Consider the following 114,773-nt stretch of genomic DNA (forward strand, 5'->3'; position numbering starts at 1 on the left):
AAGACCTCCGTTCATCTTTGGAACACAGTTTAAGATATTTTAGATTTAGTCCGAGAGCTTTCTGTCCCTCCATTGAAAATGTATGTACGGTATACTGTCCATGTCCAGAAAGGTAATAAAAACATTATCAAAGTAGTCCATGTGACATCAGAGGGTCCGTTAGAATTTGTTTAAGCATCGAAAATACATTTTGGTCCAAAAATAACGAAAATTACGACTTTATTCAGGATTGTTTTCTCTTCTGGGTCTGTTGTGAACGTGACTGCTGTGACTGTTGACCTACGACACTGCTGACGTGTTTTCTGGTGTGGCCAATAACAAAGATAACATGTCAGCAGCGTCGTACGTCAGCGGCGTTACTGCAGTGTTGTGAACGCGCTCACAACAGACCCGGAAGAGAAGAAAATGCTGAATTAAGTCGTAATTTTTGTTATTTTTGGACCAAAATGTATTTTCGATGCTTCAACAAATCCTAACGGACCCTCTGATGTCACATGGACTACTTTGATAATGTTTTTATTACCTTTTTGGATGTGGACAGTATACCGTACATACATTTTCAATGGAGGGACAGAAAGCTCTCGGACTAAATCTAAAATATCTTAAACTGTGTTCCGAAGATGAACGGAGGTCTTACGGGTTTGGAACGACATGAGGGTGAGTCATTGATGACATAATTTTAATATTTGGGCGAACTAACACTTTAAGGGACGCCAAGCACTTCTTTCACAGCAAAGTTAATTCGTTCTTATTTACTTTGTTCTTGTTCAAATGTTCTCTTTAAAATTGGATTTCTGTTTTTCTTCCTTTAATGTTAGTGGTCTACGAGATAACATGAAACGCAAAGCTCTTTTCTTATTCTGTAAAGGTAAAAAGGCACACTGTTATATGTTGCAAGAAACTCACTCGAGTGTTTTTGATGAGAAATTTTGGACTAATCAGTAGGGGGGCAAAATTGTATTTGGTCATGGAACTAATTGTTCAGCGGGAGTTGCCATTTTGTTTCATAATTGCCCTGAAAAGTAATCATACATAAATCCAGTGATAATGGTCACTGGCTCATTTGTGTGCTTTCCATTGATGACATGTTTATTATAATAGGGAACATTAATACTAATCAAAACAGGGAACTACTATCAGAAGTTTCGGAAGTTATAATGGGCCTGAAACTTGCATATTCCACAGACAATATTGTATTAGGAGGGGATATTAACATGGTGCAGGATGATTGGCTGGACCGTTTTCCATCTAAATTTAATAGTCATCACTACAATACTATTTTATGTAATTTTTGTAGTTCTTTTGGCCTGTTTGACCCATGGAGAGATTTGTATCACAATTTATGTCAGTATTCTTGGTTAAAACCAGATTGGACAAGCAAATCAAGATTGGACTTCTGGATTATCTCATTCCACATTAAGGAACATATTTTAGATTGTTTTATATCCTCCGCACCAATTTCTGATCATTGTATTATTGGTTTAAATTTCTCTGACTGCACGGCGTCGTAATAAGGGATACTGGAAATTTAATGCCAATCTTCTTAATTTGGAGGCCTTTTGTCAAGAAGTTATACATTTCTAGGACCAAACGTATCAGTAAATTGGCTGATGACACAGTCTTATTTCTAAAGAATACTGATCAGGTTCCAAAAACTCTCCAAATTATTAATAATTTTCTAATGCCTCAGGCTTATGTCTTAATCTAAGTAAATGTGAAATAATGACATTGAAAGAATCTCAGCTTACACAAATTTGCAATGTACCAGTTAAATCTAGGATCAAATATCTTGGTATTCTAATTACCAAAGATAAAGAATAAGTGAATCACTTAATATATCTAATAGAATTGATGAATGTAAGGCCAGATTGGACAGATGGATGCAGAGAGATATTTCTATATTTGGAAGAATTTTATTGACAAAAGTGGAATGTCTGTCTAGATGCATTTACCCTGCAGGATCCCTTCCCATTTCTAATAAGAAAATTAAGTCAATTAATCAGATGAATTTTAATTACATTTGGAAGAGGAAAGCTCATTATGTTAAAAAAGGGACACTAGTGAAGGATTACAAAGAAGGGGGTTTGCAGGCCATAGACTTTGACTGTGTGAATGGAACTTTCAAGATTAACTGGCTCAAAAAATTTCTAATAAATAATGACAGTTTCTGGTTCTGCGCCCCTAGAAATATCTTTGGAAGTGTTGGTGGAATAGAATGCTTATTGCACTGTGAATTTTTCAATAGAAAAACTTCCTCTCAAATTATCAGAATATCACAAGCAGGTTCTTTTATGTTGGAAGTTGATTTATAAATATAAGTTTTCCCCACATAATTAACCAATTTGGAATAATAGGTACATTTTATTTAGGAACAAATCATTCTTTATCAGAGATTGGCGGAAGAGAGGTGTCTGGTCTGTTGTTCACCTGCTAGGGAAAGATGGTTATTTTATGGATCACAGTACATTTTGTGAAAAATATAATATCCATTGTGATTACAAGCAATATAATAGGGTATTGAACTGTATTCCAAAGGCCTTTGTACTGTTGGTTAATAACACAGTGCCCAATGTAACTGAAGCTCTTCATTTACCTTCTTTGATAATAAATGGGCAATATTTTATTAGTAACTGCCTGCCAAATAAATTAATAAGGACTTCATTGACCCAAGATAAATTTCCAAATCAAGGTAGTCAAAATAATGTTAATTATCCTTTTCCCAAGAGATCTATTTTTAAATTAAGAACCATTTATGTGTACAGTATCTTCTTTCCCATACCCCCCAAAGCCAAGGAAGTACACTTTCAAAATTTTTAATGATATCTACCCATCTTTAGAGTTTCTTAGATATAGTTTTAATATTGATCACAATAATTGTACCTTTTGTGATGTTGATATTGAAACGACTGTACATTTATTCTTTGACAGTAGAGCCTTTTGGTCTGATACATTCGAGTGGCTTAAAGTTTCAATCAAGCTGTCTTCTCAATTTTCTAAAAATGATATAATTTTTGGTTTAATAATGGAAGATGTACATACTCAAGTTGTTCTGAATAATATTCTCATTTAAAACAAAGCCATTGTTTTCTGTTTTTCAAAAGGAGTTTTGGATGTACTGTAAATCTGTAAGACTGTTAAAATGTAAAACTGGAAGAAGACTGTTTGGTTTATTGCAGAAATTTAAACTATTAGAAGACCCTATATTGTATAATTATTCATTTTCTTTATTTTCTCTCTTCATGTTTTATTATTATTATTATTATTATTATTATTATTATTATTATTATTATTATTAATCTTTTCTTTCTTCTTCTTTTGGTTTGGTGCTCTGTTCTTGGGAATCTTCTTACGATCTTGTATTGCCTTATTGTATATGTGTTTTTTGCAACAACAAAAAATAAATAAATAAATAAATAAATAAAAGGAGTCTAGGGGTGATGTCACGGACACTACGTCCATGTTTTTATACAGTCTATGGTTTTAACACCAACTGGCAACCCAGGGTGTCGAAATGCAATTGGGTAAACTGGCAGTGGGCGGGTTTCACAAAACAAAACAAAGATCTACATTTTGGCCAGAAGCACATTTTCAAAGGGGAATAACTGACTGTAGCACCGTTTTTTTTTTTTTTTTTCAGATAAACAAGTATGTTAACTTAGAATGTTTCTTAAATATCTGCAATATCTGTATTTTTATGCTTTAGTAGAGTCAAAATCTTACATACAGCACCTTTAAGGTGTGTCAAAAGTGTAAAGTAAAACAAAAGTAATCTATAAAACTGGTCACATAGAACATAAAGATTACATAAAATCAATCAATGCTAGGTTTTCATTTATTATCAAACTCAAAGTAGGAACACAAATATTCATTACATATTAATATTTTCAATGATATTTTTCAGGAGAAAAAGTCAAAATCGTGATCAGCATGCTTATGCTGTCACACTCAGTGTTCAAATACAAACATTACACTCTCACAATCATATCTGTTAGGGTTTGGTGGAAAAACAAACCGAAATTTAATATATTTAAGGAAAGTCCTTACCTTGGCCGCTGGTCTGTGAGGCGCGCGTTCATGTGACTCTTAGGCCCCATTTACACTGCAAGGTTCAAGTGACCCAATTCCGATTTTTTCCTCTCATGTGGCACAGATCGGATATGACCGGGGAACGTGTAAGCAGGAAAAAACGTCTCAGGTTACGCATGTAACCATGGTTCCCTGAGAATAGGGAACGAGACGCTGCATCCTCTAGAGGGTGCTATGGGAACGCTGTCAGCGTTGCCGGTGTCTGAAGCATGAATGAAAAAATGACAATGAACTTGGCATTGGCAGGCGGAAGCCTATGACGTAAGCTAATGAGCGACTGCGGATATAAAAGGGCACTTGTAGAATACATCATCCTCTTTTTTGTCTGAGGAGACATGGCATGATGATGAAGCATAGCACAGAGACGCAGCGTCTCGTTCCCTATTCTCAGGGAACCATGGTTACATGCGTAACCTGAGACGTTCCCTTTCGAAAGGGAACTCCACGCTGCGTCCTCTAGAGGGCGCTATGGGAACGGTATATCAACACCGCCATGCTGAGGGAAAAGTGCCTAGGTAACCATTTCCCCAAGTCAGGACTTTAGGAACAGCATCCCTACAGCGAAACGCTAGGCTTTATGGCAGGCTCACGCTCAATCATCATAGACTAACTCACCGTCCAAGTCTGGAGCTCTAAGAGTGGAGGTCTCAGTATTTAACGAATCTCTAAAGCGAGAGGAGACCCAGCTACACTCCACGCCAGCGGCAGGTAGTGACTACTGCCTAGGCGGAGCTCTGGGGAGCGGAGGCTTCAGCAAAATGACTCTCTAAAATGAGAGGAAACCTACGACACTCAACCCTGCAGGGGAGCTTTTAAGAGTGGAGGCCTCAGCATAACAGCCTGACTACACTCAGTGCTAAAGACAGTCAGCGAGGCTCACAGAAAAAGGAGCCTACATACCAATAGTACTGTTTTAAGCAGAGCTCTGGGGAGCGGAGGCTCCAGCAGCATGACTCCCCTAACAGAGAGGAAGTCAACAGGAGCACCCTGCTCACCATAACCTTCAATGCTGAGGGGAGCGATGCTCCAAGTGTGTTAGTAGGGACACACTGGTTGAGTGGACCCCAAGGTACCAGGGGGGTCTAACCAACTCAGAGAAAGGGAACGTAGCTAATACGCGTAACCCTTACCGTACAGGATTCCAGACAGTGCACAGAGTCTGCATGTGCACTGACCCCTTATATGGATTTTAGAAGTGTGCAAAGGTTCTAGCGTGCACAATTACCACTATGTGGATTTTAGACTGTGCACAGCTCTGGGGAGCGGAGGCTTCAGCAGAATGACTCTCAAAATGAGAGGAAGCCTACCATGCTCAACCCTCTTAGAGAAGCTCTTAAGAGTGGAGGCCTGAGCATGACAAATCTCTAGAGTGAGAGGAGGCCTGACAACACTCAACGCTAAAGACAGTTGGCGAGGCTCACAAAAGAGGAGCCTACCTACCAATATTACAGTCCGAGCGGAGCTAAGGAGAGTGGAGGCTTCACAGAATGACTCTCTACATGAGACGAAACCTACCATGCTCAATCCTGGTAGGGCAGCTCTTAAAGAGTGGAGGCCTCAGCCTAACCACACTCAACGTCAAAGGCAGTAGTGAGGTCTCTACTGCCTAGGCGGAGCTCTGAAGAGCGAAGGCTTCAGCAGGATGACTCTCTTAACCCTCTGGAGTCTAAGGGTATTTTTGGGGCCTGGAGAAGTTTTGTCATGCCCTGACATTTGTGCTTTTTTCAGTTTCTTATAAATATCTAAATGGCTAAAGTGTAATCTCACTGTAATCAGCACAAACTAGGCTATAATAATATGTGAGCAGCATGTATGTACATGATTGTGTTTTTGAGAAAAAAAATGTTATGCGTGGTTAGTGAAAAACTAAAAATGTTAAATAACTTGAATAAGGCAATAAAACACATACAGAAAATTGGTTCCCAGGAATTTTGAGAACTGGAGCTTGTAGCCTAGAATTTTTTTTTTTCTAAATGATGTGAAAATCATCTTGTTTAGTCACTTACAGAAAACAATATATTGATTTAAATTTTCTAAGACACTTTTTGTTGGTAAAAGTCATATGCGAGTAGGCGTCAACTATCATGAATTCACACCTGAGAAGACAAAGGCCTGCATAATGAGCTGCATAATGAGCCATTCAGTCAGCTGTGTCACTGAGAGGGATGAGATACAAGAAAAGAATGTGAGGACAAAAATAAATCTATGTAATTTTATTTTTGTAGTTCATTTAGAATATATTTAATTATCCCACAACATAATTTAATATTCACTTGTGAGTGCAGTTAAACAGTTTATTAGGAAAAATCAAAGCTGACTTTCAAACTGAATTTTTTGCATCATTACTCCAGTCACACAATCCTTCAGAAATCCTTTTAAAAATCTTATTTTCTACAAAAAAAACATTTATTGTTGTTATTATCATCATCATCATTATTATTATTATTAATGTTGAAAAGAGCTGAGAATATTTTTTTTTAGGTTTTTTAGGGGGGATAAATTGAAAGAACAGCAATGATTGTTACATTTGTTACAGTTACATTTATTGTTACATTTATATTATTTACATCAAGCTTTTGAATGGTATAGTAGTGTATATTGTTATTGAAACTTCATAATATTTCACTTGATTATACATTTAGTCAGGAATTATAGTTTGGAAAAAGTCTTTGGAAAAAGTCTAACTAGTAAAATGTTTACACTTTATGTGAAAACTAGTAAAAGTATATATAAATAAATAAAAAGAGACTTACTCATGTTTATGAACTCTGCTGAATAAAGTGCTTCATTCTTTTTTCTGAGGAAATCCAAATCTCAAATCCTCAACCACATTACATCTTTTTGGGGTGAATTATGTCTTATTCCTCTCATCGCGAAGCAAACAGTAAAATAATAAAAACTTGAAGAACAGTCTCGCTGCGTTGTCTTCTGTTGTGTGGGCGTATTCAAAAGACGCGCGCTTCAGTGAAACATTTGAATCTCAAAATCGCGCTCGGCGCTGGGGCGTGGTCGCATTAGAAGATAATGAAAGGAGACGTGAAAAAACGGACATCGCGTTGTTTTCATATGGATTACTTTATCACAGAATATTTGTTTTCAGCAGCACTTGTTTAGTTTAAAAGTAGACATGTCAGGCTTTCTATAGATATCTCTCTCATGTCTCTTCGTTGAGTATTCACAGAGTTACAGTTCATTTTAATGACGCATTTGTATCTGAAGATCAGCGCAGACAAAGGCTGCAGACAGCACTCCTTGTTTGTTATCTTTATTTTATAAGTGCACAAAGTTTTGTTGTTATTATGTCTGTATACAAAAAAAAGTAGACCCTTTACAGATTCGATTGATGTATTGCACTTATCTGTACGATCAAAACTGAAAGTGTAATTTAAGTTCTTATCGGGGTTATCAGGACAAAATACCCCAAAACGCGTATACGCGTTAATCGACTCCAGAGGGTTAAACGAGAGGAAGCCTAACACTCAACCCTCTTAGAGAAGCTCTTAAGAGTGGAGGCCTCAGCATGATGACTCTCTAAAGCGAGAGGAGGCCTGACAACACTCAGCGCTAAAGACAGTTAGTGAGGCTAACAAAAGAAGAGGAGCCTACCAACCAATATTACTGCCCAAGCGGAGCTGAGGAGAGCGGAGGCTTCAACAGAATGACTCTCTTAAATGAGAGGAAACTTACACACTCAATCCTAGTTTGAGCTCTTAAAAGTGGAGGCCTCAGCATAACGACTCTCTAAAACGAGAGGAGACCTAGCCACACTCAGCGTCAAAGGCAGTTAGTGAGGCTCAGCAGAAGAGCCTACACCCCTCTACTGCCTAGGCGGAGCTCTGGGGAGCGGAGGATTCAGCAGAATGACTCTCTAAAATGAGAGGAAACCCATAACGCTCAACCCTGGCAGGGGAGCTCTTAAGAGTGGAGGCCTCAACATAACGACTATCTAAAAACAAGAGGAGACCTAACTACACTCAGTGCTAAAGACATTCAGCGAGGCTCACAGAAAAGGAGCCTACATACCAATAGTACTGTCTAGCAGAGCTCTGGGGAACGGAGGCCCCAGCAGAATGACTCTCCTACCAGAGAGGAAGTCAACAGGCGCACCCTGCTCACCATAACCTTCTGCTGAGGGGAGCGATGCTCCAAGTGTGTTAGTAGGGACACAATGGTTGAGTGAACCCCAAGGTACCGGGGGTCTAACCAACTCAGACAAAGGGAACATAGCTAATGCACGTAACCCTTACCGTACAGGATTCCAGACAGTGCACAGAGTCTTGCATGTACACTGACCCCTTATGTGGATATTAGAAAGTGTGCAAAAGTGCTAGTGTGCACACTTACCACTATGTGGATTTTAGAAAGTATGCAAAGTCTTCATGTGCACACTCACCACTAAGTGGATTTCAGGAAGTACACAGATGCTTGTGTACTTAATTTCTTAAGCATCAGCTCTGGGGAACGGAGGCTTCAGCAGAATGACTCTCAAATGAGAGGAAGCCTACCATGCTCGACCCTCTTAGAGAAGTTCTTAAGAGTGGAGGCCTCAGCATGACAACTCTCTAAAGTGAGAGGAGGCCTGACAACACTCAGCGCTAAAGACAGTTGGCGAGGCTCACAAAGAAGAGGAGCCTACCAACCAATCTTATTGTCCAAGTGGAGCTATGGAGAGTTGAGGCTTCACAGAATGACTCTCTTAAATGTGAGGAAACCTACACACTCAATCCTAGTTTGAGCTCTTAAGAGTGGAGGCCTCAGCCTAGCCACACTCAACGTCAAAGGCAGTAGTGAGGTCTCTACTGACTAGGCGGAGCTCTGGGGAACGGAGGCTTCAGCAGAATGACTCTCAAAACGAGAGGAAACCTACAACGCTCAACCCTGGCAGGGAGCTCTTAAGAGTGGAGGTCTCAGCATAACAACTCTCTAAAGCGAGAGGAGACCTGGCTACACTCAGCGCCAGAGGCAGTAAGCGAGGCTCAAAAAAGAGCCTACAAACTCATATCACTGCCCCTGACGGAGCTCTAAAGAGCGAAGGCTTCAGCAGGATGACTCTCTTAAACGAGAGAAAGGCCTAACACTCAACCCTCCTAGAGAAGCTCCTAAGAGTGAAGGCCTCAGCATGACGACTCTCTAGAACGAGAGGAGACCTGACTACACTCAGCGCTAAAGACAGTTAGCGAAGCTCCCCAAAGAAGAGGAGCCTACCTACAAAAAGTACTGTCCAAGCGGAGCTATGGAGAGTAGAGGCTTCAGCAGAATGACTCTCTTAAATGAGAGGAATCCTACACACTCAATTCTAGTTTGAGCTCTTAAGAGTGGAAGCCTCAGCATAACGACTCTCTAAAACAAGAGGAGACCTAGCCACACTCAGCGTCAAAGGCAGTTAGTGAGGCTCAGTAGAAGAGCCTACACCCCTATACTGCCTAGGTGGAGCTCTGGGGAGCGGAGGATTCAGCAGAATGACTCTCTAAACAAGAGGAAACCTAACAACGCTCAACCCTGGCAGGGGAGCTCTTAAGAGTGGAGTTCTCAGCATAACGACTCTCTAAAGCGAGAGGAGACCTGGCTACACTCAGCGCCGGAGGCAGTAAGCGAGGCTCAAAGAAAGAGCCTACAAACTCAATCACTGCCCATGACGGAGCTCTTAAGAGCGAAGGCTTCAGCAGGATGACACTCTAAAACGAGAGGAAGCCAAGCACTCAACCCTCTTAGAGAAGCTCTTAAGAGTGGAGGCCTCAGCATGACGACCCTCAGGAGCGAGAGGAGGCCTGACAACACTCAGCGCTAAAGACAGTTAGTGAGGCTCACAAAAAAGGAGCCTACAAACCAATAGTGCTGTCTAAGTGGAGCTATGGAGAGCAGAGGCTTCAGCAGGATAACACTCTTAAACGAGAGGAAGCCTACCAACACCCAACCTAGTTGAGGAGCTCTTAAGAGTGGAGGTCTCAACGTAACGTCTCTCTAAACGAGAGAGGACCTGACTACTCAATGCAAGACGCAGTTAGTGAGGCTCACATAGGGCCTACATACTAATAGTTCTGTCTAAGCGGCTCCACAGCGCTCCGTTGAGAGAACCAGGAACTGTGATCTCAGCCTAGACCCCTCAGGAACCGATGATCGGGGGGGGGCTCACAGAGAGCCTCGCAACCTGGACTGAGAAGATGAGGAGGCTCAGAGGAGGCTCAAACAAGAGCCTAACAACTCAAAAAAAACTTGCTTTTTTATTTTTTCAAGTCAGGAGCCTCCTTCACCAATAATGTAGATAACCCACATTATACACCGTTCCTATTCTATAAATCTATACAAAAGGAATTCTGGAAGAAAATAGCATACCACGTCAGATTCCTTCCATGCTCCGCCTACAATACCCGTGATTGGCCTGATTAACTGCCTCAGCAGCCGCGAGACCCGAAACGTGGGTGAGAGATGCTAAATTTTCAAAAGAATCAGGCATTCTCAATGCAATCACCTCTCGCGGCGTGGCTATCTCCCCTGAGAGCCGTACATTCTGATCAAACACTTAATTCCCTCAAGAATCAGGCGAGAACAGAAACCGCCACGAATGCATCGCATTAAGCTTGTCCAAACTCCACCGAGAGGCGAACACCACCAACTGAGATCACATGACTTATTATAGGCGTGATGGAGGATGAAGGATACACACAGTGGAGCAATGCGGAGGTTTCATGTCTTTTAAGTCCTCTTTTTTTCTCCGCCGTATGAGACCAATGTTTTGCTGATTTTTTGTTGACTTTTCAAAATATTGTGAAAAGCAAAACACTGTATAATTTTATTTGCATCTGCATCCATTGTATTTCGTGCTGTTTTACTTCCTTTTCTGGGTCAGAACGTCTACGTTTGGTAGTTTCAGCAGTGTCTAGTGTAAATGCAAAAAATCAGATACGGGTCACTTTTAAAAAGATGAGGAAAGCGGGTCGTCAAAAAAATCGGATATAGTCAGAAAATTGGATTTGGGCATCAAGACCTGCAGTGTAAATGCAGCCTTAGTGTGGCTATTACTCGGATTTGTCCAGAAAAAACACAAGTTGTAAGGAAGATGAATAATGAAAAACACGTGAAATTAAATACAATCGATGCGCTTCAGTATGGATCCGTAGGGGCTCCCATTGTTGTTTCACGGGCTATGTGACCTCAGAGCTTGGAACTGGGAGTACATTGATCTAGTACGAGTTCATGGGTGGCAAGTCACGGGTTTGACTGCCGTTCCAGTGCACTTTCACGGGTAGAAGGTTGGAAAAACACGGGTTACGGAACGCGGCATTAGGCCTCGTCTCTGTTTTTTGCATATTTGAAATCTGTTACGGCAAGCTTTGATTTGATTGGCGGTTGGCAGCCAGCTTGAAGTTACATTACTGCCACCTAATGCAGGGTTTCCCAAAGGTTTTCCCAAAGGGTTAGCGAACCCCTGGTGGTTCGTGAGGGAATTGCAGGGGGTTCGTGAGTTGGTACAAGCAATGTCTATGAGTGTATACCATTAACAAATTAATACTTTTTTTGATAAAAATAAATGTTTTTTTAAAGTTAAACAGGCAAATGTGCCATTAAATTATTGAAATATTTATTTAAAATCTCAGGGGGTACTTCAAGTAAATAATTTAGGTCAAAGGGGTTCGGCTGACATAAAAGTTTGAAAACCCCTGACCTAATGGACTGGATTGAGTTGCATCAAAGACTATAGAATATCCAAGACATGTCACTCGTATAGTTTTGAATAGGGAAAAATGCAATGAAAAATATATCTGCTCAATCGCAGGAAGCCCCACCTTCTGAATGAATCAGTAAAGTCAGCGCTTCACTGCAGCTGCCGTCAGAAGTCCCGGTTGCTATAGAAACAGTCAGCATTTTGAGACGTGCGCTCAGGACTGCGCATGTGCACTGGCAGATCTAGCCTGAATAATACGCTTTTTATAACGCTATTTGGGCAAAATAAACAACATTTATGACACAGTTGTTGTCAGATTTCTTTGGTGATTTCAAATATGGAATTTAATCGTAAGCTTAATGAACAGTTTTGGGGAATTTGACGTTTCCCCATACAAAGAGATAGTAGCTGCACTTGCATGCCCGAGAGGCGTTTCAAAGATGGACGCCGAGTGACATGACTTGTCTTAAAGAGACTTCGGTTGCCTGAAGAAACCTTGTTCTTCTTCTTCTAGCTTTTTATGGCGGTTGGCAAACAAACAAAAATAAAGGTGCAATCCAGCTACTGAGATGGGTTGTGTTTCGTTGATTGATGAGGTGGAGAACTAATCTGCCGAAGAAAGAAGAAAAAGGAAAAAGAAAAAAGAAAAAATCAAATAAATTGGCTTCTAAATCCTGTTAAACAGATGCACTTTTCTTAAATATTTCATTAATGCTTTATATACTCTACAACTTTCCAATCCATTATTCAGCTGTTTTTTAAGTGTAATATTTCCTATACCCATTTTCTTTTAACTCTTCCACCGGGATTATCCTTTCATTTTGATAAGCAGTGCAATATATTAATACATGCGCTACAATTTCTGCTAAACCACATAGACTGCAATTTCCAGACTCATGTTTGTTCATTTTATACAGGGAATAATTAAGAGCTGTATGCCCAAGTCGAAGTCTGGTAATGATTGTGTCTTCTCGAAATACATTACAGATATGCTCACTGAGTATAAACCTAACAGACCACTCAGATCAGTAGGATCGAGTCAGTTAGAAATACCAAAGGTTCACACAAAACAAAGGGAGTTCGCTTTTCGTATTTATGCCGCCCGCAGTAGGAATCAGCTTCCAGAAGAGATCAGATGTGCTAAAACATTAGCCACTTTTAAATCGACTCGAAACTCACGTTTAGCTGTGCATTTATTGAATGAGCACTGTGCGATGTCTGAACTGATTGCACTGTATGTATTCACTTTATTTTATGTAAAATCATTTTCTATTTTTAACTGTTTTAAATTCATTTTAAATCAATGTTTAAATCATTTTCAAAGTTTTTAAATTCCTTGTTTTACTTTTGTGATTATTTTTTTCATGACTATTTTACTTTCTTTAATGTAAAGCACTTTGAATTACCATTGTGTATGAAATGTGCTATAAATAAACTTGCCTTGCCTTCTCTTCCACAACTTCCTCTTTCACCACCAATTATATTTTGAATCTGATAAAAATGTCTTCCTCTTTCTTCCTCATTCCATTGTATTTTCCAATTGCCTTTTATAGCTGTTCTAGCTGTTCCTTAGCTTCTTCTTTACAAAGTGGAATATTCAATTCTACAGAAGATAATTTCAGCACCTCCTTTGCTAAATGATCAACTTCCTCATTTCCATCTACTCCCACATGTGCTGGAACCCATAGGAAACATATCTTGCTTCCTAATGTATTTACCCTGTATATACTTAAAAGAATATCATACAGAATATCTTTTCTTGAGGATCTCCCACTAATCAGACTTTATAATACTGAGAAAGAATCTGAGCATATCATCACATTTATCATTTACATCCACCTGGTAGCTAACAATATTGCAGCCATCTCTGTTGTGTAAACCCCTACTTGATCAGATACCCTTTTACCAATTTTAACTTGAAAATGTGGGATATATACTGCTGCTGATGCTTGACCTGTTTCTGGATCTTTAGATCCATCAGTGAAAACTGTAATAATTGAACTATAATTCTGCTCAAGATACTGCATAACCATTGCATCTTTAGTTATTACCCTATTTTTTATCATTAATCATTTTTTTGCAAATGAAGATCTACTAATGGTAAAGAAAAGAGCCACGGTGACATGGGTGACACTAGTACTGTCGGGCTCAATTCTACATTTATAATCTCCCTAGGTAGAGCTTCCTCTTCTGCAATCCATCCAAAACTATTAAGCCTTGCAGATTCATGTTCCCAACATTTTAATAACACTTTTTTAATTGGAGGAGTATCATTATGTCCCTTTACTGATATCCAGTAATTCAACATTAGCATTATTCTCCTGATATCAAGAGGCATTTCTTTCAGTTCTACCTGTAGGGCAGGAATAGAAGAAGAGTAGACCTGATAGCACCACAACATATTAGCAATGCCTGTGACTGAATCATTTCTACTTTTCTACATTTACATTTACAATGTAAATGTAAATGTACTTTATGTAGCAATGTTTTGGACGCAGACCCATATACTATACATCCATAATCTATGGTTGACCTAATTAGTGCACAATAAATTATCTTCAGTGAATGACATCTGGCCCCCCAATCCACCCCAGCTAGACATCTTAAAATATTTAAAACTTTTTTTTGCATTTATCAAAAAAAAATTGTATATGAATTCCAAATGTCTGTTTAGTATCCAGCCAAACCCCCAGATACCTTAACACATTCACCTGTTCTAAAGGTTTGCCATATACTGAAGCTGTATATACTGTTACATTCTCTCTTTTTTGAGAAACAGATAACCTGTGTTTTTGACACTGATAATTGGAATCCCCACTTATCACCCCATAGTAAAAAAATATATGAATGCTTTTTAACCCTTGACAAATGTGAATATAATATGTATATAATATTATGGATACGGAGTTCATAGAAAGTGTAGTTGTGATTAGATCAGTTAAGTTTATCCATTGTTTTCCATGGTTTTAGGCAATTTCTATGTAATTTCTGTGTAATGATAAAAGCATATATACCCCCACTTTATTAGTATTTAAATAGTATATGATTATGTTGAACTTTATTCTTGAAAATGCACATATTTTTTTTTTTCGTCGCGAACGTTGATCTTCAAAACACCTGGTAAAAGAGTCGCGCGATAACGCGCGTCATCACTACGACACGGTAGTTCTGCCTTTTGTTCACACAGCGCTCGTTCCGGGACTGAACCCGGCAATGTTACTAGGTCCCTGACCCAGGTTCAATCCCGGAATCAATCCCGGGACGTGTTTGCTTTCACACAGAAGTCGATCCGGCAATGTTCCGACAATTTGCCGGGTCCGACGTGCAGTGTGAAAGGGGCATAGTGATCAGTGCTGTGCACACATTTAAGACATTTTTTTATGTTTTCACTCAGTCCATGTAATAAATGCACATCCTTGAATAAGCCAAGTTTTAAGCGTTTTCCTCCCATAGAAAAAAACCATTGGCCTAAAAGGAAACGCTTAACGTGGCGTAATGAATTAAAACGTGTTTTAAAAAAGCCCAAACTCAGTAAACATTTTTAATAAAGCATTCTGTTTACAGACAAGCAGGTTATGGGAGGAAAAATGCCTAACGGGTAATTAAACGCGTGTCGTTCGTATTCTGGACTGCATTAACGTTAAGAATTTTAGAATGTCCAAATGATTCATATGTGAATTCGAAGATTAAACTTGCAGAACATCTCGTGAGTCAATAAATCAGACAGTGAGTCAAGTTAACAATAAACAACTGTGCATTATAATAAAGGTTTTGTAAAACTGCACAGTTTTTAGCCTTTCAAACAACATACTGCGTCCTACGCGGCAACCTCCTGCTCTCTCTCTTGAAGCCAACAAGGAAGAGACTTAAAGTCTAATTCATCGACTGGCCGCTAGAGGCTGGCTGCAAAAGGGGGTCAATCCCATAGACTCCCCATGTTAAAATGCCCAACTTTACAGCAGAAAAACAAACGTTTACAGCCTGGTTCAAAAAATGATTTTGGTCTATATAGCTAATTTTGCCCTTCATGACAACTGTGAGGGGGGTGAATTTGTTTATAACTCATCCGTTTAAATTATATTAAACGTTTAAGTTCTGCATAATCAAGGGTGTGGCCACTTGAGTGACAGGTGGATTGCCCCTGCTGACACTGCCGTCGCGCTAGGTGGGCGTGGCTTCAGCAAGCAGTTCCTGCCTTTTTGCCCATTTTCGATTATTGGGGATTGTGGACGGCCCGCTCCGCCCACTTTGCACTTCAAAAACGGTCTTCAGGAATCTATGTGTGACGTCACGGACACTACGTCAATTTTTTTATACAGTCTATGGTCCTACACCAACTACGCACACATTTCCTATCATGTAGCTATGCCTATAAAAGACGATCGAACCAATCAGAGTAGGTATGGGGCGGGGCGACACGTGCAGCCCCACCCCAGGTGCAGCCCTGCCTCGATCTGCAGGCTGCAGCCAGGTGTACTTTGCGCAAACCAATCGGCAGCTGACTTGAAGCAGTTTATGCTGGTTAGAAATTTTTTGCAACTTGAACCGGCGCCGATGCCACGTCACTGTCACGTGTGGCATCAAAGTACTGCGACAGCGTTTCGAGAGCAGCCGGGAGACTCAGCTGGCGCAGCTTGTTCAGAGCGACTGCAGGAGCGCTGATGACGACACAGCTGTTTCACGATTGGCCAAATTCACCACATGACAACAATGTGTGTTTCTAACATCTTCAATTGCAATACTACTCACAAATCTGTTTTTAGAACAGTAAATGCTTTTTTTCCTGTTACGAAATGTTATTTTGAGTCACATTTAATAATAATAATAATAATAATAATAATAAAAATTGATCAAATAAAATATACCTCCACTTTATTGGTATTTAAATAGTATATGTTTATGCTGCTCTTTATTCTTGAAACATATGGCGCTGTATTAAGCAGTATATAAAAAGTGTTTCTGTTGCTCATGAAAACATTTCTGAAACGTCTGTGCATTCGACAAATATTGCTTGTTTATTCACTTCATCATGGGAGCAGAAAGTGTCCGACTTCACATCTCCGCTTTCAATTCCACCCCTGATTGCAAGCGGCTACTCTCGCCGATAGGTCTGTGTGGCACTGCATGAAGTCAAACACACCTACTTATAAACCCGAAACACACCTGATCGTTGTCATGTGGTGAATCTGGCTAGTAGTGAAACAGCTATGTCGTCATCAGCGCTCCTGCAGTCGCTCTGGAGAAACTGCGGCGGCTGAGTCAGCCGGCTGCTCTCACAGTACTCTGATGCCACACGTGAGAGTCATGTGGCCGTCGTCCGCCGTCTCAAGACTGACAAAATTTCTAACCAGCATGCAATGCTTAAGTCAGATTGCGATCGGTTTGCGTGGCGCTGCATGAAGTCGAACGCAATTTAGAGTCTGCATGAATGGGGCCTAAGGTGATTTTGATCTGTTTGCCATCTATTATATGAAATACATATACAACCTCCCTGGTCAATGTTTCTGTAGATAGCTTCTGCAATTCTGTGTCAAATATCAGTTAATGACATATTTACAAAAAAATCACACAATAAATCTATATATATAAAAAAACTACAAAAATTGTCATTTTTCGTATTCGTAACTGAACTGATCTGAAGCTCAGTTCAGTTCAGTTTGTTTTCTTTATAAAAAGCAGTGTTCATGGCAAATCACTTTTAAGAACTTCTTGTCATTTCAAAAATCAGATTCATTTATTTAGCACACTCAAATGATCCAAACGTTGTTCTAAATTGACTTCATAATACTCTTTCTTCTATGGCAGCTCTATCTTACACAAATAAGCAACACTCTTCATTAATTCATACATTAAGGGAAGAACGAATACCAGGAATATTCTTATCAAGTAAAATGGTTTTATTGAAGGCTTAACAAAAACAATAAAGTAAATAAACCAAGATCAGTAAACAGGAAACCATCTTAAATAACCAAACTTTCAGGAGAAGGCAATGTTAAAGAGACAGAGAGAAATATGGAGGGGATTAAACATAACATCAGCACAACATACACAATAGTAATTATGTCACAGGACGTAAGAAACAAGAGAAGGGAGAGCAGAGGTGGTAACAGTGTTACTTAACAATGAACAAACTCAACATTAGCCACGATAGTCAAGGCTATATAACCAAATGGGTTTTAAAGGCCAAATTCAAAAGCAGTGACACTGCCAACTGTAAGCAGTTCACTGCATTTGGATGTGGTCTTTAAGGCAGTTAGCTACAGTACTTAAAAACATATAATTTCCCCAGGTGTGAAATGAACTCCATCTTTCAAAAATAGCCCAGCACTGTCATGCCTATTGTGAGGATGCTCAATCATGGCACCATGTAAGCTACGAACAAATGTAGCCATAACACTGTTTACAAACCTTCCGGGCCTTGTCCAGTTTCACCAGATTGCCACCAGCCTTCCTCCGGCATCTCTGGGTCACAACTGTAAACCATGATCTTCATGCCAGGGTGCCGGAGTTTAAGCTGGTGCAGGTCCTCCTTCATTACATTCACCAGTTGGATGCTGCTGACGTCCCCCCATATCATTGCTTCAACAGTGAATGACGAGGACATATGGTACTGCTCTTCCTTGCAGGGAGTACTAAGAAGGGGAGAAGTCCTTTCCACCACGTCCACCCCAGCCAAACCAACAGACACGGACACCTGGCAGACTGAGGTTCCTTCCCATGATCTGGGCAGCTCTCTGAGCACCACGTCTGGACATAGCTGTCACCAATGATCCACACTGTGTATATGGAAGGAAAATAAATGTGTTTAATAAATGCTAGAGGTAAAGGAATACTATTACAGTACATGTGGGAGAAAAATAGAACAAGTTGGAGCAACACCTCTACTAAATGTAGATGACAGTCAACTAATTTTGGGGTGACCTTTTAGACAATGTAATATTAGCTGTCAAATGTCAAATAGCAAGACTAGTACTTACAGTTTAAGCGGTGTGAATAGACTGGGTGGTTGTTCTGCACGCTTAGTAAACAAACTCCAGTTAGTCCAAAATGCAGCAGCTAGAGTTTTTACTAGAACCAGGAAGTATGATCATATTAGTCCTGGTTCTGTCAGACACTGCACTGGCTCCCTATCAAAACATCGTATAGATTTTAAAATCTTGCTTATTACTTATGAAGCCCTGAATGGTTTAGCAACTCAGTATTTAAAGCTCTGTGTTACATTATAGTCCTTCCACGTCTGCTCCGTTCTTAAAAAACTCTGGCAATTTGATAATACCTAGAATATCAAAGTCAACTGCGGGCGGCAGATCCTTTTCCTATTTAGCGGCCCAACATCTGGAATAACCTACCTAACATTGTTCGGGAGGCAGACACACTCTTGCAGTTTAAATCTAGATTAAAGACCCATCTATTTAACCTGGCTTACACATAGCACACTAATACGCTTCTAATATCCAAATCCGTTAAAGGATTTTTTAGGCTGCATTTAATTAGGTAAACCGGAACCAGGAACACTTCCCATAACACCCAATGTACTTGCTACATCATTAGAAGAATGCATCTACACTAATATTAGTCTGTTTTCTCTCTTATTCCGACTGTAACCCATAGCCACCAGATCCAGTCTGTATCCAAGTCAGAGGGTCACTGCAGTCACCCGGATCCAGTACGTATCCAGCCCAGATTGGTGGATCAGCACCCAGAAAGGCCTCTAACACGCCCTGAAAGAGAGCGGAGACCAGGACAACTAGAGCCCCAGAGGACAGATCCCCTGTAAAGACCTTTGTCTCAGACGACCACTGGGACAAGACCACAGGAAAACAGATGATTCTCCTGTGCACAATCTGACTTTGCTGCAGCCTGGAATTGAACTGCTGGTTTCATCTGGTCAGAGGAGAACTGCGCCCCCCGACTGAGCCTGGTTTCTCCCAAGGTTTTTTCTCCATTTTGTCACCGATGGAGTTTTGGGTTCATTGCCGCTGTCGCTTCTGGCTTGCTTAGTTGGGGGACACTTCATTTACAGCGATTATCGTTGACTTGATTGCAAATTTATTGCACAGATACGATTTAAACTGAAACTGAGCTGAATGATGACATCACTGAATTCAATGATGAACTGCTTTTAACTGTCATTTTGCATTATTGACACCCTGTTTTCCTAATTAATGTTGTTCAGTTGCTTTGACGCAATCTTTTTTGTTTAAAGCGCTATATAAATAAAGGTGACTTGACTTGACTTGACTGGGGTGGATGCGTCATGGGTGGCCATGAACAAGAGGAATCAATCACTGAAAGAAATGCTTGTAAAATTTAGAAATTTTGTGAAAAATGCAGAATGTTCTGTGTGATGGTTAGATTTAGGTGTACAGTCAGTGTAGGGGGATACAATTTACAATTTGACAGTGGTGTAGTGGTAGCTGTGAGGTTATTATGTGAAACTCACAGCGATAGACAGAGCTACACCGGCCAGTTTAGTGTCCAAAGAACACAGTGCTGATAAAGCTGATCAGAAAGATCATCAGCTGAGACATAAACTGCACAAAGAGGAGAACATTTACTGTATAACAGTTTACAATACATTTTCACTAACTCTCAGTTGTAATTCATTATAAGGCCTTAATTTTACTGTACACTGGATCTTAAAGGGATACTCCACCCCAAAATGAAAATTTTGTCATTAATCAGTTACCCCCATGTCATTCCAAACCCGTAAAAGCTTAGTGCGTCTTCGGAACACAATTTAAAATATTTTGGATGAAAACCTGCCAGCCTGCCAACCTGGAGGCCTTTGACTGTCCCATAGACTGCCAAGTAAATAACATTGTCAAGGTCCATAAAAGGTATGAAAGTCGTCATCAGAATACTTCATCTGCCATCAGATGTGCAATCTGGGTTATATGAAGCGACGGGAACACTTTTCGTAAGCGAAGAAATCAAAAAAATTTTCAACAATTCCTTTGTCAACAGTCTCCTCTGTGTCTATCCATATCACCATATGCTGTGTATGCTCTTCTGTATCATCCGCGCTACAAGAATGTGCTGTTTTCTTTAAAATCAATCCTTGTAGCACGGATGATACAGAAGAGCATTAGCAGCATATGGTAATATGGAGACATAAATGGACCTTTGCTCTCAGCTAAACTGAACATGGCACACTTAAATTGATTTGAAAAACATTAATTGAAACATATTAATGAAAAACATCATTAATAGATAAACTAAATTCAACTGTTATACTTAAAAAAAAAAAAAAAATCAATAACAATCAATGCTATATCTCATTTAATTGTGACACTTTTGTCAATTTAATATTCACACTTACCACTGGTCGAGCCAGTTTTTAGCAGCTCTATAATTTTTTTTCTTTAAAATTTACTGGTAACAAACTTAGTTTACCAGTAGTTACTGAGTTTTCTTTGACATTCATCACAAATAATCTGTGAATTTGAGATGAGGCAACATGGCTTATGTCCTGTTTTGAGTATGAATTTATCTGGGTTTCTGTGTTAATACTGTCCATTTCCATATCTGAAGCCAGCTCCCTGTGACAACAAAGCACTAACTTTCACTTGGTTAACTATAAAACAAATATATCTATATATTAAATTAAGATGCATACCGTAAAAGTTCTGCTACAGGGAATAATTTCAAAAGAAACACTTTGAAATCTGTCTTGCTTAAGCTTCTTCCTGTTGTAGTACACAAAATTAGTATATAAACAGCAGTCAGTGCATGTGCAGGTCAGGTTTCATTAAAGGGACACCAACATCATCCCGAACAACCCCAAATAACACCCACGTAACACTGAAGCTCCCTCTGTGCTCAGGGCAGGTCATCATGTGGTGCTAATAGCTGTGTGAGCTGGTCGTAACATTTTGATTCTGAAAACCTTGTGCTGCAGATAAGATACATTTAACGGCAGGACTTTTTTTCTAGGATGCCTTTCTCTAGGTATACATCTAAAGATTAAACACTTATATATAAGAAAAGGTTATACATAGGTTATACACTTATACACAACGCCAGGTCACAATATAGTTTAATTATTCTTTCAAAGCTGCAAAACTGTACTGCCATTGACTGCAGGTCCCTGAATAAGAATATATTCAGCATGATTTCTGTGCTTTACCTCAGCAACCACTGGAGGGCATACTTTCACCTCTTTCAAGTTCGTAAAAGGCCTGTTGTGTCGGTTATACACAAGAATGTACATGAGCTTGTGAACATTTAACATAATCCTGAGCAGACATTTGAGCGCTTTTTTTGATGTGTTTGTTGTTAGCGCCTTTGATGAGGAGTTCAGGGTACAGAGGTTATGTCAGATTATATTAAAGGGTTAGTTGAGGAATTTGTTTCTTCACTGGAAGAGATTTGGATAAATTTAGCATTACATCACTTGCTAACCAATGGATCCTCTGCAGTGATTTTATTTTAATTTGATTTATTTGGATCCTCTGCAGTGATTTTATATGTATATAGCTATATATAATATATATATATATAGATATATCTATATATATATCTATATTTATATTTTTTGGGGGGGGGGGGGGGTGGGTGGAACTATTCCTTTGAGGGTGTAAAAAAAAATCAATTTATAATTACCTACATGCAGAAAAAAATAATTTAAACAAACTTTTAACCATAAAAATGTTAAGATTGTGGCTAGCTTTAAAAACGAATGTGTCATAATGTTTTGAAATTTTCTTAATGTTTAAAAACTTGTCAGGTCCCATCGATTGATTTCTCCCCCATATTTAAATGCTTTCATCATATGTAAATTCAAATTCATTTTTTTCTAGTAATTTAATAGAATTGTTGGCTTTAAAAATTGCATTTTCTTTATTGGGTATCCATTTTGGTCCAAAATACACAGAAACACAATACAAATATCATTATATTATATATATATAAATATATATATATATATATAATATATATATATATAGCTATATATATATATATAAGGTATAAGGTAAAGCATAGAACATGTGGAGCTGGTAATAAAGAAACAAAGTTTGATACAGAATTAAAAAAAACACTTCAGTTCATTTATGTGATTTCTTTTCCAATGCAAAACAGCCTATCTAATCAATCTCCTCTTACCTGCTTAGAAGCTCTTTTACTTTCTCTCCTGTTGTTCATAAACACACCACAGAATTATGGGCCTACAGAGAGCAGTCTAAAAATCCAAGTCCTATTTAAATTGTGGGAAAGCCCGTTTGAAAACGACTTTTTACAAAAAAAGCTTTTGTGAAAGAATAATTCCCAGCAGGAGCATGTTGACTGCTTCATTTGGATGTGGTGTTGCCATGGGATGGAGCCTGTGGCTGCTGTTGCTGCTGCTCCACGAGTGCTTGTTGCAAGCGTGTCCGCTTCCGTGAATAATGCTGCCAGTGCAGGATCTGCTGTTCGTCTATAAACTTAGCACACTGTGCATTCACCAGCTCCTTTCGGAAATGCTCATACTGCAATAGCTCTAACATGTGCAGACAATGAGGATATCTAAGGGAAGAAAAAAAAGATTTAGACTGCATCGTACAGAAGTGTATTATGACAATCACTGTAAGAGGAAAATTTATTTATTTGGATAATGTCTGAACATCTTTAGCCAGCTGAGGTCTAGCATATAAGAATATATAATAGATACATGATCATTCTTTATTCATTTTCACATGAAATGAGTTTACAAAATGAAATGTATATCTAAGATTAAAAAATGAAAAGAAAAAAGAAAAGAAAAATTAAAAAAGAAAGAAAAAGAAAAAGAAAAACACGAACTTACTTTAGGAATTTTAGCATATTCTGGTGTCTTTCCATAAAGTAGATACTTTAAGTAATTGACAAAAGGCTTCTCTCTCAGGTAACCTCTTTGAGCCAAAACTGCAGAATGAAAAACAGGATATTTTTAAAGACAGATTTAAATCCACAACACAAGACTAATCTTCTAAATTTAACAATAGAAATAACATAATATAAATTTAGTTATTCAAACCGCTAGAGGTAAACTAATAAGTGAAATGCCTTAATTATTTCCATATCTGAATTACTGTAACCAAGTATTTTAAATAAGTAAATAATAAAAACAATGCAATTTTTGCTCTTACAGTTCAGGTAGTTTGGGTTCGCTAGGCACTGAACAAACTCCAACTCAAGCTGGAAACGATGTCTTGCTTGCTCCTCTGTGAAAGTATGAATTTTGAGGGTTATCAACGCTTTTTATTTAAAATAACATTGCTTGAACGAAACGCAATATATTTTGGTACGGTCCCACTTATTAATTTAATTAAGCATGATGTAAATTATATTTAACATAATACACAGAGTGATATGTATACGTTTTATTACCTCACACAATCAAATCAAAACCGTAACGTTTATTCGTTTTACCAAAAAAAACTGTCTTGGCGTTGTGTGTTTGCGGATGAATATTAGGAAAACACGTTTAAAGTCACTATCAACAAATTACAAACCTGTTTCCATAACGCCAGCCATGGCAGATGACGAGAGAAAAAAAACGATATTGTAACAGCCGGAAAATCTCTGATACTTAAATGCATGTACAAAATTACTGAGACAACATATTTCGTTTTGTTGGAAGAGATCTACGGTGCGGCCATAACTGCCAGAAAACCAGTGCTGGTGTCGTAAACGTGTTTTACGACATTACACTTTCCGTCGTTGTGTATCGTATATCTGTGTGCACACACTACTGTATTTATTAGTAACATGATTGAAATAATCTGAACGTGAAAACGTAGGGTAAGATATTCCCCAACCTTTATAGTTTACTCTTGACCATGGAAGTCACTAAATCTCATTTCAGCACATTTATTAAATGCATATGCATTATATGCATTTTATAATTTTAATAGGCTTATATCTTTATCTGGATATCAGTATTTGCTGTAGTATCTTTTTAGTTTTTATACTTTTTATTACAATTTATTCAATGTGATTACATTTAATTAAGCTGTCCTTTACATAGTGTACTAACATCAGGGCTGTGTAGCCATCATTTTCAGAAGTGAGGGGGACGAAATATATATATATATAATATAGATATATATATATATATATATATATATATATATATATTATATATATATTATATATATATATATCAATTACAGTATAACATTTCTGTAATCTATATACCAGTCAACAGTTTTGAACAGTATAGATTTTTTATGTTTATAAAAGAAGTCTCTTCTGCCTCACCAAGCCTGCATTTAGTAGTAATGTTGTGAACATTTATACTATTTAAAATAATTGCTTTCTATTTGAATATATTAAAATGTAATTTTATTTCTGTGATCAAAGCTGAATTTTCAGCATCATTACTCAGTCTTCAGTGTCACCATCCTTCAGAAATCATTCTAATATGCTGATTTGCTGCTCAAGAAACCTTTTTTTTTAATATTATTATTCTTATTATTATTATTATTATTATTATTATTACTATCAATATTTGAGTGTTACTCAACAGTTGAGTAATTTTTTTTTCAGGATTATCTGATGAATAGAAGGATCCAAAGATTAGCATTTATGTTAAATAAAAAGCTTTTGTAACATTATACAGTATACCAGGGGTGGAGAACGTCAGTCCTGGAGAGCCGCAGCCCTGCAGAGTTTTGCTTCAACCCTAATCAAACACTCCTGAACAAGCTAATCAAGGTCTGAAGGGTTACTACAAAGCTACAGGGAGGTGAGTTTTAATTAGGGTTGGAGCTGAACTCTGCAGGACTGCGGCTCTTCAGGACCGGAGTTCACCACCCTGCACCATACCATTCAAAAGCTTAGAGTCAGTATAATTTTTATTTTTCGGAAAATAAATTATATAAATTAATATTTTTATCTAGCAAGGATGCTTTAAATTGATCAAAAGTGATGATAAAGACATTTATAATGTTAAAAAAGATTTCTATTTCAGATAAATGCTGTTCTTCTGAACTTTCTATTCATCAAAGAAATGTGAAAAAATTCTACTCGGATGTTTTCAACATCATCGTAATAAATGTTTTTTGAGCAGCAAATCAGAATATCTACATGATTTCTGAAGGATTGTGTGACTGGAGTAATGATGGTAAAGATGTAGCTTTGAAATCACAATAAATTACATTTTAAAATATATTCAAATAGAAAACTGTTATTTTAAATAGTAAAAATATTTCAACATTTTACTGTTTTGCTGTACTTTGGATCAAATTAATGCAGGCTTCATGAACAGAAGAGACTTCTTTAAAAAAACATTAACAGTTTTACTGTTCAAAAACTTTTGACTAGTAGTGTGTAGGCAACTTTATTTTTTCTCTAATTTCTAGCTTTTAATTGGCTTAGAAATCAGATAACTGCTGGACAATAATCAATAATAATGATTTGTTAATGTTTATATAGGCTACTACAAACTTTTTTTCCCCACATAATAAGGCAGAATAGTTTCTGTATTCTTTTTGTCCATATTAGGGATTTCCTGGTTCGACTTTCTGCGCTAAAGCGCCCTCCGGCTTCGAGTATGAATGAAACACACACTGCATGGAGTGTTTAGTGCTCCTCGATGTTCATTTCGCCTTGTTCTGGGTCCAGACAAAATATCAGGTCATGCGCAGACTATCCTGTCTCTTTGAGTTTAAATCTATATTTATTCACACCAGCTCTCGAAAACCTCTATGTGAACACACTTGCCTGAAAAAGTGTGGGTACGCCCTTGCCCCTGCCACACTCATACACACAGAGAAAGAGACACTCACACACAAAGTGTACTTATTTAATATTGGCTACATGCTATAGGTGAAAGAACAGAGTGTATTTATTAATAGGAATAGGAACAAAATACATTATTTTAATTTACAAAGCTTAATTGTACATTGCAATAGTAAGAGTTTTAATTAATCTTGAACTGTACATTGTTACATTATTATGTTTTTATTGTTTTGACTGTCATGGGTTTTCAAAGGTGTACACATGTTTAGAGTTTTTTGAGGTTTGTTCATAGTTGTGCTTAAAAATCTGCATGGTATCTATATGATTTTAGCCTTTTGGCTTTACACTTACATTCATCTAAAGCTGCTTTTGAAGCAACTTTATTATAGCATTTTTATGGACTGTTTACAAATTTACATCAATAAACAACAACAGAACTGCACAATCACAAGTACAAGTGATGACACACTATCATTTTCAGTGAAACCAGCCATTGGCTCTGACCCTGTCTGGCCTCCTCGGTTGGAAACATGGTGAGAATAGTGCTGAATGGTGCAGTTTGACAGAAGACTGATGGTGGGATTCAGCCTCTCACACTTCTGTAGTGTTTGCCCAGCTGGGAAAGGTGTCTAAACTGAAGATAGCCCTGCCCCAGCTGTTAATGGCCAAGGTAATGGAGAGGATGCCTAAGATATTCATGACAATCCCTGTCTTGGCCTGCAGATAAAAATGGTCATTTGGATAACCAACTTTATTAAAGTAAATAAGTTGGTGCTTTTATAATTTCAAGGTCTAAATATCAATTAAATTCTTCTTTTTTTTTTTAAAAATCCATTTTTTTTATGTTTTTTTGTGGTTCTTATTGTTTTTTATTTTTTTTTTTTTTTTTTTTTTTTTTAATTATCAACAGGGTGACTGTTCATAATTTTAAAGACTGTTTATTAACACTCACCATGTCAGATACTTTCAGGTATCCATATGAGAAGACTATGGCATTTGGAGGGGTGGCCACAGGTAGCATGAAGGCAAAAGATGCACTGAGGGTGCAGGGGATCATAACATACAGAGGATTGACACCTATAGACTGGGACTAATAAAACAAAACAATATACTGTTAAAGCAGCTTTTTTTATTGAAACATACTCTATATTGAAGTGAATTTATTTATTTATTTATTTTATTTGATTTATTTAATTTTTTTTTGATAAGTTTCTTTCCTAATTGGAAAAGATTAGAAAAAAAAATTAGCATTGTATCACTTGGTCACCAATGGATCCTCTGTACTGAATGGCTGCAGACAGAAGTCATGGCCTAATGGTAAGAGAGTTTTACTCCTAAACCTAAGGTTGTGGGTTCGAGTCTTGGGCCGGCAATACCATAACTGAGGTGCCCTTGAGCAAGGCACCGAACCCCCAACTGCTCCCCGGGAACTGCAGCATAAATGGCTGCCCACTGCTTCAGGTGTGTGTTCACTGCTGTGTGTGTGTGTACTTTGGATGGGTTATATGCAGAGCACGAATTCTGAGTATGGGTCACCATACTTGGTTGTATGTCACTTCACTTTAAACACTTTTTCACTTTTTAATAAGAGTCCAAACAGCTGAAAAATGCCTCACAATAATATTTTTTGTTCCAATTCAGAAGCTAGTATTATGTATAGAGTTAAAAACGTCCTGATTGATACACACTTTTCAATCTGCAAAATGTTTTTTGATAGATTGGTGTCTTGTTGATAACTTGTAGATTATTGTGATGCTTTTATCAGCTGTTTGGCATTTTGACGGCACCCATTCACTGCAGAGGATTTATTGGTGAGCAACTGATGTAATGCTAAATTTCACCAAATCTGTTCTGATGAATAAATGATCTACATCTTGGATGGTCTGAGGGTAAGTAAATATTCAGAGATTTTCCTCTTTTTTTTTAAATTTTCAAACCATCTTTAAAACTTTCTACTTTCTACAGTGATCTGACTCAAAGGTGACAGAAAGTTCTCAAAGCTCAATTGTGTTACAGGTAACTGAGGAATGTACATCACTTGCACATACAAAAGTGTCTGCTTATCTGCCTCCAGCAATGGATGAATTAGCGAGTGAAAGCCCCCTTCCCCGAATGCCTGTTATTTCTCATTCTTCTTCCCTCAACCAGACAACAATGGCACATCTCCATGGTACTACCATATGAGCCACTTCAGCTTTAGCTCCCTACAAATCCCTCCATTCACAGGCTCCCTTGCATAGGCTAATTCATGAAAAGAGGGAAGGATGTGCCAACTGCACAGCAAGAAATGTGCAACCCAGTGAGAGATTAATGGAGGAAGAAGTTGTGCTTATAAAAAAATGTCTGAAAAACCTTTTCACAATTACGCAACTTGTTTGTATGTGTCTAGTATAATACTGATGTCAGATAAACTAATAAATCTTTAATTCGTTTTAAAAATCAACGTGAATGTAACTTGAAATCAGTGAGAATTTGCCTCACTATTGCTGAAACAACATGAAACCATGTTGACAATCTTTAATAAAATAACTGAATCAGTAATTCATATATAAACACTGGATACTAAAATGAAGGTGTCATACAAATTTACAGTGATGTCCAAAAGCCTGAGACCACATTGTAATATGGGATTCAAAATCTAGCTTAAACTTAAAGAAAGAAAGAAAGAAAGAAAATTATAAAACAGTATGACATTAAATGAATACACAGAATACTGTTTGAAAGTTTTGGGTTTGTAAGATTTTTGAAGATGTTTTTTGAAAATTTTAAAAGTCTCTTATTCTCACAAAGACTACATTTACTTTATGAAAAATACTGTAAACATTAATACTGTGAAATATTTTTGAATTTACTGTTTTTTATTTAAATGAATGTATTTTATGTAATTTATTCCTGAAATGGCAAAGCTGAAATTTTAGTTGACAATACTCAGTGTTTTCAGTGTTACATGATCCTTCAGAAATATGCTGATTTGCTGCAAGACACATTTTGTATTATTATCAATTTTTAGTTCTTCTGCCTAATATTTTTGTACAAAAGAAATAAGAGGAATAATACAAACTCTATTATTTTGATTATATAATTTGTAAAAATCTAAAATAATAAAAAAGTCACTAATGGTCTCTGACTTCTTGGAATGAATGTCAGTTCTTTATTTACTGAAAAAATATTCATTTTATGGCTTAAAAATTAGAAAAAGTTATGCAAACTTAACATAAACTGCAAAACTCTATTATATAACAAAAAATTATGGCCAAAGATCTTTGTCAGGCATTTCCATAAATACCTGCAACCCCCCCAACACACACACACACACACACACACACAAATTTTATTTACTGTGTTCTGTGCACCTTCCTGTGACAGTGTACAAGAAGCATGCAAGTTGTGGTAAGTATTAGAAGTATACATACCATAGATGCGAGTATAGGCAGAAATAATGTTGCTGTGGCAACATTACTGGTACATTCAGTGAAGGTAGCTATCATCAGACACACAACAATGGCAATCGCCCAGGGAGGAATACTTTGAAGAGGTGACATCTGATCTCCAAGCCATTTTGACAACCCTGAGACCTGAGCATTGAGCCAACAAAAACAGAATGTATTATGATTTAAGCTGACCTTTTGTATGGTCTTTCATAAAGAACTGCAGGTTATCTTTAGTATTTTTCATGTTCTCCCTTTAACGAATCATGTGTTGTCTTTTTAGCAGCTCCCTCATTAAACTGTTTAGAGGTGGACGATATGACTAAAATCTTCACAATGATACATGTCATTTTAAACCCAAATATTTAGCATGATATAAGTACCAGCTGTATTTTCATTCATGTTTTTAGAGAATTGTACACTCTTGCTTAGAACAAAATTGACAGATGTGTAAATCTCTCTCTCTCTCTCTCTCTCTCTCTCTCTCTCATTTACATGCGTAACCTGAGATGTTTTCGGTCTCTCCACTAACAGTCTAAGTAAACAAAACTTAAAAGACCCATTAAAGGCTTAATAAATGATCACAGAATTAAAATGTTTGGGTGAAGTACTCCTTTAATTGTCTTTAACCTACAATATAGCTAGATCTGAGAATCCAGATTGCTTTTATCATTGGCAACTGTCATATTGTCCAGCCCTAAAGCTTGCTCTATAAGCAATACGGTATTATAGACATAACAATATGACTTTCTTTAAAAGCTGCTTTGTCATGATGTGTATTGTATAAAGTGCTATACTAATAAATGTGTCCTGGTTTGATTTGACTCAAACAAATACCCCAAAATACATTTGTTGTACCTCACTGCCCTTAGCCAGGGCAAAGCCTCCCCCTAGCAGGAGGATAATGCTCCATGGCATCTTCTTCTGTGTCACCTTCCATGTCAGCAAAGTTGGAGTATGACCACTTTCCTGCTGGGGCACTATAGAACACAATCATATTTATTGCATTTATTTATTAACTATTATTAGCTTGCTATGTATGTATGTATGTATATATATATATATATATATACACAGGTGCTGGTCATATAATTAGAATATCATCAAAAAGTTGATTTAACTAATTCCATTCAAAAAGTGAAACTTGTATATTATATTCATTCATTACACACAGACTGATATATTTCAAATGTTTATTTCTTTTAATTTTGATGATTATAACTGACAACTAAGGAAAATCCCAAATTCAGTATCTCAGAAAATAAGAATATTGTGAAAAGGTTCAATATTGAAGACACTTGGTGCCGCACTCTAATCAGCTAATTAACTCAAAACACCTGCAAAGGCCTTTAAATGGTCTCTCAGTCTAGTATATACACTAAAGATGTCTGTTGATTTTTTTCAATATTTAGTTTAATCATTTAACAAGACATCAGCAAAGTGTTTCACTGACCTGTGTCAGAGCTCTGTGTTCTCCAGGGGCACAATCGAGGTGGTTTAGAGGGAAAAACAAAGAGCAGGGCAGCTACAAACACCGCTACTGTGGCATCTGTCACAAACCTGCACAGAGGTGAGGCACGAGGTTGAATGAGGAAAGGGTTAAAGACCACAACAACAGGTGATATGTTTTTACCTAAGGTTGTGTTTTAGGTCTCTAGCTCTTGTGAGAATAGGCTTGCATTGCTGTTATGTTGTGATATAGAAAAAGAGATTCTTCACAGTAATATAATAATTATCAAACGTATTTGCTCATGAACTTTAAGAGTGTTTGTGTGCTTTCTGTTCTCTTTTGGGTTAGACCTTTCACCCAGAGTGAATCTCAGTGTTTTCACAGTTTTAAATCCTCAATCTCTTTGCATGTGACCATCATCAGGAAATGTACACAAATGCTGTTTGCAATGTGGGGAAACTCCATTCACATTTTTGCTGGACAAATAGGAACATGCCACAACTGATAACAGGAGAACACGTTGTTTGTATTATGCAATGGTTCAATCTGTATGTTACATCGATAGTTGAAATTTCTATTAATTTGTTCAATTTTAGAGGCATTTTGCCCATAGACCTGAGGTCATTCTATTAATCTTTTCTAAACATTATATTTATTTTGTCACATTTTTATAAAGTCTTTGAAGATAAAATAGAAAATGTTTGGAGTTTATCCTAAAACGGTATTAGAGGACATCGACATTTCATTTCGCAGTGACATTTTGCATAAATATAATTGCTTTTCATTACAACCAGCAATAAGTAGGGTTTGATACAAATCATTAATGTTTGTAGTAAAGTATAATTACAGTACAGTATCATTAATGTTTGTAGTATAACATACTCAGTATATAAACAACTGTATTAGTGACACTTGCCTTAGCAAAAACACAACTAAAACTGATACTGACTCTGTCTCAATGTTGGCATTTTCATCCTTACTCTTTTTCAGCATTGAAAAAGTTTGTCGCCCATCCATCCACAAAACCCGGATCACGAGTGAACCAAAGCACCACCAGGAGGACGAAGAGGGCAAGGACACTCAGCTCCCCAAAGGTCATGGGACCAAGTCTCCTGTGCTCCTCTTTGATTACATTATAGGCAGCAATCTCCTTCTCTGTCTTCACCGTCCCACAGCCCCATGTCTTTCTGAAGCTTAAGTTACAAATTAAATGTCTGTTATATGGTGGTATATATATATATGATGCAGTTGAGTTTGATTCATTAGGAAAGAACTCTCACTTTACACCCAGGAACACAATCTGTAGCCACAGCCAGGCCAGTGTGAGCATGATGATCATGTTGGGGAAGGCAAATCCAAACCATGATGCAAAGTTTATGATGTCAGGGTTTTCCGGGAACAGTCTGTAGGACAAACAAATGTTGATTTAATATGCTAATACAAAAGTAAGCAAAAGGTACATTCTTGTGCAATACGGTACATTTCTCTCATGCTTAGGAGAAAAACTGTAATGTAAGGTACCTACTGGCTCATCTGTCCCATAAGAACAAGGTTTGGTCCCGTGCCCGTGAGTGTGGCTGTCCCACCAATGCTAGCTGCATAGCACACGCATAACGTCAGGCCTTTACACATCTTTAATCTTTCCTCTGCATCTTGAGAATGCTCTTCCATGTCCAATTCCATTGAGAAGTTGTGGCCATTCAGAGCCACTGTGTACAATAAAACAGAAATTGTTTTACTTTCCATTAGAAGTGTTACATAGTTATATAGTTTTGGTACATGTATGGCATATTATAGAACTTGAAATCTCACAACCAGCCTGCATAAAACATGAAAATTCCATTACAAAGCCTTAAACCATAGTGTTAAATATTTTTAAATGATACCAATAAACTGATATAACCAAAAATAATACTCTAAAATACAAACATAAAATACTTAAAAACTAAACCAACTGAGACCATGAACAACTAAACTTTAACAATGAGGGTAAAAATGAAAACTAAAATAAATCAAAAAGACAAAATGGAAATAAAATAGAAGTAAACATTAAAAGTAAATGTTGTCAAATGTAAAACTCATTTTATTTCAGTAATTCAGTTATCAAGGAAACTTTTTTTTTTTTTTTTTTTTTTACGTAGTTTAGCGATGTACTATACTAAAAAAAAAAAATTAGGATAAAAATCTATATAGGAATTCAAAAAAAAACAAAAAACTATCCCTATTCACTCAACTAAAGGTATCCTCCATCAGACCCTTTTTCTCACCCTGCGAGTCAGGTTGTTTCTCTGTGTATTTCTCATCATTCTCTGGAGTAGAGGCCTGCTCTTGTTCTGCTCTGTTGTTGAGCTGCTCGAGCACAGCTTGAACAATGGGCACCATCATGGCTGTTGTAGCGGTGTTACTGATCCACATGGAGAGGAAGGCTGTTACACCCATGAAGCCCAACATCAGCCTGCAGAATGGCAGAAGAGGTCTTACTGAGACTGCTGTTAACAATGAGAAGATTCCCAGTAGATTTTAAATGCTTACAGAGCAGGTCGTACGCCTACAATGAGCAACACTCGGAGAGCAATTCTCTTGTGTAGGTTCCAGTGCTCAACAGCTACAGCCACCATCAGTCCACCCAGAAACAGCATGTTGGTATCCTTCAGATACTGCATACACACCTGTCATACAGACATCAGATATTTGAGATACAAAGTTTGAGTTACACACATTATGAATGTATAAAATTGAATTGAGTGGTGTAAAGTAAAAAAAAAAAAAAAAAAATGAGAATAACACAACATGCCATGAACATGTTTTAAAGCAGGAGACATTGATGGAAGTAATGTCAGATATACTAATAGGAAGACTGGTTTATATAGGACTTAAAACATACATCTTTGGACTCCATGATTCTGAAGAGAGGAAAGAGTACTGCTGGCAGGAGAGCAGTGACAGCCAGTGGCAGCACTTCGGTACACCAGTACACTGCCATTAGTGCAACAACATACCCACATGCAGCCTCCTGCAGATTGAAAAACCAGAGTGTGTCATATCAATATATACATTACCATTTAAAAGACTGGGGTCAATAAATATATAGTTTTGTTCTGGAAGGATTCAATTCATCAGAAGTGACAGTAAAGACTTTTATAATGTCACAAAAGATTTAAAATTCAAATATTGTTCTTTTGAACTTACTATTCATCAAAGAATGCTTGGTTTCTGCAAAAATATTAAGCAGCATAACCGTTTTCAACATTGACAATATGTTTCTTTAGAAGATGGATGGATGGATAGACACATACATATATACACCATGTTTAATAAATAGAATTTTCTGAACCACAATGGAAGAACATTTCATTTCCCAGAATTAATTATCTGTGAATTTCATTTCTTAGAATTAAAAATCCAGCAAATTCCTTATTACTATTAAAATGTTTGTGTGGTGTGTTGATTTGTTAACTGAAAGAGACCAAATTCTTCATCGTGAATTTACTAAATTTTCTGAATTTGACACAGTGTTTATGTGTTTATAATATCATATATATATAATATCAGCTGGCTGTATTTATAATTTAAGGTGGAAATCCCTTGCAATGGAATCATCATATTTGGGAATCCTTGGGATGGAGAAGAAAAAAAAAACACCACAGGATCAAGAACTTTTTAAACACTGTTAATCTTCAATCTTGAATCTTCAATAAAGTAACTTAAAATTGTAATGTGTAACTGTGGGCATGTTTTGTTTTATGTATTATCGTTAGATGTAGGGCTACTTGGATTTTATCCTCTGACTCAAGACAAGCATAAGGTGCAAAGTTCCGTTCGTTATTCAGTCAACACTCTAAATCACAACATGGCAAAAAATATCTGATAACATTCAGACGTTTGTGTCAAAATAATGTCATAAAGATCACACATTGTTATCTTGATTGTAATTGTGCAATATTGCTATCGACATGTGACAAAAAGTGATCTGCCGTCTAGATGACCGGCACCTGCAACCAGGATATTTTCCTCGTGATTTTGTACAAAATATATATTTTTTAATAAATAACTGAATCAGGCTGGTCGATTTGATTGTTTCTATAAAATTATAGACGATCTTTGGTTTTATTTATTTAGCACCACGAAAACAACAACAACAACAACAACAACAAAAACTTTGTGACAACAAAGGGTTAAAACTAAAATAGGGCATTGTGTGTTTGTGATGAAGGAATGTGTCGCCCCAATACATGGTCTCGTACCCATGCTTGTTCTGCAAGACAGAGAAATCCGGCTGAAAGAACCTCGAAAGATGCGTAAAAAGTTCAACTCAGAGCTTTTCTCGACTCTCTTTGACACGTTTTAGACACACTTGACTGTCAAATCACTCACTGGCCTGTGGGAACGACACAACACTCGTAAAAGTATTTATGGAGCTTAAGCTTTTCAGTTAAGCACAATTATTGCCTATTTAAAACATTTTACATTTATCATAAAATTGGACTTACCTTTGTTCCAATGACAAGTGGCAAAGGAAGGAGAAGAAACGGGGTGCAAAAGAGAATCAGTCCATTTTTCATCCACCATACATGTCTCAGTATATGTGAAACCATCATTTTCGGCTTATGATAACTTAACAAAGAAAAGTCCAAAACTGGGGGGAACTACGCAAAACCTGTAAACTTTTATGTTCTGATCTGTGGACAGTGCTTGGGCTCTCGCTTCTCTCTCTCTCTCTCTCCCTCTCTCACACACACACACACAAACACACTCATTCACTCACTCACACTCAGCGCCGCACACATTGGAGCGCATAATTAAGCGCGTGCAAGATTTGTACCTTGCCATTTTCAATTATTAAATATTAACCTGTGAATTTCATCACCAAAGATTTGTTAGCATAACTTACTTATCACTTTTATTTGCTTTTTGGAAATGCAATCACGTATGTAGATCTAAATTTTTTCATAGTAGACGACTAACTAACAATTTATAGAGTTGCCCAATCTTGGATTGTCCTAAAAACTCATTTAAAAATATATTACATTTATATACAGGATCTAAATGATTCAATGACTTTCATGAGGGTCAACGTTTTAAGAGAACGTCTAAGATTTTTTTTTCTGCTTATTTATTTGCAGCCTATGTAAATAAGTAATTCAGTTTTAAATAATACTTCTCTTTTGTCCATGTTTGCCAACGAAAATGGTTCAGCAGTCTGTTTCTATATGGTTACCTCTTAAGGTGCAACTTTTATTCTATTCTATTCTATTCTATTCTATTCTATTCTATTCTATTCTTCCAACTTTAAGTTATTGAAATATTGTTTAAAATGCTGTTGATACGTTTATATACTTTTATGTAAAATATTTGTATTTTATTTTATTTTTCTTTCTTTCTTTTTTCCCAAATATTTTGTTTTGATTTACTTTGGAAAACACTGATCCAACAGAGTTTGATTTATAGACCTAAACATTTGTCGACATTACAAGAAATCCTTTTCTTCGAATCCTTTGCAAACTTTAACTCCAAAAAGACTTATTAACCTTTTTAGAGACTTTTTCTTGATAAGAAGGTTTTCTTGATAAGACTTTATAATCATTTTTGTTAAGAACATGAACATTAATAGAAATGTCATGAGAATAAGTTCTTCTCAATGGACCTCTGTAGTATCGCTATGATAGATATCTGTTCGCAGCAGCACTTTTTTTATCTTGACATCTCCTTTACTGTTCACAAACCCCTAAATTCCTGAATAATAGTTCTCACAAGGGTCTTCGACAGCAATGGACCAGCATAGCCTGAAGGAACTAGGAAGGTGAGATTGGATAGGGAAAAGCAAGGAGAAGACAAGAATGTGCTCTTTTCTGAGTAGAGTTGAATGACAGAGAGATACAGTGGGTACACATTGCTGCCTTTGCTGAAACCCTACACAGAACCAACAGGGAGCCAGGCTCACAGACCTGCTGAGAGACTGACAATAGTTCTCTGTGTGAGGTTGAGGATGAGATTTCCTTAAGTCATCACTGAGTTGTGGGAAATCCTGATGAACCCATGGTTTTGTGTTACATGTGAACTTTTTGCTGCTGCTAGACTGTAAAAACAATTAAAAATAAATAAATTAAAAAACCCAGAGAGTAATCAACAAATAGACTGAATACAATAGTCATAAAATTATGATTTATTTATGATACAATCAAATTGTGTAATAAAAAAAGTTGAAGTGATTAAACTAGACTTTGGACAGATTTGATTTCAACTGGTCACAAATGTATACAAGGAAAAAACAAGGACATTTAGTTTTATAGTTTTACAGCATGGAATCGTAAAATACTTAACAGACAACAAAAAACAAAACATACAAAGTACAATGTAATGTCAAAGAAACACAAATCTCTTTTAGGGTAATGTTGGACGTTTTGTTTGCTCATTCTTGTCAGAATTTGTTCAGGTGGTCTGTATCTGGAATTTTGAAGTTTCTAGTATGTAGCCTGAAAAATGTATTTGTAACACTTTACAATAAGGTTCTTTTGTTAACACTGGCTAGGTAACTTGTCAGTTAATACATAGTGTAACAGACAAATACATTTCTGGAGCAGGATGAATGAACACTTTCCAGAGTAAAACTTGTGTACAAGCATATCTGTACCTCCAAAGCCTGGTATGCAGACAGAAGCAGCCTGTCTTCTGAACACGTGTTCCCACGTCTTCACGTATCTTTTTATATAGCTGTGGCTCCCCCTAGAGTCAAACTTAGAGAATAACATTGTCAGTGATATTTTACTATTCTAATGCATCTAGAAAAAATCACGCAGCTATTGAGCATTACTGCTATTGATGTTATTGGGCATTAGTTACATTAGTTACAACACTACTGTTGTTTGGTGGGCTTTGAAAATGTTCTTTTCACATGACATATCATAACAAGACAGCATCAAACAATAAGAGAGTTTAGACCAGTATATTCTCTCATTTATTTAGTTAGGTACTGTATAATATTAGGCCTATATGTTTTAAAAATGGTTTTATATATATATACTATATATATATATATATATATATATATATATATATATATATATATATATAAATATACAGCTACACACCATATATAAAAACACACACACACACACAATATCAAGATCATATTAATTTGTAACTATTGATAAAATTTAAGAATAATTTACTAACCCAGACTGACTTTTTTGCAGGTTGAGGCCTTGTTTTGAATTAGTATGCTGGCCATTGAGTCTAATGGGGTGGGAGTAAGGATTCAAGGTTTTGCGTAGGTGGAGAGCTGGAACAGTACAGGGTACACTGGACAAATAAAGTCCATTTTAGTCTTTTGAAACTACTTTCAAACATGATATATATTCTAGTAGTACAAATGTTATAGCAGGATATGATAACATCCTATAAACTTGGCAATAAATGGTTTGTCTCTTCACAGTATTAGATGCATATAATTACACTAAAGTTTATCAAAGTTGTATAGTCAAAATGTCTGTTTATATAATTTTCATAAATAGTTTTTGTTTGTTTATTGTTCATGTTCAGAGTATGTACAGGCAATTCAGTGCAATACCTAATTTTGTCTGTTAATGCTTTTTCATGTAAATGAAAATATGACTAGTTTTAATATCGTTTATGTCATTGGAACCATAAACAACTAAATTATTGTTTGTACTTTCTTTTTCACATTTATTAAAGTTTTTGATTTTTAACATTACCTAAATAATATCTGTTTAGGTGACGATTCATTGTGCTTCTTGACCCAGGATCTCATATATTAATATTTACATTTAAAACTAAATGGTGACACAAGTCAATGGATGATGAAACATTAACCAACAGCACAGTGTCTGAGAGCATTCTACTCGAGTCATCTGTTCTGGATCTACATCATTCACTCTCCCTGTATTTATCATCTCTTTATTGTCAAAATATTGGTTAGGTAAGTTTGCATAGTTTTTTTTTTTTTGGTCAATTAACTGCCTGAATTTTGCATGTAGTGATATGTGGTGTATTCATTAATCATCTGGAATACAGGCAGAAAATTTCTCACCTGGGACAGTCAACAGGGAAATGTGTGAGGGAAAAATTTCTTTTTGCATAACAAATTTTACCAAATTAACTCAAATTAATGTATTTTTTTCTTTCAGAATTAAAATGAAGTTGCTCATTATTTAAAAAAACTTAAATTTAAATAGTAATAGTAAGATTTTTTTATTTGTGCTGATATATGCAAACAACTGACAGAATTAAATATAAACATCTAAACTTTAGTTCTGAATTTTGGAAGCAAACTGAAAATAGTATATTTTATATTACTATTCTTTTATATTAATTTAACTTGTATGGGTTGTCCAAAAAGTAAACACAATTTGCCATAAGAAAGACTCTTGACATTGCAATAGTAGCAAATGTTTGCATCTAAAATAAAAGCAACAATATAAACCTGCAAATAGTTACAATGCAATCACAATTTACTCATGCTGCTGTACATGAGGAAAACCTATCTATATATATATATATATATATATATATTGTATAATAACGTGGAACATTACCTGATTAGGACAATAATTAAAAATAAATAAATAAACAAACAAACAAACAACAACAACAATTATATAGATAGATAGATAGATAGATAGATAGATAGGTAGATAGACTTTATATGCTATATACTTCTATTCTTATGTATATTTGTGTTAAATGTTTATTTAAATGTTTCTATGCTTTGGCAATGTAAAGATACTTTTTTACCATGCCAATAAAGCTACTTGAATCTTGAACCTTGAAATCTCTCTCTCTGTCTCTTTCTCTATATATATAGTTGAAGCTGTAATATTCAATTATCTGTTTGTTGTGTTCCAGGCCGACAGTAAGAACATGAAGCACTGTCTTATAGTGCTTATAACGCTCTGTCTCTTTAGGTTTGGACTGTTGGTAAGAAACTATGAGATATTACTTTTTTCCCCCTCTCTCTCCAAATCTTGCTCATCCACATTGCTTGTTTCAAAAAACTTATTTCTATTTTATTTCTGTCTTTTTATGATAATTTCTGCCACTCTCATTTCAGGCTTCTAATAAAAACAGATGATGGCAAAGTGAATTGCAATGATGTCTTAAGCCTGGAAACTCAGCGAGCAGTTGGTGGTGCAGTGGCTAAACTGGGATTGGCGCTTTTAGAAAAACTACAGCCTGGTTCTGAGCAACCAAACATAATCATATCACCTCTCATGTTTTCTCTTGCACTTGCTGAGCTTGCTTTGGGTGAGCATTATGTGATTAACCATATAGAAGGGTGAAGTGAATTTATTGCATGCTTATGTGTGATAGTTATATATATATATATATACTTATATATATATATATATATATAGTATATATATATATAATATATATATAATCTATATTAGTTATATATATTATATATATATGTACTTAAATTTTAAATCATTAGGTGCAAAGAACAATACAGAAGACAAGTTGTTGGAAGTTCTTAAGGCAAAAGAGCTGCCCAATTTTCATGAAACCTTAAGCTGTCTCCAAGAACAACTAACTGCCAAGGCTGTCAAGATGGCATCTCGTCTCTACCTCATACCAGGTAAGGAACTGATGGCATTTTGTTTGATAATGGTAAATCTGACATAACTGGAAGATCCTTTTGAGCTTGAGGTTCAGGACCAATTAACCATTTGTTGACTTTTTTTTATTTTTTAGTTTTTTGTTTTGTTGAGATTATTTGTGCTTTTTTTTGTATTTTCTTTTTTGTTTTTGTATTTGTTAGGGTGTTAGGGTGGTTTGTGGACAGAGCTCTGAACCTGTACAAATCTGAACCTGCACATCTGACCTCCATTGAGGAAGTCAATCGTTGGGTGGAGGAATCCACCAAAGGTCACATAACCAACTTTATGTCCAGTCTTCCACCAAATGTGATTCTAATGCTGATAAACACCATTCATTTTAAAGGTTGGTCTGCATTCCAGCTGTAATAACTTAGATACAATAAGACAAACTGTTTACTTTGAAAAATAACATAATAAAACATTTATTTGAAAATAATGAGTAAGATGTCTGTTTAAACCTGTATTTAAGGTTTAAGGAAAATATATTATTTTTTACCTTGATGTTTTTAATTTTAGAATTTTATATATATATATATATATATATATATATATATATATATATAGATATATATATAGTATATATATATACTATATATATATATATATTTATTTATTTTCTTTTTTTGTGATTTTATTGTCCTCATACCAGGGGTGCCACTCTGGGCCCCATGAATTGTGAAAACAATACTTATTAATTAAATTTAAAAATTACATTTAAAAATATTTTTAAAAATTTGAAAATAAAGATGGGTACACCACACAACATTTTACAGTCATTCAAATTTTACTTTTTAAAAGACAATGTAAAGCAATTTTCAAGAACTTGACAGATTTTTTCATTTATATATTTCCTTTTGCATATAGTGGATACTTTTATTATTCACTGACCCCGTAAATTAAAAAGAGGTAAATAAACAAATAAACATGTCCCTTCTTAGGTGAGTGGCAATCCCGATTTGATTCCAAGTTCACTGTAAAGGATATTTTCTACATTGACAAAAATACCTCTGTACAAGTGGACATGATGATGGGATCCAAATATCCACTCAGCATGTTTGTAGATAGAAAAGATGGCACTCAGGTAATCTAGCTGTTTTGCAGTTTAATTAATTATAATTTTATATTTACCCCAAAGCCTGTAGATACGCAACTTTTAATTTGGTTTGATATTCTTCCATGTGGCCCTTAGGTTGCAAGATTCCCTTTTCAAGGAAATATGAGTCTTCTGGTGGTAATGCCTGTGCCAGCACATGGAAATCTGTCAATCACGGCTGCCAAGCTCAACATATCAGACATGTATAAACATTTTCAAAGTGAGAAGTCCATGCATGTTAAACTACCTAAATTCAAATTACAGTACAAGCAGGATCTACGACAAGCTCTCACAAGCATGGGTAAGATAAAAAAAAAAAAATATCTACATCTCATTTGACTTTTGGCTGTGAATCCCATCATACGATGATAATCTGCCCTTATAAGGAAGTGTCCTTTGGTCCACATGAAGTCGATCAATGCTGTTGTGAAGTGAGAGTTAATAATTCAGTAAAAGAGATCTGTCACACATTCTCATCTCTTATATTCAGGTCTGGGTTTGCTGTTTACTGGGCCTGATTTATCCAGAATCGCACCAGGCCCGTTAATGGTTTCAGGCGTACAACATGCCTCAAGCATGGAGCTGAGTGAGGAGGGGGCCGAGGCTTCAGCTGCAACCTCTGTTACTCTTGTGCGCACCATTCCTACTTTTGCGGTCAACATGCCATTCATCTTTGCACTGGTGGATGATGCATCTTACATGCCTCTCTTCCTGGGTATGGTCACCAACCCCAACCCTGGAGCGACAACGGAACAAAGCGATGACCCAAAAATTGAAACTGAAAGCACCATGAAGCCAAGCAAAGTGTCACAGAATGATGGGACACTGAATGATAGTCCACATATGGAAAACATGCTAAGTTACATGTTGAATATGTGGAAGGAAACCGTTCCTCAGCAGTTCTTTAGACATCAGGAGATGGAGGATGGGAACTAAAAGGAGAAGATGGATCCGTCCATATTACAGTACATATTTTGCCCAGTTAAAATGCAGTGTTTTGATGTTCATGGCCTGCCATTGATGGATGTCATATTTAGTTTGACATGAATGAGGCTGTTCAGTGGCATCTACCCTGACTAAAGTTTATGTAACGGATAATGTCCAGTCAGCTGGTTACTATTGCAAAATAATTTTGCAATAATAATTGGTCGACTATACATTTTCTCAGGTATTACACAGCTACTTGCCAAATAAATAAATATATGGACATGAAAAAATTTATTTGAGTATAAATTATTTTATAGTGTAATGTTGCTGAAGAAGGTTAGTATTTATTTAAACATATTTGACTAATACTGAATGCCGCAACTAACTAATCAGAATCAAGTATTCTATGCTGTGCAATAAAATATGGATAGGGCTATGCACCAGTGGACCACCATTCAAAACTTAATGTTTTTTTTTTTCCCTTACAGTAAAACAACCCAATTCTTAAACATGCAAAAAAAAAATGCTCACAGAGATACGTTAAAACCATAGACTGTGTGAAGATTAATCAATCTACATAGCGAAAATTAAATAAATAATTCCACACAGCTACTTTGTGTTCTGCAAATACACTATATTATTGTTCTTTATTTATTATAGTTTCTCATATTTCCTTTATGCTAAAATTTGTAACAAATAAAACGCTTAAAAGAAACAAAACTATGACTAAATGAGAAATTTTACACCAATGCATTTAAAGAGAAGCAAATGTACGGCGTAACAAACTAATGCTCTCTGACATTTAAATATAAATTCAATCCAAAATAGTTTACGTTCGTGAATAGGTATTTCTGAACTAATAGCTTATATTCGTCCTCGTTTACTTTCATGCACGAACAATGTTTCGTTGTCACGATTATTTTTAAGAGATCAGCAACGAATCCGAACGACAAATTCAAGTCAATTTTAAATCCTTTGGTGGAGCTGGTCAAAGATGTCAAACAATCGAATCTTGAGTCAGGGCGAGATTTAAGAGATGAAAATCAAACTCAAAGCTCTCACCACTAGGCGATCTCCTCAGACGTTACAGACCACCTTCTAACGTCAGCAAAGGGTGGGATTCTTCACTAAAACACTGCTGATGCATCTGCTCCAGCACAGTTGGCGGAGACAGCTGTGAGCTGAGTCTGCACGAGACGACGGTAAAGTAGAAAACAGGTCAGTCCCTTTTAAAATCAATATCAACATTTTGTAATCCCATAGTTATTTAATGTAAAAGTTTTTTTTAAGCTGTCTAGTTCTTTTCTTCTTTAAGAGGTCAATTCAGCATATTTTGTCTAAGTAAACAACAAACAAGATCTCGTTTGCTTCTCTGGATAAGAACGATGAATACAACGAATATAAAATAACTGCTATATATAATTTATATATTTTCCTCTTAAAGGTTTTTTTTCCTCCTAATAATTATTTGATACTGCATGAAAAGTTTAAAATGTGTGTTTTTTTTTATTGTTGTGTGTGTGGTGTGTGTATAGTTGTTGTGATAAGTACTTCAGTTGATGTGGAGTCACGCTCAACTATTTAACTGCGTGGCAGATACAGTGAGGGAGCCATTTAGATGAATGTGAAAACATTAGTGTTAGGAGTAGTTTTTTCCATTGATGGACAAGAACTCGGCAAGAAAGTTTAATGGCAACCAGATGTGCTCAAGAAATGGAAAAATTTTAGACCATGTTGGAAACTGCTGCAGGAACATTTCTTGAACCTTTGCCTAAAGTTAACTGTGTCAAGTGTTATGTAAAAGTTTAGGGATTTAACTTATATTTTCTGTTTTTATTGCAAATGTTTAAAGGTCATGTAGTTTATATGTATACACCTATTATATGACCAGTCTTTAGATTGGGGAAAGTTAGTTTAAATTTTATATAAAATGTACTAAAAACTTTTAGTACATTGATGTTCAGTGTGATCTGTTTGTTATTTATTTATAATTTTTTATATATTTATGTGGCATTATCTAATCCCAATATTTTTGTGTATTGTTACCAAGATGTAAAAAAGTGAATTTATGAAGAGTTTGGTGTCACAGGTCACCATAGCCATTATTTTTTTAATTTGTTAATTAATTAATTAATTTATTTATTTATTTATAATTAACACTCTAAAATGGGATTTTCTTAGGTACTTGTAATAATATGAACAAAACTATCTGTACAAGTGGTACATGTTATCTTCATCACAGATGCTGAGCATTTAACTTTGTATTTATTAGGATGAGGAAGGTAGTCGTGCTGTTTGGTTTATGGAGTCTTCTGTCCCTCTCACATGCTCAGTTGGTAAGGTCTTCATGAGTCCTCACATACATTCTCTTCACTGTAATTCCACTGGCTATTATGGGTCCACTTCTGCTACAGAGAGATACAGCAGAGGCTGAAGGTGAGGAAGAGGTGGTTGAACTTTTTACTACCCCACGCACCAAGTTGGCTGCCGCAACCTCTGATTTTGGCTTCAACCTGTTCCGTCAGCTGGCAGCACGTGATCCCAAGGCCAGCGTCTTTCTGTCCCCCATGAGTATCTCAGCCGCTTTTACACAGCTTTCAATGGGTGGGGCATTGCTTCACTATGGAAGACCATGCTTTTCTTACAGCAGTCATCTAAGATTTTAGCCTGAGATCATTAATCTCAAATTAGTTTTTTTGCCATTTGTCATAGGGGCATCTGAACGTGCTGAGAAACAGATTTACAGGGCCCTCCGCTACCACACCCTGCAAGACAGTCAGCTCCATGACACGCTGAGAGACCTTCTATCCTCACTCAGATCATCTGCCAAGGGCTTCAAGTCAGCAGATCGCATTCTTTTGGCTAAGAGTTAGTGTTTTTCCTTTTAAATGGGTGCGGTTGTGCATGTTTTCAAGAGCAAGAAGAGCTGTACATGTTTTCATTTATCTCTGTGTGTTTCAGAACTTCGTCTCAGGCTGGAATACATCAACAGTGTAGAGAAGCAATATGGGGTACGCCCTCAAACTTTTGTGGCTGGAGCTCGGGACCTTAAGGCTGTTAATGATTGGTTTAAACAGCAAACTGGTGGAAAAGTGGAACAAGTTGTTCCTTCACTTTCTCGTAACACAGCTGTGTTGCCTGTGGGAGCAGCCTTCTTAAAAGGTAAATGGGCTCTGATTTATTCTCTTGCTCTTTAATATCTCTTATGCAGTATGTACTTTAACAGAGGGGAATGAGGTGCAAAATGAATGGGAGCATGAAAATGTACATGTAGAATATCTTGTCCAGCCTAAAAAATATGTTTGTGATTTGAGCTAAATTTGTGACTTTTGAAATATGTTATTGAAATGTAATCTTGACAAACTTTTGTGGAGATTTATGCTTTTCACCAGGCAGTGATATGAGTGATTTGTATTTATTGTTTTTGCAGGTAAATGGATAACTAGGTTCAGCAAAGCTAATAAGATGGAGAAGTTCCAGAGGGATGGAGAAGCCCCAGCTCTTATTCCCATGATGGAGCAGGAGAATTACCCAGTGAAGATGGGTATTGACCCTGAACTTGGTTGCACGGTATCAGTACCTGTTGTTTTATGCATGTACAATTATTATATTAAGTGTGCAGTTCCTTCTCCTTCTCCTTTAATGTGCTGTGCACTATACAAAGAAGTTGACGATATGAACAGTAGAGGGTGGCCAGTACCATTGCATTAAGGTTTTCATACTTTCAGTGCAACTCTACACATCTTTACACAATTGTATTGTGAACATGCCACATTTGAAAATGGAAATGTGAAAATGATGATGTGTCTAGGGTTGAAGGCAATATTTTTAGTTGATAACAACTTGAAATTTGGTTTGTTCCTCATTCAAAACTATCATAAGAAGGCTTGGATTTAAAGTCATGTAACATATGGGTGAGCACATGATGTCAGAATTATGCTTATGCAGAACTATCCCTTTAAATATGCACTCATTATGTTTTTGTCATAAATTGTGTTGGAATTACACTGACAATTAGTGGCGTGGATGCAGCATTATGCAAATGGTTTCAGTTACCCATGCAATTGTAGAAATTTGCTGTCAGCAGTAATTTATTCTTTAAGTATAAGTGAACAATTACTCAAATACTGCGATAAAGCGAGCAGTATTCTGCAAGTCATGTGATCTCTGCTCCAAATAGAATCAAGCATTTTTATCTCACATTTTAAAGGAATAATTCACCCCCCCCCCAAAAAAATGCTGAAAATATTTCATATTTAAGATGTATATGAGTTTACTACTTCAACTAACAGATTTGGAGAAATTTAGCATTACATTACTTGCCCACCAATGGATGATCCTCTGCATTGAATGGGCGATGGCAAAATACAAACAGCTGATAAAAGCATCACAATAATTATCACTTAATGTCTTGTGAAGTGAAAAACTAATTATTGAATGCATTTGATTTAATTTGGTATTTGCTCATCATCTCTGTTTATCTGATACAGATAGCCCAGGTTCCTATGGAGGACGGAATAAGCATGTATTTCTTCTTACCTGATGAGGTGACACAGAATCTAACTCTAATAGAGGAAGCACTTACAGCTGAATTTGTCCAGGACCTTTCCAATACCCTCCATGCAGTACAGGTGCTGCTTACACTTCCTGTTATCAGGCTCAGTTACAGCACAGACCTGCTGCCCTCCCTCTCTGACCTGGGTAAAAACAAAACCACCATTCCACATTTTTTGCTAGTTTATCACTTTATTGTGTTCTTATATAATTTGTCACTGTCTCCCTTATTTGTTCTCCTTTTTCAGGCCTGTCTGAATGGTTGGCAGAGACAGACCTTGTCAAAATTACCAATCAGCCAGTCAAGTTAAATGCTGTCCATCATAAGGTTGTCATGGAAACAGCTCCAGAGGGCACAGATGCCAGCCACCCCCACTGTCAGCCAGTCGCGCTCTAACGTACCGCGTAGACCGGCTTCCTCTTTCTAGTCAGAGATGAGCCATCAGGCGCACTTCTCTTCATTGGGAAAGTGCTGAACCCACGTGACATAGGAAGGGTATGAGACAGACACACTTACACTTACAAATAAAAACAAACGAGAGACCAGCAACTTATATATGAGCTAATTTTAAGCCCAAGTCTATAAACGGAAAATAAATATTTGATATATCTTGACTTACATGGCCATTTGGAGCAAAATGATCACAGCCCATTGACATTTTCAACATACTCAAACATTAGTTTGTGCACGCATTCAATGTCAAGCTATACTTCTGATGATATGGTCCACTTCTGCTTTTATAAGGGATTTTTTAATGGATAGATTAGTGTACATGTTCTGGATCTTAGCCATACAATCTACATTAGTATTGATGGATAATAACTTGATGCTCTGACTAACTTTTCACATACAAAAAATCCCTCAGGTATTAACAGCTGCTATAATGAATATGAAATTATGGTGTATGCATCACAAAAGCATATTATAATGGCCACCATCTTTTGTATAACACTTTTGACACCTTTGAGTGTACGAAACATTTATGACATTATGACCATATAAGTTTAATTAACAGTCCCTCAGCATGAAATTATGAAATTATACTCAAATTAAATTCAGTTGATAATCCCATATGTACATTTAATACCAGCAATAAACATACTGAATTTGTGTATTATGCTGATTAAAATAAAGTAAAAAAATAAAAATAAAAAAATAAATAAATAAAAATTTCAATCAGTATCTTCTTTTTCCCTGACATTTTTTTAAATCAAATGCTTAAATAACTGAAATGTACAGGTATTTTTTATTTATTTTTATTTTTTTTTGTATATTTTTAGTATTTTAGGAAGGGATAATGTACATCCAGCTGGTTGTTATCACAGAATAACCCCCAACAGGGTGATCAGGAGTCTGATGCGAAGCAGAGGGGTCTTGTATCACCCTGTGGGGGGTTATTCTGCAATAACAACCGACTGGCTGTACATTATCCTGCACATTACATTACTTGCTACGTGCCACATGGGTAAATAATTAGACGCAAAATATTGCTTTGAGTTGAAATATTTGAACGCAAAGCTTTCGTGAAGACAGCAGTTGTGAGCAAGAGGCAAATTCAAACTAAACGGACATTTAAGGGAAACGGTTCAGTCAAACCACGTATTACACAACATTACACAACATAATTAAGATGAAAATGTTTTAAAACCTTACCAGTTTGTTAGTTCTCTTATAATCCATTACAGCGTACAAAACAATCGTAGCAAAATGGCAGCAGCTGTGTTTGTATGAAACGAGAGCGAGTCCGCGATACCAGGAAGACATAATTAAACAATTGTACACTATTTTGAATCGAGTTTTAATATTTTATTAGCTAAACAAACGCAAAGCTTCTACCAAGAAAAAAATAGTTCAAGCAAGAGTACAGTGCCAACTGCTGTTACCCGGATGAGCCTGTGTTATTAACTTTTACAGGTTGTTATCCAGGGATAACATACCTCGGAATGTCGCAACTGGCCAATCAGAATCAAGTATTCCACAGAGCCGTGTAATAATAGTTTTTAGCGGTTATTGAGGGATAGCATACTGACCAGTCAGAATCAAGTATTCCACAGAGGCGTGTAATAATATGTATTAGCATATAGCATATATGTATAGAATATTTAGATTTACATATTTTGTTTTTACATTGTATCTTAATTTTAATTTCAGGTCTCAAAACACTCAAAAGGAGAATATGCAAACACTTTCTTATTACATGGTTTGATTGTAAATAAGCAGGCTCTAAGTTCAGCTTCTTTGTTAACGTGATCATTTAAACTACTGTAGGCAAGGCCAATAAACTTTAGTGCAGCGGTTGACTCTCACTTCCTGTAGTTTAATTGTGGCCAATTCTGGCAATACAACCTTTAATACAGATAATCTATGTTCCTTTGCTTCACACCCTAAAGATGTTGAACTGGAATTTGATTTGAAAAAAAAAAAAAACTGGAATGGGAAATTATTGATCTGCCTTTCAGAAACAAAAACCTTCTTTGTGTTCTGCTTAAGGTTTCTACTTTATTTACATTTAGTCATTTAGCAGACACTTTTTTCCAAAGCGACTTACAAATGAGGACAATAGAAGCAATCAAAATCAATAAAAGAGCAATGAAAGACAAATAATTATATACATATAATGATACTTTATAAGTCTGCTTTATTTTTAAGTTGAAAATTAAATATAATAATATACAGTATATCGATAAAAACTAATTTCAAACAATGATCACTAATATTGTTTCTAAAAAGCCAATAAGAAAATGTCTCCATATAAAAATACCTAACTCAGATCTAAAGGAGACACAGTTGTCCTATTATTCTAAATGAATGTAAAATCTCTTACATTCTTTCCTGCTTTGGAGCAAAACTTTAAGCAGGGTTCCCGCGGGGTCTTAAATTTAGTTGTATCAAATTTAAGGCTTTAACAAGTCTTAAATTGTACAAGAAAGTCTTAATTATGATTTCAGGAGGTATTAAATTTGGGGATGGGAAACCAGAATTGCGATATGGCTGAATGTGACAATTAAACTTCAAAAGGCTAACGTTATGATTTCACTGAATAAACAAGAGCGCTGCACGTTCAAAGTCCAGTGCTGTGCTGCTTTATGTTCTGCCGTGACAGGGGAAGCTTTGATTAGACCTTGATTAGCTTGTTCAGGTGTGTTCGATTAGGTTTAGAGCTAAACTCCGCCCAAACTCCGCCCATGCGGAATCCACCCATGTTTTTACCCTGCAAACACACAGAGCTGTAAATGTGAACTGGTGGATCGATAAGACAAAAGCATTATAAAAATTTTAACATAGGGGTGTGCGATAATATCGTAATTGTTGTTTTGATGATGTGCGATTTGTTATTTTGAGTATATCGCGAAAAGCAAACAGAAAACACACCTACAGAGTGCATGCATACATTAGGTCAGTGGTTCCCAATCCTGGTCCTGGAGAACTCCCAACACTGTACATTTTAGATGTCTCCCTATTCAAACACACCTGATTCAACTCATCAGCTCATTAGTGAAGACTCCAAGACAGGGATCTCCAACCCTGCTCCTGGAGAGCTACCATCCTGCAGACTTCAGTTCCAACCCTGCTCCAACACACCTGTCTGTAATTATCAAGTATCCCTGAACATCTTGATTAGCTGCTTCAGGTGTGTTTGATTGGGGTTGGAGCTGAAATCTGCAGGACGGTAGCTCTCCAGGAGCAGGGTTGGAGACCCCTGCTCCAAGACCTCAAATGTGTGCGTCAGATAAGAGAGACTACAAAACGTGCAGTGTTGGGGGTTCTCCAGGACCAAGATTGGGAACCACTGCATTAGGTGATGAAGTCTAGTAGGTTAGACTAGTGTGCGTGCGCATTTAGAATGCATTCACTGCATGAATCAGTCTATTAAAATTATTTAAGGATGAGCACATAATTTAAGATATGAGGCAGAAAATGTATATATTTATATCATTTCATATAGTTTATATCACGCGAAGAGTGACATTTTTTTCCCTTCAAAAGTAAGTATGATTACAACTGTGATATTGATTTTATACAACAGTTCATTAAACAAGTAGCATAGTTAATAATAAGAGACTTACGGTTTAGGCACCATATTTCCTTTTTTGCTCTGTTTCTCCAACAAAAAATCATTTCAAACAGCCACAGTGCTGTTTTGCCGCTCTGAGTAACAGGACAATTTTGTTCCTGAATGAATCACCCGTTTAAATGATTCGGTTCAAACGCAATGACTCGCTTATTAACAGTGACTTGCTGCCGCCTACTTGCGTTTTAATTTCACATTTAATGTACCTTTTCATTTTTAAAATAATTTCAAACATCAGTTTTCAATGTTTTATGTTTAAAATATGAAAACCTTATTTATGCATTTGTAAATGCATGTTAAAGTATATAATGTCCCTCAGAACTGCATTAAACAGTGTATAAATGCATCTAAATTATGCTTCTAATGCAGCTTCTGTGTTATCTCTGCATTGCAAAGATACATTTTGTTGATACTGATTTAATTTTCTTGGTAACAATCTGAATACAAGAATATGACTCAAAAGATGGTGCACACTTTTAGAAAAAATGGCTTAAAGGTAAAAATGCCCATTACTGCTGTGAACTAACCACACAGAATATGAAGAATATCAAAAAATTCAGGAGTCAGCTGTCCACTGTAGTCCTAAAGATACCAGCACAATAACACACTCAGCAAAATATTGTCTAATTATCGTTATAAATAAAATACCAGAATATATACATACATACATACATATATATATATATATATATATATATATATATATATATATATATATATATATATATATATATATATATATATTTATATATACACATACAGTACAGACCAAAAGTTTGGAAATATTACTATTTTTAATGTTTTTGAAAGAAGTTTCTTCTGCTCATCAAGCCTGCATTTATTTTATCAAAAATACAGAAAAAACAGTAATATTGTGAAATATTATTACAACTTAAAATAATAGTTTTCTATTTGAATACTGTATACTTTAAAAAAATAATTTATTCCTGTGATGCAAAGCTGAATTTTCAGCATCATTACTCCAGCCTTCAGTGTCACATGTACATCCAGTCTATCACATGATCATTTAGAAATACATTCTAATATTCTGATTTATTATGAGTGTTGGAAACAGTTCTGCTGTCTAATATATTTGATGAATAAAAGGTTAAAGAGAACTGCATTTATTTAAAAAAAAAAAAAAAATTCTAATAATATATATTCTAATAATATATTTTCTTTACTATCACTTTTTATCAATTTAACACATCCTTGCTGAATAATTGTATTGATTTTATTTAAAAAATGAAAGAAAAAAAAAATACTGACCCCAAATTACTGACCAGTAGTGTATATTGTTATTACAAAATATTTATATTTTAAAAACATAGCTTCTTTTTTTTTTTTTTTTTTACTTTTTATTCATCAAAGTATCCTAAAAAAGTATCACATATTCTGAAAAAATATTAAGCAGCAGAACTGTTTCCAACTTTGATAATGAATCATCATATTAGAATGATTTCTAAAGGATCATGTGATAATGATCCTAAAAATTCAGCTTTGCATCACAGAAATAAATGATAATTTAAAGTATAATAAATTATTTTAAGTATAAACAATTATTTTAAATTGTAATAATATATCACAATATTACATTTTTTTTCTGTATTTTTGATCAAATAAATGCAGGCTTGATGAGCAGAAGAAACTTCTTTCAAAAACATTAAAAATAGTAATGTTTCCAAACTTTTGGTCTGTACTCTCTCTCTCTCTCTCTCTATATATATATATTTGTAAATATGGCACACCCCTAATTTATGTTATTTAATTGATATAATAATTTATTGATAATAATTGTTTAAATTAATATAATAATTAATACTTTTGACTCATCCATTTTCTTAACAATGGTTTAAAGGCTGAAATATAAAGTTTATCATTTTATAAAACTTTGCTTTTGTGAAAACTTGTATCTAAATTATGCTTTTTACAGTAATTTTACAGTTTAATATGGTACTATAGATATTGCCCTACCCCGCTCATATGGTATTAATTTTATTTGTGCAGGTCTTAAAAAAATCTAAAAAAGTCTTAAATTCGAGTTTAAAAATCCTGCAGAAACCCTGTTTAAGGATCTCCCTGGATAAAGGTGTGTGCAGACATGGCTATGTTTGTTCTGGAAAGGAAAAGATCTTTTCCCAGCGCACCCTTGATAATCTATTTCGGGTTTTGTGGAATGGTGGGAACAATGAGCTTCATTTTGTTAAAAATAAACATTCAACTGAACTTCCCAAACTTGTAATTTATGAATGAATATAATTTATTTAATGAATGGAATCAATGAAATTCTCTTCCAAATGTAAATGAAAGGCAAGATCAATAATTCATAATAATTTATGTATACAGCAAACACACATGTGTGTGTATATACAGTGGTCACCAAAATTATTAGAACATCAGTATTTCCAAAAAATATATATCCTGTGCTGTAAAAGATCTGTAGTAATCAGAAACATTTGTTTGCAGTTCTTGCAGCTAAAGGTGGCACAAACAGATTTTAAGTTTAAAGGGGCAATTAGTTTTTTTTTTTCTCACGGGTGATAGATGTTGGATAACAACTTTTATTTAATATATATATATATATATATATATATATATATATATATATATATATATATATATATAAATATATAACTTTCACTTTTATGTATATATATATATATATATATATATATATATACATACACACATATTAGGGGTTGCACGACTACTGATTTCTGCTAGTCGATTACTTATTTAAAAAAATACTCTAATTACTCGACTACTAAGCGAGTCTTTTTGAACTTACTAAACAAATGTGCGTGTGCCACGCAAACCAGCAAAAAATAAAGAAGCAAACATAGAAAATGTATCTGCATCTAAGTTGATTATTAGCCTACTTTTAAGAGAGAGAACTGGTTTGGTTATGATTCTCTAACCATTAGGCCACGACTTCCCCCACAATAAATAAATAAATAAATAAACAAACAAACAAACTGGTTGCGAGTTCGAGTCTTGGGCCGGCATGAATTGTAGGTGGGGGGAGTGAATGTACAGCGCTCTCTCCACCCTCAATACCACGACTGAGGTACCCTTGAGCAAGGCACCGAAGGCCCACTACTCTGGGTGTGTGTTCACTGCTGTGTGTGTGCACTTTGGATGGGTTAAATGCAGAGCACAAATTCTGAGTATGGGTCACCATACTTGGCTGTATGTCAGTTCACTTTAACTTTCACTTTTTTTTTCACTAAAACAAAACTCCCTATTGAAATAACGAAACTCCAATTGAAGAACTGCAATAAACATGTATTTTCATTAGCATATATGTGAATACAGTTGAATGTGTTTTATAATCAATAGAGAACAAAACTATAGATTTGATGTTAATATTTATTTTTAGTGAATGCATTTCTAGAAAAAATTGCAGTGCTTTCTTTTGCAGTAAAGTTGAACTGTTAAGATAATTTTGTCTTTGGATGGCTGTGCTAATTGGGGGAAGTCGTGGCCTGATGGTTAGAGAGTTTGACTCCTAAGGTTGTGGGTTCGAGTCTTGGGCCGGCAATACCACGACTGAGGTGCCTTCAAGCAAGGCACCGAAGCCTAAACTATTCCCCGGGCACCGCAGCATAAATGGCTACCCACTGCTCCGTGTGTGTGTTCACTGCTGTGTGTGTGCACTTTGGATGGGTTAAATGCAGAGCACGAATTCTGAAAATACATACCTAAAATACATATTTTACAGTCACTATTATGCATATTGATCATAAACACAGCAAAAAGCTTCCTACCAGTTGCCCTCCTTCATAAAAACTAACATCTGGCACAGTTTTATCACAGGTAGAATGCAAAATTTCAATACAAGCATTTCAGTCAAATGTAATTTATGCAACATTTCAAACCTTTAACCCACGGGGGAAAATGAACCCATGGCAACAGTTTAAAAGTAGCCCAATTATATGAAAAAATAAATTTAAAAAAAAAATGCGGAATTGACAACCCTGCATCCAACACGAGCTGCAGGAGTCAAATTTAACTGATCACCAGTTGAGAGGAGAGATGGCTGACAAGATCATAATGGAGAATTTGATGCTCAACAGATCCTGAGCTCAGTGACATCTGATCTTCCTTTACACAGAGCGTCCGTGATTGCAAAATCGAGCAGCGAGTGCTCATTCAACAGAGAGTTAAATACTCTGCATATTGATAGCAGCTCTCTGATGCGCAAAGATTATATACAATATTAGAATGTTTGCGGGAGCGGGCGGGACTGGACACAAAAATCGCGGGAGTGGGCGATAATGGTCAGTCCTTCGCAGGGCTCTAAAACAAAAACACACACAATGATTGGTGACTGTAGAAAGCAAAATCTGAATCCCGGACATTTTGGGCGATTTAGAAATCTTGGCCGGATGCATTTTTTTAAGTTAAAAAAAGAGGACATGTCCGGGAAAAAGAGGACGTATGGTCACCCTAGTATATACATACATACATACAGGGCAGGACTTAGGGGGACTGGGGCCCATGTGTTTGAGGTTATGTTTGGGCCCTATACCTACACTACAAATGCCCTCAAATAGAACATCATTATTAACACAGAACAGAACATTATTATTAGTAACACAAAATACACAAACACATGCTTTGAGGTTTATTAATAGTACAATTAATATGCAACATGTCTAGGCTATAGTCAAAGTTTAAATGCAATATTAAATATTCATTATAATATAATAAACAGGATGTGTTCTCTCAGCTGAAAGATCAAAACCCTGAAATAACTTTGAGCAAAAAATAAAATAAAAAATAAATAAAAGAAAAACAGATGTTGGCTTATTAGTATTATAAAAGTTATTGTCATATCTGTGTCTTCTTATTTCAGGTTCTTATTTAATCCATAATTTCAGTTGAATAAAAATACATGCTGGCTATTAACAATCAAATTAAATCACTATCAACAAAATTCAAAGATTGATTGTGCATAAATGTTAAGTTTAAATATAACATTTTAATGTAGAAATATTAAATGATGGCAAAAATTAAATAAGCTACTTTTTAAAATAAGAAACTACAACCTACAATCTTAATGAGTGAGTTGAATCAACCGATTTGTTTAAAAAGCTGATTCAGTTAACTTTACAAACGACTGTACTTATAGCCTGATTGAATCATTTATGGTCGGTGTAATGCTGAGGAACAAAACACTGTTGTTCGGAGACGCACCGGTTCTGCTGTTTGTTCTATTTTCTTTCTGACGGAGCAAAACTGAATTTTGTGTCTGAAAGTTACTCTGTAATCGTGCAGATATTTACTCTTGTTTGTGTGATAAGCTAAGTTCTATATCATAGGCATAACTCTGTTATAATAATAGAAACTCATTAAATTGCTAATTTTTATTTAAAATCATTTTGATGACATTTCTTCCCCTATGTGTAATGGCAGTAAGATGAGGGAGAGTGCTCAAAACTCATCAGATGATCGCTTTATTTAGTTGAACATAATATAGTATTATAGAATCATCCTCTGTAAAGAAATGAGGTGTAAACATTTGAGAACTTATCATTACCTTCTAAAAGTGCGCTCTTTGGGGCAAAAGGCTTAATGGAGCTGTTTAAAGTAGCTATGTGATAACAAACCAATCGGTGCAGACACGATTCAATACGTGTGTCCTTCTCCTATGTGAAATAATAATAAATACAAGTTTATGCTGTTTGACTGTGGCCTAGAAGGTTGTAGTCGTAAGCTGTAGCTCCGGCTGGCCCGTTTAGATCTTGCATGCACAGTGGAAATGTGACTAATAATTTCTTAATTCTGACTGGCATATAATGAACAAATCAAACAAACATAAATGGGCAAAGGTGGGGCCCTCTACAAGGCGGGGCCCATGGGTTGCAGCCCACTCAAGCCCAATGGTAAGTCTGGCCATGCATACATACATATCTATCCGTTCATACAGACACTATTCAGTGGTTGTCAAGGGCATAACAGACATAGCTCTATGTCTCTATGTCTGTTATGCCCTTGACAACCATTGGATGGCGCCATGAGATAGGGTATCATACATCATCCAAACCAAATAACCTAGTAAATGAATACAAATAATTGTTACTGATGAATATAATAAAATATAATATAATATAATAATAGTGTCTGTGTGTGTGTACTTGTATACTGGTATTTCCTATATTGTGAGGAACAAATGATAAAAAGTATTGTTTGGTCAGTATAAAAGTAATAGAAGCCTATGGAAAGTCCCCACAATGCACAGAAACAATTGTGTGTGTGTGTGTGTGTGTGTGTGTGTGTGTGTGTGTGTGTGTGTGTGTGTGTGTGTGTGTGTGTGTGTGTTTCTATCAGATTACAGAAAAATACAGACACAAAAAATGTAATACATAATAATAATAATACATATGAAATATACCATATTAATGTTATTTTTTTTAATGAAAGGTACCTGGTGACAGTACTTAAACTGTAAGGTTTTCATCTTAAACTGCACACAGCATTTGAACATGTGGAAATGTGAAAAAGACGGTCAAAGGCAATAGTTTTGGTGGACAAAACTCTGTTAGAAAGGAAATGTTTTAACCCCCCCCCCCCCCCCCCTTACAGGAAACACAGGCGACTCCACGTGAACTCTTTCACAACAGTATGAAAGAAGGAAACTGTTTGGATATAGCTGCGTTTCAAAAATAAAAATCAGCCAAACGGCCAAACAGACAGCTTATCTGAATTAGTTTCTTTAGAAAAAATAAAATGCGTGTGAACAATAGTGAATTTTTCAGCAGGGTTGTTATCAGAGCTAAATTACACCGAAGGTCTTGGCACAAGTCCAATGTTATGTAAGTCATCAGTGATAAAAACATGGCAACATGACATAATTGACTCTTGTTCTTGGTAAATGTACAGGGGCTATTTGAAATGAATAATAAGAGAAATGAAATTTCTAGGAAAATCAGTGCATTTTCACTCTTATCTTTAATCTGTCTTCAGTTCCCCAGTGCTGCATTATTTTCTGGGTGAAAGGTAGCTGACATACTAATATTGATAAATGTATATTGATACAAATTGGTTAATATTAATATTAAAAAGTTTTCCATTTCAAGTATAAATTCTGTGATGAAAATTTTTAGTTTAGTTTATTTTATTTACATCAGGACAATGTAAAGTTACATTAAAAAAAGATGGCTGCACCAGATTTAGCATTTAGGCTAATTTCCATCTGTAGTCCTACACAATTAAAATTACATAACAGAGTTAAAATTACATAACAAAAGGCAATTAACATATAAAAAAATGATATAACAAAGATGGTTAATACGATATAAAAAGGAAGTTTACAGAGAAGGTACAATATACAAATATAAAGTGCAAATTACCAATTTGTGTGCAAAATTAGCTAGTTGCAATGTTATAAGGTACTAAATATATGGAGTGCAACAGTTTTTATTCTTTTATAACACACAAAACACAATACAGTGTACTAGCCATTAAATGGTACCCACGAGGGTATCATCTGATGGCCAGATACCCGTCTGGTGCTTTTATTGTGAACAGGACTGGTGGTCTAAGAGCCAGTCGTTGACTGTCCGTGAGAAGCTGTAAAAATCTGCATTATTCTTTAGATTGTCTGGAAGCCCATTCCATTCTTTGATGGCTTTATAGGAAAAGGCTGATTGAGAGAAGGCAGACTTTCTTTTGGGTACATTGCAATCACCCCTATGACAGTAAAACCCACCTAATGAACAAGAAATCTTGGTATAGCTTCAGTGTTTTTGTATATCATAAACATGGGAAGCACTAGCATACCCGAAAGAAATTGTGACCCAATTACTCTTTTCAAAGTGGTTGGTCTCTGAACACTTTCCTATCTTTCATTGGTTAAACAAACCAACCCTAAAATCACAATGTTGCGACAGTATGTTTGTTCAGGAGGAGGTCTGTCTAAAGAAAACATTTTGGGTCCAGCAGGGACATTGGGATATACTAACAAGCCAAACCATAACCTCTTGACTTAAACAAACATAGAAATGTTTTACATTGGTCTCTACATATTAAAGGGATAGTTTTACAAAACATTTGCTAAATATTTAGATGTGATGTAGATGAGTTTGTTTTTCATTGCAACAGATTTAGATAATTTTTACATTACATCCTTTGCTCACCAATGGATCGTCTGCAGTGAATAGGTGCCATCAGAATGAGAGTTCAAACAGCTGATAAAAACATCACAACTAATCCATAACATGAGTCTTGCCCTCTTATCCATTTACAAGCAAAAAACAGTGCAAAACTATTCTCTTTTTTTTTTTTTTAATCTGTCTATTGAACTTTTACAATAATAACAGGATACAGATACAGGAGAATCGTGAAACAATATTTTTCTACCTCTACCCCCCACCCCCAGAGGAAAAAAAAAACCTTAAAGTGAATTTAAACAAACTAAATAAAACATAAAAAATAAAATATATAAAAAATAAAAACTCAATGCAAACTGTAAAACAAAGAACGTCAAGCCTAATGTCTCAAGTATAGAATATACAGTGGGTACGGAGAGTATTCAGACCCCCTTAAATTTTTTACTCTTTGTTATATTGCAGCCATTTGCTAAAATCATTTAAGTTCATTTTTTTCCTCATTAATGTACACACAGCACTCCATATTGACAGAAAAACACAGAATTGTTGAAATTTTTGCAGATTTAGTAAAAAAGAAAAACTGAAATATCACATGGTCCTAAGTATTCAGACCCTTTGCTCAGTATTTAGTAGAAGCACCCTTTTGATCTAATACAGGCATGAGTCTCTTTGGGAAAGATGGCAACAATTTTTCACAACCTGGATTTGGGGATCCTCTGCCATTCCTCCTTGCAGATCCTCTCCAGTTCTGTCAGGTTGGATGGTAAACGTTGGTTGACAGCCATTTCCAGGTCTCTCCAGAGGTGCTCAATTGGGGTTTTAAGTCAGGGCTCTGGCTGGGCCATTCAAGCAGCCATGCTGTGAAGCCACTCCTTCGTTATTTTAGCTGTGTGCAGGGTCATTGTCCTGTTGGAAGGTGAACCTTCGGCCCAGTCTGAGGTCCTGAGCACTCTGAAGAAGGTTTTGGTCCAGGATATCCCTGTACTTGGCCACATTCATCTTTCCCTCAATTGCAACCAGTCGTCCTGTCCCTGCAGCTGAAAACACCCCCACAGCATGATGCTGCCACCACCATGCTTCACTGTTGGCACTGTATTGGACCGGTTGATGAACAGTGCCTGGTTTTCTCCACACATACCACTTAGAATTAAGGCCAAAAAGTTCTATCTTGGTCTCATCAGACCAGAGAATCTTATTTCTCTGTTTTTTTCTAGCAAACTCCCATGCAGGCTTTCATGTGTCTTGCACTGAGGAGATGCTTCCGTCAGGCCACTCTGCCATAAAGCCCTGCCTGGTGGAGGGCTGCAGTGATGGTTGACTTTCTACAACTTTCTCCCATCTCCCGACTGCATCTCTGGAGCTCAGCCACAGTGATCTTTGGGTTCTTCTTTACCTCTCTCACCAAGGCTCTTCTCTCCCGATAGCTCAGTTTTGCCGGACGGCCAGCTTCTAGGAAGGGTTCTGGTCGTCCCAAACGTCTTCCATTTAAGGATTATGGAGGCCACTGTGCTGTTAGGAACCTAGGAACTTAGGAAAATTTTTTTGTAACCTGTCCAGATCTATGCCTTGCCACAATTCTGTCTCTAAGCTTTTCAGGCAGTTCCTTTGACCTTATGATTCTCATTTGCTCTGAACATGCACTGTGAGCTGTAAGGTCTTATATAGACAGGTGTGTGGCTTTCCTAATCAAGTCCAATCAGTATTAATCAAACACAGCTGGACTCAAATGAAGGTGTAGAACCATCTCAAGGATGATCAGAAGAAATGGAAAGCACCTGAGTTAAATATATGAGTGTCACACAGCAAAGGGTCTGAATACTTAGGACCATGAGATATTTCCGTTTTTCTTTTAATAAATCTGCCAAAAAATATCAACAATGTTTTTCTGTCAATATGGGGTGCTGTGTGTACATTAATGAGGAAAAAAAAGTAACTTAAATGATTTTAGCAAATGGCTGCAATATAACAAAGAGTGAAAAATGTAAGGGGGTCTGAATACTTTCCGTACCCACTGTATGTTGGAGCATTAAAGTTTAGACATTTTGACTATTTATCAAATGTATGCATATACCTCCACAAACAAAACCTTACAGCTTTAAAGTATATACATATACATACGTAAGTATCCACACATATGATCACAAACTCCTATCCAGACTCAGACCTCACTTTTGTACAGTAAATTCAGTGAATAAATTTTAATTGGATAAGACTATGATGTGCACAAATAGAGGAGGAATTTACATGGGGCAGGATCTGGTTTTAAGTCTCGTCATCAAATGTGAGGCAGAGATCCAACTCCCATTGTTGTTTAATAAAAGAGAGAGAGGAAGTGGAAATGGAGGAAATCAGCCTGTATAGTGTAGACAACACACCCTTTTTATTTAAGGCTACTTCAAGAATCTGATCAAGCAAAGATTTTGGAGAAAGATTCTGAAAATCAGGGAATGAGTTTTTAACAAAATTTCAGAGCTGCAAATATATAAAAAATTTTGTTTTAATTGAGAAAAGCTGGGAAAAACATTATCAATGTAAATATCATTGACAACTGAAATCTCTGCTCTCTGCCAAATATTAAATGCCTTGAAATTAAGTTAAGGGGGGAATAAAGGGTTGAGATTTATAGGTGAAACCACTGGTAAATGCTGAAGGCCAAAATGGGTTCGAAATTGGGACCAAATTCGTAACGATTGCCGGACAATGGAATTACCATAAGGGCAACGCGAGATGGCAGTAAGAGGGCCACACAATAATGCGGCAGGCGAGGCAGGGGAACAGGAACCCTCTTCAATACTGACCCCAGACGGGACCCAATCACTGAACAATCACAATCACTTTCCTTTAAAACCAGAATAATGTAGAATGTATATTTGCTGCCCAGTAGTAAAATAAAAAATTAGGAAGGGCAAGCCCGTCCTCAAGCTTTGGTTTCTGAAGTATTTCTGTACAAATTCTGGCTGGTTCTTTATTCCAAATAAAAGATGAGGTCTGTTGATTTAAAGTCTTAAAGAAAGATTTGGGCATAAAAATTGGGACACATTGAAAAAATACAGAAATCTAGATGAAACGTTTATCTTCACTGAATTCACATGTCCAGCCAATGAAAGGGGAAGAGCCGACCAGCGAGTAAAATCTTTCTGGACTTGTTGGAGGAGCATGGTAAAATTAGCCTTGAATAGATCTAAACACTTATGTGTAATTGTTACGTAAATATTTAAAACTATGGGAAGCAACTTTAAACATTGAAGTTCTCATTGGTAAATCAGAAACTGGAAAATGTATTGGATATAACTCACTTTTATTTATATTCAATTTATAGAGGGGAATAGGCTAAAAGAGTTTATAATTCTCAGAGCTTCGGGCAAAGAAACAACCGGATCAAGAGATATAGAGCAACACATCATCGGTGTATAATGAGATTTTATGAACAGCATCAGCTCTCCTAATCCCCTGTATAGCCTGCTCACTATGAATGGCAATTGCCAGTGGTTTAAATACCAGTGCAAAAAGCAAAGGTGAAAGTGGGCAGCCTTGTCTAGTGCCACGTTTTAAGGGGAAAATAGGGGAGGATACTCCATTGGCCTGAACAGAGCATACTGGGGAGGAATACAAAAGTTTTATCCAGGATATGAACGTATTGCCAAAACCAAATTTCTGTAGCACATAGAAAAGGTAATCCCATTCCACACGATCAAAGGCTTTCTCTGCGTCAAGTAGTAGAAGAGCCCTATGGGTGAGAATTGGAGAAATAAATTATATTAAATGCCCTTCTAATAATATGAGAAAGTAATCTGTTTTTGATAAAACCAGTTTGGTCGCTATGCATGATTGTCTGTAAAACTGATTCAAGACGATTTGCAAGCATTTTAGCCAGTATCTTTATATCTACGTTCAAAAGACTGATTGGCCTTTACAATCCACATTCATGTGGGTCTTTGTTTTTTTTTTCAAAAGCAAAGAAATACAAGCCTGAATGAGGGTTGGAGGCAGGCAGCCATTATTAAGGGAGTCCAATAACATGTCTAGGAGTGGCGCTTTAAGTGTTTGAGAAAACCTCTTAAATAATTCAACAGGGAACCTATCCGGCCCAGAGGTCTTTCATCGTTCTGCATACTCTCAATTATCTCCTCTGCAGAAAAAGGTAATTCTAGCTCTTCTCTCATTGCGTCCATTATTGAAGCTATGGACAATGGTTCAAAAAAACTTTCCATAAGGGACCTATCCATGGGGGGTTCTGACTTGTATAGAAGAGAGTAATAATCGTTAAAATGTTTAGTAATACTAACAAGGTCAGTAATCAAAATACCTTCGGAGGACCGAATCTTAAAAAAATAATTTTCAGCTGACTTTTCTGCTTGAAAGGTCAAGGTGGCTTGTCACCATGCTCAAAAAATGCATGTTTAGTGTCCAAAACTATTTTAAATAAATATGTTATTTTATTTTGATGCAAGTGGACAACAGAGGACTGGCCTGGCACAAGCTTAGGGTGGTTTTTAAGACTCTTATCTCAACCCCCCTGAACAGAGATCTATAAAGGGCAACGATGTCACACCCTCAGGATTTGAGTGAGCCAGTATGAAAGTGTACCTTCTGAGGGAAAGTTTACGACCCTTTGTCCCCGGGCATATGTTTTGCATATAGTCTTTGATTGGATGTTCATGAAGAGACTATTAAAGACTCTGGTAACACTAATACCTTCCATAGGTATCAACATATACTGTAATATAAATGAACATTTAGAACATTAAAAATGCAGCCGAAAGATACCAAACATGGCATACCTGTGACCTCTTTTAAAAATAGTGTGCAATTCTTTAATGTTCATTTTAAAAGAGTTTGTATCAAAATATATAAGCAAAACACTGTAAGAGGAACAATAATGAGATGGGGAAAATTGGGTACATCTCCCTACATTTCTCAAGTGGTTATATCTAGAGGGAGATAGAATTAGGATGGACTGTATAGTACAAGTGTACATTTGTCTGTTTCAAAGTGAATTTAGAGTGAAAACTCTACATTCCTTTGAGTTGTAAAACAATCATATCTTGATGCTTGTCTTTGTTACCAAGGTAACCAGAGGTCTGTTCTGCCCTTTTGAGATGTTAGTTGCATTTCAGGGGAAGGGTCCATAGACCCTCATAGTTGGCCCTTTGGTTAGATGAGGGGGCATTAGATATTATTTGTTAAATATAACAAATAGTTGTGTGTCTGATTGGTCCTACATAATTACCCCCTTTCGAACGTTGTTGTCTGTCCAATAGACAACAGCGAGCAAAGTCAGAAGTCAAAGGTGACAGGTCAGAAGTCAGAAGTCAAAGGTGACAGGTCAAATTCTACACCCCAAATCTGTTCTATTGAAGAAACAAACACATGTACATCTTGGAATTGGGGGTGAGTACATTTTCAGCACATTTTCATTATTGGGTGGATATGTATTTTAACATAGGAAACATTACACACACTGCTAAACATCAGGGAAACAGGCAAGCTAGTACAATGAAGTCACAATTAGATTATATTTATTAAAATAGACTTGTTCATAATTTATTTATCTATGTGTGTGGCAAGGCTTTGTGTTGGTTATACTCTGACATGCTTAGATGAATTGTAAAGGGATGTCAGACCACTTTAGGTAGACAGATAAACGCATGAATTCCAAATATGCATTTCAGGGAAGATCTCAAAATAAATTTCATGTCTACCCTGTTGTCTGTTATCTTAATCACTATGTTTTTACCTATTTTAGTCATACAAGTATCTGCACCACTGACAGCCATAAATGGGTGCTTCATCAGCAGATGACATTAAGATAAAAAACAAAAAGTCTGTGCTTGGAATGATCACAGGAAGTCATTATGTACCATCCCCCATTCTCATCATCTTCCCAAGTATTTGAATACCAGTTTTTGTTCAGCAAAAGTTCAACATAGTTCAGCAGCTGTGAAAGTGGATAAATTTCTTCTTGTGTCCTTGCTGTCCTGGCAATCATCCCACTGAGTAGGAGTACAGTTATGGAATGTTGCAGTTATTAAGTGCAGCTTAAGCTGAATAGCAATTTATTGCTGCTTCCGTAAAAACAGAAGGATACCTCTCCCAAGAGAGACTAAAATATGTTAAAAACAACACATTGAAGTTAAAGTTCAACCTCAAAACCGTGTAAATATAGGACAGGACATTTGGTTAAACAAGCCTAGCAAGGGCTGAGTTAAACAAGCCAACCAAGATATGTTGCACAATTTAGCCCTACAGGCAAAGTTAAAAATTTAACCTGATGTTTGTTGCAATATTTAATTAATTTTACCTAAGAGGTCATTGCTTACTTATATTTTATGTAGTATGTAATACTTGATATATATATATATATATATATATATATATATATATATATATATATATATATATATATATATCATTAACGCTGACAGCCCTTATATATATATGAATACTTGATATAAATAAAGTGATGGTAATGATTATTTCCAGCAAAGTACCATATATTTAGAGTTTATATTACTGTCAGGGTTTTGCACTGTCACTGGTTTTGTGTCTTGTTTCTTGTTTATGTCTTGTCAGCACATGGTCTTGTTAATTGTTTTCTCGGCCATGTGCTCCCTTAGTCCCTCCTCCTTGTTTCATTTCTACGTCACCCTCTTGTTAGCCTTGTTAGTCTAATTGTGCTCACCTGTTCCTCATGTGTTTTCCCCCTATTTATAGTGCTCCTTACCCTTTTGTGTTTGCTGGTTCGTGGTCATTTTCACCCCCTTTGTCACTGTCTTCGTAGCTGTCTGTGGATGTGGCTTTATATGTGCCTGTGTCTCCCTGTCTGGTTGGTCTTGTGCCCTTGTTTTGTCTAGTCCTTGTTGTTTCATGTTGTTGTCTTGCTCCTTAAGTTGGTAATCTGTTTGTTCTTGCTTTTATTTTACTTGTAATTTAGTTTTTCTAGTCCTGATTCTTGGTTTTGTTTGATATTCTTTAAGTTGGTTAAATTTTTCCCTTGTCTTGGGTTTAATCTGTGTTTCTGTGGAGCTTTGTCGTGTCTAGTCTTGTGTTAGAGTTCCTGACCTGTTCCCGTGTGTCCTGCCCTGGTTCTACCTGCCTGGCTCTTGGTTTGCTTCAGAGTCGGCGGTCACCAAATGTTTGAGCTCTGCTCTGATGCCTTGTGTTGTCTTCTCCATCTGCCTGGTCTTGCCGCCCCCTCTGTTGCCAATGTGTTCTGCAAGTTTTCTGAAGCTGACCCAGTGGCCTTCCCTAGCTGTTCCTGTTTATTGTGTTCCTGTTGTGGTATTTGTGCACTTCACTACCCTCTTGTATCAGTCTGTTTTGTCAAACCATTGTTACTCACTCTGCAACTGGGTCCTCCTTCTTAAATCCCTGACAATTACAAGTTAACATTAAATTGCAGAAGCAATATTTCTAGGTACGTTTTTGTTTGTTTGCCCCTTTTACAAAAATAGTTCCAAACGAAGCCAAAACTAAATCAACCGCAAAGTCTCTGAGAAGTTGCATTTCATTCATAAATATAATGATTAAGGGTGTTTGAATGAATCAGTATAGTAAATGATTTAAAGGGGTCATTTGATACGATTAAAATTTTTCCTTTCTCTTTGGAGTGTTACGAGCTCTTGGTGCATAAAGAATATCTGTAAAGTTGCAAAGACTAAAGTCTCAAATCCAAAGAGATATTCTTTATGAAAGTTAAGACTAGTCCACGCCTAAAACGGCTCTTTCTAACACGCCCCCACAGCTCTACATCTCTACAAACAGACAGTATAAGTCATTATAACCAGTAATATCCCCACTGGATGACACAACTGCCTCATTTGTAATAGATTTTATTGTTTTTGTCCTGTCACGCCGGGGTTCTGACAGGGACACACCATAACAGTACATGTTGAGGGGTGTAACATTTCCGTCAGAGCCTGAAACATTTGGCCAATCACAACGCCCTGGATAGTTGGCCAATCAGAGCACACCTCGCTTTTCAGACCGATGAGCTTTGTAAATAATGATGCGTTTCAGAAGGCGGGGCATAGAGGAGAAACAAAATGTACATTATGTGGAAAATAATGTGTTATTTGAACCTTAAACCGCATAAACACTTTTCATTACACCAAATACACCAAATAATGTTCTTTTTAGCAACATCATATGACCCCTTTAAATGATTTGTTGAAAAATCCAAATCCACTTACACACAGTCTGAGAGGAGAGATATCTAAAAATGGTGAAATTTTCTAGTACTATGGTATTTTATTAATGTGCCACTGAGCCACACAAATTCTATGGCCAGAACTATCATGAGACTGTCTGCGGTAGAAGCCCGACTGTCTGACGGTAGAAGCCTCGTCAGCCCGAGCCCACTGCTGACGGGGAGCCAGGGCCTGCCGCGACCAACAAGCCATCGCCAGAGAGAGCGATAGAGCTGAGGAGCTGAGGCTGTGATGTCAGTCCAGGTGCGAGAGCCAGCTACAGAGCCCACCACATGGGAGAAAGTCGCGGATGGTGTGAGTGCGGAGAGGAGGTCCACTCAATGCACCGTGGCTGAGGGTGGGCTGAGTATGGCGCAGCGAAAGTGCCAAAATGAAGGAAAAGATGGCCCCCATCCCCAGGTTCTGGTCTGAAAGCCCGGATGTTGTTAAGTGTTCAGCCTAGAGGGTTCTCTTGATTCATAGTTTAGTGTCGTTTGGCAGCCCCTCTGCACACCCTCAGCCCACCATCTATGTGGTGCGAGCTCCGAAGAACTGCCATCCTCCAGCGTCGCCATTGCTGGAGTTTCCCTTGACTCCGCATCCAGCCTCTAAGCCCCGGACTCCGTCTCGGCCCATGGACCTGTCAGCTCCACCATGGCTCCTAGCTCCCTCCTCTCCACCGTGGCCCAGCAGTCTACTAGCTCTGCCAGGCTCCCTTGTCCGTCTGGCTCCGACTTGGTCTGGCATCGACCATCCTGCGCCTCAGGACTCCACTCCTCTGGCTTTGCCTCATTTCTTCGTCCTTCCAGCTCCGTCAGACTCCTTCATACCCTCGGCTCCTCCTCAGTACTCTGTTGCTCCTGCTCCACCGCGGCCTCCCGGATCCACGCCTTTGCATGCCTGCTGAATCCTGCAGCTCATCTCGCAACCTCAAGTCAGGGGGTAGGGGGAGGGGATACACCGCTCTACAGTATTTTTATAGTGATTGCAGTACCAGTTTAGGCCACAATCCTACATACGGCTCCTTTAAGTCCTAGTCTGTGCAGTCTGTCTTGGTCGGGTCTTGTTATGTACATTTGATTCTGCCATTCCCAGTGTTGGATGTACCGTGTTTTTCTTGGATTAAAGACTGTTTCGTTTATTCCTCGTCTCCATCGTTCCTCACCATCACAGATTGTGATGACCTCAACCTTGTGCTTCTTAATTTTACAGAAACATGAGGGAAGCATGTTGACATCAACTTTCTCATCTTCATAATGTACAGGACAACTGATTAGAAAGTGGGTAGTAACTACTTAATTGAGTGAGTAGTAACTACTTAATTTTCACTATTACAGCACAGGCTAGTCATAAAAGTTATTCTAGCACTTCATCCTAAACTAGGAGGAGATACAGGTGAAGGGAGGGAATGGGATAGCTTAACATCTAACTGCCCACCTATGTTTGTAATGTGATACGTAGGAAAGAAAACATCAGCACTGTTACAGCACACAAATCACACTGGAAAAGAGTGACTCATATGATGGAGTGATATCTACACTCCCCATCTTTTATGAAGGAAGTGAAAAGAAGCACTCATCCATGTACAGTATCAAGGGCACAATAGGTAATAGAGTGGGGTGCTCTAATGCATTTTTGCTCCCTTTTTCCCTGTTTTGTCTTTAGTGTGATTATGGGGAAAGCATAGCACACATAGCAGTTGAGCCTTAACTAGTAAGATAATGAGAGTGAGAGGAAGAATAAGCTCAGTTATCAAACTCTCAGTGCAAAATAGTCCTGACCGCAGTTGGAAATGTATCACTTAAATGCCGCTGACTTAACCATTGCCTCCCTGAACTTTTGGACTATCGTCTCAACGGTAGTGCCAAATAGTCTGGAAGGCAAAATCAGGCCGTCCAGAAGGCTATGTACTTCTTCTTTAGCTCCAACCAGATATCCCGTAGTTGCCGCTCCATGGCAACAATAGCAGTAAGCGAGCAGCTGATGAGTGGTCTGCTTGGTGGCATGGAGGGCAAAATCTGTGCTGTGGTGGAGCTTCAGACAGCCATGTTAATCTAAATTTCTATGTGACTCTAAGGACATGCCTCGGTCTCCGTACTGTTGTGATACATCATTTTCACATAGCAGCAGTGATGAGAGATCACAACTCTCATCACGTATCGGTGAATCTTACCATCCCTACTAGAGTTGCATGAACACAGGCTTTGTAGGGTTTCTTCCATGACTTCACCCTCCGGAAGAAATGGAAGACTCACGTCCAGTGATTGTCTACAAACCGAGAGGAACTGCTTATATCCACCACAACTCCTATCACATCTGTCTTCTTAGTGACAGAGTGGGCCAACAACAGGCAGATCAGAAGAGGAAGCTAGGTGTACTTCCTGAACTGGCCTGAAAACAAAAAAAGCTAGTGAGCAAGGCTGGGTAAATAGGCTAGGCCCATCTCAAACTCCTCAGCAAGCTCTACCTGCGAGCCCCACATTTGGAGTCACTAAGCGATCTCGGCGGCAGCTAGATCCAAACTACATGCTGCAGTTGCCTGGCTTCTGTCCCTCTTAAATGTGTCACAGTGAGCGCAGCCAGTTCCCTCAAGAGCTGACTGAGTGTGCTCCACTCTGAGATGGATGACACAAAGATCATGTGTGTCCTCTGTGGTAATAGACCTCTGGCATGCATCTTTTAAAAGTAAAAAAAAAACATATAAACAGCTATTTGATTAGTATTTTTTTCAAAATCAGTACTCTTCAAATATAATTATGAGCTTAGAAATAGAAACTGTAACAATTGGATAATTTTACATGTGATTATTTGGCCTGTAGGTATGTAGGGCATTGTGCACAGCATTTTAATTCAATCAAAACACATCAAACAAGCCATTTATGAAATATGAAATTTGTATTTTTGTTTCAACAAAACAGGGATAAATGTAGATTTAGTAGAACATATAAAAGTGATATAAAATCTTAGTTGATTAAACATGTTAAGTATATTTATGTGAAGGTATATGCCACATATATTCACGTGACTGGTTATTCGTAAATGTACCATAGTACAATACAATTCATATAAAAAGCTTCAGATGCACCAATATGAGTAGATATTTCATACACTAGTTATGCAAACAGATGTAACACGTTACAGCAACCAAACCAAAATGTGTTAGTCCGCACTACAAAATGACTAACAAACTTGACATAAACACATCACAGTAAAAAAAAAAAAAGTAACCACAGAAGTCGCACCACGACAGAAGGTCTATTTATATCAACATACTTTGCTCCTTGTCTACCCTAAATAGTGAGTTCAAATAATGCTACTCACATTTTCACATTTTTAGCATATAAAATGTGTAAAGTACAACTGAGTGTTCACAGACAAAATATATAAAATCTAAGGAGAAGTAAAGAAAATATTTCAGGCTTTGGCAGAGATAATACATAAACAATAGCATGTATTTTAAAGTGGACGTTATTTCCTTGCATCAGTATGTCTGGCTGTTGGCAACTGTTTGTAGAAATGAGTGTGTTCACAGTCTGGTTTAACCCTCTGTCAAACTTACCCTTTTTGAGTAGTTGCACTTATGGTAAGCTGAGAAACTCCAGGTTTCTTAAGACTAACTAAACTTCCACCCAAAAAAAGACATTCCCATAATTCTATTCACTACTGTCTTTACTCTCTAAGTGTCTTTTGTGTATTGCAGTGTCCATTTGATTTGTTCAACATCTGTTTGGCATCTTTCATTTCTTGGGAACTTCCACTTTTGGTCTGATTGCTCATTTTCTCATTCTGTTCCTGCGTTGAATTCGTTCTTCTAAGCACCACAAAAGACAGGAAAAAACAGACAAAACCACCAAATATAAAGAAAATCTGGAGTCCAAGGAATCTGTGAACCAAAAAATATTTGACATTTGTAAGTTTACCTGGCTGACAAAAAATAAATGAAAAAAAAAATGCTTAAATCAGGCTTGTCTGTTATAGTGGATTTTGGGGGGCTTTCTTTGGGCAGACAGGGAGACACTTTTCCAACCATGGCCAGATGGGAGGCCAACTATACCAGTATAAACCTATTAAAGCGATAGTTCACCCAAAAATGAAAATTTGATGTTTATCTGCTTACTCCCAGGGCACCCAAGATGTAAGTGACTTTATTTCTTCAGTAGAACACAAATTATGATTTTTAACTTCAGGCGTTGCAGTTTCTCAGTCTACAATGCTTGGCAAATGGTAACAGAATCTATGAGAGAAAAAAACATACACAGACAAATCCAAATTAAACCCTGTGGCTCGTGATGATACATTGATGTGTAAAGACACAAAATGATCGGTCTGTGCAAGAAACAACAGTTTTTATATAGTTCGTTTTTTTTTTAACCTCTGATTCACGCAATGTCCAAACTGTTAGAACTCTTGTGAACGTGCTTCACAGCAGCAGGCTCGTGAGACATCATCTTCTTCTTCTTGCTTTATGGCGGATCGCAGACTTATAAGTGCATTACCGCCACCTATCTCTCAAATGGCCCATTAACACACTATCTACAATCTCAATTAGGAGTGTCAATGGTCCACTTGAGCGATAGGTGGCGGTAATGCACTTATAAGTCTGCGATCCACCATAAAGCAACAAGAAGAAGATGATGTCTCACAGCCTGCTGCTGTGATGCGCAATCACAAGAGTTCTAACAGTTTGGACATTGCGTGAATCAGAGGTAAAAAAATTATATAAATACTGTTCAGTTTCTTGCACAGACCGATTATTTTGTGTCTTTACACATCAATGTATCGTCACGAGCCGCAGGGTTTAATTTGGATTTGTCTGTGCATGTTTTTTTTTTCTCTCTTTTACCATTTGCCAAGCATTGTAGACTTAGAGACTTGCAACGCCTGAAGCTAAAAATCATAATTTGTGTTCTACTGAAGAAACAAAGTCACCTACATCTTGGATGCCCTGGGGGTAAGCAGATAAACATCAAATTTTCATTTTTGGGTGAACTATCGCTTTTAGACTTAATTTTTTTTTTTTTTTTTTTTTTTAAGGCATGGTATTATTTCTTTTGTTATAAAATCCATAATACATACAATATAAGGCAGATTAATTTAGAATTACCTGTGTCTGAAAAGGTCTAAATCGTAGTAGCTACATGATGTTGTCTTATTGCATTTCTTTCCCCACAGAATGCATGCAGTATCAATGGCACGGCCATACAGCACTGGAGCTGGAAGGAATGCTGTCAGGGAATTAAAGTTCCTTGTTAATATATCTTTTCACAAAACATTACCAGACTCAGCACAAATGATATAACCCGCCATTGTGTTGATCAATACCATACACACATTCATGAGTTACATAAAACACCACAAAAAGACTATGAGACCCATAACTGAAAAGCTCAAATATTGTCTTAACACACCTATTCCTATTTATTATATGATATCTGTTATGATGGTGAGTTATTACATTTTTTTTTAAGATATCACTGCAACTTTCACAATACTGGGAAAACTTGTTGTATAAACAAAGACAGATAACACTAAGCTAAACAGGGCAGGTCTGAATATGCCCGTAAACATTTCGAAATACTTACATTTCAACATTGTTTTTTTATTTTATTTTTGAGGTTTTGCCTTTTTAATAGATTAGACATAGCAGATAGTGCAGACCAGATTTAAACCTGTTTTAAGCACATGAGCACCATGGCTTAGCATGTGTGTGAACTGATTTACTAAGGATCTCACTACTACTGTCTGAAATTGTATTTATCATGCTTTGATATTCTTGTTTTTGTTTTGTTCACTAACTCAGTGCCCTCATACCAGGTTTAGGTTGTAACATGTTTCTGTTAAAATATGACGTGTCTGTTCTGCATGATCAACTTCTTTTGCTTACCAAGCACTCGAAACAGCATGAACTGAATTCCCAAGGCAAAAGATTTGTCTTCTGGAGTCACAGTCCTGAACAAAAGCCAGCAAATCACACATCATTTTTCAACATTGTTTGCATAAATAAGACATTTCAGTTAAATTTCAGGAATATCAGAGTATGAGCACTTTGAAAGAAGTCTTCTTTAACATATCTTTTAGGCTTGTTCCGGAAGTAAGTGCCTGTGGTCTGTTATTACACTGATAGCATTTTTTTGTGATGTTGACAGGGCCTGCACAGGCAGGTTTTTGACTATGGTATAAAGATACTATGACGTGTTATAGCTGAAGGGCATAGATGTATAGATGTGCAACATATCTGACTTTAAAAGACAAAGTGACTGAAAACATTAATCGGTGCAGCGATTAAAAGGTCATATTAAAAGGTGTATTTAGAGGTAAATTGAAATTTTGATAAAAAAAAAAATATAAATATATATATATATATATATATATATATATATATATATATATATATATATATATATATATATATATGTATATATATATACATATATATACATATATATACATATGTGTGTGTGTATATATATATATATATATATATATATAAATCATGCATAACTATAACTTTTGCGCTAAAATTAATGAGGAAAAAAATAATTAGAATTATAAAATAAATATTATTTTATTATGCTGTAGGTAGCAACTATGCATGTGTTGCACTACAACAAGTTGAAACCTGCTAAGCAAGTTCACCTTGACACTCTTCCTTTTAGACAAATCAATGCCACAATGTTCATTGACATCAGTTTTTAAAGTAGCAACATTCCATTGTTCTTCTCATAAATGTATTTTTCATTCGATTTTCTCTTCACTTGACCAAAATTATGAAATTACATAAAAATTTACATAACTGTTTTCAAACCATAACTCAATACTTGAGTTATATACAGAATATTAATATAAAACATATTTAAGAAAAACAGACATACAGATATGTACAGTAACTGTGAGATATTTATAAAACAGCAAGAGGTTACATTAGAGGGTCACTTTTAACAGATCATATTTACATAAAATAAAGGAAATTGAAAATAGAGGGAATACCTTAGGATCATCATAAAAGATGTAGTGTGGGAAAGTGAAGCCACAAAGCATGTAATGGAGGACAGGATCATGAAGGGAATGAGCCGATTACTACACTTATTTCCACATGGTCCTGGAAACGCAGAGCCTGGAGAGCCAGTTGATGCCACACATTCACAATTCATGTAGTTCTGTGGTAGATTTAGGGTGATTAAATGTTAGGTACTGAAAAGTTACATTTAATAGTTTTGAGAGGTTACTTTCAGAATAATTATATTTAGCACTATATCAACTACTTATTCTCATATTTGCAGGGAATTAAAAAAACCCTGTATGAATTAAAAAGTTCAATATCAATAAATATGTGCCAGAGTTAGGTAGTTAACTCATAAAGTTTTAAACATGCAGCCACTATATATATGTTTTATCACTATCTGCTTGTTTGTGCTACATATCTTATTAATGAATAACAGACATTTTTAACAGCTTCTAAGAAACCTATAAATCCACTAACACTGTTTTGTCTCATGACATTTCTCTATAGCTAATATCCATGTCTGGAAGATAAGTAGCATACTGCTCAGGAAGAGAAGTTTGTTTGTTTTGAAAGCAATTAAAAGGATATGGCGTTCAGGAAGTTGTTCAGGCTTTTTCTTTTTATGTGGCCAAAGTAGGTCATGAAACTTTTTGAATGTAAGCAAAAGCAAAATTTATATCCAAAACACATAATATGCATACAGCCACACACAAATAAAAAAAAAAATTCCAGATGAAAAATTCTCTGTATAAAAATAATTTCCCTATGTACTTTTCAAAAGCTAAACATCTTAAATAGTCAAATGAACATTCCATTATGACATGCAAACAGAGCTGCATGACCTTCTACATAAATACTGTCCTATTTCCTGACTGCTACAATTTTCATTCCACTGATTTGTTCTCCCAGTGGACAGAGGCTGTTACTATGTATCTAAATGTTGCCAACATGTTTTGGAAGGCTTAGACTGAGTTACATTCCCACTGTGTTATATTTATATAGTAATGTATCTGCGTCCTCATCGCTGCAGTCACAGTAGTCTGCTGACGTGCTCTACTTTCACTTCCAACTGCAGTTGGTATGCACTTAAAACAAGTATTAGTCTTGGTACTTTGAACAATTGGTTGTTTTAACTTGTCTACATTTGTGTTCGTAGGTCTGGGAGTGTGTTTGTTTAAACCACTATTTCCCAAGGTGAAATCCCCTAGATGGTGTACAACTCCATATATACATACATATATATATATATATATACATACATATATATATATATATACTTCAGTGGAACACAAATGCAGTTAAAGTTAGTGGGGTCCAAAACAGCATTGCACCCAGCTGACTTTTAAGGTCCTGTATGTGATGTAAAACGCTGGTCGTTTTAACTTGTCTACATTTGTGTTTGTAGGTCTGGGAGTGTGTTTGTTTAAACCACTATTTCCCAAGGTGAAATCCCCTAGATTATATATATATATATATATATATGTGTGTGTGTGTGTGTGTGTGGTGTGTGTGTGTGTGTGTGTGTGTGTGTGTGTATATATATATATATATATATATATATACATATATATATATATATACTTCAGTGGAACACAAATGCAGTTAAAGTTGGTGGGGTCCAAAACAGCATTGCACCCAAATGACTTTTAAGCTCCTGTATGTGATGTAAAACACTGAATGCTGAGGCATTTGTCAAAATATCTTCTTTTGTGCTCCATAGAAGAAAAATGTCATACAGGTGTGGAATGACATGAAATGACATGGATAAATGACAGAATGTTCTTTATTTCACGTGAACTATCCTACCAATCATCCACTGAGTTACTTTTTCTTAATCATTCACATAAAATCCTTTTGGTTAGTTCAAGCCAACCACTGCTCTTACGAAACTCCCTGTATTAGCCTCCCCTTTTGCGTCATTAACAAAGTACCATGCAGTTCCAGTAATGGAAGTTAAAGATAACTTACCAAGCCTTTCTCTTTGTCGGGTATTACTGTCTTACATCCTGCATGACAGGGAGAGAGGAATTCCACTCCATCTGAGCCACACACAGGGTTGAAGGCTTCATCAGAACAGGAACATGCATTGCTACACTGCTGAGAGGATCTGGGGACAAAAGTAAACAAAATGACGGCAAAGGCTCATAGAAATAACAGGGTGCCTTGCAGCAGGATTGTAAGCATTTAAAGAAAATTATTCTTTGCATATTAAGAGAAATAAAAAGAACAACTACTGATCTAAAATCCTTGAGGAATGTAGGAGAAAATGAAAGTGCAAATTTCAGCCCGAAGTTAAAATGTGGTCCATATCCAAAACTTTGTAATGGAAAACAGCTGTCAGAGGGTTTACACAGAACAAGACACTGTTGGTTCTGTTGATTCAAGTTGTAGCTGGAATTATGGGCTGAATCACTTAGATTTTGGCAACCCCTAATGAACACTTTTATCTTTTACTTGTATGTAAACAGAATGCATTTAAATCAGCATATAAAGAAAGCATATAAAATAAATGCTGATATAGGCATAGAACTCACTTGTGATTTTTCTTTCCTACAGGTTTTGTGGAAAGATACATTTTTTTTGGGTTCCAAATATGTGTTATTCAGCATAGAAAGTGCACAATATTTAAAGCATTTAAACATCAAACACAACTCACACATTATAGTTGATGCCAGAAACTTTGTTTGTGGGGCAGCCAATGAAGAGAAGTGGAATTGCGAACATAATGCTAACAAAAACCGCCACCATACACATCGCTGCTGAGGACCTGACAGTCAGACCCAACTTGCGTAGTATAACCCCTCCAGCCATAATACCTAACATGGCTGAAGGAATATTTAAGCCACCTGTGAACAGACAGACAAAACAAACAGGTTCAAAAGATGTGTAGGATTTTCTTTAAAAATAAAATAAAATAAATAAAAAATTAAAATTAAATCAAATTTAATTTAATTTAATTAAAAAAAAAACAGCAAAAAAAGCGTTAACGTGTTATTAACACGTTAATTTTGACAGCCCTAATATATATACAGTGTGTTTGTGTGTGTTTGTGTGTGTTCCTGTAGCTCAAGTGGTAGAGCATTGCGTTAACAAGCACAAGGTTGGGGGTTTGATCCCCCGGGGGCACATGATAGATAAAAATTGATAGCCTGAATGCACTGTTAGTTGCTTTGGATAAAAGCGTCTGCTAAATGCATAAATTTAATTTAAGTTTCCATAAATATATTTATGAATATGGTAAATTAATTATTTTGGAGGTAATAATATTGGTTTCTGTTTAATGTAATGCAATTTACATTTAATGTACTTTGTAAGTGTGTGTGTGTGTGTGTGTGTGTGTGTGTGTGTGTGTGTGTGTGTTTTAATGCTTCAGGTTTGGGTGGATCCCTGGGATTGTTCAGGTTGAAAACCCCTGCGCTACATTCCTTTATTAATACCACTGAACAATACATAATGAAAGATGCTTATTTCTCAGGACTTTGGAATCTTTTATAGTGACATATGGTATTGTGTGTGGATTAGTAGTGGTAAAAGTTTTGAATGAGTAATTTGTACCTTTGAAAAATAAGATATGATTTCACTGGCCACAAACATACAACACATATTGTTATGGTTTTGGCGGAACAAACATTTTTCTTCTTGAATAATAACCTCAACAAAAGGCATAGTTGATTTCTTTCAGTAACTCACCCATCATCATATTAGAAAAGGAGGCAGTCTGTGCAAATTGCCTCTCAATGAATTTGCCCATAAAAGTGGCCAGACCGGCAACCATGGCAGCAAGATTCACTTGAGCCAACACTACCAACAAATAATTTGTTGTTTTTCTGAGTGTTCTTTTTAATTTTTTGGGGAAATGTGGGGAGATATATGTGACAAAAAAATATGTGAAAAATATAAATATAATTTTTGTATTTTAGAGCAAAATTTTTTTTTTCAAAAAGGACAAGAACATTATATTTTGGAAGATTAATTAATATTTGAATGGATATAAGGATCTTTAGATCCAGGGATTTTTTACATTAAACATCAACAACCAAATATGTTTCATTTATCTGGAATAAATCAAATAAATAAATAATTAAATAAATAAAACACTGAAATCTATAAATATTACCAGAAATGTTAATATTAGACAAAATATTTTGGAGTTTGATAAATGACTTTAAACAAACAAACAAATAAAAACCTATAGAAAGGGTTAGTATTTCCTATTGTGTGCAGCCCACCCATTAAGAAAAAAATGTGCAAAGTTCATGAAATCTAACTGTTACAGGAACAGAACATTTGAATTATGAGTTTGCAGTTCAGAAAAAAACAAGATTGAGTCATTATTTGGCTTCTAATCAGGCATCTGGTTCTGACTAAGTAGGTCAAACTATGCAGCATTAAGTTTATATGCTAAATTTGGCATGAGCAGTATTATGATTGCAAGAGGGGATTCTTTTGAATCTGGATATAGTAGTTTCATTATAATGCCAGTGTAATATGGCCTAACAAATACAGTAATCTCATTAGGTTCTAAAGTAGGTCATAAACCTGCATCTTTCTACCTAACCACCCATAATCCAGTTTGACCAGATGCTGAATGCAATGAGATTTTATATGTGCTGTTTCGTTACTTGTCGACTGGCTGCTAAAACAATACAGACAGCATGTGCAATTATACAACTACCAGCGGGTGCAATTTATTTTTAATTAACTACTGTACACCACGTTGATGTTTGATACCTAAACTTGGAAACCTTTATTGTCTTAAAATCCATAACATTGCCAGTGTAAAATAAAACTTCCAGTGTAAAAGTCATCCTGTCTGAATCAGGAGAGAAATATGCACAGATCAAGCACTGTTTACTTGGATTTATTCACTTGATGGACTAGAGTCGTGTGGATCACTTGTGGATTATTGTGATGTTAAATGTCTCCTAATTCAGTTGAAGAAATATCTCATCTACATCTTGTATACATTTTCAGCATTTTCAATGTTCTTTTATAGTCAGCTATTCTTTAATGTGTGATTAATAAAATCGCAGATGGGTAAAATGGCAAACACACTTTTTAGGAACTCAGTGAGAGACACCTCTTCCTTTGTTTCAGATTTGGGCTTCTTGTCCTCCATCATTTTTTCTGTGGATGGCTCAACAGGGGCCTCTACGATTTCCTGAAGAGATTGAAATCTTCGATTTAATTTAATTTATTGTTGAACAACCACATTATGCTCAAAATCAAAGTGCAAAAGTGCAAAGTGGTAGCGAGGTACATACACTGTACACTCTTAAAAATAAAGGTTCCAAAAGGGTGTTTTTGCAGTAATGCCTTAGAACAACAATTTTTCGTTCCAAAAATAATCTTTCAGTGAAGAGTTCCTAAACGAACCATTTTGAAGAACATTTTAAAAATCTTAAGAACCTTTTTTGACTATGAAGAAACTTTTCTGCATTTGAAAGGTTCCATGGATGTTAAAGGTTCTTCATAGAACCATTGATGCCAATAAAGAACCTTTTTTTAAGAGTGTATTGGAAAAAAGTTTGTCATGCGCATCAATAATACCATCTTACACCAGCAAACCATCTTACCCTGTTCGTACGTAATCTGAACAAGGTTAGATTTACACCAATAATTTTTTTATATCCACATTTTTAAAGGTGTCATATGAAGCAATTTACATTTTTCCGTTCTCTTTGGAGTGTTACAAGCTCTTGAAGATCTGTAAAGTCTTCTGTAAGAGATATTCTTTATAAAAGTTGAGTCAACCACAACCCCCTAAAACGCCTCATTAAAACACGCCCCCACATGTCTACGTCACAATGTGGGAAGATTTTCACGCAAAGAAAGAAGGAGTAACTTTTATTCTCGCTGTTGCCACCGCCACCATGTTGTGGAGATGCTGTGTGTTTCATTGTGAAAGTGAAACTACTTTGTTTGGCCTTCCAAAAGAGGGCACAACTAGAAATCAGTGGTTAAGTTGTATTTACAACACTGTTCCAGAACAGTTCAACCCAAATATTTGGATGTGTCCAGCGCATTTTACAGAGGATGAGGACTGTTTCCTGGAAGAGTAGCCTACAATGCCAGTGTCTGTTTCTATAAAGTGGTGCAATTCCAACTTTGCTAGGACAGTCTGGCGCTTCTGACTCTGTAATTATGTTTACATATTTAAAGAATTTGCCACTGATTATTCCAATGCGGGTTTTGAGCAGTGTAGAGTAGCGCTTGTCGTAGCTCTTGTTGACATTTCTTCAATCACAAATGCATACATGGTTTTATGTTTACGCAGCGTGATACGCAGTATCAAGTCATTATAATCAGTAATTATGTGCCCACTGGATGCTACAAATGCCTCGTTTTATTTTTTTTTGTCTCGTTGCGACGGAGTTCAGACCACCGGGACTCGGCATCCCAGTATGTTATGGGGTATAACATTTCCGTCACACACTTGAGGAATTTGGCCAATCACAATGCACTGGATAGCTGGCCAATCAGCGCACACCTTGCTTTTCAGAACTATGAGCTTTGTAAAAATCTAGGCGTTTTAGGAAGGCAGGGCATAGAGGAGCCACAATAATTTACATTATGTGGAAAATAATGTATTTTTTTAACCTTAAACCACATAAACACATTGCATTACACCAAATACACAAAATAATGTTCTTTTTAGCAACATCATATGACCCCTTTAAATATGAGATTAAGCATCTTCCAATATCTGATTCACATTTACAGAACACAAACATTTAGTGCAAAAACATGTATAGACACAAACTTCATGCAAGGTTAACCTGTTATTTAATCTAGTTGAGCAAGATGGGGGAGAACAGGCTGAGACACGCTCCTCTGGGACTCATGTTTCTTTCCGTAGTTATAGTTTTTTTTTTAAATATGTTCTGTAAGACCCAAGCATACTTCAGGAGCAATGCCTAAATCTTATATGCCAAACTCTCCATCACTGATTAATCTAAATTTACTAATCAATTTTCAGAATCAAAAAGGCTACAAATTAGATTTTTGATATACCTCTCTAGACATCTTCCTTGGAAAAAACAGGTATGGCAAAGAAGTCAGGAGAAGGAGGGTGGCAGCCATCAGGAATCCCAACCACCAAGCTCCAACCCATCGGGGGTCATCATTTTTCAAATTTAAATAATCTGAAAAGTAAAACAGCTCATTCATAAAACATCTCTTACATATGAGAGACATAAAGCAAAACTTACTAAAAGTTCCTGTCTGTGTTTGATACACCAAGCAACATTGCTAAACATGTTGAATCTTGAGGTAAACACTTCTTTTTAAATTCAGTTTAGCTTGTCAAAATGCACTTGTCTAAACATGATTAGTACAGTTTCTAAAGTATTTACATTAGACTCTACTGTTGTTTAAGCTCAGTAAAGTGTATAAATTTACTTTCCATTTATGAAGGAGCAGATACGGCATATCAGACTTACTTGAAGACATCTTATCAATGTCAACATAGAAACGAAGCAGCACAGATGACATCATGTAGCCAAATGCCGGCCCAATTACAGTAACTGCGGAAAGGTATGCCTATAAAAAAAGATAAAGGTTGATTATTTCTTGAATTAACCACCGTATTATAAGAATTCAACCACTCTTTGTGGAAATCAATGATCAAACATTACTCATTCAAACCTAGGTAGAAGGGAGAATTCCTTTTTTCTGCATAATCATCTATGTAGGAAATTCCAAAAGGTTGTATGGGGACACCGCCAATGCCCAGCAGTAACTGGCCCAGTAGAAGTATTGGATACACTCCAAGGTGAGAATCAGTCTTTTCTTGATCACATGTCTGCTTAGAGATGTTCGGTGATTTGCAAAGACCAGAACTGTTGTCTTTGGTGTCTGTGCAACAAATACATATTGGTTATTTCAGATGTTAGGTACTTTATAAAAAAAAAAAAAAAAAAAAAAAAACACAACCCTCACTCACTGTTATTGGAGTCTGTAATATACTCATTGCTAATGAAGTGAGGTAGGGCTATAAGGAACACCCCCACACTTGCGATCATTGCTCCAATTCCAATACATCTTGGTCGATGCACACGGCTCCCAAAGAAACTCACAAACACAATGAGAACTGTGTTCCCCACCTTTGTTTAAAAACAAAAGACTTATATGCATGATCAGATATAATAGCCAAAAAGCTGTCCTTGCTGATGTAGTATCAATTTCATATTTAGACTTTGTGTCTGAACTCATACATTAATATTGAAACAATTGCAAACCAGCTGCTAAAAACTGCCAAAAACAAATGTTTTTTCTTCAGGCGATTCATGACATCCTGTCATCAACATTCATATAAAGTTAGCATATTATCCTTGCCTCATTAAAGGCTGCCAGCAATCCTGATTTCTGACTTGAAAATCCATATCTTTTCTCAATGGTGGTTATGGAGCCTTTCAGATAGCCAGACACCAAGAGCTGAGCAAGCTGTAGCATCCCGTGACACAGTACAAAAAACTGAAACACACACACAAATGTGCTAAAATGTAAACACATTTTGTAAATATGCATAGGGAAAAACAACAACAAACATTAAGTAGGAAAATATTCATCTGTTAATTGGTTTTAAATGTTCAGGCCAAGCCAAGTTAAACAAAAAACACAATATAAGGATGTGCAGTGAATACAAGGAAATAAAAATTATACAGGAAATCATCAGGCCCAGTCTGTGGAGACTAATAAAGTTAGGGAACTTAACTTAGTTACACCTCTCAAAAATAGAGATGGATTTCAACAATATTCTATTGCTAAATTTAAATATTAGATAAATGCTTCTATAAGTTCATTCTTACAGTGTTTATTTTTAAAGACTCCATAAACAAACTATAACCTGTTGAAATCATGTCACACTGCAGGCAGAGATCCCCAATACCTGAAAATGTTGTTTCCACAATACCTGTCACGATAAGCTGCTGGAAGGAAGGAGACTTGGATAAACGAAACTGTTGTTTATTAAATCCAACACACAGGGTAAATCCAAACTTGGAAGGGAAGGAAGACACACGTACACAACTGGTAGACCCGACAAAGGAGGAACGCACAGACTGGAACTAAATACATGACTTAACGAGGCAATTGAGAGGATCACAGGTAAACAGAATGACAACGAGGACTGGAACAGGAACGACCAAATAAGGGTACATGAGGGAGAAACTGGGTCACAGGGAGCACATGTGGAGCAAAACCTTTCATCCCCCTCCTGGACGGCGCGTCCTCGCGCCGTAGAACCAACAGAGGGAGGGACGGGTGGGAACTGGGAGGAGGCTCAGAAGGAAGACAGACGCCCGGGAGGGAGCCGGCAGACAGAGTTTCCTAATTAATGTTGTTCAGTTGCTTTGACAAAATCTTTTTTGTTTAAAGCACTATATAAATAAAGATGACTTGACTTGACTTGAAGGTGACGATGGAGGGAGGAGCCAAGGAGGTAACAGGAGGAGCCAAGGTGGATTGGACGGAGGAAGGAGCGAGGGAGATGAAAGGAGGGACTTGGAGCATGTGGTGCCAGGTGGGACCCACGCCACAGACATAATGGCAACCCACGGTTGAGGCAACGGAGGGAGGAGTCATGGAGGAGAAAGGGCTGATGACTCCAGGGGGCCAACCTACTTCGGTGGAGCAGGTGGCGGAGGAGCCCGAGGCAGAGACAGAAAGCCAATGAGCCAGGGCGAAAGCGAGTATCCGGAGGGCCAAGGTGGAGCAGATGGTGCCAGTGACCAAGGCAGAGGCAGGGAACCAGAAGGCCACGTTGGAGCTGGAGCAAACAGAGCACTGAGGAGAAGCTGAAGGGAAGGAGGAGCCTGACAGAGCCCGTGCAGCTGGAGGAGTGGAGTCCCGGAGTGACAGATGTAGACAACAGACCAAGGTGGAGCCGGAGGGAGCCCAGTGGAGCCAGTGGACTGATGGGCCACGGCGGAGAGGAGGGAGCTAGGAGCCATGGTGGAGCCGACTGGTCGATGGGCTGAGGCGGAGTCTGGGTCTCAGAGGCTGGAGGTCGAGACCAAGGATTCTGCAGCCACGGTGACAATGGAGGATGGCAGTCCCGCTTTACAAGCTTTACGCTACACTGCTCAAAACTCGTGTTATGTGGCAATCAGTGGCAAATCCAATGTTTCCTTACTTTAGCAAAGAAAAACCAGTCTCCTCTTGGCTTATATCGAAATCCTCCGACATTCTTCTTTACAAATCCTCGTTTTGTACTTCTAATTAGTGACCATTGTTTGGTTTTGATCTCTCCCCTGCACTTCCGGATTCGTCACTTCTAAGCGGCGCATGCGCAAATCCGACCTCATACCTCATCCACCTGGAGCTGCTTTCATGTACAACAGTGAGTGCAAGCAAGATTAAATTGATTATGTTTTAAATATGGTTATTTTTATTACAAAAATGAACCGATTCACTACAGGAGGACTTTGTTTACCCCCCAGAGCTGTGTGAGACAGTTTTTATTAAGGATGGGCACTTTTTATTTCACTTCTTTTGGACTGATGCACTGCAACACCTGCTGAGTGCCATTAAACAGCTTGAAAGATCAAAGACAACTTTTAATATAACTCCGACTGGATTCGTCTGAAAGAAGAAGTCCTATACACCTAGGATGACTTGAGGGTGAGTAATTTATGGGCTAATTTTCATTTCTGAGTAAACTAACCTTTTAAAGAAGTATCTTCTGCTCATCAAGCCTGCATTTATTTGATCTATGATTTATTTGAATAAGAAACATTACTTACTCGACATAAAAGATCTCCTCCACTGGCTTGCACTCACATTCTGTTTGTGAGGTAAACATGAAGCTTATTCCTCTCAGGGCATCTTCATCTGAGGTAAATGCAATGCTTTTTCCTCTCAGCGCATCTTCTGAGGTATATACAAGGCTTATTCATCTCAGTGTCTTCTTTCCAAAAATGAAAATTATCCAAGATGAACATGTTGCTGCTTTGTTTACGATGATGTGGGCATTTACATGCCGAGTGTCTCACATTGAGAGTTGTAATATCAATTGCGTCAGCAGCGCGTGGGCGTAATCTAATTAGAGATAATGAGTTTAGACGGAAAAACTGGACCTTTCGTTGGTTTAATACAGATTACTTTATCACATAATATTTGTTTTTGGTAAGAGTAACTTAATTTAAGAGTAGGCATGTCAGGCTTTCTATAGATATATTTGTCAATTCTATGTGTAAAGTATTTGAAGAGTTTCAGTTCATTTTAGTGATGTGTTTCTAAAAGCAGTTCGCGGAGACAGTGTAGACTGAGAGCGCACCCTGTTTATTTTCTTTATTTTACAAAAGCACAAAGTTTTGTTGATATGGTGAGCATACACAAATAAAAGTAAACACTTTACAGATTCAAGTGATGAATTACTTTTATCTGTCCAATCAAAAGTGACAGAGCATTTTAAGTTCTTTTCTCTGTCATCTGGAAAATATGCAAGTGCTCCTGTCTGCGCCTTTGCCGATCCCAGGCGGTTAAAAATTACAAATCTTACTGTTTGGAAACTTTTGACTGGTAATGTAGCCTACATATATACTGTCACCATGTCTTTGTCTTTGCCTTTGTCAGAACATTGTGTTGCTCACATCCATTTGTTTTTTTCGTGCAGTTTTTGCTGTCTAACGTTTCCTTGCGTTCCAGTTTCCTGCCACTGTTTTGGATATTTTGTATATTGCACCCACGACGTCTTGACTCTTGTGTTATTTATTTGTTTTTTTTCCTAATAAACGGTTTAACTGTACTTCCAAGTGAATTTCAAGTTATTTTTTGTGTAATAGTTGAATATATTCTACATTTACATTTACATTTAGTCATTTTGGAGGTGCTTTTATCCAAAGCGACTTACAATTAGGGGAAACATAAAGTGATTCTTCTTAAAGAGGTAAACAGACACAGGAAGTGCTTGTAATACCAAGTTTTAGACATTGTTCAAATAAGTACAAGCTAGAAAGAGAAGGAATAAATAAAGAGAAAGACAATTTTTTTACTTAATTTTTTCAAGAAGCTTCTAAAGAGATGAGTTTTCAGCTGTCGCTTGAAAATTGTCAGGGATTCCGCATTCCAGATGGGGTGGAAAGATCATTCCACCAGCCAAGAATGGTGAATGAGTATGTTCTGGAAAGTGATTTTGAGCCTCTCTGTGATTGTATCACGAGGCGTTGCTCACTAGCGGATCTCAGACTTCTAGAGGGGATGTAGATTCGTAGTAGTGAGTGGGCGGGTGCTGAGCCTGTGGCTCTTCTATATGCAAGCATCAATGTCTTGAACTTAATGCGAGTTGCAACCAGTAACCAGTGCAAGGAGATAAAGAGAGGTGTAACATGGGCTCTTTGGGCTCGTTGAAGACCAGTCGTGCTGCTGCATTCTGAATCATCTGTAGAGGTTTGATTGTGCTTGATGGAAGTCCAGTCAGAAGAGCATTGCAGTAGTCCAGTCTAGAAATGACAAGGGACTGGACAAGAAGTTGTGCAGTATGCTCCGTTAGAAAGGGCCTGATCTTTCTGATGTTGTGCAATGCAATGCTGCAAGATCGATGTGGTCTTTGAAGGTCAGCTGGTCATCAAAGGTTAAACCATATTCTAAATAAACTACAAACTAAAAATACATATGCATTTCTTTTGTCCTCACATTCTTTCTTGTAACTTCCCTCTCAGTCAAATACCTTTCTGAAAGGCTCATTATGCAGCTTATTATGTGGGCCTTTGTCTTCTCAGGTGTGAATCGCACTATGATTCAAAATCATTCACGCCTCCTCGCATACAGGTTTTCTAGACAAAAAGTGACTTAGAAAATTTAAATCAATATATTGTTTTCTGTGAATGAGTGAACAGGATAATTTTCACATCATTTTTAAGCAAAAACTCTCAACTCTCAAACTCAAATGTCTTGTGAACAAATGTTGTATGTGTTTTATGGCCTTATTCAAGTGATGTTTAAACATTTTAGTTTTTCACTAAGCAAGCATCAACATTACTTTCTCAAAAACACAATCATGTACATACATGCTCCTCACATATTATTTTAGCCAAGTTTGAGCTGATTACAGTGTCATTAGATTTTAGCCATTAATATGTTTATATAAAAAAGCACAAATGTCAGGGATTATCAAAACTTCTCCAGGCCCCCAAAACACCCTCAGACCCCAGGGGGTTAAGCAACGGTGTTTCTAAATCCATGCTATGGTAGGTGCAAAATGCTAAGCACTTTCTCTGAGCACTTTCTAAAATCCACATTGTGGAAAGTGTGCACACTAAGCATTCTGCTCACTTTCTAAAACCTTTATGGTAAGGGCTACACACTGTCAGCCTCGTTCCCTTTCTCTGAGTTGGTTTAGGCCCCGGTCCTCGCCTTGAGTTTCACTCAACTTATGTATCTCTGTTGATACATTTCTGAGCAGGGTGTTGCTACCAAAGATCTGTTGAGTCGGTTATTTGAGCAGGTTTATTCAGAATTGGCGGTAGCCCCCCTGGGTGGCAGGCCAGCGTCTGAATTGGTTTTTAGACACCTGGCCGTATCCCCTTTAAGGAATCTCTTTTTTTCTGATTCCATGCCTTGAGCTCTGCCCTAAGCTTGTGATTCCTAGTCCACCCCTTAACAGGTAAGTTCTTTTAGGGTATGTAGCTCAGGCCCTTGGCCGAAGGGGATAATGCCACTGACAGCTGGCAAGAGGTCCTTGGGGCAACTCCCATGGCTATTGTAGAGTTGGTACTTAGTGTTTGCCGTGGTTTCTGGCATGCACTCCCCTCAGCATGGCAGCGTGGGTATACCATTCCCCATAGTGACATCTAGAGGACGCCGTTTGAAGTTCCCTCGGAAGGGATTGTTTAAGTTTTGATTTTTAATTATGGTTACATGGTATGGGGTTTAGAATGTTGGTATTCTAGTTCCCTTTCCATGCTTCAGACGTATGCTTCAGATGAAGAACCGAATGACTTGTTCTCCCGGCACCCTTTTATACTGTGGTCGCACTTGGTGATGACAACAGGCTGTAACCATGGTTATATACGTAACCTGAGACGTTATATTTGGAACCTTACCTTGATATTGTTAAAGAGACCAATTGATCTGCAAGGTCTTGATGTCTGTGGGTTTCCCTGGACTTCAATAGCTGTCATTTTGTGTTATTACAAGATGTAACACATTCTGGGGAAAAATAAAAAATAAAAAATCATAGCTATTAATAGTATCATAGCTAGTAATAGTAATATGCCTTTTCTCAGCAAAACAAATAAGAACTTCCCTATTGTCTCTCACTTTTTAATTTTGATCTAGAAATCTGCAATCTACAATCAGTTACATGCTGTTTACTGCATGCTTATAAAAATGTACAGAACATGCTTGTGTTCTTCAGCTAAATTAGCATTATATTTTGTCTATTAATGTGCAGTTTTCAAGGATGTTTTTATGACATTTTTTTTTTCAGGTGGTTGGCTGCTCACACAAAAGCAGCATGGTTTAGTTCCCAACTGTTTCTAAGGAACAGGGAAAGAAGTTAAACTCGTATCACTATTGAGCAAGACTTTGCTCCAAAGGTGCCTTTGTCTTTGCAGTTAGTGATTTGTGTTGATTTTGATTCAGTACTTTCAAATGTTTGAAATCAACACCAAAATAGAACAATTGAGGAGAAAGTGCCCAGATAGAGGATATTTAGGAAAAAAACACATATAATTTATATTTATTATGTATCCTCAACATTTCTATGTCCACATCTTGATTAGCCTATAGCAATGAATTAATAAAACTACATTTAGTTGACAATTATGCCACATTCCAAATAGCATGTCCAAGTTGTTCAAGCAAGTTGAGTTCATGAATTAACAGAAGTGTACTTACAGCTTGCTGAGACTGAAGAGTTGGAGAAAGTCTGCTTTCACTTTAAGGCAGTTAGGTACAACTTAAGAAGCCTCTTGAGCTGGGCGGGCTTTCAGGATTGAGCAACATCAGCTAGTATTTGGATGTGATTTCATGGGGAGAGGTAAAAAGAGAAAGAAAGAAAGAAAGAAAGAAAGAAAGAAAGAAAGAAAGAAAGAAAGAAAGAAAAACATATTTAACATAGTTTGCAAATCTATGCATTTGTCATTACTGACGATGGATACAAACAATAGACAGCACACAACGTCCTATCAAGAAAACTTTTGAAATAAACAGTCTGACCAGCAGATGGAGACAAAGTACAGTTTTAAAACTACACTCTCTTTATATGAAAAATCTCATGCACAGGAAAAGACACTGGGAAAGAGTGTTGTTAGATTTAAGGTAGTATTTAGATTATATTCTCATTCTATTCTGAAGCCTGTAAACAAATGAGAAATTTGGTTGTAGATCAGATCACATCACATCTGATGGCTCTCTCTCTTTCATTTGTCCCTAAAATATATGAAGCAAGATAGGCTACTTCAGGGCCGGCAAGTAAGTTTGGCATCGGACCAAAACACAAAAAAAAATCTTTTTTTTGCCCGAACATAGTCAAAGGCTAATAATAAAAAATAAAAAATTGATGAAAATGCTCCTACAATTGGCCGTGACAGACTGTTACAGTGTCTTTTGTAACTGGTATTGAGCTGTCTGTGTGAAATCCTGTAGGAGGACAGTCATTGACAAAAAGCCACATTTGTGTGGTGGTGTCTGTCAGAGTATGTGAGCGGAGTGAAGCGTCAACAATTTCCCCTCCACGCTCTGAGCATTTTATAATCACTCCTCTCCCTCTCCACTCCTCGCTCACTGAAATCAGAAACACTCCAGCAAACATCTGGACGTTTAATGACTGTTGAAAAGACGTCCCTCTGACACATCCCGTCATGGTTGAAAATAGTTCCAAAATGAAAGTTGAGCAGACGTCTTTGACGTCATCTGGCCGTGAATTCCACGTCTTTTCTGCACGTCCCTGGACGTCTAAATGTGTCGTCTTCTGGGTGTTTAAATGTGTTGCTGCATAGTTTAAGTGTATATATAAGCCTGCATATAAAATAATCACACACCCATTGTGTAACATCTTGAAAGGCAGTCAATTATGTCTTGAGGTTTAACACATCTTGACAAAGGTTCAAAATCGGTCCAGTCAGACCTGAACGTCTTTAAAACATTTTAATCATGTGTACATCACAAACAAGAACACACTATTTGTGGACATAAGCAAAAAATAAGCATGTTCTGATTTAGCAATATAATGAATTATTATATAAAGGGATAGTTCTCCCAAAAATGAATATATAATTTCTCACCCTCATGTTTCAAACCTGTATACCTTTTCTATGTTCTGCTGAACACAAAGATATTCGGAAGAATGTTTGTAACCAAGCAGATCTCACAACCCATTAACTACAATTGTAAGAAAAATGATTATGATAGTTGATGGGAGAAAAAACAGCCGCCCAACCGGAACACAGCGCCACCACCGCCTCAGCCGCCAGCTTCACAGCACAGGGAGTTTCAGCAGTGTCCGCGCTCTTCTAGCCGTCACAGACCGCCCCGCCCCTCGGGGACCCAGGCAGAGGATAACGCTGAAACCTGAGCCCTCAAAGTCTTCCTGACCACACTAGGAAGACAAAGATGGTAGAGTCTCGCTTCGGCCGGACCGCCATCAAAGATAGCGCGTGCAGCTCTCTCAGTTCCCTCAGCAGAGGTGACTGGAGAAGTGAATTTCACAGCCAACGAGCCCGTTACACAAGCCGCTCGCCTGAACCCAAAGGCCGTTTTTCACGGCCACCCAGATAAATCTCTAAAAGAGCATTATGTCTGTCTTTCCGGCTCATGCCGAAGGTGTTGTAAATGTAGGAAATGTGCCCACGTCCCAGTGCTCACCCCTACACATAAGCACGGCCCGTTCAGTGTCACACACTCATTCACGCCGCGTGTGTTTTAAATGTAGGAAATGTGCCTGCTGTACAGTGTTTACCCCTACTCACAAACACAGGTCACTCTGTGACACTCACTCACTTAGAGCCCCCATCAATAAATGCGAAATGCGTTCTGTGTGCAAAAAACCCATCAGTAGACACGAAATGTGGTCTGTGTGCAGAGAGTGTGCACCCACAAGCGAACACTTTATGCTATGCGCCGCACACACACAGCGACCAGAGCCCAGATACCATTCTTCCTCTAGCTTTAAGCATAAAAGCATGGGAAATGATCCTTGGCGTGTCAGATTGGGTAATGAAAACTATAAAATGAGGCTATTCACTGCAGTTCGCTCGCAGACCCCCGCGCTTTCGAGGCAGGGTCAAAACCACGGAGAAAGAAGAAGTAGCTCATCTACTTCATGTCGAGATTGCGAACCTGCTGAGAAAAGGTGCTATAGTTCAGCTATAGTTCCCAGAGCTGATGCAGCTAGTGAGCACAACCCCAGATTTGGCATCCGCGACCCGACTTATGGACTCTGCACGTCTGGGCCATCAACGGGTACCTGCAGACCTCTCAGAGGGAGTGTTGAACAGTATTACACAGACGAGAGCGCCTTCTACTAGAAGGCTTTACGCTTCAAAGTGGTCAGTGTTTTCCGGCTGGTGCTCGGGTCAAAACATAGACCCACAACGTTGTAGCATTGTGGAGATTCTCTCCTTCCTTCAGGAGCTGTTGGACAAGGGCAGGTCCCCTTCCACGCTCAAAGTGTACATGGCTGCCATAGGTTCCGGTCTGGGACCTCTCCACGGCCTGGACGCTATGAAAGGCGCCCCCTTTCAACCGTTGCAGTCCGTGGATTTGCGGTATCTTTCATTTAAAACCGTTTTCCTTGTGGCTCTCGCCTCGGTCAAGCGAGTGGGTGACCTGCACGCGCTCTCTGTGAGTGCTACGTGTATCGAGTTTGGACCTTACGACTCTAAAGTCATTCTCAAACCGAGACACAGTTTTGTCCCCAAAGTGCCTTCCACTCCGTTCAGAGCACAAGTCATTTCACTGTCAGCTCTTCCAAGATCTGATAGTAAGGGCGATGTGAACCTCCTCTGCCCGATCAGGGTGCTGAGGATATATGTCGGACGGTCTGCTGCTTTCAGACAGTCAGAGCAGCTCTTTGTTTCTTTTGGTGACCATACTAAGGGACTAGCCACATCGAAACAGAGCCTTTCCAGATGGATAGTTGATGCTATCGCTCTGGCTTATGAGTCTAAGGATCTTTGCTGCCCGCTGGGCATCAGAGCTCATTCCACAAGAGGCATGGCCTCCTCTTGGGCATGGTCTAGTGGTGTTTCACTCCAGGACATTTGTATGGCGGCAGGCTGGGCCTCCCCGTCTACATTCATGAGGTTCTATAACCTGGAAGTTCCTGCCTTGCAGGCTAAGCTGTTGTCAGTCTAAGTGTATATCCACTGATCTGCCCGACTCGGTGTTGTGCAGATAGTGTTTTATGAGCGTGCTGCTAGTACAGGTGTAAGACTAACAGATCAGGCTGACTTAGGTCCTCCCTGACTGTAATTCTACAAGGATATCTGTCCCTCTGGCTCAGATGTCAAACTGATGTTAGCCTTGCTTTTATGCAGTTCAGGCTGACTTCTGTCATTCCTGACTGTTATACTGTGATAAGCACCCATGTCCTTTTAGATGGTCATATTATATTCTGGGACCCACGTTCGTTGGTCTGGATTTACCCGTTATTATGTTTAATTCAATTCAATTCAAGTTTATTTGTATATCGCTTTTTACGATACAAATCATTGCAAAGCAACTTTACAGAAAATATAATATTTAGTAGTAGCTTATCAGTGGTGACTGTCAGTTTATGTGCATACGGCAGAAATGTTCAGAAAAATCAATAAAAGACGTAAACAAACAGACGATTAACACTATTAACAGAAATTATGCAATCAAACTTATAGCAAAATGTGGTAGTTCTGTATGTTGTCTCTGGGTTAGCATCATCTGAGGTCCTCTGAGGGGTTGGCATCATCTCTTCTCAGGTGTTCTGGATCCAGACTGAAGTTTGTGTAAATCCCGTAGCCTAGCTGCTGTTCCAACCAAGTATAATTAATTAGTTTAACCCAAGCTAAAGAATAATAATGTGCATTTGATCAGATATAACTGCAGTCCAAAATTATGAGATGCATTATTTGAATGCTTGGCCAAAGAGATGTGTTTTTAATCTAGATTTAAACAGAGGAAGTGTGTTTGAACCCCGAACATTATCAGGAAGGCTATTCCAGAGTTTGGGAGCCAAATGCGAAAATGTTTACCTTGGGCACATGCCCTTGGGGATATATGTGTGGACATTACTAGCATGCACGGCGTGTCACATTGGGTTCCCGTAGCGTAAGCTAGCTTACGCAACACGAGAGTACTCTCGTGAGAGAACGCTCTCGGTTACTAACGTAACCTCTAGATGAGGGAACAAGTGTTGCATAACCCTGCCGTGCTTGTGCTACGTTCTGGTTTTGGTTCATCTATGAAAAACCAAAGAATAACCTATCTGGACTCAGCTTATATAGACATAAGCCACGGCCATTTTGGCGGGACGTAACATGCACGGGCGCCCGCGCCCTCATTGGTGCATACGTCACGAGCAGTTCTTCGATAGTTTACAGCACAGCAACCAATAGGCGCGCGAGCTGTCTCGCCTAGGTCTGCTTGTGCAGCAATGCATTTTAAATTAATGCAAAATTAAGGATAATTTTTTGGCTTCAGTATTCTCGAGAAAAAGAGATTTTCCCGTAGCTTAAGCTAGTTTACGCAACACTCGTTCCCTCATCTAGAGAGAACCGAGGTTACGTTAGTAACCGAGAGCGTTTCCGAACTGTTCACGTCAGCGCACAAACCTGTAAAAGGAACGTTTCCGGCAGTTTCCGTCTATGTGCTCTGGCGTTTCTGACTTCTGGACACGGTCAGAAACGGACTGTTTTGTGTGCGGCAATTTTCCAGCCCGCTCACTAACGCAATAAACTCCCAGACACAGACGGAAATGTTTACTCACTCACCGGTAAATCCATGTACATCCCTGTGCATGAGAAGTAAAGTCTCCGCAAAATCCAGAGTACAAGCAGTTAAATTTCCGTGAACGGATACTCATGTCTCAGTAAACGTCTATAAATTACTATACACTTAATATGTTTTAAATTCTACGGGCCTTCTATACAAAAATGCGTCATATGCGCTTATAAAAACTGTCATCAAAGCCACAAAGACATCAAGGCATCAACAAAACTCAATTTTTATTTTTCAGCAAATGCAAGACAGCAAACATTTAACATGACTGCAAATATTATTAAACAAACTCAGCAGGACTGCAACAACATTTGGAATGAGAAAAATATTTTAAATATTTTGCAAACACAGACACTTCAAGAAAATCATTAAACTGATTAAAAAATTAAATAATGTATACTAACCAAAAGACAAACATAATAATGAAAACATTTGCAATTGACACTTGAGTCAGGACAGTGATAACTGCTCTCTCAATCAGACAGTCACACACACATATTCTATAACTCTAATGGCACCATCAGGACCATGCAATGTTTTTTTCATTTACTTCTGGCTTTCAGAAGCTACAGTAAGAGTTATGTTCATAAGTTTACATACCCCTAGCACAGAGATGGGCAAACTCAGTTGTAGAGGGTCACTGTCCTGCAGAGTTTTGCTCCAACCCTGATCAAACTCACCTGCCTGTAGCCTTCTAGTAATCCTGAAGACCTTGATTTTAGCTTCAGGTCTGTTTAATAAGGGTTGGAACAAAACTCTGCAGGACAATAGCCCTCCAGGACTGAGTTTGCCCCTCTGTGCCCTACCAGAATATGCTATTGTTTTAACAAAATAAGAGGGATCATAATGTATTTCTGATTTTATAAAAATGTATAATTTATAAAAATGTTAAAAAGTTTACATACACTGGATGACCCACAGCTATTTTTGTTTTGGGATAGTTTTTCATGAGTCCAAAGCAGTTCAACTGCCTGCTGTACTTCAGAAAAATCCTCCAAATTCTGAAAATGTTTCTCCTAAACTTTGTTAAAATAAACTTCATTAATAATAAAAAAAAAAAAAAAAGAAGCTAGTCAAAGTGATTTAGTAACTGAATAAAACATAACTTTAGTAATAGAATGGTAGTCAAAAACTGTGATCAAGTTACCTGACTGATGACTATTCTTTAAAGATCAGCAGTTTTCCAGAAGAATGGCAACATTTGCTATCTGACCTAAAACATTAAATATATATACACATTAAAACATTTACATTAAATCACCTCAAAATAAAACAAAATACATGGTAGATTTCTAAAAATTAAAACTAGAACGCAGACATAAACAAAATAAGTGAAATTTATGCTTCACTTTGAAAATTATGATATATTAACAAATGAAGACACACCATTTCTCCTCCAAGGCTGTCTCCGGTGAATCAGAAGTCAGCTGCAGTGTTTGGAGACTCTGGAATCAGATGAGCAGAATGTGTCTGCAGATTTGTCAGTGGGGAATATGTTACAAACTAAAGCTAGCTAAACTAACATTAGTAAATAAACATGTATATTGTACTAAAAGCTAACTTTTAAAAATGTAACGTTAAGTTAGCAGTTACTAAGTTACCAGTTAGCAGTTTATCAAGATATCTAGACTAATTTTACAACATAAATCCACTCAAATATATCCATTACAACACTTAACATTAAGCTTTGGTAAATAGCTTATTTAAAATGTTTCTGTAAATTCTTCCTTACTTTGTTCTGATATAAATCTCTCTGGACGCTGTGACCGCGCACTGACTGAAGGCTGCTGAAGCGGGAACAAATGACTCGAAACAACACCGGGCTATAAAGATATATTACTGTTCATTATGTCTATTACCAAACTACAACAAACCCCGAGATACAGCACTACCGCGAATGGTGTGGATTTTATTTTATTAATCTCACTCAAATTTTGCGATTCTGTTCAAAAGAATCATTTAGATTCATTAAATTCGGATTAATTTAGACTAGCCTACAGATTTAAAATGACTGGACGATTAATTTTTAACTGATAAACACCCTGAAAAAACAAGACAGTGCTTGCTCCCTTAATTACGACATTAACCATGTGTGACGAGTGGGGCGGGGCCGAGAGCCGTGGGAACCGAGCGAGGCCGGTGGAGTGATTGGGAAATGAGTGACCCCTGCTCCACTCGCCGGTCTCGAGTCCCACAGAGGAGATTGGGAGGATACAAAAGAGGAGCGACGACAGTGAAGGACGAGAGAAAACCCAGGCCTTGTCCTTTTCGTCCTTCGCTGTCATCGCTCCTCTTTTTATATAGAGGCAGTGTGCAAGGGCAGGCAAAGATGTGGAAGATGTGCTGGTGATCATGAATATGGAACGTGTGAAAGATGGGCTTAAATTAAATGCTGCAATTGTGAAGGGGAGCATAGTTCTGCTTTTCGAGGTTTCGAAGTCAGTAAAAGAGCTGCAGAGATTCAGAAAATTAAGCATGCACACAGGGATTTCTTATGCTGAGGCAACCAAGATTGTGCATAAAGAGGCAGATGGCTTGTACAGGAAAATTAAGCTCAGCAGGTAACACGAGATCATGTAACGGATGTAGTAAACTAAAGGAAGACACGTTATAAATGTGGGAAGAAATGAATTTGTGCTATTTATGGTTGAAGTTATAAATCTCACAGCTCAAACAGACAAGAAGATGGAAAAAAAAATAAAGAAAATAGTTAAAGCAGCAGAAAAGTTTCTTGGAATAAAAGGACTAAGATAGGAAGCAGTTGAAGGAATGTTAAATGGAGGTATATCCAACTCAGTCACAATCAGGGGGTGATGTATCCAGATGGTAGTAAATATTTTGTAATTAAATGCATGAAGTCTTGTTGCCAATGGCCTAGAGTTTAAAAAATGTATTTTAAATATACAGGATAAGCCTAATATAATTTGTATTCAAGAAACATGGCTCAAACCGCAGTGGGATTTTATAATTCAAGGGTATAGAACAATTAGAAAAGATAGGGTAAATGGAAATGGGGGTGGAGTGGCAATTTTTGTGCAATGTGGAGTGAGATATAATTTGATAAGTATAGATAAAGAAAATTAAGCAATAGTAATTAAAATCTGGGCAGGAAATGATGAGATAATATTAATAAATTATTATAACCCATGTAAAATTATTTATATTAGCACATTAAATAATATAGTTGGGGATGTACAAGGTAAAATGGTATGGTGTGGAGACTTTAATACACATAATGTATTATGGGGTAGTAGGAAAATAGATGCAAATGGTGCAGCAATCGAGGAGTATTAAAAGGATAATGAATTAGTATGCATGAATGATAGAACAGGTACAAGGTATAATAGTAGTCAAAATATGGATCTAACAATAGTATCATATAGCATTGCAGGGATTACAACTTGGGAGGTACTTATAGAAGCACTAGTTGGAAGTGATCATTATCCAATTAAAATCAGGATAGGAATAGAGTTTAAAGCAATATCAAGATGGAAGTTAAATAAAGCAAATTGGGAAGTGCTCCAAGAAACAAGTAAAAATGAGTGTGAATGATTAAGTAGCGAGGATGTGATGAAGATGAATATAATAGAAAACTAGTAGAAATTATTATACAATCAGCGAATGAATCAATCCCAAAGAGTTCAGGAAAGGTTGTTAAAAAAAAAAGAGTGTCATGGTGGAACGAAAATTATAGTAAAGTTGTTAAAGAAAGAAACAGAGCATTTAAAAGGTAAAGAAACACCACACGATGGAAACATTAATCCAGTTAAAAAAATACAGGCAGTAGTTTGGAAATTGATTAAAACAGCTAAAGGCTTGCTGGAGGCAGTATTGCAATAGTATAGGAAGAGAGACATTGTTGTCAGACATTTGGGGTATGGTTAGGAAAATGAGCAGAATTAGGAGGAGGAACTATACAGTTCCGGTATTGATAAGTAATACTAAAACAGCTGTAAATAATATAGAAAAAGCTGTACTTCTAGCGGAAACATTAGTGAAAACATACAGCTCAGAGAATTTATCTGATTTAGCTAAACAAGCTAGGGATAATATGCTTGCATTGAACCCTGGTATAAGTATAAGGAAAGCAGCAATGAATGAGAGCTTAGATGTGCCTTTTAGTTTGTTTGAATTAAAGAGGGCAATTCAGAATGCGAAACAGTCATCCCCTGTTTGTTGGTGTCGTATGCCTCTAGTTTGAGCTCCGTCACGTTATTCTCTATCTTCTATTTTTTTATTGTTGAAATCTATTTTATACACCATCATTTTCGTTTCTATAACGTGTGAATATATCCTCTATCGTATTCTACAACAAAAACAATCAGAGCGCCTTGATATCACTAGTTTTATTTTGATTTCCCGAGTCCGCTAGTAGCTTATAGCCCATTAGCATCACCAGCGTGGTTGTCGCTAAACCCGCGTGCATCGCTAATACTCTATTCACACACATTACAATTGCTTTACTCACTGTTTCTTGCTTTAATGGCGGATGTTTGTCTACCTTTGAGTGCAGGTGACGACACGTTCGAGCTGCATTCGGTGCAGCTCGAGCTGGAGGCCGTGGAGAAGCAGATTCGGGTCCTGGAGCAGAGGCAGTCCCAGCTGAGAGCGCGGAGAGAGCCGCGCGCTGCATTCGGCCGGGCTGACGCTCACAAGTCCAGGGTAAGTATACAGCGCGTTGCTAACAGTCCCACCACCTCCACCCCGTGTGTTTCTCTGCACAGGCCTGGTGCACCCAGGACGCGATCTGCCCAGAAGTCCTTCACGCCGGCTCCGGGACACCACGGACCCTGGGTGCATCCGCAGCGGAGGACGCGAGCCAGGCCCCGGGTGACGACTTCTCCCCCTCCCGTCTTCGAGATCTCCACACGGAACCGCTTCTCTCCCCTCCGCGAGATGGAACGCGACTCTGCGATCGTCGGAGACTCCATCGTCCGACACGTCTGTGCTACGTTAGCCGAAGGTAAAGTGCACACTCACTGTCTCCCTGGTGCTCGTGTTCTCGATGTTTCTGCGCAGATACCCGCGATCCTGAAGGCCGACGAGAGCCCCAGAGCGGTCGTGCTTCACGCCGGGGTTAACGACACCACGCATCGGCAGACGGAGACGCTGAAGAGGGACTTCAGGAGCCTGATCGAGACGGTTCGCAGCACGACGCCCGCGGCGACGATCATCGTGTCAGGACCGCTGCCCACGTATCGACGAGGACACGAAAGGTTCAGTAGACTTTTTGCTTTAAATGAATGGTTATTGTCATGGTGTAAAGAACAGAAACTGCTCTTTGTTAATAATTGGAATCTTTTCTGGGAGCGACCTAGGCTTTTTCGGGCTGATGGCCTGCACCCCAGCAGAGTCGGAGCAGGACTGCTGTCGGACAACATCTCCAGGACTCTACGCTCCATTTGACTAGTAAGTCAATTCTCAAATAACTGCTATGATGGCTTTTGTTCTACCCACTTAAATAGAAGTACTTGCGCTGTCCAATCTATTAAGACTGTGTCTGTTCCCCGAATAGTGAGGTCAAAATATAAATTTAATGTAGGATCTAGAAAAAATCTTATCGTGATTAAACCAGAAAAACATAAAATAAATGAACAAAAACAATTTTTAAAGTTTGGGCTCATAAACATTAGATCACTCACACCCAAAGCAGTTATTGTAAATGAAATGATCACAGATAATAGTTTTGATGTACTCTGCTTGACTGAAACCTGGCTAAAACCAAATGATTATATTGGTCTAAATGAGTCTACTCCATCAAACTACTGTTATAAACATGAGCCCCGTCAGACTGGTCGTGGGGGAGGTGTTGCAACAATATATAGTGATATTCTTAGTGTTACCCAGAAAACAGGATACAGGTTTAAATCATTTGAAATACTTATGCTTAATGTTACACTGTCAGATATGCAAAAGAAATCTGTCGTATCTCTTTCTCTGGCTACTGTGTATAGACCACCAGGGCCATATACAGAATTCCTAAAAGAATTTGGAGATTTCCTCTCAGACCTGTTGGTTACCGCTGATAAAGCGCTAATTTTCGGAGATTTTAACATTCATATTGATAATACAAATGATGCATTAGGACTTGCGTTTACTAACTTATTAAACTGTTTTGGAGTAAAGCAAAATGTCACCGGGCCCACTCATCGTTTTAATCATACGCTAGACTTAATTATATCGCATGGAATCGATATTACTGACATAGATATCGTACCTCAAAGTGATGATGTTACTGACCATTTCCTTGTATCGTGCATTCTGCGTATTAATAATAATAACTATATAGCTTCGCGTTATCGTCCGGGCAGAAACTATTGTTCCAGCCACCAAAGACAGATTCGCAAATAACCTGCCTGATTTATCTCAACTGCTCTGTGTACCCATAAATACATATGAACTAGACAAAATGACTGGCAACATGGGCACTATCTTCTCTAATACATTAGAAGCTGTTGCCCCCATCAAATTGAAAAAGGTTAGAGAAAAACGTACTGTGCCATGGTACAACAGTAATACCCACGCTCTCAAAGAAAGAAACTCGTAGTCTTGAGCGCAAATGGAGAAAAACTAACTTGGAAGTTTTTAGAATTGCGTGGTAAAACAGTATGTCCAGCTATAGACAGGCTCTAAAAACTGCCAGGGCCGAGCATATCCACAAACTCATACAAAACAACCAAAACAATCCAAGGTTTTTATTTAGCACAGTGGCTAGATTAACAAATAACCAGACGCCACCCAATCTAAATATTCCCTCACAGTTAAATAGTAATGACTTTATGAATTTCTTCACTGATAAAATAGATAACATCAGAAATACAATAACAAATGTAGATTCTACAGCGTCTAATACTTTAGGTTTATCTATCGCACCCAAAGATAAACTGCAGTGCTTTACAACTATAGGACAGGAAGAGCTAAATAAACTTATCACTGCATCTAAACCAACAACATGTCTATTAGATCCTGTACCCACTAAATTACTGAAAGAGTTGTTACCTGTAGCAGAAAATAACGCTTCTCAATATTATTAACTCGTCGTTATCTTTAGGTCACGTCCCAAAACCATTCAAGCTGGCCGTTATTAAGCCTCTTATTAAGAAACCACAACTAGATCCTAGTGAACTGGCAAATTACAGACCCATTTCAAATCTTCCATTTATGTCTAAAATTTTAGAAAAAGTTGTGTCTGCTCAATTGTGCTCCTTCCTGCAAAAAAAATGATCTCTATGAAGAATTTCAGTCGGGTTTCAGGCCCCATCATAGCACAGAAACTGCACTTGTTAAAATTACAAATGACTTGCTTCTTGCATCAGACCAAGGCTGCATCTCATTGCTAGTTTTACTTGATCTTAGTGCTGCGTTTGACACCATAGATCACGACATACTCATAGATAGATTACAAAACTATACAGGTATCCAAGGGCAGGCTTTAAGATGGTTTAGATCCTACCTGTCCGATCGCTACCACTTTGTTTATCTAAATGGGGAGTCATCTCATTTATCACCAGTAAAATATGGAGTGCCACAAGGATCTGTCCTAGGTCCTCTGCTATTTTCAATATACATGTTGCCCCTTGGTAATATCATTAGAAAATACGGGATTAGTTTCCACTGTTATGCTGATGATACTCAACTATATATCTCAACAAGACCAGGTGAAACTTCTAAATTATCTAAGCTAACAGAGTGTGTTAAAAATGTAAAAGATTGGATGACCAATAATTTTCTCCTATTAAATTCAGATAAGACAGAGATATTACTTATTGGACCAGAAAACATTACACAGAATCTCGTAGATTACAATTTGCAACTAGACGGATGTACTGTTACTTCCTCTACTGTAAAAAATCTGGGGGTTATATTAGACAGTAACTTGTCTTTTGAAAATCATATTTCCCATGTTACAAAAACAGCATTCTTCCATCTTAGAAACATTGCCAAGCTACGAAACATGTTACCTGTTCCTGATGCAGAAAAGCTAGTTCATGCATTCATGACCTCTAGACTGGACTATTGTAATGCACTGCTAGGTGGTTGTCCTGCATCCTCAATAAACAAGCTACAGGTAGTCCAAAATGCAGCGGCTAGAGTCCTTACCAGGTCAAGAAAATATGATCATATTACCCCAATACTACAGTATCTGCACTGGCTACCTATTAAGTTCCGTATCAGTTACAAAATATTATTACTTACTTATAAGGCCCTTAATGGTTTAGCTCCTGCGTACCTAACTAGTCTTCTACCTCGCTACAATCCATCACGTTCCCTAAGGTCACAAAACGCTGGACTTTTCGTAGTACCTAGGATAGCAAAGTCTACTAAAAGAGGTAGAGCTTTTTCGCATTTGGCTCCCAAACTCTGGAATAGCCTTCCTGATAATGTTCGGGGCTCAGACACACTCTCTCTGTTTAAATCTAGATTAAAAACACACCTCTTTGGTCAAGCATTCAAATAATGCATCTCATAATTTTGGACTGCAGTTATATCTGATCAAATGTGCATTATTATTCTTTAGCTTGGGTTAAACGAATTAATTTTACTTGGCTGGAACAGCAGCTACGCTAATTATGTCTCTATTTGTTTCTCTGTTTTGCCACGGGATTTATATCCCGTGGTAACTAGGATTTACACAAGCTCCAGTCTGGATCCATAACACCTGAGAAGAGATGATGCAAGCCCCTCAGAGGACCTCAGATGATGCTAACCCAGAGACAACATACAGAACTACCACATTTTGCTATAAGTTTGATTGCATAATTGCTGTTAATAGTGTTAATCGTCTGTTTGTTTACGTCTTTTTATTGATTTTTCTGAACATTTCTGCTATATGCACATGAACTGACAGTCACCACTGATAAGCTACTACTAAATATTGTAGAAACTTAATTTTCTGTAAAGTTGCTTTGTAATGATTTGTATCGTAAAAAGCGCTATACAAATAAACTTGAATTGAATTGAATTGAATTAATAATGACATTTGCTATAGTATGTTGGCACACATGGAAGACAGTGCTCTCTATGTATTACTAAAGCTATTATTATTATTATAAGTCTATTATAGTACCTATATTAAAACTTGGGAAAAATGCATCAGACCTTACAAACTATTGACCTATAGCACTAACTTCACAACTAGGGAAAATGATGGAACGAATAGTAACAGAAAGAATAACATTAACGAAACTATTTGTCTCCTTACCAAATTGGATTCTGTAAAGGGAGAAATACTATGGATCCGGTATTAATCTTGGAATCAGAAATAAGGAAATCACAAATAAACAAACAAATAGTGGTAGCAGTATTTTTTGATATAGAAAAAGCTTATGACATGTTATGGAAAGAAGGGCTGCTTATTAAGTTAGGCAAATTAGGTGTAGGAGGCAGGCTATACAACCAGGTGGTGGATTTTCTTTTTGACAGGACTATAAAAGTGAGGGTACAGGTACTGAACATTCAGAAGTTTATCATGTGGAAAACAGAATCCCACAGAGCAGTGTTTGCAGCCCTGTGCTTTTTAATGTCATGATAAATTATATATCTGAGGAAATTGATACAGGCATAGGTAAATCTCTGTATGCTGATGATGGGGCCCTGTGGATTAGGGGACGGAATTTGAGATTCATAGAGAGGAAAATGCAAACTGCAATTACTAAGGTAGAGCAGTGGGCAAATAAATGGGCTTTTAAATTATCAATAACTAAAACACAAGTTATTTGTTTTTCTAGAAGACACAAAGAAACATCACTTAAATTGTATGGCCAAGCATTTGAGCAAGTCAAAGTTGTTAGGTTTCTTGGAATGTTTCTAGATGAAAAACTAACATGGAAACAAAATGTTGAGAAAATAAGGGGAAAAATCAAGAAAATTAACAACCTTTTGAGATGCTTAGCAGGAAAAAACTGGGGTGCAACTATAACATCAATGTTAAATATATATCAGGCTATTATAAGAGCCTCGTTTGATTATGGATGTATAGCTTAAAATTATCAGTATATACAGTTGAACTTGTGGGACTACTAGCTTTAAACTGGATACAGGAAAATAATGTGAATAATGAAATAATTGCATCGGACAGTTGGTCTGCTCTTTTAAGCATTAAAACTATGAAATCATGCAGATTAGATGTCATAAATTAAATTCATCAAAACATATTTTGTTTACATGAGAAGGGCTTGAACGTTGGGTTTGTTTGGGTTCCTGCTCGTGTAGGAGTTGAGTAAAATGAAACTGTAGATAAGCTGGCTAAATTGTCATTGAAACGACAAACAGTGGATTTAAATGTCACATTAAGTAGAAATGGAAGCTTCAGTGCAAGTTTTACTAGAAAGACTTAATGCCACGTCACGTATTACAGTTAGATCTAGCCAACCGGCACTCAACACGAAGAATATAAAAGCCCTCTACTCACGCTTCATTGTGTATGCAGATACTGCCGCGACGTTTCTTGTTCAAACTGTCGCTTGACTTATTGCCTGGCTTTCCGTGGGTTACTTGCATATAATTAAATTCGTCTCCTGCAAACTATTGCGAGTTTGACATTCCTCTCAAGATGCACACTAGATCGTTGGCATTGCTATGGTGACGCGGTGAACGTTTGCGGTCGTTTGGTAGTGTTGGATGACATACAGGCTTCGCAATTTTTTCGGCAGAGGATGTAAAACATTGGGGGAGTTCCGAGTGCTTTCCAGGGTTGCCAGGTTTTCTCAAATCCGCCAATTGCTACGCAAAACAAGCCCAATCGCGTTTCCCGGTAAAATTCACATTCCAGCAGTGGCGCCCCCAGAAAATTTTAATAGGACTAGTGACGTTTTTTTTATGTCCACAGTAAATCTTAGGGTGGCACATAAAAAAAAAAAAAAAAAAATAAATAATTACATAAATAAATAAATAAAATAAATTGACAAAAAATGATATTTTTGTGATTTCTGTGATTTTATCGATAACGATAATTAGACAATATTTTGCTGAGTGTGTTATTGTTCTGATATCTTATTTCTAGTTGTGCTGATAGGTTTTTATTTTTACCTTTATGCCATTTTTCCTAAAAGTGTGAAACATCTTTTAGGTCAAATACTTGCATTTGGGCTAAATGCAATCAGAACAACAAAACTGATCTTTGCAATGCAGAGAAAACAGAAGCTTCATCTGAAGTGCCAATTGTTTTTACATACTGTTTAATGCAGCTCTGTGGGACATGGAGTACTTTAACCTGCAGTTACAAATGAATAAATAATGTTTTTATAATTTAAACATAAAAAATTGAAAACTGATGTTTGAAATTATTTAAAAAAATGAAAAGGTACCTTAAATGTGAAATTAAAACAGCCAGTAGGTGGCAGTGAGTCAATGTTAATAAGTGAGTCATTGCGATTGAACCAATCATTTAAACGGTTGATTCATTCAGGAATGAAACACTATCATGTTACTCAGAGACGCAAAACAGTGGCTGTGTTTGGAATGATTTTTGTTTTTAGAAATAGAGCAAAAACAGGGATTATGTTATCTAAAACGTAAGTCTCTTGATATTAACTTATTGTTTATTGAACTGTTGTATAAAATCAATATCACATTTGTAATTATGCTGACTTTTGAAAAAAAAAAAACGTCACTCTTCGTGTGATAGTAACTATATGAAATTATATAAATTATATAGATCTATACATTTTCTGCCCCATATCTTGAAAATTTTGTTAATTCTAAATTTCCAGTGAAAGAATGCACTATAAATGCGTATGTGCACTAGTCTAGACCATCACGTATTGTATGCGCGCACTCTGTTTTGTTTGGACAGGCGAGGGTGAGGAGGAAGGGCTGCTCTGGTGGCGCCAATCTGCAATTTTTTTGGTGGCTGCAACAGGTGCTGCATTTTTTTTTTTCTTCTTAAACTATTGTGAATTTACATTCTGCATTTAAATTAATAGTACCCACTGCACATCATTCTAGGGGTGGCCACAGGGGTGGCCAGAGTTTATACAGTGGTGGCCGGGGGCGCCCCTGCATTCCAGAAGCTAAATATCACATTATCGGGCAGTGACGTGCACAGACATTTTGAGGGGCAGGGGCTCAAGTGGAAAAAAAGGCACTTCTCATATTTATTTCAATTTATTTCTAAACAAAACGTTAAATATATTAACACAACTCTGACTTGCCAATTTATTTTAATTCCCTCACACTCACCCAATTGTTTCATGTTGTTTCATTTTTCAACAGATGCCTACAAAATAATCAGTTCACAGTGTTGTATAATTACATTACTGCACACACACACACACACACACACACACACGCAAACACACACACGCACACACACACAAACTGATGGTGACAAGAACTTTGTTTCACATTTGAGCGAGGGTTGGTAAAATCTATTAGCATACAACATACTAATAGAATGGATAGTTATTAGATGAGGAGCCGGAGATCAAAATTATGAAGTTATTTTTTAAGGCAGGACACTTCATGTACTGTTCAATTTTGAGATTTTGGTCTATTTTGCTTCCATGTCTTCTTTTGCTCTAATGGAAAGGACATTTCCAAAATACACAATTCAAGGGAAAAGTCTCTTGATGTAAGTTAATACCTAATGACTGGGAAAGTTCTGTGGTGATAGGCTTTAGTTATTTTGTTTACCCTATTCATCTGCAATGCCTTGTGTCAAATGTGTACAAATTAGCGCATAATACTTAACGCCTGGTTTGCATATCAATGTGGCGATTCTGATGACGTAGCCTAATTAATTTTACTGTATTCAGCTGTCGTTTCTCCATTAAGTTAGCCTGTATGCCCATGATATATTGTCTTAGCTAAACTTTGGCTAACTTATTATATGGTAGCTGAGTCATGGATGTTAGCAAGACATTTTTTGAACTATATTTGCCTTAGTCTGTTGTTCATCACCACTCACCTCCACACCAAGATAAACACAACTGGACAGGGAGGGAGGGTTCACTTCTGCGGCTCTCTGCCTGTCTGTGCTGCACGGAGACACGGAGGGGAGAAAGGCATCGGAACTCAACAGAGTCTCAGCTTTTCCAGAAGAGTGGGCAGATATTTAGTTTCTTTATTTGTTTGAACAAGAAAGCTGTGCGCAAACAGAAACACACACAAATATACATATATTAATTTATAAAAAAAAAATAAAAATAAAAAACTCCCCAGAAAAAAGGGCACTTTCTCTCGAGGAAGAAAAAGGCAGGTGCTCAAGCACCCTTAGATGTCTATGTGTGCACGTGCTTGTTATCGGGGTCGCTTCAACCCGCGGACATGAAAAGTAACCCGCAGCTGTTAAAATAGCCCAATTCTGCGAAAAAAATTGCGGACTTGGCAACACCGGTGTTTTCCGAGCTGTCGCGTCGGCGCTGCTTGGGTCTCTATCAACAAAATTTCATCTATACGCTCACGTGAACCTGCACGCATGAAGTCTCTCCAGGCCTATTTGTTGTCTTAATCATATGCTTTTGTCTTTGTTTATTCAGTCATTGTTTCATTTTCGTCTATCTACAACAATTCTTGAATGCAATCTGTTATTCTTTTACTGTTCTCAGGACATATTTAAGGCAAATAGCTGTAGCTTAGCTATGTGGCATTAGTTTGCTCTATAGAGATCGCTAAGACATGTGACCAACTGGGCGGCAACGTCATCAGAACGCAAAGAATTATGGGTATGTTTGGCCCGTTTACATGGGCTGGCATAGCAGGCTAGTGTTCTGGCATGAAAATAATGAAAAATTAGCGTGAAAAACAGAATATAATCGTACAAAATGCAGCGGACTAAAGAAAACACCGTCTAAAACTAAAACCTAATGCAAAGACGAGAAATGACGAGAAAAAAAAGGGAATCAAAGGACTGGATCCTTACGAGCAGAGCGACTGGTCAAGGGACGTCAAACTGTTGCCCAACTTCCAGCACCCATATATTTACAACTACATGATACTAAGTGTTAGTGCATACACACACAAAGTTTTCTATGGACTTTTTATAATGTAAATGTATTCATCTAAATGTGTTTACATGTTAAATGTAAAGAAACTGAAATTAAGTTGGATTGTTACTACTATTTAAGTTATGTAATTGTGTTTGCAACCAAAGAACACTGATTTTGCACAATTCTTCCTTAATACAGATAAAGGGGGCAGAATTTCTTTCAGTCTTAGTGTATTTTATTTACAGACATGGCTAAAATCATTACATGTGAGAAGAGACATTACAAAATCTTTTGGAAAACAATAAACATTTACATATTAGATGTGAGCATGGTATATAATTCTCCAAAAAGGCTTGAACCGGTCTGTGTTCGTAGCTTTGAGCTTAGTATGGCCGAGGTACAGAGAAGGGGTCCAGTCAGGATCACACTCCAACATTTCATAGGCAGGTTTGCCTGCAAACACAGTCACCAAATAATTTGCTATGTAGCCTAGATGTACAACATTTAAAACTGATTAACGTTACGCTTTAGTACGTTGGTAACTTAAGCTCATCTTCTAGCCATTTCATGCTACTTAACAGTTAACATTGGCCTAACATCAAATCTAATGGTCTGGTTAAATCAAACAAAACACGCTGGTTATTTGCCTACAACATAACATTTACAGAGAGTAATTGTAACTTACCTTTGTGAAAATACTTTGAACACACCATCTTGTGTGGTGGAGTGTTATCGAAGGAAATCTTGGGCTCCTTACTGCTGCTATCCATGCCATTCGTCAACTTTTTGTCACCTCTGAAACATGGCTTGTACTATTATTTTTCCACGCTGGAAAACGATAAAAGGATATTCCATTCTTAAGCTTTACGCCACTTCTATCGTGAGAACGACTATTCCAGTTTATAACACAGCGTTCTTTCCTCCATGCATAGAAGTCTGGCGCGTTATGTTTGTGCCGCGGTTTCCCAAAATGCTTTGCGTTCACCACTGGGAATACGTCATGATGACGACACATTAGCAATCCTTATTAAATAACTAGCTGGCGCTCTTTCTGTGTGGTGAGCATTAAAGTATTCTATCTTGGAATTGCACTTGTCAATGTCTTCTATAGTCTGATGTTTTTAGTACTTCCTATCTATAGATGACTTCCTCTCCGGATTTCCTCATAAACTTTGTCAATGTTTGGACATGGAGGTTATAATTACTACTATTCTGTTAATTTAGTTTGTGCCCCGTGACTTTAATGTCCTAGACAGTGTATGCTCACTCATAACATCTGCTTTAAAGTTCTGCAAAAATCTTTGTGTAAGGACTTTCTTTATGCTTTTACAGGATTCAATAGCTATTGAAGTTTAATTGGCTAGTAAGGCATCGTTGTTAAATGTAAAGCGTTCTTATCCTTTTGCAAGGGTAATGTATCAAGATTTTTTTTTATTTTTATCTTTGTTCTAGTTCCATACATTACTAATATTTCTTTAACTTGTATTTCATGCGATCTGGTTTTTTGAAGGTTCACTCGTCGGGTTCCCATTGTTAAATGGAGTCTATCAAGCTTTTGTGGGAGTTAAGCCAGAGAATAGTTCTGTTTTACAGTTCCGATATTTATGCTTGTGTGTTTTTATGCTTTCTGCATAAAACTTAATTACCTTATTTGATCATTTTACTAACCTTGGCATTTCATTACAATGCAATCATTTAGATTCCATGGCTGCAGATGCAGAGAACCGTGACTCTCACCTCATCTTTACACAGCTCACTCTTTGGACTGGCGCTATTATGAATGCAGGCTCTATAAAGCTGATGTATACGTGGTCCTGTTCCATTTGAGTTCTAGGTAAGATTCGGCTCAATGCTCCGCAGGCATTTTTAAAGTCCACTTGAACCGGAAGTTGCTGCCTACTTTATTTCAGTGTAGTGACGTATTTCCAGCTAAAACGGGATATTGAATAGAGGTCATGGTTTTGTTTGTGCTCCTGGTCTCTGGTCTCAAGAATATCAAGCTGTCCTCAAGGTGATCTATATGCAATTACTGGTGGTGGTGGTGGTGGTACAATACCTATTCATATTACTCCCAACAACCTCTATGGTTTTCTGCGGCTTAACTTGGCCTTTCTTTCTGTGGCCCGTCTTTCATGGCCTTCCCCTCTGTTACCCATCTCGTGGCATTTCCCACTGTGGTCTATTTACATGGCCTTCCTCACTGTGCCTTCTAAGTTATTTTATTCTACGGCAGCTCTTGCCTTTCTCACTATGGCCCATCTGGGCATCTCCATCTGTGGTCTAGCTAGGCTTTTTCTCCACGGCCATTGTGGCTTTTCTTTAAGGCCTATCGTGGCCTGCCGGGGCCGTTCGATCTTCTGTGGCCCATCATGGCCAAACTCTCAGTATGGCCTATCGGGGCTCTATCACCACCTGGCCTATCGTGGCCTCTATCACTGTCTGGCCTATCATAGACCATCTCCTCTACTCTATAAGCTAAATCCTTTAAGATATAATCTGATACATTGTTAAATGCTTTCATCGCTTAAATTATGACTAATTCATCTTATTTTTGTCCATATATTCTAGGATCTTGTAAGAAGTACTACTTCGTCTGGTGGGTATTAATCTTTCTTTTGGGGTATGCTCCGCCCTGCCTTCGTCTTGGGCAGGATTAACTGGAATCTACAACGTCTGATTCAAGCTACAGATGGGGCCTACGCCAAAATAATTCTGTTCTTTGTATTGGTCTTTTGGTAGAACTGAGGGAAAGAGTATATAAAATCTTGAATGTCGGATAAATGGCAACAATACTGGGATATAAACAATACGGGTCAACACCTTTTATAATACTAAGGAAAAAGTCAGTGTTAGCAGAATGAGGGGCAGAAACAGAAAAGAGGTCTTGTTCACTCAGCTTAGAATAGGACATACTGCACTGAATCAGACAATATTCAAAATAGTGAAACATCCAACAGGTTTGTGTGAAAATTTTGAGGTAACGGAGTCAGTGTTATGTGTTACTGGAATGTAGGAAATATGAGGAGGAAAGAAGGGAAATGTTTCAATACGCTTTTAGAAGGAAGTACTTGGAATGTGGTCAAACATCTCATGATTTACCTGAAAAATACAGGATTGATGGAAAGAATATAACTAGTTCCCTTGTTTGTCATATACTGCTCCACACTCCAGTCTGGTATGTGGCGATAATGCACCTTTATAATTGGTTGTCAGCCACCAACCAAATCTAAAGAAGTCTGTGGCGGCTCGTCGGGGGAGGCAGGGGAGGGTCAGGGTATATTCTGGCAAACCGTTTACCAATCACGTTTCGCGATCGGCAAAGCAAACTGTGGTACACGCCACTACCAACACGCGATGGGTAACTGGCAAAGCACATTAATCCTTGCTGTTTTCCCATTACGATACCATAGACAGTATGAGGTTGAGAAGTAGAAGGCGGGGCAACAGTTAAAACATTTCAAAGTAAAAGTTCATGCAAACAGATATTAATAGACAAGTTTCCGTCAAATATTTATGGTTATAGCAGAATCCAGTGTTAAAGTAGAGCGCAAACAATTATATTTGGAACATTAGAATATTGTATCCAATATGCGGTCACTTCAGCGTATTCATTCCCGGGCTAAAGAACACACTTTTTTAGGGATCACATGCATAGTTATGCACAATAAAGAAATATACAACAAACACAATATAAGAAAAATCAGCTATAGTTTAAATGTCCTTTGAAATAACAATGAACACTTGTATTGGTATGCTGGTAATTTTAAGTAGATAATTAATTATTAAATACATTTACATTTAATCATTTAGCAGAAGCTTTTATGCAAAGCGACTGATTTTACAGCGGACCTTTTAAATTAAACTGGAAATTTTATGTTTGGTTGACTGCATTTTAGTTTGATGATGAATGGCTGAAATGTCAGGCAACACTAGAACTCATTTTGTTTGTGTGTGCACAAGGCACCTGTGCGATCAGATGGATTAAATCAAATAAAGATAAAAATAAAATAAAATGCATTAAGAGTGTCACAAAAATGAGCATAGCCTATTTGTTGCAGTGTTTTTTTTCTCTCCTTTTGTTACTCTGTTAATATTATAGCTTCCTATATATTTTGTGTGATCCTATTTATTTTATTCCTTTGTTTTTCTCCTTTCACAGAAGCCGATGCATGATGCAATGATTGAACCCTCATGGTCTGTGGTTTTCGCTGCTATTCGCGCATATAAAGCTAAAGCCCTGTATAAAACAACAAAAAAAAGACATTCTAATCTTACTGTTTAACGATCGACTAATGAGCTTCGTTTGGCGGTCAGGAAATTAAAAACGAACAAAATGCTGTCGTTCTATGTATGGTGCGCACTGCATTAAAAGGTGCGTTTCCGGACTGTTCACGTCAGCGCACAAACCCGTAAATGGAACGTTTCTGGCAGTTTCCGTGTATGGGCTCTGGCGTTTCTGACTTATGGACGCTGTCAGAAACGGACTGTTTTGTGTGCGGCAGTTTTCCAGTCCGCTCACTAACGCGATAAACTCCCAGACACGGACGGAAATGTTTACTCATTCACCGGTAAATCCATGTACATCCCTGTGCATGAGAAGTAAAGTCTCCGCAAAATCCAGGGTACAAGCAGTTAAATTTCCGTAAACGGACACTCTTGTCTCAGTAAACGTCTATAAATTACTGTACACTTAATGTGTTTTAAATGCTACGGGCCTTCTATACAAAAATGCGTCATATGCGCTTATAAAAACTGTCAACAAAGCCACAAACACATCAAGGCATCAACAAAACTCAATTTTTATTTTTCTGCAAATGCAAGACTGCAAACATTTAACAGGACTGCAAATATTATTAAACAAACTCAGCAGGACTGCAACATCATTTAGATTGAGAAAATATTTTAAATATTTTGCAAACACAGACACTTCAAGTAAATCATTAAACTGATTAAAAAATAAAATAATTTTGAAAAAGAAACAAAAAATGTATACTAACCAAAAGACAAACACAATAATGAATACACTTGCAATGGACACTGCAAAGTCAGAACAGTGATTACGGCTCTCTCAATCAGACAGTCACACACACATAGGCATGGGCCGGTATGAGATTTTGACAGTATGATAACCTTAAGCAAAAATATCACGGTTTCATGGTATCACGGTATTGTTGTTACAGATCTGAAATGTGTTATTTTTAAATGACTGTTTAAAAAAATATATATTTTTTTCCCCGCTGGACACAATATATTTTGTTTTTGAGCAACATACAGAATATTCGAAACAGTGGAATTAGTTTATTTTTTTCTTTGATTTGTTTCCTAAAAAGAAAAAATGAAAGACTGACACCTTTATTTAAACTAAATCTGTAATTAAATAGTTATTTAATTTTAGTTATATAATTCATATACATATTTATATCATTTCATATCATTTAGTTATATAATAATTATACACTTAATTAGATTTAATAATAACCCAATTTGAAGCAAAAACAGAATGTTCTGACAAGCTTTGTGAAATTATACCACGTAAACTTTTCAGAAGACAGTCAGCTCCCCTCAGAAACTCATTCATATAAACCCCCAAATCAATATTCACTATAAATATTCTGCCTGCTACAGTATTTTTCTCTGTGCGTCTGTCTTCAGCGTCTCTGGCCTGTGTTAACGGGTGTTAACAGACTTCATATTTTCACATAAATGACATTTTGGAAAATGACTGCATTGCAGTTTGTGCAAGTCCAGAACAGAGAGTTGCAATAAGGCAAAAAACGGCCGGTTGCCGATCATGTAAAGGCCAAAGTATATTTTGGCCATTAGTGCAGAATAGGCATTACGTTATTTTCATCATCAGAAGGGCTCGCGGACAGTCGCGCACCCCATGGTACTGCGACATGTCGAGCTCATCCGTCCGTGCTAATTTAAGGTTTGGTTTACTTTTTGGTACTGCGCATGTGTCGAGCTGATAGAGATGGAAAGGAACGCTGAATGTGAAGTGTACCCGGGCCTTAAACTCAGCCATCCT

General features: G+C 37.2%; 5 protein-coding genes across 6 annotated transcripts; 2 read left to right on the top strand and 3 right to left on the bottom strand.

The window, feature by feature from the left end:
• Nucleotides 1–22,968: 22,968 nt before the first annotated feature.
• On the bottom strand, nt 22,969–24,448 carry LOC122141204 (mediator of RNA polymerase II transcription subunit 31-like). The gene is made up of 4 exons (XM_042747724.1): nt 24,223–24,448; nt 23,857–23,931; nt 23,527–23,632; nt 22,969–23,254 (listed from the first exon to the last, which is right to left on the bottom strand). The coding sequence occupies exons 1-4, from the start codon at nt 24,242–24,244 to the stop codon at nt 23,041–23,043; spliced, it is 417 nt and encodes a 138-aa protein (XP_042603658.1). The 5' UTR covers nt 24,245–24,448; the 3' UTR covers nt 22,969–23,040.
• Nucleotides 24,449–26,727: 2,279 nt separating this feature from the next.
• On the bottom strand, nt 26,728–36,120 carry slc13a5a (solute carrier family 13 member 5a). Of its 2 annotated transcripts, XM_042747957.1 has the most exons (13): nt 35,821–36,120; nt 35,575–35,708; nt 34,215–34,343; nt 33,863–33,999; nt 33,598–33,785; nt 32,856–33,039; nt 32,611–32,733; nt 32,311–32,523; nt 31,334–31,440; nt 30,739–30,860; nt 29,866–30,027; nt 27,405–27,542; nt 26,728–27,169 (listed from the first exon to the last, which is right to left on the bottom strand). In XM_042747957.1, the coding sequence occupies exons 3-13, from the start codon at nt 34,311–34,313 to the stop codon at nt 27,044–27,046; spliced, it is 1,599 nt and encodes a 532-aa protein (XP_042603891.1). In that variant the 5' UTR covers nt 34,314–34,343; nt 35,575–35,708; nt 35,821–36,120; the 3' UTR covers nt 26,728–27,043. The 2 variants fall into 2 exon arrangements, with proteins under 2 accessions (XP_042603891.1, XP_042603890.1); XM_042747956.1 differs by lacking the exon at nt 35,575–35,708.
• A 2,990-nt stretch (nt 36,121–39,110) lies between these two features.
• Nucleotides 39,111–43,261, top strand: serpinf2a (serpin peptidase inhibitor, clade F (alpha-2 antiplasmin, pigment epithelium derived factor), member 2a). Its single transcript, XM_042747641.1, has 8 exons — nt 39,111–39,266; nt 40,193–40,273; nt 40,408–40,591; nt 40,782–40,925; nt 41,117–41,290; nt 41,886–42,028; nt 42,137–42,341; nt 42,531–43,261. The coding sequence occupies exons 2-8, from the start codon at nt 40,208–40,210 to the stop codon at nt 42,974–42,976; spliced, it is 1,362 nt and encodes a 453-aa protein (XP_042603575.1). The 5' UTR covers nt 39,111–39,266; nt 40,193–40,207; the 3' UTR covers nt 42,977–43,261.
• Nucleotides 43,262–44,031: 770 nt separating this feature from the next.
• On the top strand, nt 44,032–47,918 carry serpinf1 (serpin peptidase inhibitor, clade F (alpha-2 antiplasmin, pigment epithelium derived factor), member 1). The gene is made up of 8 exons (XM_019121212.2): nt 44,032–44,185; nt 45,240–45,303; nt 45,382–45,571; nt 45,680–45,835; nt 45,929–46,129; nt 46,398–46,537; nt 47,458–47,668; nt 47,770–47,918. The coding sequence occupies exons 2-8, from the start codon at nt 45,241–45,243 to the stop codon at nt 47,916–47,918; spliced, it is 1,110 nt and encodes a 369-aa protein (XP_018976757.2). The 5' UTR covers nt 44,032–44,185; nt 45,240.
• Nucleotides 47,919–70,773: 22,855 nt separating this feature from the next.
• Nucleotides 70,774–105,453, bottom strand: LOC109045885 (solute carrier organic anion transporter family member 2B1-like). The gene is made up of 18 exons (XM_042748293.1): nt 105,229–105,453; nt 96,204–96,262; nt 95,965–96,030; nt 89,742–89,852; nt 88,946–89,051; nt 83,238–83,375; nt 82,846–83,005; nt 82,543–82,757; nt 82,343–82,436; nt 81,915–82,045; nt 79,955–80,061; nt 78,591–78,757; nt 77,557–77,746; nt 76,869–77,007; nt 74,885–75,054; nt 73,782–73,846; nt 73,002–73,122; nt 70,774–71,780 (listed from the first exon to the last, which is right to left on the bottom strand). The coding sequence occupies exons 5-18, from the start codon at nt 89,021–89,023 to the stop codon at nt 71,567–71,569; spliced, it is 1,989 nt and encodes a 662-aa protein (XP_042604227.1). The 5' UTR covers nt 89,024–89,051; nt 89,742–89,852; nt 95,965–96,030; nt 96,204–96,262; nt 105,229–105,453; the 3' UTR covers nt 70,774–71,566.
• Between the last annotated feature and the right edge of the window lie 9,320 nt (nt 105,454–114,773).

This window comes from Cyprinus carpio, chromosome B21 (assembly GCF_018340385.1).
Source record: "Cyprinus carpio isolate SPL01 chromosome B21, ASM1834038v1, whole genome shotgun sequence".
Classification (NCBI taxonomy): Eukaryota; Metazoa; Chordata; class Actinopteri; order Cypriniformes; family Cyprinidae; genus Cyprinus; species Cyprinus carpio.

Bases quoted from the DNA above. Each gene is read 5' to 3' on its own strand.
- LOC109045885 (XM_042748293.1), bottom strand. From the start codon at position 89,023: ATGACAGCTATTGAAGTCCAGGGAAACCCACAGACATCAAGACCTTGC. The intron at 82,437-82,542 runs AATGAGTAATGT...TTATAGGCATAC, and splicing joins CTCCCTTCTACCTAGGTTTG to CTTTCCGCAGTTACTGTAAT. The intron at 77,747-78,590 runs GTGAGTTACTGA...GTCTGTTCACAG, and splicing joins CTTTTCTAATATGATGATGG to GTGGCTTAAATATTCCTTCA.
- LOC122141204 (XM_042747724.1), bottom strand. From the start codon at position 24,244: ATGGCTGGCGTTATGGAAACAG. The intron at 23,932-24,222 runs GTTTGTAATTTG...ATACTTTCACAG, and splicing joins GGCTGGCGTTATGGAAACAG to AGGAGCAAGCAAGACATCGT. The intron at 23,633-23,856 runs GTAAGAGCAAAA...TTCATTCTGCAG, and splicing joins GAACCCAAACTACCTGAACT to TTTTGGCTCAAAGAGGTTAC.
- serpinf1 (XM_019121212.2), top strand. From the start codon at position 45,241: ATGAGGAAGGTAGTCGTGCTGTTTGGTTTATGGAGTCTTCTGTCCCTC. The intron at 45,304-45,381 runs GTAAGGTCTTCA...CTTCTGCTACAG, and splicing joins CCCTCTCACATGCTCAGTTG to AGAGATACAGCAGAGGCTGA. The intron at 47,669-47,769 runs GTAAAAACAAAA...CTCCTTTTTCAG, and splicing joins GCCCTCCCTCTCTGACCTGG to GCCTGTCTGAATGGTTGGCA.
- slc13a5a (XM_042747956.1), bottom strand. From the start codon at position 35,928: ATGATGGTTTCACATATACTGAGACATGTATGGTGGATGAAAAATGGA. The intron at 34,344-35,820 runs GTAAGTCCAATT...TTCAATCTGCAG, and splicing joins CACTTGTCATTGGAACAAAG to GAGGCTGCATGTGGGTATGT. The intron at 27,543-29,865 runs GTATGTATACTT...TTGTTTTATTAG, and splicing joins TGCCTATACTCGCATCTATG to TCCCAGTCTATAGGTGTCAA.
- serpinf2a (XM_042747641.1), top strand. From the start codon at position 40,208: ATGAAGCACTGTCTTATAGTGCTTATAACGCTCTGTCTCTTTAGGTTT. The intron at 41,291-41,885 runs GTTGGTCTGCAT...GTCCCTTCTTAG, and splicing joins AAACACCATTCATTTTAAAG to GTGAGTGGCAATCCCGATTT. The intron at 42,342-42,530 runs GTAAGATAAAAA...TCTTATATTCAG, and splicing joins ACAAGCTCTCACAAGCATGG to GTCTGGGTTTGCTGTTTACT.